The sequence below is a fragment of the Chlamydotis macqueenii genome, chromosome 3 (assembly GCF_036417535.1).
Source record: "Chlamydotis macqueenii isolate bChlMac1 chromosome 3, bChlMac1.mat, whole genome shotgun sequence".
Classification (NCBI taxonomy): Eukaryota; Metazoa; Chordata; class Aves; order Otidiformes; family Otididae; genus Chlamydotis; species Chlamydotis macqueenii.
Genome location: NC_141558.1, coordinates 48,262,175 through 48,373,811, shown reverse-complemented (window position 1 = coordinate 48,373,811; position 111,637 = coordinate 48,262,175). Strand labels below are relative to the sequence as shown.

General features: G+C 39.3%; 1 protein-coding gene across 1 annotated transcript; it reads left to right on the top strand.

Moving 5' to 3' along the window:
• Positions 1 to 368: 368 nt before the first annotated feature.
• On the top strand, positions 369 to 81,576 carry ATG5 (autophagy related 5). The gene is made up of 8 exons (XM_086744564.1): positions 369 to 499; positions 1,360 to 1,514; positions 8,358 to 8,485; positions 14,451 to 14,529; positions 18,707 to 18,869; positions 32,915 to 33,009; positions 54,629 to 54,746; positions 79,207 to 81,576. The coding sequence occupies exons 2-8, from the start codon at positions 1,407 to 1,409 to the stop codon at positions 79,341 to 79,343; spliced, it is 828 nt and encodes a 275-aa protein (XP_086600690.1). The 5' UTR covers positions 369 to 499; positions 1,360 to 1,406; the 3' UTR covers positions 79,344 to 81,576.
• Positions 81,577 to 111,637: the final 30,061 nt, after the last annotated feature.

Here is a 111,637-nt window from a genome sequence, read left to right as displayed (position 1 = left end):
TTTGGGTCTGGGCCTGGGCCCGCTCCTCTCAGCTCGCTCAGCTGCAGCCCTGCGACCCCCCGCCTCCGGCCCTGCCGCTGCGGCTCCACCAGCGCGCTCGGGGAGCAGGGCCGGCCGCCTCCTCGCGAGGGGGGGCGACTGCAGGACCGGCTCCTTTCCTCCGCGATCGCGGTGCCCGGGCCGGGCGGCGGCGTGACGTGCCTTCCCGCGGGCTGCCCCAAGGCCCCGCCCCCGCCTCCTTCCCGCCCAGAGACCTCAAACCGGCCCCGCCCCCCCCCGCGGGCCGCCCCCTCGCCCGCTCCCCTCCGCCACCAACCTCCGCCCCGCTTCCGGCTTCCGGCGCCGACTGGAGGGTGGCGAGGTGCCGGGCGGAAGCCGGGCGGCAGAGAGCGCGTGCGCCTGGGGGCGGGGCTGGGGGGCGGAGCCGCGGTTCGGTTCCTGCCTGGCGCGCCGTACCCCGCCCCCCGCGCGCGGGCAGGTGGCGCGGGTCGGGACTGAGGTAACGGCTGCCCCCTGTCCCTCCACCTCCTCCCGCCCCCCTCGGCGGGGCTGCCTGGGGCGGGACCCTCCTCCCGCGGGGCGCCGCTCGCCCCCGGAGGGCCGGGACCGGGGCGGGGCCGCTGCGGCCCGCCCCCCGGCCTTGCCGTTGCCCGGAGAGAGCACGCCGGGGCCGCTTCCGTAGCGCTCCTCGTCCGGTGCCGTCGCGGCTGGGCGCCGCCGTGCCCTGCGTTGCTGATTCACCTCAGGCGGCCGCCTGGGAGGGAGGGAGGGAGGCAGAGGGGCCGGGCCGGGCCGCTGCCCCAAGCCTGCTGGCGAGTGTGGGGCCAGGGGGGCTGGCGGGGCCCCCGCTGGTCTCAGCGCGGCCGTGGGCGATGCTGGACCCTCAGTGACCACCCCCTCCCCGCACACCCGGGCCAGCCCGCGGCCCCGCCGGCGAAAGACCTGCTCGGCCCCGCCGGTGCCCGCCCTCCTCCGCGTCTGCGGACACCTGGCTCTGCTGGCTGCCCGTGGGGCCGGGGCCGCTCGCCCCCGGTAAAAGCCGGGGCTTCGGTGGCGAGGGGAGGGGGAGTGACGATAAGGCGGTAACAGGAAAGGTCCCCTTGCCTCTACGGTTGGGATACAGCCTTAGAAAATGCTCATTTAGTCCTCATCCACCGTGTGTTCGTAGCTGGGGCAGTGTGAACTCGGGAGGCCTTAACTCATCCCGTTCTTCGTACAAACTGATGCATTTAACCTCTCGGTGACAGCGCTGATCAATGCTTGCAGGAGCGTAGTTGTGGGAGAACCTTGAACGAAATGTATTTTATTTGCAGTCGTGCTGACTTGTTTCTTTTGGGCATAATGGGGTTACAGTTGTAGGTGAAGGAACAAACTGATCTACATGTGCTTCGCTATCCGTTGGAAGAATGACAGATGACAAAGATGTGCTTCGAGATGTGTGGTTTGGACGAATACCGACCTGTTTCACTCTGTATCAGGATGAGATAACTGAAAGGGAAGCTGAACCTTACTATGTGAGTATTATGAAGGTAGACACAGGTAGTCCAGTGCCATAGTTGTGTTTGTTTCCTTCATTCTTATCATGTGTGCTGCTACATGTTGTGGGGAATAAAACCAAAAAACCTCTTTATTGTATTATTCCTGATACCTTCTGAACCTAAACTGTATGGCCGGGTTGTGTGATTCGTCTCCCTCCACAGCAGGTTCAAAACTTTAAGCTTGTTTCACCAGTGAGATAAACTTACCACAGATAATTAAGACCTTTTAAAAATAGGAAAAAGTCAGTAAGTAATTTGGTAAAAGGAGGAGGCTCTACATGTGCTCCTGGTGAGTTTGTATGTTCTTGGATAGTGACCTGAAGAAAGGAGAGAACTTGTATGTTACCTTACTAGGGAAAAAACTTCAGTCGGAGCTTTGTGCAGTCTTAAACACTAAGTTCAGTCGCTCGTGTAACACAAACTCATAGTGAACACTGGCTCTAGTATTTCTGCTCATGGACTTTTTCTGCTGATTTTCTTTTCTTTAAATGCTAGCAGCCATGGGACATCTAGCTCAGATGTAGGAAAAGCAGCTGTAATGTCTTAGTAATACAGTGCCTGAACTGGATTGCTAGCTGATGATAAAAACAAAGGTGATGGATGCATTTGAGTTGTAATCTGGAAGGGCCTTCTATAATCATACGGTATTTATTTATAGTGTGCTCAGCAGTTTTCATCCTTTTAGCACCTAATAGATATTTGATTGATAGGGAATGTTCGCTGATTCAGTGAAACTTAAATTTGAAATGTAACAAGTGTGTGGGAGGAAAATCTTGTGCTATGAGTTTTTACATCATTCTGAAATCCTTAAGTCCTGTCATATCTCATTGTACTTTTTTTTTAAAGTATTACTGGATAGAAATATTTTTTTTCTTCTGTGTTTAATAGCATCTTTATGTCATCAGTTTCTGATTTATATGTGTGTTCAATGGGTTTTGAAGCCTAATAAAGCATTAATGCTTTTTGTTCAGTGTTGATAGTGCCTATCTTTCTGTGCTGTAGTTTCACCACTGGTAAAACAGAAGCACTTTTCCCTCGTGCCATTGACCTATTGCCAAATGCACTTGAGCTATCTAGAACTTTGAGCTATCAAACTTTGAATTCTATATATTTTTATATATGAATATGACTTAAAATATTTGTGTAGGTATTGTATGAGGTACATGAAAGGTATGAGTTTAAGTAGAGAGACATGCAGTCTTGATCTGTTTCACAGCAGTGTGGAAACCTTGAAACCATGTTATCTTCATGGTGTGGCCAACTTTCTAAGCCAAGGAGATAGTTTTAAGCTGGTAGGGTTACAACCTGCACAGTTAAAGTGTGCGCAAAAATTCTCAAGGCTTAATTCTCTATTTCTGCAAATTCTAGTTACTCACAGATCACAGTTCTAAAATCTTAGCTTCTTCCTTTTTCAGATCATGTTGGAGCTGATAATATAGCTTTGCTTCTTGAAGGGAGCAAGAATTTATGATAGTAAAAAGTAGAGTAGCAATCAAGGTTTTAAGTCATGGTTTAGTTTTCATGGTTTTCGAGTGCATCTACATTAATGTTTTTGTTCAGATCTGGAGTGCATTTTTGAAGCAAGTCTTCATCCTTTCCACTTTACTGTGCCCAGTTTTGCATCACACAGCAGTCTTATAGCCCAGAAGCTGAATCATTTTCACGTGAAGCTGAAGCAGATGTACTTCAGCTGCTAATGGGCACTTAGTGTATGGAATCAAACTGGAGTTAAACTGAAATTAAAAAAACATCAAAACCCCCAAAACTGAAGTAAAAAATTGTATGTAGTGGACATTACCAGCCCTTCACACTAGCTGTTCAGCTTTACACAACTCCTCTTATCACTCCTCTGTACTTGTTAATATAGATATAGCCTCTGTATTCCAGGCTGCCTTCCGTAAATGGAAAGGCTACATGGGAAGGAAATACTGGCATCGTTTGTTATGTTAAGAGGGGAAAAAAATCTTCTGCTCTGAGGAACTTGCTTTATGAAGAGAGAGGAAGACATAGACCTGGAGAATGAGGGGTTAGAAAAACAAGCCAGAATCTATGTGATGGAATTGTTTGTTGTGAGTGGTGTGGCAGGGGACCTGTGTCTGTTAGATGTATTAGCACAGCACAGGGGTGATACATGCATGTATCACATGGCACTGCATAGGGGTAGCAGAGCTAATTTAAAATGAGCTTGAGTATCTTTTGAAAAGAGTAGTGACATCAAGACTAAGCAGCTCACTTAAAACACTATCCAGGTAGGTTTCTGCAGAGTTACACTGGAAACGGATATGTCAAGTTTCTTTCAGTATTTCCTGCAGATACTTATGTTTGGAGTGGAAGCATAAGTAGGAACAGCTAGGTTGAACTACCTTTGTTGCTGAACTATCTGATTTTTCCCTAGTCCTAAAATTGTCATAATTATTTTAAAATGGTGTACTGTCTGCCTCTTGGTGCAAACAACAGTTAGAAATAAAACATGTACAGGAAGCAGGGTACTCATTGGCTGAGATTTGTCAGGTGTAAAGTACAAAATTACAGCAGAAGGCAGTCTTAGAATGATACTCTGCCTAAGGGACTGGCCTTTACTGGGCCGCTCTTTAGGGTTCCAACTGTCAAAAAGGGGTTGTTTATTAAGATGTCTTTAATAGTGAGCAATGTGAAGCCGTTACATTTTAGCATCCTTTGTTTCCTCATCCTGGATACATTGGTAATCTGATCAGTCTAGTTACTGTTAAATCTAGAATTTTTTCTGTTTTATAATCTGTTTTGCATGTAAAATGATGTTTTGCACTGTAACTAAACCTATGGAGATGGCTCCCTCCTCCCCCTTCAGTTTTGTATAGCTATTTTGGTTTAAGCTGAGTGTATACGAATTGTGTACATGTTTTTCACAATTTCTTTCAAAGCTAGGTCTAGAAGTCATATTAAAAGCAGTTGACTATAATTTTGTCTCATTTTAATGAAGCATTAGTACCTGTTTATTTTAAAAGATTAAAGAATTGCATTGGGTATGGCCATTGGCTTAAGAATTCAGACATTAATATGAATTTTAGGGTTTTCTCATGTTCTCAAATGGTATTTTAAAAAATTAGTAGTAGTGAGCAATTTCCCTGTCTTGTCTTCGTTACTGTTGCAATGGTCAGTCTGATCCCGACAGGTCGTGAACGTGTACTGGGCTTTATACGGCATACTCTGACTACTCTGAGGGGAGTTTATGCCAACTTTGTGTTTTTATATTGAGTGGGAGAAAGCTTACACAACTAATTGCAGCAGGGAAAGGCACCCAGCCTCACATAGCATTTCAGGAGTGCTTACTTGGTCTTTACACTTAAAAGCAACTCACCCACTGACTGCTTTAGACTTCTCTTGAATCTTCTAAGTCTGCCCTTTCTAGGGGACAAGACAGATGTGGCTCCTTCTGAGGCACAAAGCTCAAATGAAAGTGGTGTTTTTGATTCAGGTTTCTTTGTTACGCAGTGCAGCGAGCGGCAAGCATTATACTCATCTGCTGTTGATCAGTGGGCAGCATGGCAGAATCAGTTGCCAGACTACTTGAATCAAAACTGTGGTTCTTTTCTGTTTAATTCTGTCATGCACTTTCCTGTTAGTTATTTTCTCTTATACACTATTTAAATTGATAACTATTGAATCTGTGCAAAATATGCACTTAGTCTATGTAAAAGCTTTGATACTAGCTTGTCCACATATTTGCACATGCAGTACTGCAGGTTGTTTAATTTATTGTGGGCTTTCTGGTTTTTAGTGTATTTTGTAGTGATTTATCAGTCCTGCATTCAGGTTGCAGTTGTTGTGCGACTTGCATTGTTGGATGTGTTTGATTTTCATAGCATTGTTCTAATCTTTAGCATGAAGTCTGCTGATACAAGGTTATTTGTAAAATAAATAAATAACAGTTGAGCAAATCTAACCTAGTGGAATGAGTTTAACCTGGATTAGTATGTCTCTCTTATCACTGGCCAGTTGGGGCCATTGGTTCCCAGCATCTAGAAATACTGCTGTAGGGTAACCAAAGGGTGAAGGGCATAGCCTCATCGGCCTGCATGGACTGATTTAGGAGTAGTAAAAGTGTTTGTGGGAGAGGTGTCATTCTGGTGAACACAGCTTTGCCTAATAGGAAGGTTCCTTGCCACGTGGCTAAAGTGTTGGTGAAGCTTGTGAATGTCTAATAGTCTAGAAGGTGAACTGCTATGTAGAATTCAGGTTTTCTTATAGAGGCCTTTATAGAATTAATATGATTCTGCTGTCAGAGATCGACTAAAGCCCAGCATGTAGTTAATACTCAGTAATAGCATTATGAAATTATAGGATTTTTGGAGTGAAAATGTTTGTGTCAACTGGTGTCTTTGACTGAGTGTAGACAACTGGTGGAGAAAGGGTATTAAAAGTAGTAACAAAATGAAAATATCTTTTAACTATGCTTTTAAAGGTCTTGCTTAACAGGTTGAGTATACTTGTAAATCTCTAGGATAATTAAAGCTAGAAAAGCGACAGAACTGGATCCTCTCATGTCTCCTATGGAAGGGAAAGACTGTAGCAAGGTAGAAGAAGTGGGAAGACCAAAAAAAAGAGTTCAGTAGGTGCTGCAAATGCTCAGCATCTCTGAAAAACAGGCAGTCCACGTTAACCTGATTAGCTGTTGGGTTTTGTACTCCGAAGAGCCCCTTTGGGAGTGCTGACCATGTTCTGTTAAATTAGGTTAAATCCTGTTCGCTTGTCTGTGATCTCTAATTGTGTTGAAATAGAGACTGCATTGTTCTTCCAGGCCACAAATGGAAGTAAAATATTTTACAGAGGAAGTTAGTTATGCAGTTTAGAGGATTATGCCAAACACTGTTGCCATCAATAATGCTTTAGTATATTTATAAATTCCCGCATGGCTGTGCCACATGCAGGGTGCTGAAAATTGGCTTTCATAGCAGTCCAAATGGGTGTCATATCAGAATATACCAGCATATATAACTGTAAATATCACATAGAAGTAATATGGAATTATTACAAAAAATATTTGTGTTTGATTTGAGTAGCCTGTGCTATATTGTCTCAAGAACAATCAGTGTAGGTATCTGGAATTAGGTTAATAAAGGAAAAGATTATATTGTCATTCAAGTCATTGAGGTACCAAACAATTCTCACTTAAGTGTGTACATGACTTCATTGAATTTGAGATTGTTCACCTTTTAAAACTGAAGGCTGTGTTTAGTTACCTTGCTGAATTAGACTCCTATGAAAGAAGGTAAAAACAATAGGATTATGGTAATAAGAGAAACAGATGGAAAAATAAAACCATATTGTACACAAAAGATCAAGTGTTAACTGACTTGATGACTGTGATAGTGGTGAGTCTTGATCTTCTGTAGTTTTATACAGTCCTAACATTTAGTTGTTTCATGGCTGTATGCAGATTAGTAACCTAATGCAGCGTTACCTAAAAGACAAATCCATTCTCTTTCGTAAGAACTTACTCTTGATTTACTCTCCATACTTCTTCTTTGTGAATGTGATATTTATAAGTAAATTCTAGTATTGTGGCCAAAATAGTATCTAATTTATATGTCAAAGTGTGGTCTAATTGTTGGAGAGATTCTGGAAGAATGTCACAGCAGAGATAAAGTTTTCTGTTAGGGAAAATATATCCTTATATAGTTTGGGATGTCTGTACCATAGACATTCACTTAAGGCCTAGCATTATGCATATACTATTAAAAATATTTGAAGAAACAACACTGGTTATGAGGAACAGTGGAAAACAAATGTTTCTCTTTCCCTAAATATGCAACATATCATTTATTTCTATTTATTCCTTAGACTCATCTATTTTATTAATAATTAGGAAATGAAAATAACCTTATAGGATGAATAAGAGTCATTTAAAATGTCTCCTCCAAAGCTAAACGTTATTTTACAGGGAGGTTAATCTTTTTTCATTGCTTGTTAAAGCTTATGAACTGGTTTATCTTAAATAAATTTGCTATAAAGTCATCAGTCAGTACACTGATTGATGCAGTCTGCTTAACCACTCTTACTAGGCATGAGACTTTAAAAAAAAAAAAAGGGACGAGAGTGTTGCAAGTAAAAATAACACAGTGTTCTGGTTTAGATAGTGCATAACATTACACTTGAGGAAAAAAAAGATAGCATAAGAGGGCTGTAAGAAGGTTTGTTTCAAGTGATAAAATATTTTCAGTTTTCTTTCTGACTTTAGGAGCTGGGCAAAAGTTAAATAGTGGAAGAATCACAGTAGCCTTGACTAACATGTTGAATTAACAAACCCAGTGCAAAGAAAATGGAAATTGCCAGGCATTAGAAATAAAAAATCCCCTTGGAAACAAAATCCTTAAGCAGCTGGTTTTCATTCTTCGTTTCTCTTTTTTTTTTTTTTTTTTATTTTGTAGGAATTTCCATTTTTAAATAATAGCTGATATATAATTGCTCATGTTTCTGTCTATTCGTATGAAAAAGGTTTAAAACATCATTCTTTGGGCCTGCTTAAATACAGAAAAGCAGAAATTGAGTTCCACTCTTCTCCCTCTCACCACATTGAAAGAATCAAGAACACATTCTTTTACTATTTTTTTTGTGTGTTTTAGTGTGTTAAATATTGCTGTTTTCCATCTTCTGAGTACATAATTTAATAGCCTTTCATTGACCATTAAAAAGTAAACTGTTTAAAAGATGTCTTACCTTCAGTGGGGGGGAGAATGCTACCTGAATTCCGGTTATGAAAATGCATACTTGCTACAGATTTGTATTAATTTAGTAGATTTTATGTATACTTAGCTTCTATATTTTTTTTTTTTCTTTCAGTTGCTTTTGCCAAGGATAAGTTACTTGACACTGGTAACAGACAAAGTGAAGAAACACTTTCAGAAAGTTATGAGACAAGAGGAAGTTAATGAAATATGGTTTGAATATGAAGGTACACCACTGAAATGGTGAGTTTGTTTAACTTTGTACCTTTACTCAATTTAACATGGAAAGAGTTATCAAGTTCAGCACAGTGTCACTGTTTTTCCTAAACTAATCCATTGGGTTTCAAAGATGGCAAAAGATGAGGAGGTTAAGAAAAGCATGTTGTTTGGGGAAAAACAGAAGAAGGTTTAATGTTGAACATATTTTTGATTATTCTGCTTGTACTTTCAGTATGTATAAGACAGAGGTTGTGCTGCATCTATTGTTTTTGTTCTAGTTGTTACTGTAATACGAAATGCCTGCATCTTTGGCTTTACGTCATACACAGGCTCTTGTTGAATTCAAGTAGTTCAACTTTATTGAACAAATTGCTGTTGATTCTATTTTTGTTCTGTCATATGGTGTATTAAAAGTATCTTTATTTTTTTCTGAGAGGTTAGGGAGTCGGACTGACATTTTATTTACTCTATTTTATTTACTTAGTTTTCATAAATACTGTTCATGAGGTTTTGTTTTCTTCTATTTCTGCCATAAAGAGTTTTAAAGAAAACATTTTAAGAGCTGCAATGTTTGCTAGCTCTGTATTGATAGCATCAGCTCTCCAGAAAGTATTTAGTATTTTGAATGCTGAAGAGATTTTGTATCTCTTTTTTTATTTCCTGTATCATAATAGGAAATAAAACTACCCGTGACTGTTTTAGCTTCTTGAACCTGGATTGTCTTGTGATTAGCAAGCATCACATCATGGAGTCCCTTTAGGCTTGGTGATGCAGTAGATGTCTTCTAGTCTTTTCTCTGAGTCCAGCCTAGTGTAAACCTTGAAAATACATAAATAGAAAAGCATAAAACCCAGCTTTTTCACTTTTACAGAACTGGCTGGCAAAACCAGCTTTAAATATCTTTTTAAATTATCTGGAATTTAACAGTAATTGCTTTCTTGGTGTGCCATAGTTAACTTGAGTCGTGGACACCATCTAAATAAACAGCAAGGTACCAAATTTGTCCCAGTGTATTCGTAATCTTAGGTAGGTAATAGGAGGAAACCGTAAGTTTTCACTGAAATTGTAACAAGAAAGGAAAGAGAGGCTTTTTACTCCAGCCAAAACCAGATCTGTATTTTCTGTAAGTTTTCAAATACCATGATGTTTAAACTAGAATTTTTAAAAAGTTAAATTACAGAATATAGGTATAGAGTAAAAATATATATTATAATTCTAAAATTGAGTGAAGAGTTAGTAAACTCATTGACCATTGAAATGAAAAGGAGTTGAGTTGTTTGAAGAGGATTTTATCTACTTTGTCACCTGGATTTCATGATTTGTAACAAATTCACCATGGTGTTGCCCTTACTAGTCTCTCCTCTGGTCCTGAACCACAAGATCTCAACCAACCTGTTGTCTGTCCCATTAAGTTTCATCTAAGCTGCTCCCTCACATGGAAGACAACTATCTTCCCTCACCTGCTCTTCCTGTCTTTCCTGAGCAGCTTGTGTCCATCCATCCACAACAGCATTCCAGTAGTGCAAGCTCTCTCATCATATCTCAGATAGCCCAACACTGTTGGTTATGTCACTGCATGTGGAGCTCTAGTTTCTCCTGCCTGTTCCCCCAGCTGTGTGCATTTACATACATAGGCTTCTGGTAGACTCTATTCTACCCCCTTTCACAATTTTGAGATCTGCCTTGTAGCTATCACTTTTCACCACTTGCTTTCCACCCATGTTGATTAATTTCTACTTGTCTGTGAGTTATTATTCACACTCCTTTTGTTTATGGTCTACAGCTCTCCTCACCAGGTTGGCCAATCTGCAGACAAAGATACTTTGTCGCTCCTTGGCAGTCCTTTATCCCCAAAGATTTTCCTGTGGCTGTAAAAGCCAAGTCCTTGTTGTCACACCAGCTGCACAACCTGCAGTTTTTAACCAGCATTCACACCTCTCTGAGCCTTTCTCCTTCAGTGGTGAAATTGCGGAGATGTCACCTCGCTCTTGGAGCTGTATAGCGACTCTTGATACACTTGAGGGTTCCCTCACAGCCCTTATGGTTTGTGCCCATGTGGCTGAACAGCAAGGGCTAATAAGCCAAGCACAAGACAAACCGTGTCCATTTATCTGCAACTTCTTAACAAGCAGCAAACCTCTGCAGGTAGCAAGTCAGACTGACAGATGGAGGAGCGCTCTATCCTCTATATGAGGGAGTCTCCTACTGCTGTGACTGCTTCCTCTTGGTGTGGTTGTGCTGTTCAGGCTGCTCTGATGCTTCCTCAGAACTTCCAGCCCCTTGTCTGCCATTGAGGCACTGACTGCAGAGGTCACAAGACTCTGGTCTTCCCCATCTTGTGAGTCACCATTCCCACTCCAGTGACTGCAGACCCTGTTTCTGTGCAGCTGGGACCTCAGGCTCTCATCTCTGCAAGGTCTCAGTGAAGATGCTGTCAGTCTCTTTTTATCTTCCCTGACGTTGTGCAGCTCATTGGCCTCCGGCAGCACCTTAACTTGGTAACATAGGTCCTCTACTAATATTCTCCTCTAGGTAAGGACACTTCCTCTGCTTGCTCCAGCCCTTAGCAGAAGTCCCAGTCTCTCCTGGCAGCTTGAGACCTGGAGGGCTGCATCCTCTCTAAGGAGCTCAGCCTCAGTGCAGGCCTTTGATGTGCCAGGGGTGCTTTCTTCAGCAGATGCTAGGGGACGACACCCTATAGCTAGTTGCTATCTATTTGAGTGCTTACACATGGCCTTCAGCAGAGTTTCTGTCCCCTTTTTGTGGACTGTGCTCTAGCCTTGCTAGTCTGAGGCGCCCACTGGATGGATGCTTGACTCTTCCTGATCAGGAATCAGTGGAAGACAAAAGGTCAAAGCACAGTTTGATCAGGCATAGTTGATGTGTTGTTTGAAAATGCTAGTGTTTGCTTAAAAGATCTAAGAAAAATATATTTCTTACTGAATAATACTAAAGGAAAAGGTGAGGCTATTTTCTGATGCAGACTAAATTTCTCTCAATGAGACATTTGTTGACAGAAATACCTAAACACCAGATTTTGGCCACTTGATACACGTAGTACCCCATGTGACTCTGGAGCATAGGATTTTTTTGTCCTGGATTTATCAGTTCATGTGACATGTCTTCCTGAATTACCACAGTAAATTATTCTGGTCTGAAAACTATCTACCAACTCATGCTGTCACTTTCTGTCCTGGGTTCAGAAAGAAATTGTTAAAAAAGTAGTAATTAATTTTCTTTACTGTCCATCTGTCACTTTCAAAAGGATTTTAAGTACTTAACGTGGTGTTTTCCAGGACTTCTCTCACACTGTGAAACCACCTTCTGTATAAGAATAAAAGCAGTAATAAATTGACCACGGCTGGAAGTCAAGGTGCTGTTACACTTCTATAGGTTGAAAACTTTCCAGAACCAATCATTATTCTGTCAACTTGTAAAAAAAGATTTGTGGGCTCTGAGATATTCTCTCTTTTATATTTTTCCCGTTATTTCCTTTGAGAAAGTCCTGCACAGTCTGCCTGCACAGTCCTTGGCCCCGACTCTAGTTAAGACCAGTTTGATTTCAACAATCCAATAATATTTTTTCAAAAGGATATCTTTCTGGGCCGGACATTTCCCTTAGCTGTTGTTCTGTTTGTTTTCTCTTTTCTTTTTTAGGGGGGCAAATCTTTAAAGGCTCTCTTGGGGGTTTTAATGCTTTTTTTTTTAATTATCCTGATTACTGTAGGTTCCAGAGAGCATTTGTGTATTTCTTTAATTGCAATGCCTATTTTTTCAAATAGAATTCAGAAATAGCATTGCAGCAGTACCACTGGAAGCAAGATATTTAATGAGGGAATACAGGCTCATAGCACACGGTAGATACAGGCTTAAGAATGGAGTGAGGGAATGTTGGGGTTTTTTTTTGTTTGTTTTAATTCCATGTACAGATTGACAAATCCTCTATTCTTCTCAGTTTCTTTCTTTGTGCCTCCCTTAATTCTCTATCCTGGTTAAGAAACCAGGTTTTATTATGAGGGAAATATAAAGAATAGCTTTAGTATTATTATATGGAGTGCTATGGTTTCCAGACTCTTAAAATATGCTTGTAACTGTATCTCAAAAATAGGTAAAACACAGCATTATGTACAGGCATTACTTAAGGCTTCTGTTGGCTTCAGATTAAATGCTTGTGTGTGAGAACTGGAATTTGAAGCAGGATATGTCTTGTATCTCAGGATTGCTTCGCTCCTGTTGTGAACTTTACTCTTAATGGAAGGCTGCACTTCTGAATAGAAAACTATTTTTCTCATGGTCTACTGTCTTCATTAATCTCATGTGTTCTGCTATGTATAACAAGATGAATTTAAGGCTGGCCTCTTTCAAAATAAAACCATATGTCAACTGTACAAAGCACAAGGATTCTACTGGAGAAAGCTTGAGTAGATGAACTTCATCTTCTAATCTGAACTAGACAGAAAATGTAGAAGTAGGCTAAGAACTTATGCACCTTTTTTTTTTTTTGTAGCTAGCTGTTTTGTGGTATAAATTGAAAGTAACTGAAAGTCATTGTTTGTGTTCATCTTATTAAAGGAAATCTGATTTTTGTTACTTAGCTCACCTGGAAAACCACTCTCTCATGGAGCTCTTGCTGAATCCCTGTTGAAATACTCAAGCCATGATTGGCAGTTAGTAGTGAAAAGTCTTAATATTAAAAAAACTTGAACATCAGCTGTGAATCAGGATAAATCTGGATATGTGTGATCTATATTCTTTATTTCCTTTGTCAGGAAAACACAATTCTAGATACTTTCTTTATATTTCCCCCTATTCTTTCTTTTAAGAAGTTACAAATTAAGTAGGTAAGCTCAAGAATTGTAGTACTGTTCTGGTTTGGTTTTTATTTTGCTGTTGTGGTGACTGTCTCAGCTTTGGGGTTAGCTCACCCGTAGAGGGTGCTAAAACACTGTTGTGTGAGAGTTTAGCAGGTCAGGAAATTGGCTTGGCACAGGTGCTCTTAGAGCAGTGCTCTCAGTTACTGCTCTCTGGGCTTTCAGAACTTATGTACGCGCTTGGCTCTGCATCCTATGATCAGTCTCATTTAATTCAGTGAAGCTACTGAGTTTACAGTTAAGTGTGTCCTTATCTCTCTACAGAATGAAAAGTTAGTAAGCTCCTTTAGTTAAGATTTTTGAAAGATAAAAGAGTGAAGCTTGGTATGCTGAATGAAAAAAAAAAAATTATCAAAAATCTTGCCAGTGTCTGTCTGTGAGAAAACTGCAGAAAGACCTTTTTAGAATGCCTGTGGAAGTTTTGTGTGTGATACATATTCCTTATATTGCTGGAGGCTGTGTCTTCTAATGAATTTAAAGGAGACAAAGCTATAAGACAGAAGTGAATATTTGGAGGAAGCAGCTTCTTTGTGTAACTTCTTTCATCCAGAATACCACTGAAATACAAAAATCCAATTAAACATTTTTTTTCTTCCCTTCTTTTCTTCTTAATTTGATAGTAAAGATACAGAGTTCGGCTTGATCTATCCTCTTTCAGCCCTTTTACAGATAGGTCACTTTTTCACTTTACCACTTATTCTCCACAATGACATCAGGCAGGTGGGAGAGGGAAGAGATGTTAAGGGTCAAAGTAGTATAAACCCATGGCATTTAAATATCTGAAGGTATGTATGCTTTTATGTCAGACTAGCTATTCCTACCATTATCAAGCTTTTAATCTGAAAATACTGTTTTGAAGGATTCCACAGAGCTGTAGGCCACTTAATGCTGTTGCAAAACTAGCAGTGTTTTGTGGGCACAGCTTGAACATGTAAATTCCAAACTTGATTCTGCTAGAAACTGTCAGTCACTTATACCCGCCTGTATAACTTTTCTGAACAAGCAATAATGAATGTGGGAGTAAAACATCTAACATATTTTTCATGTAAATGCAGATATTTTATATGTAGAATTAAATGCACAGCTTTTATATTCATATAATATTCCTTCATTTTTAGGCATTACCCAATTGGTTTGCTGTTTGATCTCCATGCATCAAATACAGCCCTCCCTTGGAGCATCACAGTGCATTTCAAGGTAAAATTGAAAACCACCTTTAGTTAAGAACAAGGGAGCATGGTACTTGGAAGCTAGGAAAAGGTTTCATAATTATTTTATAAGTAAGTGAATGGTATGACTTGAAGGGGAGAATGTTCATTCTTCAGGAATCATCTCAAGTTTTCTGTAGATCTGCAGCTGTTTTCCATGATACTGTATGTACTTTCAAATGACTTCCCATTAAAAATTATTCTATTATATTCTGAAAATCCAAAATTGTTTTCCAATATAAGTTATGAAGCTATATCAGCGCAATTAAGTGGATATATGGGAAGAACTTCCTATAATGTTTTTAATTCAGTCAGCTTGAGTGGACTGAAGATTGGGAAGATTGAGAAGAGCTCATCCTTTTAGGCGCTAAAGCATGGATATGAGATACTGTAGAAATCCTTGAAGTCGCGGAATGCTGTTGTACTTCATGTGGTTCTTTTTTAGAGAATTGAGTGAAATGAGTTTGGGCCTGTGACAGCTTAGTCACAGGAGGGGCATTATTTTGACTACACATTGTAAGACCATTAGGTATGACTTCATAGCACTACTGATTTTTGCTCAGAAGAGTACTTGCACAGACTTAGCTTTGGTGCAGGATTCTGTCATGCTCTGAAATGCATTCAGACTATAATCTCAGGTATGTTTTGAAGTCAAAATTGCAACTAGAAGCCATGATGGTTAACTTTGAAACTTTAGTTTCTCCATTGTAAAAGAAACAATGCAATAGGAAAACTGATCCAAAGGAAAATGCTACGTTAACGCTAGCTTGACTTTATTGTGTGAGATCTGAGATGAAATCAAAAGCATACTGGGAAGAAGTTGTGTTGAACGTTTTCATTCAAACAATTCTTTTCTTGAAGGTGTTTCAGAAAAGGTCTTGCTAACAGGAGTAGCCTGATTCTTTTTAGAACTGTGCACTGAAATCCTGCATTCTCATTTCCACGTGTTGAAACTTTTAAAATGACTAACTGAATGAATCTGAAATTGGGAATGTTTTTGAAACCATTGTAATTGCTACACTTCTGTCTGATACGTGTCAGAGAGAGCTGGGATGAAAAAGATTCCAGGGGGTTTGGAACAAATTGTAGGGCGTCTAGTTTCATAAATCATTATTTAATTGTTACACATTCTGAGAGCTCTGGAAGATTAACAGTGGCAGTGTGTGGATGTTGTCATCCCAAAGTAGAGCCATCTTGAGAAGCAAGTTGCAGCACCACAGTGCTTTTCAATTTCATGTAGTAGTGTAAACTGACTTTAGTGTCTTTATATTGCTGCTTGCCAAAAGATCAGCTAATTTAAGTTTGTCTCAAAGTTGTACATTAAAGATCAGCAGAAATAATTTACTGATAAGGCAGTATTATTTTTAAAACTGATGTAATTTATTTTTTAAAAATATAACACCTTGTATTAAGCACCTGCTTATTCTCTCTTCCTGTTTTTGATGTAATCTGAAAGTTTATTTAAATATACCCCTCTTAATCCTTGAAGTCAAAAAATAACTGAAATATATCAAAGTATGTCAAAATATTGAAGGCACTTTCATGTGTTACAGTTTCTTACAGCTCAATAGTTCAGGTGTGGGATTCCTTTCTGTATTATTCTTTCCATTCGTGTGTAGTTATTCTTCAAAGAGCCATAACTTTTATTTGGCTTAACGAAACAGTATTAGATTTTTCTGGGTTTTAACTTTTGCTGTCATGACTTTCTCCTTTCTTTTATCAAAGCATGCAGTCAACAACAGGTATCTCGAGCACATCTGTAAAGACTGTTTTTTAACTTTTTTTCTCCCAGCAGTTTTCTTTGTTTAAACAAAAGTTAAAACATGAAAACAGTTAAAAACATGAAAAAAAGTTTTTCTGTTCAGGAGAAGTTTGAAAGTTGACAGATACTTGTAATTGTCCTCCTGTGTTATGTGCGCAGACCAAATAATAAACATGCTTATTGTTTGCATTGAAGAAACCATTTATTTGTACTGCTGGTATGCAATAAAATAACATGCATTTCTATCTCTCGTAAAGTTGAAATACAGTTGCCTTAAATAGTTGTGGAAGGGTGAGCTTGAACAGAGTACTAAGGTCTGAGAATCATGAGGAGCTGTAGTCTGGGAAGTCGCTTTTGTTACCCAGATGTGGCTTTATGGAGAGAAGGGAAACTCTATCCCTTCCTGTTAAGCTCATCTCATGCTACTCTGTGGCATGCTTAGCACTATTCATGTTCTCAGCATGGTAACCAACTCTCCAGGTTTTGGGCAGTAGATAGGAGGTGGTGAGCTACTCTGGAAGTGGTAGCAAGAGAGGAAATCAGGCATGGCAGGGGAAAGGCGAATGTTCTTCCTGTGCTGAAGCCCTTATCTGCTGGTGCTTGCCTCTCCACCCATGACCTGATGGAGAGGAAAAGAGACTGCATCAGTTTTTGTACAACAGCAGCTGTCTTCATGGTTTTCTCAGCTCAAAATTGGGTCAGGCAGAGTGAAAAGAAAGTACTTTTCCATGTAGCATATGGATAAACTGTGGAACTGCTACGAGATATTGTGGAAGCCAGAGGTATAAATGAGAGTTGTGTTGTTTTTTTGTTTTTTTTTTTTTAATTAATGTTTCTTTTTTAAAAAAAGACCATTGATAGTAACGAAACAGAAATATATGAATGCTCCCCCTGCCAGTCTATATGTTCCTTATGGTTTTTAATGGCCTATTGTTGGTGTCATTTTCTGTAAAAGTAGCCTAATGTACTGGTTTCATAACTCCATTCTGCCCATATTTATCTATCAGTTCTGGTATAAACAGATGTTTTGTGAACCAGAACTGATAGATAAATATGGGCGGAATGGAGTTATGAAACCAGACTGTTGAAATTACCTGCAATGGTTTTGGAGCAGAGAGGTCATTTAGTGCTCCTGTCTGTACAGATGATGCCTACTTCTTTATGACTAAGTTTATGCTGCAAGTGTCTACTGGTGTGTAAAACAAAACCAGTACTACGTGAGCCTTCTAAGAAAACCAGAGTCAACTTTTAATAACTTTTCTTTCAAAGATACAGAACATGAAGGGCGTAAGACATCACCAATAAGAGTACTGGAATTAAAGCTGCTTATGGGATCTGTTAAAACATTCTGCAGGTCTCATAGTTGTATAGCTAGGGGTGGCTACCAGTTTGTTTACAGTTGTCTCTTTTTCTTCAGGGAATGGAATAAAGTTATTTACATTTGATCACTATTCCCTGAAGTAGAAAGAAAGCAAGTAAAATTAAAAAAAAAAAAAGGAAAATACAAACATATATGTTTTATACTTAAGTATAAAACTTATTATTCTGTGCCCTAGTTTATAACTCAGTGGGGATGCTGAATTTTCTGTTGATAGTCTCATGGAGAGGAGACTGATTCACATGCCTCTTGTAGATGCAGCCATGTTATAATTTTTGTGTTTAGGTTTTTCAGCTTCTACTCACAGCACTGCATAGAAATGTGTCGGTGTTTTTCTTCTAAAGAAAAATCGACAGCACTAAGACTGTAGGACTGTTTTCCAGTCTTGTGCTGTGTTATTCCTTAGAAGCTGGGAAAATGAATCATGCCACACCTTTGTACTACTGTGGCTGAATTCTTTCCACTAGCTTAGCTAGTTTTGACCAGTTTTAAATATCTTCTTGCTGTTCTGCAGACCACACTGTATATGTTCTTCGGAACACATCCACGGGTAGTTGACCTTCTTCCAATGATTTTCAAATTACAGGGAAAGTCAGGAGGGAGATGCCTACCTAGAGAAAGATAGGAATGTCCAAAAAAAAAAAAAAACCACCCGTCTACAGTTCAATATATTTTAACATGTGTGTAAGAAAATAGTTGTAACAAAACTGTTGTTGTAGCTAAGTTTATGAAAACTTCAACTTTTAACTGTAAAATTCAATTTCTAGGTTCCTATATTACTTAGCATTAGGTACAGTCCAGACTTTTACAGAAAATTGTTCAACTTTTCTTTTTCCTGAAATGTTTTTCTATGTAAAACTTTTCTTGTCAGCAGAGTGAGAGAATGGTTACCTTTTTTTCATAAGCAGAAGATTCCACAATGCTTCTTTTGTATAAATATAAACCTGACTAAAATTATAATTTATTCTTCATCTTCTGAGGTGTCTGATGCATTTATTTCTCTTGATCTATCTTTTCTCTTTGTAGAATTTTCCAGAAAAGGATCTTCTACACTGCCATTCTAAGGATGTGATTGAAGCTCATTTTATGGCTTGTATAAAAGAAGCAGATGCTTTAAAGCACAAAAGTCAAGTCATCAATGAGATGCAGAAAAAGGATCATAAGCAACTGTGGATGGGATTACAGAATGGTAAGTACAATGCATCAAGTATTAGTTATATTTAGGTCTAGCATGCTAATAAATAATTTCTTGACATTTTAGTCATGGTACAGGATATAAAATGTCATTGTTCTGCAGAATTTTAGTCTAATGTCACAGAAAATATCTCTTTTTCTTTTTTTTTTCTTTTTTTTTTTTTTTTCTATGTGATAATCTAAATGTGGCTTGAGTTATTCAAGGAACTAAATTGGGTCATGACTCTGTTCAAACAAACCAAAGCTAGCAACAAAGCAAAGAGATAAATATTGTCTAGTGTACTTTTGTACAACTGATTATTTATTTGGGAGACACCTGGATTGTAAGTGTTCGATATTTACTGTCTTGGACTGTAAAGTAAAAAAGGTTGTCTTCTCTAGTTTATGCTTAAAGGTTGTCACAGATAAACTTTCAAAAAAGTTGACCAGTAGATTAATAATTTTACTTCTCTCTCTACCAAATTTAATTTTTTTTTATTCCTTATATTAGTGTGGCTTTCACAGAGATTTCTGCATAGGTAAGTATTGACTTGAAAAAGTCAGCAAAATAATTAGGAACAGGATGTTCTAAAATAATTAGTGTTCTCACTTTGCACAGATGGTGTGAATCTATATCACAGTGCAAAATATAACTTATTTTGGTTTTAGTATCTCCTTTTTCTTATCATGATTCTTAGAGGCCTGTAAGTTAAAAGGCTTTGTAAGTGTTTCAGAAACTGCTATCTGGAATGGGTGGTAACACTGCTTTCAATGCATTTTCCTCATCTCCTGAAGCTGACATCGTATTATTACTGGTAAATTTATTTTATGGAAGCTGTAAGCATGAAGGTGTTTATTCTATGTTAAGATACAAAATACTGAACACTTTAGAATTAACATATTCACATATGTTTATATGGAAAATTAAATTAAAGAAGAGAAGCTTTGAATGCAAGAAGACTTGAGGCATGTGTTTGCTTTAGACAGTGAGGTTCCAAATTAGTTTGGGTTTAATGTGTGCATTTAATGAGTGTGTGGGTTTTCTAATGTTTTTTTTTAATTGTTTAGTGGTACTACCTTTCATCTTAAAGGTATTCCTGTAATAATTTTGAGGGTTGAGTGCTTGCGAGAAACTCTGGTTTCTATTTTTTATTTAATTGGGGAAGAGTTGGAAATTGAGGTATTATATTAATTTGCCATTTGAGTGGTAAGATCTTGAGGGATGCAGTGCATACCTGCAAAATTTATCAGGTGAGAAATTGCACTTTGTCTCGTTCAATTCCAAGTACTTGAGAGATTCTCTTTTGTATAGATACTAGCCAGTGAACTCACTGATAATATATTCACTTTTGTGAATTAGCAGTAAATAAAGAGTTCTGGTCCACTAGAAGCCAGGATTGGTATAAAAGCAAAAATTTCCTTAAAGCTTACATTGTTACAAGTCAATTTAAACTGTAATTTTAATAATTCTTTGAAAAAGCATTCTGCTGTATTAGTATTTGTCTTGCAAGCATTTTAGTCGAAGAGAAGCAAAATGCCGTGCCAGCATGATTTTGTTTTCTATTTCAAGAATTTTAAGCTTTGTTGCAAAAACAAATCATGTCACCTAGTCCTGGTGCTCAGATGTTCCCAGCAGTGCACTTTATGTGCTCCTTTTGTTAATGCTTTTTAAAATTAAAACTAAAAGACCTCTAACATGAGTTATGACTATAATGAGTTATAATATAATATTGGCAGAAGAGTTGTCTACATCATGAAATGGTGTGAGTTAAGGCTCTTTTCTTAACCAGAAGTTCTAGAGCCTTGGTATCCTCAACATGTAAGATAAGAGAACAGATATGCAGTGTGTACTTCCCATGCTCATCTTAGGCTCTATCATTTAGTTGATTACTTGTCTAAGAGTATCTTCAGTTGTAGGGAAACCAGAAATTTACTGTTACAATGTTTTATGACACTATTTTATAATGTTAAGAGCAGACGTTGCCTAGAAAGGTTGATTTTAAGAAGGTTTCAGTGTACTTAGAGAAATAGCACCTGTGGAATGACACCTAAATGAGAAGTTTAAACAATCTTTTGAATACTTTCAAATGCTAATTTTAATTTCTCAGCTCTTCATAAAAGAGAAACAAGAAAAGCTTGTGAAACCAAGAAAACTCTTTTTAAGCCTGTTGTATCTTTCAGTATGTTTTTATAGGCTTTCGTTTGAGATGTAGTAATTTTAAACCTCTTTGTGAAACAGAATGAATGACCACAAAAAAGAAAAGAAAGTAGCATTTGTGATAACTGCCTTGTAAGTAATGATACATCTGCAGTTGTCGTCTTCTGTGAAACTTCAAGCAATTTTCTTCAGTTCTTAAATATAGCAAGTGTTATTTGTTTAACAAGTGATAGCAGTACTTGCCGGCTATGTATTAAACTTACATTTTTGGAAAAAAAAATCCAATTTTGCTTGTTTGGAGAAATGTAACTACCAATTACAAGTGTAATTTGGTAAAAATGTTTCTGCTAAGAAGGAAGTACTTGAACAGGTAGCATGAGAAATTTTTCAGTTTTACAGGAAGAACTGTAATAGTGAATTTGTGGCAAAATCTTGTGTTGGTAGCAGCTGGTAGGTGTTCATAACAACCTTTACATCCCTCCTCCCACCATTTATGGTTTTGTGTTAATCTACTACCAAATCAGGAAGGTAAACATACTTTTCTATCTATTGCTTGTGCTGTGGTTTTGCTTGTTCTTCAGACTTCAGTTAGCTAATTTTTGTCCAGAAACTAGCTATTTCTTAGCTAGAACACTTCTTTGGGACTGGTACATCTGTGTTGTCCTAATTTTGACCAGCATCATGGATGTCTGACTGGTAGGGAAGTGATAAAGGCAGGCTATATAGCTATACCAACCTCTGTTCCGTTGTAAAAGAATTGTTAAAATTCTTTGGTCAGAATTGATGGAAAATGTTACTACTGTTCTTGCTTTAATAGGGTTGTGGCCATTTTTATAATGGATAAAGAGGATTTTCAAGTGGGTGGGTTTTTTTCTTCTTGCATTTTGTGTGGAAAAATAAAGACTTTTGGCTTTGAAATATTAAGGCTCTGTGGGCCTAGTGATGACTCAGGATCAAATGAAATCTCAACTGTTTTTAAGGGGAGATCTATATTTTTTTTGCATGGTTCAAAGAATTAATATCTATAACTTCAGTATGTAATAGTTCTGATAAAGAAGGGGTTGTTTTGGGTTCAACACAGCTGCTTTTCATCAGTTGTGGAGAGACATTTTCATAGGCATCCTTTATAACCAGTGAAGACTAGGCTTGGTATTTCTGATACATGAGTGGGGGAAATAAACAGTGAAAATTCATAACCATTTTTAAGGCTTCTTTATGTATTATAAAATATAATGAGGTCATTATTTTAATGAAAATATTATGGAAAAAGGAGGTAATGCTCATTCATACTGTAGGGCTTACCAAAAGTTAAGTGGCCATATTGAAGTGTTCTTACTAAAGGAGAAAAATCCTTTAGACATTCAGAATATACAATATTTTAATTTTTATTATTTTATTATTATTTATTTATTTATTATTTCTATATTTAATATTTTATCTTTTAATTAATCTCTTTCTTGTCTTACTGACAGAATCAGGCCTGTGTTTTCTTGCATTTCTTTCTAAATCATATCTAAACCAGTCTTGGGTTTTTCAGGGGCAGAAGTAGTGTTTTTTTTCTGGGTTATCACGTTCCTGTTTAGAAATATTTGAACTGCCAAAGAGAATTAGTGTCATACGTTGTCAGCATATCTCTTGTGCTCTGTACACATGGCCCACTCAGGTTTGGTATGTATGCTTCTCCTCTATGTAGAGAACTGATGGGAGCAATGCTGTTCTTTACCTCAGTCTGAGATAGTGAGCATGCTTTGGTAGCTGAACAAACCTCTAATCTCAACTGATCATTTGAAACTTAAATTAGGCAATGTGTGTTTAGAAAATCTTCAGGAATTTAACAGGAGAATTAATAAACAGGGCAGTAGTTTTTAAATCACAAAGCCATCTTCTTTTCTTCTTCCCTGTATCACTACCAAAATGGTAATGTCTTTCCGTGTTCTATCTGTAGAGGTTTGGTTAACTGTGAAGAAAGACTAAAGAATTGTTTTGATCTTTGAAAATGGGTCTATTGGTTAACAGAGAATTAAAAAAAAAAGAAGTCATCATCATTACCTTCCTGGGCTAAAAATTTCTGGAACTGCATCAAGATTTCTTAAAGTTAGTACAAATACCATCAATACCTGGTTATTCTGAAGTTAAGATAGCATGGCATACATCAAACATTGGAGTTTGTGATATGATGGAACCCGGAGAGTGCTGTGTAGACAGATTCAAATAGCTCTGCGCAAAGTCAGCCCAGTGCTGTTTCGGTGCTGAGCTGGGACTAAGTTCAGACAAGCTGGACCTGCAGAATGAATCAGATGCATCAGATAAGGCCTCTCTTTTTTTTTTTTTTTTTTTTTTTTTTTTTTTTTTTTTTTTTTTTTTAAGTGGTGGCTTTTGTTTGGGATTTGTTTGGCTGCATGTTTTTTTCTGATAATGGTTTGTGACCTAGACTTCAGTGTTAGTTCTGCAGTGTTTACCGGTTTGTTACCCTTCCTGCACAAACAAGTAAACTACTGCTCCACCCGTATGGGTGCAGTATCCTGATTCTAAACTGTCGTCCCCCTGAAGCTGGCTTTTGCCTTGTTACTCTTCTGTGCTGGCCTGGTGCCTACTTGCATAGCTGCCCTTTGTGACTGTGCAAGGTGGGGAATTGATGGCAGCCTGAATTTCCCCCCTTTGCTTTCTCTGCTCTGCTCTCAACAAGGGGGCAGAGCTGAGCTGCTGTGTTTTTGAGGCCAGGAGAATTGGTGGACCTCAAAGTAGGGCACAAAAGCAGAAAAAGGAGGAAAACAAAAGGTAACCCAGCACTGACAGTGATACTCTATACTGCAGTCTCCACCATGAGAGAATGTTGTCTAGAGATAGGTAGACGGAGATAGAGAGAGGTGCTTGCTGGTGTTTTCACCATCTTGTGTTAGGTGTCCATATCTCTAATGAAAACTGTTAAACTCTAAGGGAGCAAGCTTGGAGGTCTCTGCATCTTTGGCACAAGTAATTAGCCAACCATGTAATCTATTAATGTGTGTTGGAGAGTTTGAATTTATATACCTGTTGCAGTTTCAAGGCCTTTGTGTTTTGTCCTCATTTTGACTCTTTCTCCTGGAAAGTTACTGTTTCATCAGAAACACAGGAACCTTCCGGACTTCCTACTGAAGCAGGTGTGCCTTTCATCTTCAACCCAGATCATAAATAAGCTGGTTCTCTACCTTAACTGCTCTAGTCTTCTGTAGGTTTTTTTTTTGTTTTTTTTTTCCAGATATTTGATAGACTTGCATTCAGACTGAGAGAATCTTTGGCTGAATCTATTTTACTTAGGTATAAGTGATACAGAACCTTTATTTTTTACTGTCTCCTGCTTTCCTTCCTCCCTTCCCCCTCGAAAGATGTCACTTCCTGAAAGACATGTAAGGTCTAACTAAATTTCAGTGTAAACTGTTTCTGAAGAACAGGCTACATTTTTAAAATTAACTTTCTTTAGTTGTTTAGAGTTTTTTTTTTGCTTTGCAATGCTTCTAAGTTACTTTCTGCTAGTGAACTCCTGAATTTCACAGATGCATTAATATAATTATTCCTTAACCTTTAAGAAAAGCTGTATTTTACAAAAAGCATAGTACAGGGAAAGCAAAGCAAAGTAGATTAGAGAGTTACACGGAGACATGGTGCTCTGTTTTCAAGAATTATAAACAGAGCCTAATCAAAGGCAAAGAAGGTATTAAAATATCCAGGCTAATCTAGACTTGGAGCAGAGAACTGGAGGATGGGTAAAACTGTCAGGAGTCTTTTTCCCTTTGACTTACTTGAGGAAGTCTGTAACAAGCCCTGCTGCTTCATTCCTACACAATCTGTGTGTTACATGTTTCAAAAATGGATCACACATTTTTGTTTAATAGTAATCAGAGCTTTCTTTTTAGCTTAAGTGACAATACCTGCTGAGATCACCTGCTTTTAGCCTACACAGCTTAAATTTGGTAGGATGTATGCATTTTTGTATTTGAGTGAAGGAAAGAAAGTAGTCCATCTTGATGATTTTCTTCCCCTGAACCTTTTCCAGATAAATTGATGACCTAGAAATGAAGGGAGGTGGTGTTAAGGAAACGGTGTACTTAAAGTGAAACTTCTTTTCGTGATTACTTTTAATAAGTGAGAAGAATGTTGGTAAAGTATGGCTCCCTCATGTGTATTAAAAGAAAACAGAGGAGAAAGGCCTTTTTTTGGATCTGATAGGTAATCTGAAGAGTGAAATGCTGCTTTGACGTACTGTTTTCAAAATGTCCTGCTAACCTGTAAAACTTAAGCAATAGGTTTTAATTTCTATTTTATTTATATATAGAACACTATAAAAACTAATGTTATAAAAACTAATGGATAAATTACAGCATAAAAGTAAATGTGTTAAATACATTGATCTCAGACCTAGTACAGTATTAGGGAGGGATCCCTCCTTTTTTCTTTGGTTGCATCTGTAACTCAATTTGTAGTGTGGCTTGGGAATTTTTTCTTTTTTTTTAAATAGAATTTACAACTAACTATACATAAGGAAGTTTCTCTGAATTGTTCTCTGGTTGTAAACACTGCTGTTAATAATTTTGTTATAGTGCATATAGGCAAGCAGGGTTGAATTGATTTAGTTTATTTACAAGGTAATAATACTAAAAAGGAAGTGACAGACCTAGGTAGCCAACCTCGAGGCCCGTACCACTGTACTTTATTATTAGTACTTGAGCTAGTTAGCATGATGTTTACTTCTACAGTGATTTCGTGTCTTAAGTAGCATGGGCAGGCCAAGTAAAGCCTATTTGGTTTTTACTTTCAAATTTTACTGTCTCAACTGCTTTTCTGTGGTATCATATAATAACGTGCCAGCTGAATGTGTATTTGGACGGTGTGTAAGATTAATGGGCACATCATGCAGTGGAGATACTTCAGGTAATGACTAGTGTAATTACAAGGCAAAATTATGACTACTTCAGATATGTCCATTCATGTTGAATGTTATTACTTTGCTATCTGTGATGTGAAGAATATTTCCACATATTTCTGTAGCTAGCTTCTGTCAAAATACACAAGTAACCTAAGCATTTAATAGCAAGAATATTTTAAGTGTGGATGATGGCAATGTGTAAAATAGAAAAAAAAAAAAAAACTTTACGTTTTAATGATATCATACCAGTACTGTGTTCTCAAAAAGGCTGGTGCTGAACTGTAGTAGTCAGAGGGAGACAAATATGTATCAGAGTCTTCCTGAAGTCCTTGATAATCTGTTTTTATTGTAGAAGGATATGAAAAGTGAGATTAGATCGCCTAAAGTAATTTAGAGACAAGTCTTTAAGTAGCTGACAAATGAGAGTAACCAGCTATAAATACTGTTTCTGAATAGCATGGTATGATTAGTTTTGAAGTGTTTAAAATACTTATATCTCATCAACAAAGCTGCTTCATGCTTGAGGTATACCCTCCAAAACTTAACTTTTTATAAAATTGGTTAAAATTGCTCACCAGTCAGCAGAACTATGTATGCATATAGAGTCTTAGTCCTGTTGGAAACAATGTGGAAGTAGAATTGATACTTAATTTTGAGAAGATTCCTTTCTGGCTATAGCAGTTAAAGGCAATGCTTGTTAGAGCATGAGTCAGTAGAAAATATCCTTGACTTGTAGCTGTAACTCTCTGTACAGTACAGTTTATTTTATTATAGGTATGTGGCAGATTAAACCCTTAGTGAGTTTGTTTATAACTAAAAGAAAAAGTTGTTGGGAGGAATTGATAGACTGGAGGACAGATCTATTGTTCAGAGGGACCGTGATGAGCTAGACCAGTAGGCAAACAGAAGCAAAGTCCTGCACCAGGGGCAGGAAAAACCCCATACATCGAGGCAGAGTAGGGGCTGACTGGGAAGTGGCTTTGTGGAAATGGGTAATGATGAACAACAAGCTGAATGAGAAGTCTGTTGTGTGTTGTTGCAGAAATGAAGATTAGCCAGGGAGCTGCTTTAGCCCTTGTGCCCCTCAGAATATAGCCAGATGGTGAGTAATTCTTCCTCTCGGCTCAGCACTTGTAAAGCTGCGCTATGAATGCCGTGTCCTCTTTGGGACCCTAGGACAAAAGAAATGTGGGCAAACAGAAAAGAATCCAGCAGAGTGCTGCTGGGATGATTAGAGGCTGGAGCATATGTTGTATTAAAGACAGCAGGGGAACTACCTTATTTAGCCTGAAGTGGAGGAGGCTGAAGATGGATCTGGTAACTTCTTTCCACTACACAAAAGGAAGGATTGTAGAGCCGATGGAGTCAGACTCCTCTCAGACATGCTTCTATTGGCAGTGGAGTTGGGCAATTACAAAAGAAAATGGTTACAGGTTGCAGCAGGAGGAAGTCTGATGGGATTTGAGGGTGAGGGGGGAGTGAAACTGGTGGAGTGGAAGCCTGTGGAGATGGTCAAGGCAAGGTCTTGAGCAAACTCATTTAACTTTCTGTGGACAACTCTCTTTTTGGTGCAGGGGCTTTTGTTCCAAAGATTACCCTCCAAAGGCACTTCCAGTCTAAAGATTTTCTATGGTTCTCATACATCAGTTGGAGAGTCTTTGGTCTCTTAGTTAATGCTATGGTTGGTTCTTCCCAAGTACTTCTAGCTGTGCATCATTTCTGTGGTTCATATGGTTATTAGACAGTGGTGAACCACTGAGAATAGACAAAAGTTTTGTGTTTTTTAAGCTCAAGCATTGAACATGTTTTTATGCAAGCAAATTGGTATTGCTTGCATAGACCTAGAGATGCAATTCCAAGCATTTTTTACAAATACATGCAACTGGATAGCTTTAAGAAGAAACCATAAATAGTCCAGACAAAAAAATTGTGCAGATATGCTATTGTGAGGGTTGCACCTGTTTGTTCACTTTTTTGACTTTCTAAAAAGACACTGGAAGATAAAAGCCATGAATTACAATTTCCTTCTTGAATTTAAACAATCTTTCCCTTGTTTTTGCACTAATTCTTTCTGTTATTTAGACCCTCTCCTCAATCTCCTTGAAAAATATCCAATTCTGGAGTCAGTAGTTCTGATAGCAATTGCATCACTGTCAAATACAGAAACAAAATATTTCCCTATTATTAAGATCATTCTGTCGATAAGTTTAAAGATTAGGGTGGGTCTTTTTAATTCTTTTTCCATTCTTTTCTACAGCAGGAACTCAGTCTTAACTGGCTGTACGCTGTGACCACAGTGTGTTATTGCAAGCTGCTTGTAGATATAATTTCTCATTCTGTAATAACTGGCCATATTCTTTGAGCATGCTGATTTAAAGCTATGCTGCATTGAAATGCATACATTGACTGCAGGCACTCGAGCGGTGCCCTTGTACACTCTCAATGATCCATCCTGGTTACCATTTTTGTAGAGTCAGGTGGGTGGAAGACACACATCTGACATCAAGATCCATGTGAAATTTCAAGTTGTTTTGAAGCGTGACCGCATTTGAGTTTCAGAGAATGACTGTAAGATGCTAGCACAAATGAAACAAATTTTTCGGGTTGTCTGGAGAATGTTGCCCTCAGGTCTCACCCTGAGAAAGAGGCCCAACCTTGAAAATTTCAGCCTGGACTAACCCTTAGTTAAAACTGTGTAATATTAAAAGGTTCAGCAGTTGGCCTCTATTAACAACAATCTATGACTGCAGTCACTAACAACTTTTTAATGTAACAGTTACAAATTTGGATTAATTTCAGTGGTTACTAAAGGATGTCCAGTCTTGCTTAATGAAGGAAGCAACAATTCTCCAAGTGTTTCCCTGTAACAGTCTTTTTAAACTGTTTTAAAGGACACATTAAAAGCATGAGCAATTTCAGCGATAGATTTCTGAACATTACATGCTCTATTTGTTAATTTATGTTTGAGGTTTAATTTGTTGCTTAATTAATCTGTATACTGAAATTACTGTTATGGATGACATTAAGTCCTTGTAATTTTGTGAACTCTTTACTCTTTCTATATATGTAAATATGTATTTTCAAAGCTGTATTTAGATTCTGCGCATCTCTGTAGAACTGAAGGATAATGAAGTCTGTCAGGTGTTTGGGCATGCAGTAACTGTGTTTCTAATAAATGAATATTTATAAATATAAGTGACTTAGCTGATAGATTTTTCAACTGGATCTCTCTTCTATTATTTGATTATTAACTTTCTGATCTTTGACATAAAATACAGGGAGAAAAGGTTTTTATATTTTGCTTTAGACAAAGTTAGTTAGCAACTATCCTCTCTTGTTTAAGAGATGTGATTAGTACAGTCATCCAAAACTCTTATAATGTCACTAATCTTGCTTCTGTTTGAATCTTATTGCCATTAGTCCAAATATTGTTATTCAGATATGAACATCTGCCTTTTGCAAGTACTGTTTTTTGCTAATACAGAAACTCTTTAACACATTGGTTAAGCACTTTCTTAAAAACAGATGGATTGTGGAAAACAAAAGTAATCGGATATGACTGTTACAGGAGTTCAGATATCATGTAGACAGCATAAGCGTTTCATGAGGGAGGGAGATGAGTGTGTAAAGTGCTTTTGCTGATAGGTAGAGAACTCATCTTTGTTTACTGGCTTGATTAAAACTCAGTTTTGTTTTGATTGTCAGACTTCCGGCCAGCACCTTCTGTCTTTAAGTCCTGTCTAGCCAAAGCACTAATTAGTTCTTATGGCTCATCGTAGCATTAGTAGCTTCTTTAAGTCTATTTTGCATAAATAGGAGGTACTGACACACCAAAATGGGAGAATGATGAATCCTTTCACTTATATTTTTCAAGAGGATTGAGGGATGTGGTGTTGCGTAGTGTTGGGGTTTTTGTTTGTTTATTTTAAGCTTTGAGTCTTAAGGGTTCTGCGAAAAGAGTTATTTTGGGATTTTGTATTTTGGAGCTTTGGAATTCTGACATTCAGCCAACTCTTTCCTCTGGAAAAAAAATATTGTATCTATGGAAAGGTGCTTGGAGGACAGCAATATAAGGTTATGAGGATGCGTAACTTCAGATGTCTTCAGACAGTGCTGTACACACAGTGGAGATGTGTCTTAAGATAGAATAATAGAATGGTTTGGGTTGGAAGGGACCTTTAAAGGTCATCTAGTCCAAGCCCCCTGCAAGGAGCAGGAACATCTCCAACCAGATCAGGTTGCTCAGAGCCCCGTCCAACCTGGCCTTGAATGTTTCCAGGGATGGGGCATCTACCACCTCTCTGGGCAACCTGTTGCAGTGTTTCACCACTCTCATTGTAAAAAAAAAAAATGTATTCCTTATGTCTAATCTAAATTTAGTTGAAAACCATTACCCCTTGTCCTATTGCAACAGGCCCTGGTGAAAACTTTCTCCCCATCTTTCTTATGGGTCTCCTTTAGGTACTGGAAGGCTGCTATAAGGTCTCCCCAGAGCCTTCTCTTCTCCAGCCCCAACTCTCTCAGCCTGTCCTCATAGGAGAGGTGCTTCAGCCCTCTGGTCATCTTTGTGGCCCTCCTCTGGACTCACTCCAACATGTCTGTGTCCTGACTCCATTATGTCTAGCAAACGTACTATAAAGGCTTTCATTCTGTGGGATATCAGGTGGATTGACAGAATATACTTGATTACAAAATGCAACAAGTTTGTCATTCAGCTGTTGCAGATTTATTGCTGTTATATTTATAAACTACAGAAACTATTAGAAATTTAAACATCTTAATAAAACAATAGGATGTCTTGAGTATTGTCTGAGTTTTCAAAGAATAATCTGAGAAGTATAAATTTGTAAGTTTACTTGCCTTAAATAAGATTACCTGCATGATTTCTGGGAGGTGAGAAAGACAGAATGAAGAACAGAGGTGAGTTAACTACATTACCACTGTTAACTTTTTTTTGTCCTTCGAAGATTTGCTTGTTTACTGTGTATGCCACAAAGGACAACTTATTTAAGCTCCAACCATAAGCCTGTTACTTGCTCAGAATTTCTTGTTCTTCTGATCCATAAGATGTGTTGCTCATCTCTATTGAATTTTGAAGACAGTAAACGGTTTACCCAACTTTCCTAGTTACTGTAATGCGAGCATTAAGCAAGTAAATAAAATTAATGGTTGTTTTATTTTTGTTCAGGTAATATGCCTCTGAATACGTAGATTCCTAATTTAAGAGTCCTCTGAAGCTCACTAGCTTACATAGGTTTGGATTGTTTTGTTTTGTGTATCACCATAACTAATAGTTTTATCAACTGAGTTTATAGTCAGAAGTGGTAATTTAAGTATAAATCGGTTAATGCCTGCTGTAGGATGCCTGTCCTCACAATCTGTAGTGAAAGCTGTAAGCCGTTCTCAGTGCTGTCTCCAAGGATGAGGGAAGTATGCTGAATCTTCACCTTCTCACTGACAGCCTTTCTGAGGAGGATACGGTCGTTCTTTGTGTCAGACATTTCTAAGAGTAAACCTCTGACTCTGTAGGCTGGGGTTCCCAAATGTGGGCTTGCTTGGGTACAGTCAGCTCCAGGGTCACTGCCACTGCCACCTGCTCAGTTTCCCAGCCAGCATGCTATGGAGTAGCGCCCTGCTTCAGGCAGCTCCTCATCTCAGATGCCTGTGTAGTGGTACTGACTGCGGCTCAGGTGAGTGCTGCTAATCAGGAAACAAGGGTGTGGAAGTACTTTCTAAGATAAGTATCAGGAAATGCTCCTACAGGATACCTGGCAAGAATTTGTTTACGGTTTCTTGGAAATTCCTGCCTTGTGTCACGTTCGGTCAGGAAAAGCAATGTGTTATAAACCCTGCAGTAGCTATTAACTGTGTTTTTTAGCACCCTTACAAGCATCTGTGCTGTACGCTGGAGTGACGCAAATCTCAGACTCCTAATTTTCTGGAATTGCTTTAAATGCTATTAGCAGTTTTAGAAGCAGGAGGAACCTTTGTTCCATGAATAGATTTCTGAATTTTACTTTGCTTCAGGGGGACTGAATTCTGTAAGGGTTGTACCACTAGGCTTCTTGAGACCTGGATGAACATTGTGCTGAGGAGGGAAAAGTGGAAACTGTATTCCTTCTGAAGAAACAAGGAAATTTATCCCTTGCTCTTCCCCTTCTGAAGCTGCCTTTTCAGTAAGGCTAGCAGCAGCTTTATTCATCTTAGCTGTTCATGTTCCTTTCTGTCACTTTTGGTATTGTTTGTTTGCTTGATTTGACTAATTCATTTGCGTACATAAAAGCCCTTACTGCTCTAGACCTATGCTGTCCTTAATACCTTTTAAGTGCAATAAACTATTCAGTTCTTGTAATGTCTGAACAGGATGAAATGGTGTGCTGCCTCAGGCTACTTTACTAAACCTAGTTATTTGGGTAATGTTAACAAAAATGTATTTCAGACATAAACTTTTTTTTCAGGTTGTGTCATTAAACTGGCAGTATATTTTCTGATTATATCATATATTGTTGCAGATTATTTTAAGTTTTACATGTCCAAATGTAAACCCCTCAAGAAGTTTTTCTACTGCTTTAGTTTGTCTATACTTTACACCTCTTGTTCATCTATAGTTAAGAAGAGTTAGATGTTTTTAACAAACTGAGACACAGTGTGGACCGGTAGCAGCAGGGAGTGGAGAAGCAGGCACTGTTAACTGCGGTAATGAAATCCGTAATTTATGGCCCAGTATTTCCCTGGCAGCAGGAGATATGATATGAATTTGAGTTGCTTTCTCTTTCAGTTTGATAAGTTGCCACATCACTGTTTTCACGGGAGAATGCAGATGAGTTCCCTTTGGCGTTGGGGTCAATAGGGAAAAGAAATGTGGGGAAAATAAATTCATACAGGTCAAACTTCTGTAAGAAAAGTTTGCATGTTGTTCCAATCATGTCTCATTTACCTCTTTTAGCTGAAAAATAATATATGTTATTAATATTAACAAAATTTAATTTTACCTTCACAGATAAATTTGAGCAGTTTTGGGCAATAAATCGAAAACTCATGGAATATCCTCCAGAAGATAGTGGATTTCGATACATCCCATTTAGAATTTATCAGGTAGGACCCAATGAAATAAAACCACATTTACCAAACTATTCCACTGAGATGTCATATATTGGAATCTGCTTTCAGAATTATGGATTCCCTTTCCTAACATTATGGTAAAACTCTGTATGCTCACCTTTGCTGGACTCTTGGACTCTTGAGTTGTATGAATTAGCAAAGACAAAATAGACTGCATTTATTCTAATAGGTAATTACCATTCATTATCTTTTAAGTGTGTAATACTTGAGAATGTGCTAATGACAGTATAGCTTATGTTTGTTTGGCTTTTTAAAAAAAAAAAAACTAATTCTGTCATTAAAAAATAACTACTAACTATGAAGACTGCTTTGGATGTAAAATGCCCTTTGAAAAGTCTAAGTCAAACATTTCAGGAGCCACACTTTTCCCTTAACCACTGTGTAGGCTTCATTTCTTGTTGTCATTGTAAAATGAAGGTAATGGCATAGATCTTGCATCTTGTTGTTACCTTTGTATTCTAATTGTATACTTTACAATCCAAAACTAGCTTTGAGTATTTTTTTGTCATAACACAACAGTGCTTTATTTTTCTCAGGAGTTTATTTGGAGACAATCTTTGGAATCCTTACAACTTTTCGATGTCCCATTAGTTTCTATTGAGGTCACAGTGAAGTTTGGAATTAAGTATGGTTAAAAGGTTATACAGTGTGAAGTGTAGCTTCTCTGTAAATTAAACAGTTCTGCTCCGTTTCATCTTTGAAACATTTTCATCTGTTTACATTTAAGTTTTGCACCTGTAAGTATCAAACCCAAGTCCTTTATTCATAGTACTGAATAGTCTGGTACTAATGTATAAGAGGTTTTAAGGACCATACAAACCTGTACAATCTTGCAGTGGGACTGAAGTAACTTTTAATGTTAGATATAAGACATTTACCGTCATAGTGAAACCTTAGGTTGAGAACGGAAGTCAGTTACTTTGTCAGAGATCATAGCAGATGGCAAGGTTTGTATAAGTATCAAAAAGTATGTATCGGTTTACTCACAACATTTTGTTTGGTTGGCAACTAAGTTGTTTGTTTTTCTCTGATATGTGGGGTTTTTTTTTAAAGTCTTTTCATAGAAGTCACGTAAATGGGTTTGCAAAATAGAGAGTATACTGTCTGATAAGGTACAGACCTTTAAGCCGTGAGGGAAATTTTGTATGGTATCACATGATTTCATGCTAGTAAAGCTTTTTTTGGGGGGGAAAAAAAATAATTCTAATTCAGCAGTATCTATCCCTTTAGCCAGTAGTACTTATCTTGATTCTTATTATCTTTTCAATGGGAAACTTTTACTTGGTGTAGTTTTAAACACAAAACATCTAACTAAGAGTAGAAGACCAAACACAAATAAAGATGATGGTGATACAGCCTTTGAGAAGGTCAGTGTATTTTATTTTCGGTAATGCTGCTCTTAACATTTCTAAATATTTTCAAGAATGTTCCGCTTTTTAAAGAAGTGGATGCAGGTGTTTCTAGGTTTTTTGTTTGGTTGGTTTGCGTGCTGATTGCTGCTCATCATAAAAGTCTATGTATTTAAAGGAATTTTCAGAAAGTGTTAGAAAGAATGAGATTATAATCTGATTCCAAGCAAGGTGTTAATTCCTGTAGTTTTAACAGTAATTTTACAGTACTTAGTGACAGACTTGCTTATGCTGAAGTTACTGATTCAAAAGTATTCTTAAGATTTTTTAACCCCCACGCTGGTTGCATTTAATTTCCATTAGTCACTACTAGAAGTCAGCTTAGCATTCTAATTGGTTACTTGCATATCCCTACATAAATACCTGAAAGCCAGTTTAGCCTGGGTTTGTATTACAGTGGACGTTTATTCCCTATGTGTTTTCACATAGTGTTTTTGTAGATACTTAAGGATATACACGTGGATGGCAGGAAATTACTAGGCGTTGCCTTCAGTGGGGAAAGTTCCTCTTTTAGTCTCCATACCTTCCATTACCCAAAAATTATTAGAAGAAAATTCTGTAAAGGAAACTGCCTAGATTGTATTTTGGCAGTATGAGATGGATTAATGTGTTTTCCTTCAAAGAAATGTACCAGATTATGATATCAACTAAGAAAAATCAGTTTTAGTAACGACTAAATGTGACTGGGAAAAGCTGCTGCAGAAAAAATACATAAAATAGTGATCTGACATGGTTTTCACTGAAGGCCTGATATTTTCAAAACTCAAAGGCTCTTTCAATTGTAAAGCTTGTCTATTAAAATACATTTCTAAAGAATAATATGAATCATACCTCGTGTGGTATCCAAATCTGATGGTGTGTGGGGGAGAAAGAGATGGCAAAAATACTAATGTCATACTTGGGTAAGTCAGAACTAAACTAACCACCGGTAGTTTTAAAAGCCCTTGTCCAGCACCTCTTCTTTGAAGTGTAGCAGCTAAGATTGGACCAGAATCCTGGCTTCTACTGTAGATGAAGATGACTGGGTATCACTAAGGATCAAATCATTTGCAATTTTAAAAGTTAGCTAAGAGATCTTGGAGATTTTATTACCATGTGTCATAGTCTAAAATGTGTTGCATGCAATGTGCTCCAGATGAACCTTTGACATAGGTGGAAACTTTTTCTGCCAGAGACGGTTTAAAAATAATGTTTATATTTTTGTGACACTTCTACTTTGCACACATCCAAAAAACCAATAAGTGCCCCACTTTATCACTTCAGAGGTATAAGCTGAACTGTCTTTGCTGTTGACAGTTGCACAAAAATTTTTTTACTTTTTTGTCTGATGATACTGTTAAATAAGAGTGCTTTTTCACTTATTCTTTAATAGGAAGAGAGAAAATAATAGTAATGTTTTGAGTATATTATGCATTGAAGAGCGTTACTTTTCTTGTACAGTACTAGAGCTAGTTTGCCTTGAGGAATTTTTCCCCGTGTTTATAAGACCAGCTGCTTTTGCACTTTCTAATTGAACAAATCATATGGCTGGTAAATGGCAGGAAGTTTTCATCAGTCTTTGGCTCCAGGCACTGTGACCAGGTGTATTAGTCAGGCACCAAAGAGGAGTCGCTACCTGCTGATAGAGACTACCCTGATGATCTGCTGTCTGCTGTCTTACACTGCAGATGGGAGCACTCCGAGTCTCAGTTGTTGTGCACTTGGTTTGCAGTCATCCCCAAGTTTTGGTACCTTGCTCTCTCCATGTGTCATGCTCATTCATTTGCTCTTGCTTGCTCTCTCCCTGTCAGTCTTCCTCCTTTCCTCTGGACTCTGCCATATGAACATTTAGGATTTAAAGTTGTAAATAGCATTTCATTCTTGAGAATAAAATTAGAAAAGAAAGAAAATGCATTAAAACTCTTCATGACAAGTTCTTCTGAGCTTTTCTAGAGTCGCACTTTGCTTAAGGCAGGCTGACTGTTGTGTGTTTGCTGACTGAAAAAGGGATGATCTGGGATTGTTTGTTTGCTTGTTCCTTTATTTGTGTACTGGGACATGCCATAGTACTGGAATGAGCGGTTCCTTTGCCTCTATTTTCTAACGGTTTTGATTAGGTTATTAATTTTATTGCCTAATTACATAGTAGGCCTTAGCTTTGAACATATTATTCCTGTCATAAGCCCCTTAAGATGCTCTGATTAAATCATACAGTCACAAATTGTTACAAAGTTTATCAACCTTAGCAATGTGAGTGAAATTCTCCATTAATTAATAATACATTAATACAATAACATAACAATACATTAATTAATATTACGTAATTAATAATACATCAGTTAAATCCAGCACTTTGCCCTTTGTCAAGATTGCAGTACTGAGATGTCTAAATAGATGTAAATGTCTGCCGTGACCTATACTTTAAAAATAGCAAGGTGGGAGGGGGAAATGAAATATTCTAAGACATTATTAATATCTGGCTCAATAAATGAATCAGAAGCCCAAGCACAGCCCTTTCCCAAGCAATGGAAGACTGTTTTATTTCTGTTTCCACATTAATTGGCAGAGCTCAGGTAATAAATTGTGATCAAGTATGCAAATCAGCATCACAATTTGGCCAATGTTGTAACAGCCACTCAAAAACTGATCAAAGCAGATTGTTTGGGAAGATACTGAGTCCACCTGTACAGTTTTCAAGTAATAATGAGTCTGTCTTTTTATGCTAGTAGGTTGTTAACACCTTTTTTTTTTTCTTTTTTTTTTCTTTTGGGCCAAAAGCCTCCTGACAGAATTTATCTGACTTCCACTAGTTTCTAGATTTTTGTTTTGTCTGATGCCACTTCAGAGTCATCTGACTTTCTGACCTCCAGGTGCACTTATGGAGTGATTTCAGCAGCTTCAGTTTTCTTTGCTAAGCTGAACCAATTGAGCTCTTTAAGCCTCTTGTCATGAGGCTTGCTTACCAGTGCTGAAGTTGTTTTTTTTTAAGTCGTCTTTTCAAACACTAGCTGAATTATGATAATCCTCAAGATTAGTATTGAAGTTAGGGAGACGTAGAGGCCAAAAGTAAAGTTTAAAGGATTTTAGATTAAAAATACTTCAAGCACTGGTGGGATAGAGCTGAAGTTAGCTGCTATTTGAAACTGCAAATCTAAAAATTTTTATGACAGCAGTTGAAATTGCAATGACTCATCAAGCAAAAGAACTAGAAAATGTAAGTGCTGTCGACCTGAAGAGGGCAACACAACACAGCAAGTTTCGGCTTCTTGTTGGCTAGCACAAAATGCTCAAATAGGCCTGTGTGTAATACCTTATGTAACTTTTTTTCTTACTTATTAAAAATTAATGTTTTCATGAAGCATCTGCTGAAAATAGATACATTTATTTGTTAAAAACTTCCTTTTACAAAGAGGAAGTTAAAGTCAATCAGAAAATAACTTGAAATTATGGTTGATTTGTATAACAGCTATGCACAGTTGAATTTCTGTGCTGAAAAGAGAAGAACAGATTCATTATCAATTGAGTACACAGAATGACTTATTCTAATAACTGAATGTTCAGCATTGAAGAAACAATAGCGCACTTTCACCAGTTTTAAATTACTTCAGAATCAAAGCTCTATGAATGAGAAGTTTAAAAGCTTTGGCAGACAAATATTTTTCGTAGTGCCTTATTGTAAAAATAAACAAAACCAAAAGACATTCTATCAAGTGTTGCATATGGGCAGCATGATCCATAAGTTGCTATGAATAATTGTTTTCTGAACTTGATTGCTTAGTTCTGTGCTGAAAGTAATAGCAATTTGATAAGTTGTCACCTTAAGTTGAAAGTCACTGTCACCACAGTTGAGGTTCCATAGTTGCGTGAGCTTTTCTGGCCCATCTAAGTGCAGAGTGAAATGGGCTAGCTCCAACCAACGCTGTTAAAGATTACTTTTTTTTACATGTTTTGTATTGAGGAATATCCATGCAGTTCTTTAAAAAGACTTACGGTGTGCAAGATGAGCCTTCTGCCTTTAAGAATCTCAGTACAGGATGGGGGCTGTCAATCAGAGTTTAAAAGAAAAATTCTGAGATTATAAACTGTATTTGTTGTCAGAGATGTGACTAAGTTTACATAAATATGCCCAAGTTATCCGTAAAACTGTTAATCTGCCTAGTTCAAAGCTATTGTAAAAGTTGTGTAGTGCTCAGGGAAGGAGGCACAGAAAAGATGGGGCTATAAAATGTGAGCTGTGGCTGAACTGTTGTCAAGCTGGACGGCTGTGAGCTAGCTCGGGCTTGTCAGCGGGAGCTACGGTCATCCTTCTGAGCTGAATGTAGATCGAGCCTGTATACGAAGAATAATAGTATTCTAGTAGTACTAGTAGTTTTGCTTTTATGAAAAATAGTTTGTCGAGGTCCTGAATTATGTTGTAACTAGTTTAAAACAATTTAGGGATATACTGTATTCTGCATTGTTCTGGTTTTGGTTGGGGGGGGGGAGGGGCTAAGGTGGTAGCTTCTGTAGGAAACTGCTAGAAGTTGCTCCCCTTTGTTCAGTGGACTCGGCCGGGCCTAAGGTGGACCTGTTGCTGACCAAGGGCAAGCCAATTGGTAGCAGAATGTTCCATGATAACGTATTTAAGAAGGCGAAAACAGAGAGGAAAAAAAAAAAAGAGAAGAAGATGTGAAGTGGCAGAGAGGGGGAAGCATGAGCCTTGTGGGCCTTGCAGGCCTCACCCTCTGGCCTCCTGCCAGGCAGCCGACTGGGCCCAACTCAACCTGGCCTTGCTGCAAGAAGTGGAGATGAGATGAGATGTGAATGAGATGTAAAAAGATCCTGAGAGGTGTCTGCCAGCCTGTTGTGAAGAATTTTTCTTGTGAGAGGAACGGCTGCAGACACCAAGGTCAGTGAAGAAGGAGGGGGAGGAGTAACGCGGCTCCTGGCCAAGATTCCCCTGCAGCCTGTGGTGATGGCCATGGTGGAGCAGGTTGTCCCTCTGCAGCCCATGGAGGTCCACAGAGGAGCAGAGATCCACCTGCAGCCTGTGAAGGACCCCACGCTGGGGGAGGTGGATACCTGAAGGAGGCCGTGGCCCGTGGAGGGCCTGCTGAGACAGCTGTTCTGGAGGGACTGCACCCGTGGAAGAGATGACCCACGCCGGAGCAGTTTCACGAAGGACTGTGGCCCGTGGGAGGGACCCCACGAAGGAGCAGGGGAGGAATGCGAGGAGTTCTTCCCCCGACCATGAAGCAGCGGCATAAAACAACACGTGATGAATGGACCGCGACCCCCATTCTCTCTTCCCACCTTGTGCCACTCGGGGTGGGGGAAGGTAGTAGAGATAATGTTAAGCCTGGGAAGAGGGAGGGGTCGGGGGGGAGGTTATCTTGTTCCCTGTCTCATTCTCCTGCTAGTTTTAGAAATAAATTAATAGTTTTCCCCAAGTTGAGTCTGTTTTGCCCATAACGGTAACTTTAAGGATTTCTCCCTGTCCTTATCTCAGACCTCGAGCCGTTTTTCTTATATCATCTCCCCCTGTTCTCTCGGAAGGTGGGGTGAGTGAGAGAGAGACTGCGTAGTCTGGTCCCGATTGGGGCTGAACTATGACATGCATATTGGGGAAAATTGGGTAGTAGGTTTTTTTTTTTAATAATTTTTTATCTTATGAGATACTCTTAGAAAGGTCTAGATGTATGAAAAACTAGTAGCATGTCAGTAGTCAATAAATGAACTTTGTGTAATAAGTTGTACAGATTTTTTGTTGTTGTTAGCAAAAGATAAGTCAAAATACATTTTGAGTTACAATGAAATAATGAACACTTTTGGTGGAAAAAATAACCTGTCTATTCCTAATTTGAAAATGCCTTAGTCTTATCTAATGTCTTATGCCCTCCCTAATCACAAATTGGTAGTTAGTTTTTTAGCAAATTATTTTTGTGTAAGCCTCTCATTTGTCATCTTTTCTCTGAATTGTCTTATGATAATGAAGTTGGATATAAATAAGTTTATGTAAATGTTCGTGCTACAAATTTGAATTTAAACCATGAGGTTTGAATTCTTGTGGGCTAATTTCCCTAAACTACTAAAGGTAGTACTCTTGTATATTTATATATCATCCTAAATTTGTTATGAAAGTTAACATATGCATGCAATTTAAAAACAAAAATTGCACTTTTCACCTCAACCTTTAGTGTTAATTCCTAAGAATATGAATATGTTGAGAGACTAGGATGAAGACAATGAATGAAGCAGTAATTCAGTTGAATTAGGTCTGTGTAGAGTTACTGTTAGATCTCGTCATTTACATGCAATGCTTTTTAGTATATCGCTGCCTTTTGATCATTAAAGCTGATCATTTTACTTCTCTGTTTCACTTGGTTTAGTCAACTGATTTGCCACTTTCACCACATAATTCATCATGTGGTCAGGTTCTTATTTTGTAGCAAGAGGGATTTTTTGCTACCTGAAATTTGCAATCCGGAGCTGTATTCCTCTGATATTGGTACTTGTGCTCTGATGTAATAGCAAAAAAAAAAAACAAAAAACAAACAAAAAACAAACAAAAACAAAGCACCAGATCGCAGTTGGTGAACAGCTTTGCATTCAGAAAAAGGGGAAAAGAAGATATGGAATTATTTCTTCAGAGGGATGAAGTATGTAATGTTCAAGGGTTACTCTTGTGGCTGTGCAGCGTATGCAGTGCCTGTTGCTTAAGGATTTAAACTAGAACAAAGCCTAGCCTATGATGATGATGCAAAAAGTTAACTCTGCATAGATGAAAGTCACAACAGTACCTATTTTGATTTGTCAATATTAATATGCCATCTTATTTTTCCTTTACTTATTTTCAAGTAAAATGGGTAAATAAAGCAGGTTAGCTTTTGCACAAAATTGAGGATTAGAAATAACAGAAAGAGTTCAGTTTTTTGGAAAGTACAAAGACGTCTATCTGCACTTTCCAGAAGACTGAAACCAAATTATACAGAGGTAAGCATGGAATGGAACAGACCTATAGGAAAGTGGGATATGACACAATACTCCAGGAATACATTATGAATTAACAAACATAAATTTCTGAAATTTTGCTATCCTTGACTATAGGAGTTTCTTCTAGTTAATCATTATTGTAGCTAACCCCCATTTTTAAAAAGGGAAACAAGGAAGACCGGGGAGCTACAGGCCAGTCATTGTCACCTCTGTGCCTGACAAGGTCATGGGGCAGATCCTTCTGGGAACTGTGCTCAGGCACATGGAAAATAAGGAGCTGACTGGTGACAGCCAGCATGGCTTCACTGAGGGCAAGTTGTGCCTTCTATGGTGGGGTTACAGCATTGATGGATAAGGATCGACCAACTGACATCATCTATCTGGACTTGTGCAAAGCATTTGACACTGTCTCGCATGACATCCTTCTCTCTAAACTGGAGCGACATGGGTTTGACGGATGGACCACTTGGTGGATAAGGAATTGGCCAGATGGCCACACTCAAAGAGTTGTGATCAATGGCTCGATGTTAAAGTGGAGACTGGTGACAAGTGTTGTTCCTCAGGGGTCGGTATTGGGACTGGTCCTGTTTTAATATCTTTGTTGGCGACACGGACAGTGGGATAGAGTGCACTCTCAGCAAGTTCGCCCGTGACACCGAGCTCTGTGGTGCTGTCAACACGCTGGAGTGGAGGGATGCCATCCAGAGGGACCTTGACAGGCTGGAGAGGTGGGCCCCTGCCAACCTCATGCAGTTCAACCAGGCCAAGTGCGAGGTCCTGCACCTGGGTCGTGGCAATCCCAGGCACAAATACAGGGTGGGCGGGGAATGGATGGAGAGCAGCCCTGAGAAGAAGGACTTGGGAGTGCTGCTGGATGAGAAGCTCAGCATGAGTCAGCAATGTGTGCTTGCAGTCCAGAAAGCCATCTGCATCCTGGGCCGCATCAAGAGGAGCGTGGCCAGCAAGTTGAGGGAGGTGATTCTCCCTCTCTACTCTGCTCTCATGAGACTCTGCCTGGAGTACTGTGTCCAGCTCTGGAGCCCCCAACACAAGAAGGATGTGGACCAGTTGAAGAGGGTCCAGAGGAGGCCACAAATATTATAAGAGGGCTGGAGCACCTCTCCTATGAGGACAGGCTGAGAGAGTTGGGGCTGCTCAGCCTGGAGAAGAGGAGGCTCTGGGGAGACCTGATAGCGGCCTTCCAGGACCTAAAGGTGGCTTATAAAAAAGATGGGGAGAAACTCTTTAGCAGGGCCTAAGGCTTGTTGTGAGAGGACGTGGGATAATTGTTTTAAAATAGAAGGAGGTAGATTCAGATTAGACATTAGGAATAAATTTTTTACAATGAGGGTGGTGGAACACTGGGACAGGTTGCCCAGAGAGGTGGTGGATGCCCCATCCCTGGAAACGTTCAAGGCCAGGTTGGACAGGGCTCTGAGCAACCTGATCTGGTTGGAGATGTCCCTGCTCCTTGCAGGGGGGTTGGACTAGATGACCTTTAAAGGTCCTTTCCAACCCTAGCTATTCTATGATTCTATAAAAAGTTGTCAATATTATTGTCTAGACATAACTGTAATAAGCCCTCCTACATAAAATTTTAGCCTTATTCCAGATGTATTTGTAATTCTAGTTGTGGCTGTAATTTGACTAGAGTCTCGACTGAGATACTTGTGAATTCTGGTGTTAAGTATTACTTGCATCATTTCTTGATATAACATTTGCCACATAACAGACCATAGTAGCTTAAAGCTTCCACCAAGGGAACACATCATATAATTGTTCTTGCTTTTAAGCAGTGATCATTACTGTTCAAAAACTAAAGGATTTCCAGCTTGTGTAATACTGTTAAGAGTGCTTTCAAGAATAACAGAATTTTCACTTTACTTGATATGTGTACAGGTTTTAGTTTTGACTGCATGTTTATATTTTATTGGTAATGTAAATTATGCAAATAGAAGAAAATCAGCTTGAGGTTCATTTGGGTACACACTTTGTATGTTTGTATGTCCTTCATGTTATGCAATATTCTTTTCACAGTATATGTTGTTTTCCTGTCTTATCCTTTCATGTTATTTCAAATCTTAGGAGTAAGAAGTTTTAAAGATGCTTCCAAATACACATTTGTCATGACCATATTAAAGCACATGTACAGGTATTCATAGAATTATCTTAAGCTTCAATCTAGTGATACGCTGCTGCACTGCTAATTCATGTGACTGCTGTAAGTGTAGCCCGTTTGTTTCTTTATGTGTGTTTGTTGCATGCCTCTTAAAAATGTTAGGGGTTATAAAGTTCCTGTTCATCACCAAAAAGACTTGACTTCCTGAGGAAACCAAATCTTCCTTCTCATCATGTAACTGCAGAAATCCTAATACTAACTCAAGGAAAAGTGATACTGCAGGTAAGCAGTTAAAAATTCTGAATGCTAACAAAAGCAGTGCCAGCCTTATTCAAAGCACACAAAATCATAACTAAACATCTGTTAGATGGAGTTTGCAGAGACTATAATTAAAGCAATACTAGAAATAGTATTTTAATTTTCTTGGAACGTTGTTCCAGTCCTAACAACTTGGAGTGTAAGTGAAATAGAGAAATGGTCAAAGATATACAATAAAGCAACAGGGTGTCTGGGAGAAGCCCACTGTAGCCTGGAAGATTTGAGGACGGGGGAAGAGCAATGATTACAGGATAAAGACAAATCATATTGTCGTATTTTATGCCTCTTGTAATAGAAGCTCAGAAAATACTGATAAAATTTGAAAGGTGACAGACTTCAAATGGATAAACCACGATCATTTCCTTTTTGTGTGTGTGTACTTTACCTTGTTGAGCTCAATATCAAGGGTGAACTTGCTGCACTACAAAAAGAGATGAAGTTTACCAGTTTTTAATAGATAATTGAGGAAGAGCAAGTTCTTTGAAGCTTTTTTCCAGTGCATGTATGTGTTTCTTACTGAGTTTAACTTTAGCCAGTTGTCCTTTGTATAGTCACTGACTGCTTGTTGGTGGGATTTTATTTGGGGAAAGGGGAGCTACTTGAAATGTAGAAGCAGGAGAGCTGTAACGTTCATTTAGTTTGTTTTACTGGGGCTCTGTGGATGCCTCTTTCAAATGAAGACTAGGCAAGGGAAATGAAGGAGAGCAATTACAGGTTTTTTAGCTGAGTCTGTTAAAAGATATAAAAATAAAGGTTAAATCTGAGTAATCGGTTTGTGAGGTCCACTGTTTAGAGAGTTTCTTTAGTCCAAACTGCACTAAAATGCTTTCGAAGAGAATGGTATGTTCCTTCTAGCAAAGAAATTGGCCAAGATGAATTATATGTGCTGGCAACAGTGTAACCAGTGCTTCTAAGGAAATTATTTAAAATAACAGAGTCATGTTCTTTTTAAAAAATAAATGGATAAAAATAAAAACAGGTATTTCAGTGTGTTTCATTTTGATCCTGGTTAAACATCAAATTTCTTCAAGATAACCTCTCATTTTGTCACTGGAAGGTTCCACGTAGCGTGAAACGCTGTGCTCTAGAGCAGCAGAAACAACCTTGCACTGCAGCTGTAAATTAAGCTTCACGTAGAAATAAGCTTGGTTTACTTTTTTTTTTAAAGTGGGACAAGCTTATAGAAATACTTTGTTTAAGTATTCTAGTAGGATAAATATTATTAGCATTTGAATTTCCTCCTTTTTGTGTCTCTGTTGTGATCAGAAAGCAGCGATTTGCAAACAGACCCTTAAAGCACTAGCCGAGAGTGGTGCAGTCTTGGGCGTTGGAGCAACTACGAAATAGGTACCTTGCGTCCTTCTCACAAACCAAACCAAGAAGAAAGGTATAAACTTGAGCCCATCTTTCTCTAAAGGTCACTGTTGATTTTCACACTAGAATTGTTTCATTGTAAACCTAGGGGCATAAAAAGTGGGAGAACAGTTTTGCTTTAAACTACTTTGACTCTGGAAACTTAAGAGTTCCTACAGAATCTTTGGAGACAACAGAGATAAAATTCAGTTAAAATGATTTAATAACAGAGTTACAAATTGTGTCCACTTTTTTTTTTCCTTCTGGTCTGTGGACTGTTAACATTGAATTTGAGATGTTGAAATAAAATAATCACTTAAGGAAAAAGAGGGAGGTAATTAATACTTTTTAATGCAGAAATTCAGATAACTTAAGATTTAGTAAAGCAATATGAATATTCTGAGCTGCATATTTACTTAAATTTCTGTTTTTATACAAGTCAGCTTTGCTGTTAGCACAATACCTATAAATTGAATTTTATAACTACAGCTCGGAGCACGTCTGTGGTGTATAATACAATGATTTTAAGAAGAGTGATCAAAGTTCCTTGCAGCATAGATAGAAATACTGGACTAATAAGAAAAAAATGATCCAGGAATATTTTAGAGGCATTTATTAAACTAGCATTCTCAAGTTAGTTTTTTTTTTTTCAATTGGTCAAAATATTAATATTGTATATTCTCTCTTGTATTGTAATTCCAGTTTTCTACAGACACTGAATGTAATGCATTTATGTTGTATTTGGCTTTATCACATTCATCTTAGTAAAACACTGTTGTGGTTTTGTTGGGTGAGGGGGGCCCTAAGGTGGCAGCTTCTGTAGGAAACTGCTAGAAGTCGCTCCCCTTTGTTCAGTGGACTCGGCTGGGCCTAGGGCGGACCTGCTGCTGGCCAAGGCCGAGCCAATTGGTAGCAGAATGTTCTGTGATAACGCCTCTGCGATAACGTATTTAAGAAGGGGAAAACAGAAAGAAGAGAAGATGTGAAGAAGCTGAGCGGGGGCAGAGGCACAGAGGCGGAGGTGCAGGCCTCATGGGACTTGCAGGCCTCACCCTCTGGCCTCTCGCCAGGCAGCTGACTGGGCCCAACTCGGCCCAGCCTGGCTGCAAGAAGTGGAGAGGAGATAAGATGGATGATGTGAAGAGATCCTGAGAGGCATCTGCCAGCCTGTTGTGAAGAACTTTTCTTGTGAGAGAAACAGCTGCGGATGCCAAGCTCAGTGAAGAGGAGGGGGAGGAGTAATGCGGCTCCTGGCCAAGATTCCCCTGCAGCCTGTAGTGAAGACCATGGTGGAGGAGGTTGTCCCTCTGCAGCCCATGGAGGTCCACGGAGCAGCAGAGGTCCACTTGGATCCCGTGAAGGACCCCACGCTGGGGGAGGTGGATACCTGAAGGAGGCTGTGGCCCATGCAGGGCCCACTGGGACAGCTGTTCTGGAGGGACTGCACCCGTGGAAGAGATGACCCACGCCGGAGCAGTTTCACGAAGGACTGTAGCCCGTGGGAGGGACCCCACGAAGAAGCAGGGGAGGAATGTGAGGAGTTCTTCCCCCGACCATGAAGCAGTGGCGTAAAACAACGCGTGATGAACAGACCGCGACCCCCATTCCCTCTTCCCCCCTGTGCCGCTCGGAGGTAGTAGAGATAATGTTAAGCTTAGGAAGAGGGAGGGGTGGGGGGAGGTTATCTTGTTCTCTGTCTCATTATCCTGCTGTTTTTAGTAATAAATTAATAGTTTTCCCCAAGTTGTTTTGCCCATAACGGTAACTTTAAGGATTTTCTCCCTGTCCTTGTCTCAAATCTCGAGCCGTTTTTTTCTTATATTATCTCCCTCTATTCTCTTGGAGGGTGGGGGGGAGTGAGAGAGAGACTGCGTAGTCTGGTCCCGATCAGGGCTGAACTACGACAAACACAATGTTAAACTATGTATAATTTAAGAAAGATATATGGTGACTAAGATTATTTTCCTACTTTGGGAATCTCTGTGATGATAATTTCAGAGTCCATGGGGAGTCTCCCTCTGTTTTAGCAATTCATTTGTATCAGAATTTTAATTTAAATGATGTTGCATTTGCTTCTAGCAGGTAACTTGCTTTGAGTTGCTTTAATAGATGTATTTTGGGGTGTAAGATTTTCGTATCTTACATTGAGATTTTTAAAAACTAAAGTAAAAAATTATTGTCTTTGGATTATAATAAATATAAATATTATAGTTCTGTCTGACATAGTAACAATTTCTGATTCTTGTTTGCTATCGTACAAGATGTGAAATAGAAAGAAACATATCGCTTTTTTTCTCCGAACATCTAATGAAGATGTAAGAATCAAGCAATTTTCATTTTAAATATGTCTTGATTCAGAGAGGAATCTGTTTTTTTCCTTCTGCTTTTCAAACTACTCTTTGAGTAATAGCAGCTTGTTAAGAAAAGGCTGCCCTCATTTGTGTTGAATTTAATAAATGACCTTTTATTGAATTCTTTGGGAAGTGGACAATTTAAATTTATTTGTAAGTAACAAACATGGATTATTTTGCAGAATTTAAAAAAAAAATCTCTAAGTTTGCAGCTAACTTACTGGAATGTAGTGTTTGTGCATAGGTATGCTATACTACAATTCTAGTGAAGTTGAAGTTACCTTGATGTTGTGTTTGGGCATTTAAATAATGGTTTCAAGTTATGCTGTAACGTGAGTCTCTAGACTTAGAGCTTATAAATGTATTACCACTTAGCACACTGTGAAAATACTGTTTCAAGGTTATCCTGACTGAAGTGTGAAGTGATTGCTTATTAAAGCACTCTATGAAGAAGTAAGAGTATAATAGTTTTTTGGAATATTTTTTGGAGTAAAATACTGAGACTCCAGCTGACATACAAATCTTTCAGAATCTATTTATTTAGAAGCATGAACTGGAAGGTATGCTGGGAACTAGCAGTGATTGTGAATAGGGAAGTATTTTAAAACAAGTTAAAAGTAAGATCAGACCATAGGAGAACAAATCCATTTAATAAGTATTCAATTGGAGATTACAAGTGAAAGTGAAAGGGAGAATTTGAAGTTTAACATCACAAGTTTGTGCCTAGAGAAATATTTCCATCAATAGATGCTTGCCTAGCTCTTTTTGTAAGCTTTTATTAATTGAATGATGAAATAGGAATCACTTACAGGTGTCAGTTAAGCAGTATTAATATTCTTAGCTACGTGATCACCTTTACTCTGTTGTGGAGTTAATTAGGATGCATGTATCACACTAGCTTCTTCTGTCCTCCTAGCGTAAGCTTACGATGTCTTGATAGGTAGAACATAAATTAATACTTCAAAATACTAAATAGGTTGTATGACCAAGAAATAAGCTGGGAAGTGCAAAAAAGGACTGCTATAGATATTGACCAGTTATTTATACAGAAATATTTTGCAGCATTTAATTTAACCTAAAAAATTGATCTAATCTATTTGAGTTATACTGGCTATTGCAAAAGCAAATGGTTTTTAGTTTTACTTGTTTTTAATAAAGAGCGTGATTGGAGATAGGAGGCTTAGAACAGCAGCACTGAATGGTGGGGGAGGAATTAGAGGTGTATATACACACTGTTTTGCTTATAAAGCATTTTATTATTTGCTGTGAACACCAACTTATGCAGCCTGCAGGCATCCCAGTAATGCAGAATAGTGAACGTGAATTGGATTAAATCTGCTCTTAAATTTCTTTACTGTATCGTCACCAGTTTGTTTTCTAGATGATGACAGTCAATGTTTGTCCTGCTGCTCAAATGTTGTTCACTGATGCTATTTGTTGCATAGGCTGCCTTGCTGACTTGTTTTGGCCATCTAATGTCAGCTATTGACATATGTAAAAGCTCTCTCTGATGTGGTATTTTTTATTCATTGGTGATTTTATTCAGAAGCCAGTCAAATGTTTCCATTGGCCTTATTCTGCAGGTGTGAGGATCTATGAAATGCACTTAAGAGCCAAGAAACCCCTCTTACTATGTGACTAGTTTCTGAAGGAAAGGCAAAATATGCAGCAGTTGAAGCAACTGTAGATAATATTATTAAAATCATAAAACTTGGGACAAAAGGTAAGGCAAATTCAGGAGGGCCACCTGAAGGCTACGTCCTCAGAACTCACTTTTTCTACACACCCAGAAATATTTCTTTCCCATTCCTGACACAAATTCTTCTCTTTTTTTTACTTGAATTTATTGGTGATTTTCAGTCTTAGCTGCAACTTCTATTTAATCTTTCACTATGTTAATCTGCCTGGCTAGTTTCCAGTGAGCGGAGTCTTTTTTTTCTTTTTTTTTTCTTTTTTTTTCTTTCTTTTTTTTTCTTTTTTTTTCTTTTTTTTTTCTTTTTTTATCTTTTTTCTTTTTTTTTCTTTTTTTTTCTTTTTTTTTCTTTTTTTCTTTTTTCTTTTTTTTCTTTTTTTTCTTTTTTCTTTTTTTTTTCTTTCCCCCCCCAAAAAACAACAACAACAACAACAAAAAACAAACCCCAAACTAAACCAAAACAAAACAGAAATGCTGCTTGTGTCTTTTCCACAATGAAGTACTCGGCGATTCTGGTTAATATTAAGCAAACACAAGCCAAAGATACACACCCAGAAACACCAGCAGAAAAACTGCATTTCAGCACCAGTGAAAGAGCAGTATTTCAGATGGGGCTTTGCAGTATCTTGCTTTCACAGACATGATATTGTGACGGTTTTGTGACTACAGCTATTCATCATCTTTTCAATTAGTCACTTTTTCATTGTGCATTGAGATTTTTAATTGAAAACATTTCTGCAAAGCAGAAAACATCTTAGAAAATACATGGAAAATGTACTTTAGATATTTAATACAATTTATAGAATTAATTTTATTTTCAGAGAGTAGTTAATTTTCCTGGTTTATATTTTATAGAAAATAACTTAAATCATTATGCAAACTCTTATTACTTTTAAAGCTTTTTGGTTGAGTTTAAATCAGTTTAAACTAATGATAAATTTAACATATTAGAATTTTTTTTAGTGTAAAGTGGTTCATTACAGAACAGCACAGGCTATGATCTTGACAAGTTACTGAAAATATGATGGACTATGTAGGGAAGTCTCAAGTTTTATGGATTTCAGGCTGTCAGCTTATGCATGTGTGGGAATTGTAAGGACTTCTTTTTTTACTTTGTGGGTTCAATAGATATATAACTTTTATTTGTTTTAATACTGTTAGAGCAGCAGCAGAGTGTTTAGGCAGAAAATCCAAATACCTTCCTTTAGATGGAAATACTTGTAACTCTGTGATTTTTTCAGATTAAAACCCAGCAGTTCCTGAGTTATGTTTTTCATTTAGAGACACATCCTGTATAAAATATCTGACTAGTTAAATTGTGGATTTCATGCAATGTTTGATGTTCTTTTGATTCTGAAAAGGACCAGGCAAGCTGACTGCTCTTTTTTTTTTTTGACAGGATGATAGGGAAGAGAAAGAGTTACAATTGCTAGCTCAGTGTGTAACTATATAGCTTGTCTCTGGTCCTGTGAGGCTTCATGGTGCCTTAAAGGGCCTCTTAAAACTTCCCTTCACCTATAACTCTTCTCAGTGCCAGTATACCTGAACAGGTAATTTTAGTGTGTTTTTTTTTCTCACTTCAGTGCAGTTTTATTTTCCCTGTCACTTTCCTATCACCGTTATTGTTTAAACTTTCTTTTAAAAAAGTAGAGTCTTCATTTGCTCTGCAAAGGACATGATTTGTGCTATGTAGTGGTGTAGAAGAATGAGAAATTTCCGTTGTAGTAAATAAGTCCAACTTTCTAAAAAATATGTTACCTTAGAGTTGAATATTTGCTTTCATAAAAATTTGATTATTTGATACTAAATTGTGGGCATAATCAGTGTAAAATGCATTTCCTTTGAAGATCTGACATCAGCAATTACTGACTGACTCTCACCTGTTGTATCCTGTAAATATATCCAGCATCTTTTGCACATCCCATGGCTACATTTGGGCTAGACTGTAAAATAAAATCATTTAAGAAGCGCTATATTCTGTTGAAGCTGTGATAATCTTAGTAGGAAAAAATGGTGGATACTGTACAAATACATGGTTTAGGGCTGATGTAGATTATTTAACATTATTGTCAGGTAACAGTTATGCAGTGATGTCTTTGTGGGAGAGATTACAGATAGTACTGTTTTGCATGATTGATTAAGCAAATATTGATTAAGCAAAACACAACATTATGCAAGCAAGTACTCATGCTGGCTATTCCTTGGTGTGGTGGTGTAGTAAATACTAGAGTAGAAAGCTGTAGTCGAGTTGGACTTACATTACTAGCTACTACACTTCAAAAAGGGTGATGGTAAGACTTTTCTAAAATTATTTATGCTCCTATATGACTAAAATACTTCGAAAAGTTATCCTATAAACATTGTAGATTGTAGGATGGGACTTTTCTTTTGACTCTTTTAGTGAATAAAGCATCTGCTGCATGGGAGGGAAGAAGCGTAGGCGTGTTGGGGTAATGCTTTGCCTGTAGGATTATATTTGTGAACCACAATCTTTGTATAAACAATGTGGAGTTACTTTTATCATTTTAACATTGATGGAGACCAGTGTTTTTTATTTACATTACCACATCTGTATTGCTCAACACTTAAAATATAAAATGGAATTAATTATCTAGAATGTTTCATGATAGCAGCTGAGGATATTGCTTTGCAGCATTCAGCAGCTATGTAGATTTTAGAAAATACATCTTTGACTTTTCCCTTTTGGCATTAAATTATTATAACTAGGAAAAAGTTGATTGTCATTTATTAATAAATAATGAGAAACTACAGTATGCAATTGGGAAATTATTATCTTAAAAGTCTATTTATGATAACCAGCTTTGCCTGCATCCTCTTTCTGCTGTTTATTTCCACTTCTCCTACTTCAGATGGTAAGCACTTAGGAGCTGTGATTAGACTTCTGTGAATAATTGATTATTTTTAAAAAATAAACTCGATAGAAAATTGTTTTGGTTATAACAATGTTTTAAGGGTTTGTTTTGTTTTTTGGGGGGTTGTTTTGTTTTGTTTTTTTTAGTGTTTCGGAGGTACACTTTTTCAATGTAAAGTGCCAGAGTTCACTTCTTAAGCGTGGATGTCTGAGGTGGATCCTGCTGGCTGTGTGCCTCCCATTATTGTTCAAATGTTCAGACATTTCATTAGAGCTGTTTGTATCTACATTCTGCTACCCTGAGGACATTGACTACAGCAGCTAGTCAGCTCCTTCTGATCAGTCTTCATAAGAAAAACTGGAAAAAGACCATTACCCATTTTTGGAGGCTGTTGGCAAGCAGTAACAAGTAGCTGTGTGTCAAGAGTTCTGCACTGTACTGCCTTGGAATTACTTTGAGGTAGTGCACCACGAAAAGACTCCTTGCCCTGGTGTTTGAGAGGTGAATGACAATTAAGTTGTCATGGTTAATCTACTGCTTGTGGCTTTTCATGTAGATAGATGACAGAGACTACGTTGTAACTTCCTTTCAAAATTAACTTTTAACTTTCTAATTTGTTACTGTGCTTGGCATTTTTTTTTTTTTTTCAAAAAAACCTCCACCAGGAAATAAAATACTTTTTGATACTGAGTTCATATATCTTTGTTTCTATTTTTTAAGCACTTTAGTAGGACAGGAACCACTTTGGGTGGTAGGAAACTAAATTTGGAAGGGGCAGTGGCTTGCATTGCTTTTTTCAATTAAGATAGTATGTGATGAAAGTGTAATTTACTGGAGCCCAGTCACCTGAAATGCAGGCCACATCAGTGGCTTTCTGGAGTTAACTGCTAGCAGAAATTTGTCAGCAACAATTTACAGCTTGATTAAAATTTTTGAATTGGTTCAATATGAGGTTTTTAACTTATGTTTTCTGACTCTGGTGCCCAGTTTAGGAGGAGCAGTCAGGTTGTCAGGAAAAAAAAACCTTTTCCTGTTCTTTCAATATCAGCTGCTTGCTGACCCTGGAGTTGCTTATACGGATACTCAAAGAAAGGGATTACCTTAACATCTTAAAATAACCACAGTTCTTAAATGCATCTGTAGATCGCATAAGTTCCTTTGCTTCCTCTGCAGCAATGGGGAATATTGCCTATGTTGTGGACAGTGGCTGGCAGTAGTTACTACCAGCTGATTTGCTGGTTTTTGCTTCCAAAAGAAATTATGATGATGCGCAAGATCTAACAGGACCCATAATTGCAGCAGAAATGGGACATACATGTTCTTTAGAACTGACTAATTGCTTAAGGAGGCAGAAGACTCTAGGTGGTCTGTTGTAGAATCATAGAATGGTTTGGGTTGGAAAGGGACCTTTAAAGGTCATCTAGTCCAACCCCCCTGCAAGGAGCAGGGACATCTCCAACCAGATCAGGTTGCTCAGAGCCCCATCCAACCTGGCCTTGAACGTTTCCAGGGGTGGGGCATCCACCACCTCACTGGGCAACCTGTTCCAGTGTTCCACCACCCTCATTGCAAAAAAAATTTCTTCCTAATGTCTAATCTGAATCTACCTCCCTCTGTTTTAAAACCATTACCCTTCATCCTTTCACAACAGACCCTGCAGAATAGTTTCTCCCCATCTTTCCTGTAGGCCCCCTTCAGGTACTAGAAGGCCGCAATAAGGTCTGCTTAGGCCTTCTCTTCTCCAGGCTGGAGAGCCTCAACTCTCTCAGCCTGTTCTCATAGGAAAGAATCAAACTTGTGTGTGCTCTGTTTCTTGTGGCTGAAATAGTTTGAATTTTTAAACATAAAATCTACTGGAAAAAAATAATCTGACTTGAGCTATAAGGGTACTTGTTTGCTGTTAGAAGTGCTTAATATGTTTCTAAAAGGAGTAAGATAGACTATTGCAGAAGGTATTGCATATTTGTTACAAAATTGCTTAGACTTGGCCAAACATACAGGCATATGTTGAACTCCAAAATTTGTGCTCACTGTTTGTTTTACTTAATTTAAGAAGATACTGAAATCTTTTGCTGAAGCAGATCCTATTCCCATAACAGGTTTTTTAAAAAAATTATTTATTTATGATTTATTAATTTTTATTAATTTTTAAATAGAAAAACATAAAAAACCTCAAAAGCAAAAAATAAAGAAAAAGAAAAAAAAAAAAAAACCAAAACCCAACACACTTCTATCTCCATGACACTGTTTATAAATTATCTTCAGTTTTCTTTATGTCCATGACACTGTTTGTAAATTATCTTCAGTTTTCTGGAGTGTCAACTTACTTTCAATTGTGAACAAGTAAAAACTCCCCTGCATTTCATTATATGCATAGAATGCAAGGGGGTTAAAAAAAAAATGTCAGACATTGCTTCTTCTGCAACGTCATGTTCTGTCCTGTCTTCTACCTATCTCAAGTAGTAATGCTACCTACTTGCATGGTCCTTAAATTGTTGATTTTGTTGGTTTTGTTATGAAAACAGGCAACAACAGAGAGACCTTTTATACAGAAGCTATTTCGACCAATTGCTTCAGGAGGAGAGTTGCATACTTTGGGAGATCTGCTAAAAGATGTGTGTCCTAGTGCTATCACCTCTGAAGGTACCGTAGAAATAACTTTTCTACAATAAGATTTTTTTTTTTTTCTGTTGATTTATTGCTAGAGTTTTCTTAATATGAGGATTTTGGAGGTAGAACTATGTCTCAGTATCAGAGTTTCAGATTTCATTCCTTCCTGGTCTTCTAGTGTTCTCATTACACATCACTTGCACTGTTTGGAGAGTGCTTAAGCCTTCCTGAAAAATTAATCTCTCAAATTTTATTTTAAAATTCATGTACTCCCTTACCATAATGCTGTTCTTAGAAAATAACATGTGAATGTTTTTATTGCGTTTTTAACAAGTATTCTTAAAGCAACAGCAACAGAAGTTTTATTTTAAATTACTTTTAATGTTATATTGCATAAAGTTTTCATATGTAAAACTCCAACATTTTAATAGAAATCGAAGATGCTTTCAGAATACTATTTTCCCCTGTTGAAACCTGGCCTTTAAAAATGTGCCAGAAAAGAAAGATATTATTACAAGTATGTAATAGTTTATGCATAGTTGCTAGGTAGTGTTGTGTGGCAAGATACCAATTAGTTAATGTAGCATTATATAATTTCATAAAATAGCTTTTGTTGAGCAGCACTTATTCAGAAAAATAAGCATTTCTGGATGTTATTTTAACCTCAAAGATTACAGCTATTGCAACTCTGATATACTTTTTAAATAGGGTAGATGTAAAAGTTATGTACTCTGCAAACTGAGATCAAAATTATTTAACGTGAAATGTTTTTCATCTTGTTCTTGCTGTTGTCTTACCAGTACCTGTAAATGGGTAATTTACTTTTTTTTTTTAGTCAATAAATCACAATTTCTTTTGAGAAATGTCTGATATTCTAGAGATCTCAGCACAGAATTTACCAGTGTAATATCAGCATCTTTTGACAGAAAAGCACTACATTTGAAATCAATGTAAAAACCTGTAAGATGTTGTACATAGAAGTTGTGTAATTCAAAATCAAATGGTTGTCATGGATTTCTTTAAGTATGGTGGTCTTGGAAGTTGACTGGAATCTCAAAGTCTTTTTTTTTTAATCCCTGTTTAATACTTGTTAATACATGGAAACAATTTCTAAAAATAACAACAGGTAAGAAAAATATGGGATGTTGTTAGCCATGTGTCCATTTTTTCTAAAGCTACTATAAATTTTAGAGCATACTTCCAGGTAATGCTTTCAAATAACTGTCCAAAAGATAAAGCAAGATACAGATAGATACTTGAATGTTAGCACAAGCAAGTTCAACCATCTTTAAGTACTTAGGTGTGAGTATCCTACAGACACTAGTGAAAAGGTGCAAAGTGAATTTTAAAAAAATAATTAGAAGGATGATGTATTTTGACTTGGAAGGAGGACAAATTAAACGAAAGAAACTCAAAAAGCATTTATGCAAAAGTTATTCCAGGATATAATGGATGTTAATTTTTATGTGGATTTGCTAAAGCTGCAGATCGGGAACGTGCTAGTTTTACTGCCTTTATTAAAAGCATGAATGTCATGTAATTTTATCTGAGTACCAGTGACTTGATGTTTCCCACTCGTAGACCTTCTTTTCAGATGTTGACAAATGTGCCAGCCTTTAATAACAGAATAGAAATGTGCCATGCTAATTGCTTGCTTCATTCTTTTTAAAGGCTGAAAAACCCCTATACTGTTTACTCAATGGGGGCAAAAAAAATTGTGATTACTTTTAAGAAAAGAAACTAAAATAGGTACTATTTCTACACTTAAGAGGAGCGATTTGAAATTTGCCTGAAAGGTTTCTTTGTATTGGTATATACTTGTCTGTCCCTGTATAAATCTACTTAAATTTGACCTAGTTGTGATCCTTGAGATTCTACTGAGCAACTTGCAAACTTTTTAAAATAACTTTGATCCCTCATGTGAATGTGATCTATCTAGAATTCAGCAGAATTTTTTTTTGTAATGCAGCTTTGTATTGTTGCGTTGTTTTAATTGTTCCTCTTATGTTCTGAGCCTTCTCCTCCTCTTCTGGTAGGTAACAGAAGGAAAGATGTCTCAGCTAAATGCAGGAGGTAACGTGAACTCTTGAGGAGATATGGGGGTAGACTGATACGTAGAGCTGGTGGAGGGGGAGGCAGACTGACTGAACAAGTAATTTGGAAGAAAATGACAGATCTGGGAGTCATTAAATGTGGTTGGGAGAACGACCATAAACAATGTGGCAGGATGAAAGAAACTGGGGCAAAAGCCAAAAACTGACACAATAACTGTGAACACCTGGACAGAGTAAGTGGGATCAGAGAAGATAAAAGGATGAGGGAGAAAAAGAAGCGTATTGCATGTGGATCATACACTGAGATTGTGCAAGGCATCCGTGAAAGAATGGGAGCAGAAGTCCTCCTGGCAAAGTGATTCAGATGGTCTCAAGACCTATGTGGAGAAACAAATTACATCAAAATTTGAAAAGAAGGGCAGTTTGCACTGGCAGAAGGAGAAGATGCAGAGGGATAGGTGGTCAGGTGGAGCTGGAGATAGTTGGATAACGGACTGGGGAAAACTTGTTTAGGGTTTGCTGTGCAAGTAGACTGCACCCCAGACAGGAATACAAAGGAGAATATTAAGCATGGCAACATGGAAAGAAAAAAAAAGACCTAGGAGATAGATCAGGAAAAGGCAGAACTAGGACAAAATGGAGGGATTGTAGACAAAGAATCACTTATGGAAATAACCTGAAAAGATAGAAGCCCATGACAGCAGTGATTCTTAATGCTGAGGAATATGCACAAGTAAGATCAGTGCATTTAAGAGGTGTGAAGGGCAGCGCTAGTTTAGGTTTGACTGCTTCAGTTTGTCATATTTTCTTCACTGATGATTCAACTTAGCCAATAAGTGAGCTTTGATTATTCTCTTGCTTGGCTTAATCCACACATCTCATTCACTATTCAAAGGTAGCGTGCACCATATTAAGTGTTCATGTTCTAATACAGCTTTGAGCAATTAAAAAAACCTCACTAACTCACTAAACTGCATAGTGCCACTTCTGAGTTTTGCCTATAGAAATGTTAGCAGCCATAACAAGGACATACTTCTCCCTTTTCCCGCAAGTGGACTAGACTCCTGAGACTACATCTGTGCTGCTGAAGTCTCCTTGAAACCCACTCAATCAACTCATTTTCTCTCTGATGCTGATTCACTGAGTGTTTGACGAGCTTCCCCTACCAATAGACGCTGCATCAGTTCAAAATGCAGCAGAAATTGTAGAGCTGAGTGAGAATTTTAATACGAGAATTTAATTTACAAGCATTTTTTTGAAACATGGGAAACTATGCATAAATGTTTTCCTTCTAATGTAGTTAGATTCATTTGAAGTTGAATACTTGAAGTTTAGGAGGTGTCAAAGTTGTAGACTGCCTGTACAATCTTAATTTCCATACACATGCAAAATGGTCATTATACAGCTTATAATCACACTCCACCTCTCATCTCCCTTTGTTTTCGGTGAGACTTTTGTTTTCCTGCACAGACTGGGCATGTTTTAGTGTCAGGGCTGTGTGGTGAAAAAATCATTGTCCTGATTGTTGAAATGATGGATGGAGAATGAATGTGCTTCAGGATGTATTACAATTTAGGCAGCTGAATACTGCCTTTGGGAACTTAATTCAATTCTTTCTCCCTTAGGGAGTTCATTCATGTGTGATACTAGGCAAGCCGAGTGTTACAAAAGCACCCATTTTATAGAGAGGAGCACCAGAAAAATCCAGTGATCAACATGAGTGTTCTGCTGAACAGCTTGCTTGCTTGTACTCTGAATCAGCAAGAGCTCTGGGGCTTTGAGTGTGGAAACATCAGGCACTCTCTGAAGTCAAGCTCTAGGCCTCTCATTACTCTTCTTCTCTCCCACTTCCTAAAAAATTGATACTTCTGACCATGATGTCTCTTTGACTTTAGTATGTGACCTGTAAAGTGACGATAATACAGTCTCTTTCCACAGGAAAATCTTGACGAAACAGTTTCTGAAAGAAAAATAGCTTGTGGTCAAGGCTGTTTGAATGTCATTATATTAAAAATTGTCCTCTTTGAACCTTTTTTGGTATCTTCTAATTTTTGTTCTTATAAAGTTACATATTTTCTCTTAATCTACAATTTATATTTATTCTAGTCAAGGCATTAATATAATAGTGTAACAAAATAGAATATGTTATCAACGATAGATTAGAAAATGATGGCAAACTCTTTTCCACATCTGGATTTTCAGACTTTATTCACTGTTATCAAAGTTTAGATCTACTTATTTTTTCTGAACAAAGGAAAAATAGCAATATCTCATCAAAGATATGCTTAAAGACATAATACATATTGATGAAGCAAGTTATTTTCAACATTTTTTTACTCTTATTTTTAAAAAGTAATTTAGATATTTTTCCAAGACTGTTTTTTAACCTCCCTCTTTAGTGATCTAACGTGTTGGTGGCATTAGCTGCATTTTTTGTCAGTGCAACATAATCTGTATGAGCTTCTTATTCTTTCTGTTTTTCTCTGTCTGCTGAACTTTTTTCCCCCCTTTTTCCTCTATGGTTTTCTCTTTTCCAATGACTTTTCATTCAACTGGAAGCTTTGGGGTAGTTGTGGTGATTGCTTGCCTATGGTGACATCCGTAACTGAGCTTTGTGCCGTGGGAACACAGAACATATATGATTTTCAGACTCAGCATTTGTAGCCTTATATATGAGCTGTTCCTGCTGCCAGATACTTAGGGACCACCACAAGAAGAGGAAGGGAAGGGTTTAAAGAACCACCCACAGTGTCTATATGCCTTTGCTTTAGGAAACGTGGATATAATTAAGTCTGTCTTTTAACTGTGCTGAGAAAAAATATTTAAATGAAAAAATGTATTTATATATGTGAACTGAATATGTATGTTGATTACCAACTGTTGAAAACATAATGTAAAGAGCACTGTCAGAAGTAGAACAGGTTGAACAGTGACATTAAAACACCGATAGTGAATATTATCTTTGTAAAATATTGTGTCATTATTACTTTGGACTGTTAAAGACTGTGGGTAAGTGTTTAGATACTGTGTTTTATTTAAATTAGCTTATGAAACTATTTATTCAAGGATTTTATTGTTTGTTCAATGCTGTACAGTGCTCACCTTTCTGGATTCCTAAATAGTTTCATCTCCTTAAACCATTCATCAGAGGAAAACTGATGGATAAAAGTTAAAGGCTTTTTGTCATGGGTGGTGTTAGACTAGAGGCAAGAGTGGCTCTACTTAGTCTCTCCTTTAACTCTTCAGACTGCAAGGAATGTTAGCTTGATCTTTTTTTGTCCTTAATCGCCACAGTGGAATTGTTGTGGAGACTGTAGCCATTTGGAACTTGTTTGTCAAAACGCATATCAAGCAATTTATACATGACTAGTAGGGATTAGAAAGTGTGAAGAAAAGCAGTACTTCAGATTAGAACAAGCACTAAAAATCCAATGTAGTTCTTAAAAGCTCTGGCAACTACATTAATTATCTTGATTGTAAAGGATATCCTGTTCGTCTAGCATGAGAATAAATTCCTACCTTTATTAGTAGCAAACATCTTTACTAATAACACAAGATTGAGAGAACCTTCAGAGAAGATGCTCATTTTTCACCTTACAATACTCCTGCTGCAGTTCTTACACTGCTTTCTTACGGAAGATTAGGTTAGAACTGACCTAATATATAACCCTCCCTAATTTTCTATCTAAATGAGTATTTAGGCAGCAAATGTGTTGAATCAGGGATTTCCTCATTAGCTGAGTAGTTTTTCTTTTTCCTTGTGCCTGTTTAGCTGCTTCACAGGCAGCGGTTGTGGTTATGTAGCAACAGAAATAGTAAGACCAAGTCATCACAGAAAGTGCATCACCTTGCATTGAATATTGAAGCATTTCATTTGTTTCAGTTTTTTTTTCTTTCTTCTGATCCTTCTGTATTGACATGAAGTTTGGGAAGCAGTGAAGTCTTACTTGTCATGTTTAAGAATATTAATTTTAATGTTTTTTAAGCAAAAACTAATCCAGTAATAATTTCCTCTGTATTGCAGGCTACTCTATTCTCTCTTTAAGATGTTATCTCTTGGTTTTTAGTTATTGCAATAATAAATTGTAGTTTATCAGTTGCACAGCAGTTCATAAATGAAAGACACCTCAGTCTGAGATTTTACTATGAGTAAACCTATACTGTCTATTAGTACACTTTTTATTTACTATATTTCCATATTTTTTTAGTTAAATTTGTTTAAAGGCTGCATACAATTGTGATTGAACTTGGGAGTTCTGTGTTTGTATAGGTGATAACTAGCTTGCTATTCATGGACTGGGGAATCCTTACTAGAAGGTGTGCAATTTGATTTCCCTTGTCAGTCTTTTAAAGTAAATCTTTGCAAGTTCTGCAATTTGAGCATATTAAACCGTGTTTAGTTCTCAGTTGTGATCATCTCTTCTTGAGGGGACAGTGGTGCTTGGTTTTGGTTTTATGCTTTTTTTCTCCCTAGTTGTTCATACTTAAAACTGAGGCAAACTAGTCATTTAGGTTTTGGGCAATGTTTAATTATTTATGATCTTGATCCTAGTATCATGGAAGAGTGGCACCTATTTTTCAGTTCTTTTTTTGACTTTTGTGGGCCCATCTTATTTTCTTTCATGTCAGTGGCTCTGCAGCTGTTTCCTTTTTTTTCCTGCATCATGTACCTTCAATACCTCTATCCTAGTCATACATAACTCTCACTATCATTTGTTACTCTTTTAATATCTGCTTTTGCATCCTTTAGAATTGGCGCTTCTACTTCTTTGACTAAGCCCGCCATAATTTATACAACTATGTTTGGTTTTCAAACCTTAGCTAATTTCCTGATAGAAATAGATCTAGATCTTCAGGGAAGTAGTTAGTCATTGTCACTTCTGCTTTAGTTTGTTGTTCTTGCTTTCCGTACTTTTGTCCTGTGGTGTTCCTTTATCTATACTTCTTCAGTTTCCTTGAGTTTTCCAACAATTTTTTGTGCCATTGGATATGAAAATCTATAATATTTAGATACCTAGGAACTGTGTCTCTATCAATGTTTGTCCATTTCCCAGTTTAGATGTCTTGGTTTTTAGATGCCCTCTAAGAAGACTAATGCCCTGGTTACTCAGGGAAGTCCAGAATAAAATTGTTCAATATACCCCTTTTCATTCACTGATTTACACTCCTAAAATTCTACAAAGATCCTTTCCACCCAACAGTCCAAAGTCCTAGTTTTACTTCTCATAGACTGTGCATCATGTAGTTTTGAATCTAAGCTCATGACAGATGTCTCTTTTTATTTTAATATGGAACACCCATTCATGAGGACTCCAGGGTTAGAATCAGATTATTCTGATTATTCATGCTACAGTTTTCAAGCTTGTTTTCTGATCTTTTTTTTTTTTTCCTATGCTTGTGGATGCCACTTGCACAGACAAAAGTCAGTCTTTTAATTGGACAGTTCTTGTGTGGTAACGTGTAATTGTCAGGAGTAACGTGAATTGTCGGTAGTTCCAGTTCCAGAAAATCAGATGGTCTTTTAAATAACTTGAGAGTTATTACTACTTATGAGGAGACTTAGTGTATTATGGAGGAGTAGGCTTGATATTGCCCATGGTCTCTTAGACTGCAGAGTTACGATTTATATGCAGGTAAAGAAAAGAAGATGTTAAAGACCATGTTGTTGCCTGCAAATGTAGTATATCGTCACATAGCTGATATGGTAGAACACATTACTTAGGGGTGTTTTTCCCAAAACTGCTTAAAGACAAAATTATCTGTGCCTGAAGCGAGATATCACCATGGCTATTTCCCCCAGTGTCTAATAACCTCTATCTTACGGAGACTTAGGTAGGTTACCTTGCTTAAAGCAACAATGTCCTTTATGACGGATAAATAAAACTACGTGTTATCTATCTATTGCTGCTAGAGAGGTCTTGCTGCATTGCCCCACAGTTTTATGCACCTGATGATGGGTGTTCCTGTTGCCAATTAAGGGACCGTTGTTTCCAGGAGTAGTGATAGCATTTCTGAACTTCAGAGTTGATCAAATTTGAAAAAAAAAACATGCATAATTCATAGCAGTTTAGGGAAAAAAAAAAGTTTAGTAGACATTTATGAGGTTCCTATTAAAGAACATCCTAATATTGTAAACAGTTCATTCAGAAATGGTGACTCATCTTATTAGGAGAAGGAGATGAACACAGTATGATCTTACATAACTACAGAGCAGCAACTGCAAGAGGAAACAGTGTTGAGTTCAATAGAATGCTTTGAAGAGGCAAAGGGTTAAAATGATAGAAAACAGAGTTGTTCTGGGGGAGGGAAAGACTTCTTTCCTCTTCCACCCCAGAAATTTAAGACATTGTGCATAATGCAAAGATAAAAACTGTACAATGCAGAAGGAAACTTTTTTCTTCCACTGCTATCATGTCTAAACACTTCTGGATACAATTTTAATTTGCCAGTGTTGTTGAAGTCTTCATAAAACTTGTTTTGATTTTTGTCTCATGCTTCCTTGAAGACTCAAATGGTAAACATTTGGACATAATGACGCAAACAGTAGGCTATCAATCAATCCCAGTTTTCACAGCATTGTTGTTCATTCAGAAAAGCTGTGTGAACTGACCTCTTTCTGCAGCAGTGTCATTAGTTCTTTCAGAAATAAAACAAGGATCAAAAAGACTTCCAGGATTTCTCTCTTAAGACTTGCTGTACTGAATGATTTTGTAAAATTAGGGATCAACTGTTTTCAATTAACTCTTAGCTTTCTTTAATGTATATTGTATGAGAGACACATTAATTGTTTTTGTTCTCCCTCAGTTTTCTAAGCATTGACTTACAGTAAATTAGTCAAACAGAAAATTGAATTTAGATTAGATTTGCCGTGCAGGCTTCTAATTTTTCTGCAAGTGACAAATAGGGCAATAGAGGAGGTAAATGTATGCAGCGGGAATGCTTTTGGATTAACATGAAATATAACTAAGCTTGCTCTGTCTGAGGTCAGAATTAGCTAGACCTTGGGTTTACCATGGGAGCTGCACAGCACCATCCCAGTCCTTGCTGCTCCAGTAGTGAACCAACTTAGGAAGCTTTTCGTCCCCAAGTCAAGCTCGTAGGTCTGACTGCTTGTGCTCTTTGCAGGCTGGTCTCTGCTTTCAACACTGGTACAGTGTTGAAATACTTTTGCAGGCCACCTAAATTTAGAACTAGAACCAGCCCTGGTCAGTTTTAGGTAGTTTAATGGCCACACTTCCATCCTACATGGATATGACAGTATTGTGAAGGGTTAGAGGACTTGTAGGCATATTAAAAGATTATTAAAAGCTCCCCAGTGATATGAATTCTAGTCCGCTGTCTCTTCTAGTGCGAGAGTCATCTTGCAGGTCAGAACTGAACTTCAGACCGCTACTTAAGCAATTCCGCCCTCCTTGTGTCCTCGACTCAATGGTGCTGTCCATGTTAGTGGAGGTCATAATGTCCAGTGTGAGTCATGATTTATGCCTGTTATCTTTTCCCAACCAGGCCATCTGCTTGGATTGTACTTCTACATCTGCCTTTCATATGTCTGACTTCCAACTTTTTGTTTTGTTTTGTTTTACACCCACACACACCTACCTGCCCCAGTTGCTTGTTTTTGTTTTCCCTGTGTTAAAATTGCATGCCTTTTGATTTAGTAGTTCTTTTGGATCGAAAGGGGTGAAAGTCCAGAGGTTGGCTTAAGACTATAGAATTAAATAGTCATGACTACAGAATTAATTAATATAGAATGAATTTGTCATGACTACGCAGAAAGGTGCAAATAATCTGAGGGTTAATTCTGTGGCAGCTGTGTTGTTTATATGTCTTCTTGTTAGCCATCTTCATTTCTAAACAAGCTCTTTGCATGATCAGAAAGAGCTTCCGTGTATGCAGAATGTTCTGGCTTGCTTGCTCTCAAAACAAAAAACATGGTGAGAGTCTGGGTCTGGTTGTGATCCTTCTGCATGGAATTTGTCGGGAAACAACAAGCATAACTTGGTTTTAAGAATTGCTCCAACTTCACCTCAAATTGACTATACAAGGACTGTCTGTTTGGTAGCTTGTGAGCCCTCTGCCCCTTGCCTCGTGGCAAATCGGATGAAATTTAACAAGTCCAAATGCTGAATTCTGCACCTAGTACGGGGTAACACCAGACACAAGTATAAATTGGGAGAGGAGTGGCTAGAGATCAGCCCTGCAGAAAGGGATATGGGGGTGCTGGTCAGCAGCAGGCTCAATATGAGTCAGCAGTGTGCCCTGGCAGCCAAGAGGAGATACTGCATCTGGGGTGCACCAAACACAGCACTGCCAGCCGGTCAAAAGAGGTGATTGTCCCGCTGTATTCAGCGTTGGTCTGGCCACACCTTGAGTACTGTGTGCAGTTCTGGGCCCCACAATTTAAGAAGGAAGTGAAGGTCCTTCAGTGTGTCCAGAGGAGAGCAACAAAGCTGGTGAAAGGGCTGGAAGGAATGTCCTATAAGGAGCAGCTGAGGACTTTGTGTTTGTCTCGTTTGGAGAAAAGGAGGCTGAGGGGTGACCTCATTGCTCACTACAGCTTCCTGTGGAGGGCAAGTGGAGAGGGAAGTGCTGATTTCTTCTCCTGGTATCCAGTGGTAGGACATGTGAGAATGGTTCAAAGCTGCACCAGAGGAGGTTTAGACTGGACATTAAGATACATTTATTTACCAAGAGAGCGGTCAAACACTGGAACAGGCTTCCTAGAAAGCCTGTCAGTGCGTAAGAGGCATTTGGACAATGCCCTTAATAACATGCTTTAACTCTTGATCAGCCCTGAATTGGTCAGGCAGTTGGACTGGATGATCATCATAGGTCCCTTCCAATTGAAATATTCTATTCTGTTCTAGTCTTTCCTTTTCCATCCAACAACTTTCCTAATATCACAAGAGTAATGTGCTTTTTATATGTGACTGCGGGGTGATTTCTGGGCATGCACATTCAAAAGAGCAGAATGTAGGAAGAGGTACAACAAATCGGGAAATCATCTTGTTTCTCATACAAGCCTTTGGAAATTTGTTCAGCTTCAGCTAAATTTGTTCTGTTGGCCACCCAATAAGTTTTATTAGGATCAGACTCCAGACTGTTCTCTTTAAATTTGTCAGAAGGCCAATGATTTTACTCAGGCACAACAAAGTTTTAAAGTCTATTATGAACAGTAGGAGTTGAAATGGAGAAAGTAAAATCCTGCACAGAGCAAAATAACTTTTTCAAAATTTAGTTTATTCTATTTGGAAATCACAAGCCAGCACTTCTTAAATTCTCTGCAGAAGGGAGGTGGGATTTTTCATCCCAGAGCAGTCTGCTTCATGGGCTGCAGTAGAGCTGCACTTCCTGGGAGCATCCACATCCTACACCCAAATCCTTGATGGAATGCTACATATCTGAAAATCTAGGCAGTCAAGAAAAGATTAGAGAAAATTGCTAAAAACTGGGAAAGCTTTCTGTCAATAATCTGCCATACATATAGTTCTAGGAAACCTGTTGGAATCAAAGTGTCTTGACAAAATGTTTTGGTTGTTGTGAATTTTCACTTTTAAAAGGAATAATTTTTTTGTGTTTTAGGAGGAGACCTCAGGTTCTTTATGCACTGTATGGACATTACAGTGTGTTCCCACAGATTTTATCACTTAGAAAAAAGATGAGTGAACAGAAATAAAAAAGAAGGAGAAATTACAGGCACAGAGGGGTGATGTGGCTTGCACCTGGTCACACTGAGGTCAGTAGCAGAGTTAAGAACTGGATTTTTTTTTGAATCTTCATCTAAATCAGTCTGTCTCACCCCGAGGAGATCGCAGAGGTCACTCAGTATGACTGAGCCATCAAAGACTTCACAGAAAAAAAGAACCACCAAACTTTTATTCTAGTTTCTCATATATCCTTGCTCACAGAAAGAAACATGTCAACAACAGCTAAAGTACACAAAATGTATAGATTTACATGATATTTTTTATGGTTAGTTTCATAGGAAAAATGTGAGAGTGCTCTGAAACTTTATTTTTCAGTAGGGGTCATCATTCTGTTAACGTTCATATGCTGTAAAATCATTGCTGCCTTTAGTGCTGTAACTGGTGAAAGTGTAACCAGAGACTTTTGTGAGTCTACCAGAGCTTTCAGGAGACAGCAGTAGACCTCTGTGAGGACTTTGTAATGTAAAATTCTCAACCAGGATGCTGCACTGCACAACCAGATGTAGACATTGTGGTTTATATGAGTTTACTAGTATACATTTACATCATATACATTTATACTAGTAGACAAAAGAGGGCTAGAACTTTTGTGCTGTATGACTGTTAGCAGTTTTCTGGCATTATTTTGGTCTAAGCAAATTAATAGTCTCTCAGAAAATCTGAGCAGTGTTCATGGATTAGGGGTCTGAGGACTATTCTCACTAAGCGGTATGGAGAGGGAGATAATTTAGCCGAATAGGCACTTGCCCTGAGGTCCAGAGAGTGTATTCTGGTCCATTTTATGAGCTACATCTATACCTTTAAATTAGGGATATGTACTGTATCTTTAAGGATGGCTGAGTAAAATCATTACCATCTTCCTTGCGTCTCTCCTGCAATCTTGTTCTATTCTGCCTTGATGCATGTAGGTATAACCAGATTTTTCCAGGAGATAAACATCTGACAGGGCTAAAAAGATGAGAACTTGGAAAACTAAAGGATTTATAAAAAATAATTAGGAGAAAAGTAGCAGCCTTACCAATAATGTAAAGCAGAGTGCTGTAGTTGTTGAAGATCTGAATGCTTCTTGTGCTCCTTGCCCTTTTTCCTGATGGTGTCATCACCACACTTACAATGGCAAAATACAGTGGGTGCCTAGACTTTGGGAAACTTCACTGAGTCCAGCATCATAATGCAAATTGTTACTCACTGGCAATTTAAGCAAAGAAGCCAGATGTATGGACCAGATACACAAATAGTTGCCATTCTGCCACTTGTGATATTGGGGATCAGTATCCTCAGACAGAAGTGGTTGCAAAGCCAGCTCTCTTTAAAATTGACAACTAATGCAGCAAAACTAGCTGTACCTCATTTCAGAGCAATATTTTCTCCACATAACTAATGATTCCTAGTAATATTGCTAACTAATTAATGATACTAACTTAGCAAATTCTGTTTGCAAATGCTGTATGTATGTCTTATAAGTTTTATGGATCTACTTTTCTGCTGTAAAGTGGAAAAATAGTTTCTAAACTCTAAAATTAAAAAAATACTTAAGTTACAAGTTGAACTCTTTAAAAATAAAGATTATAGGATAATTGATCAGCTTTGAAGCTAACTCGCTTAATTTTTAGAAACAAAAAAATTAAAATTAACTTTTGGTTAAAATTCACTTCCAATCTTAATTCTGAGCAGGTAGCTGTTTGGGGAGTATTTATCTATTTATTATTTTACATAGTTACTGTTCAGTATAAAGAGCCCTTCAGATATTCCATTACTCCTTTATCCACTCTTTCCTGAATTTTTCAAGACTAAATTCTTTAATTTTGCTGTGGCAAACTTCTCTAATACTTTAATCTGCTAGCTGTTGAAAATAACTTACAGTACATGTACAGAAAAAGATATTTCATGTGTGCAAACTCTATTGCCTGCTCATTAAAGAATTTATTTTTCAATGAGTAAGGGCCCGGAAGAAGCTAATGTAAGTATTTTAGCAAGGGTTTGTATTTCTCTGATAAACAGCACTCCCCTTCTGTTTGTGATCACAGGATGAAAGCTCTCTAAGCTTGTATATGTACATTTTTACTGCTACATCATGTAGTGTGCTCTTAAGATTGAGATCTCATTCCCCAGGAAGCATTTCTGTCTAAGATTAATTGCCCTTTTAAAATCAGTGTTTGATGTATTCCTTTGGCTATATCCTGACTCACTTTAACCCTCTTTGACCTGACCCCACTGACTATTACCGCCATGGCTGAAGCAGAAATCCTTCAGCTTGATGTATGCAGTACAGACTTGAGCCTGTGGTTTTTCACATCGATGGATTCAATTAGCTGAGTTTTTACCGATCAGCTTAGCAGAGGCTGAAGAATTTGTCAGACATGGAACAAAACTGCCCATACTTTGTGGTTAATTGAATAGCTCATCTCCATTTTAGTGTATAGTTTGCTTGAGGAGTTGTTTACTTTATTAAATATCATAATATTATTGCTGGAAGTAGCATTTAAAAAAGGCAAAACCAGTTTATTTTTCTCCAGTTAGATGGGGGAAGGTACAAAGCATGAAATAGCAACCATTAAGCCTTTGATCTGTATACATAGCTTATCACTTTTCAGGCAAATGTTTTTAAACTGTAATTATGTCCGAATGTCCACTTCTGAATTTGATTTATTAAACTGGGTGGACGAACTAACAATTAGCATTATGGCTTGATGAAAACAAGTAAACGTGCTGGTCTTTTCTGTATTGACAATGATTTGGCAGCAACAGTAACCATTCTTTGCTTTGCCTTGCTAGGAATAGATCATCGTTTGATTAGCTGAAAAGTTCATTATAAAAGATGGACGGCCGTTAGAATTGAAGAATATGTGCAGGCATGATGTGAATTATAGTAACTTAAAAATGAAGTAAAATAGAGGTTGAAAGTTCAAGAATGCCATTAAAAAACTTTAAAAGTGTATGAATGTGCACATGCATAGGGAATATATAATATGATTGTGTCGAGAATTTGCTATTTAATTGTTTGGCATAACAGTATTTTTAAAACAGTGACATTGTAAAAGTTCTCCCAAACTATTAGCAACAAGAGGTCTTTTACAGCAAATTGATTTGTTTTATACCAATCTTTATGGAGAAAAAAATGTATGAAATGTTTCTTTTTTTTTTTTTTTTTTTTTTTTTTTTAAGAACCATATTGATCACATTTAGCTCCCTAGCTGTATACAGAGATAGCCTTCATTTGTGAAGGGCAGTTGTACACAGTTTAGAGGAAAGGGAAACCTCCAATCTAATTAAGGGCTTGGTGCATGAAAGGGTTAACTTATTGTAAGTCAAGATGCCTGCTGTTTAAAAATGCTACACAACTCCTAAAAGTGATTTAGCTCTCCCTCAACAATGGAAAACATGTCATGGATGAGTTGGGCTCAATTTGTCATGCATTCAAGTGCTTATCTTTTAATGCACACCTTGCCTGTCCCTTGTATATATAAATGTATTGTCTGCTTGCTTGTTATGTGGAACAGCAGCATGATTTGCATTGAGCTTTGCCAGCTTGTTCCTGTGTGCATAGCCAAACATAAATGTATTGCAGAAAATTGTTTTATAAGCTTGAATTGCTATCCCCAGTCTTTTATAAACTAGCACAGGTTTATTGCTGGTTCAGGGCTGAGGCTAAGGCACTGATGCTGAGGAGGAAAGGGTATAAGAATATTTCCTGGCAGTTTTGCCTTGTAATATTCTTTTTTTCTGCCTGAAGCTAAATGTTTGATGGGAAGCATCTCAGACTCAGTCATTATAAGGTCTTCTAAAATCTTTAACTACTAAAATGTTAGAAGTTTAAGATAAGTATTTTAGGGTTCTCTCACAAATCAGTTTGAGACTTATTACAATAACCTCATTAAAAATCTTCTATTGAATATACAAGAATTTTTTTTTAAACTCCAACAAAGTTTAGTTAAGTAAAGCTTTCATTTCCATACTCTATCTGCTTTTTCATTGAGTTGCATGAACTCTTTTACAGAATAAAAATCCCCTTGGTTGTCTTAGATGAAATCACTGTCAGTGTTAACTGTTTTGAACTACATGAAGAATTGTTAAAAATAGTCTACTCAGGCAACATAAGCTGGACTTATCGGTGTTTGAGGCCAAATTCACTTTTTGTAAAAACTTTTTCAATGGAATAGGAAAAAGTTTTCTAGTCTGTTTACGTACTTTCTGGCTGCTATGAGATTAGAAATGTAACCCAAGTACTCATAAGCTGCTCCAAAGTGTAATTAATTTTTGCTTGTGGTTATTAGTTTAACCCACATTTTTTGTTATGTTTCAGACATACAGCTATCTAACCTGAGGATAGACTTGAGGTAGAAGATGACAGGAAATAATGAGAGAGGAAGATGTTCATGGAGAAGAAAATGATGAATAGGAGTGATGCCACGTGTTTATTTGATCTCAGTATTTAATCATACTTCATGTAGATTATAATGCTGCATATTCATCTACTTTCATATTGGGGATAGAGAAAGCAAGGACTGTGCTGGAATATAATCCAGGGAATCTAATTGTACTAAGAGCTGTGACAAAGGAAAATATTTTTTTTCCTCTCCTTTGTCACAGATGTCTAAACTCAAGTAGGAGATGTTTATGCCACAAGATCATGTAGAGATCAGCTGACTGGGCTGTGTCAAAACCATGTAAAGAAGCACAGCAGTAATTAAAGCTGAATCAGTGAATATGGACTTCATGACAGTGTCACAATGGAGGAATACTTGAGATATCTTGCCTGGAGTTAGGCTCTTGTAGTCAAGTACTCTGCAAGAACAGAGTTCATTGAGGTTGATACAGGTCTAGTTCTACCATAGTATTTTGGACCAGGAAGTTCTTACAAGGGGTTCTGGTAAGATGACATCAAGGCATTGTAAGGGTGAATTTGAAATACTTAATATGAATGACAAAACGCTTCGGGATGGAGAGAGACTGATGTTTTGAACTGTTTATTTTGAAGAAGAATTTAAAAAATCAAAATAATAAGTTAGAGAAGATAGGCTGAGCACTCTTATTCTGTTATTTGTAAGGAGTCGTTCAGAAAGCCTATAAAAAATTAACATTCCTTTTAAAAGGTATTTTTAAACAAAATAAAAAATTGTGGATTTTATTTACCACTAGTTGTCTTTGAGGCCAGGCACTTGCTGTAGTTAAAAGCTCTTTGGGATATCTGTGTAGATATCAAGAATATCCAGAGCTGACAACATGTATTTTAGGAAAACTGTGACCTTCAGTTTGAGCAATTGAACTCATGTTACTACCAATAGTTAAAATGAGAGAAATTATATGGAGCAACTGAAGTGTTTATTCTTGAAACCACATCTTGTGTTTGGAACAATGTTTATTCCAGATACAGAATCATTTTGAGGAAAAAAAAAAACAAACTTGTCCTGAATAATGCATTGACTATGTATTTCTGTGTGAGAGTTCTTCACCTGAAATCAGCATCAGTGGCTTTCCCCGGGGCTGGCGGGATATGTAGGCAGGAAGGAAAAGTCAGTCCTGTGCTTTCATGTCACATATCAGCCTCTACATTTTTGAGGTCAGAGGAGCCTTTTGTTGTGGCTAGGCTATTTTAGAGTCAGCTTTGCACAAGTTTTTGTATGTTCCTGCTCTTGGTCAGAGGATACTGAACAGCATATCACGCTGACTGTGGTCCAATGTATCATCTGTGTATCTGTGATAATTATTCCAAATTAGGGGAGAGGAAGGGAATAAGAATTTTGGTAGTTTATGTGTGATTAAAGTGAAGCAAGAAGTATGTTAAAATTGCTGTGGAAAATGAGTCACTTCTAGCAACAGAGGCTACTACTGTGATGAGCAGGATCCTTTTTGCAACAGGGTGGAATTCACAGAAAAGGAAAGCCTGGGATATGGCGTCTGAAATAGGCTAGTGTGAAGCTTCTGAAAATTCATACTAAGACTTTATTTCTATTTTTTAAATTTTAACTAAAAAAAAAACCCTACTCGGTAGAATGCGTAGTAACCTTAGACCTTGAAGCTATCATTCCTTAAATATAAAATATTTTGTGTCAGTAAAGAGAAGTTAAGTGTTCACCGTCAGAAGTACTTGTACTGAGTTCATTCAAAGAGCGAGTGATCATTTGGCCAAGAGATTTGACCAAGCTCAACTTTTTTTGTATGCACTTCCCATAAAATTGCTTAGATATTGAGCACTTGTTAGTACTCAGCTGTTACTACTCGGCTCAGTAGGTAAGATTTGTTTAAAATAAAAATTTGTTTTTCTATTTGAAAAACAAATATCTTGACGTCATAATTACTGTGGAATCTGAACATCTCACCATATTTGTGTACTTTGGTCACTATTACACATAAACATGCCAGAAACTTATTGCAGAAATGTTCCAGTTAGATTTGAGTTTATGAATGAAAAAGCCTGAAATAATGTTTTAACTTTTAAGGTTTTTTTTGTAAGAAAGGTACTTGAGAAAAGCAAAGAGTCAATGTTTGATTTATAGATGAGTTGAATTTATTCTGTAGCTAAGCTTGCTCACTGAGCAAAGAAATATTTTGCCATAAATTGAAAAAAATATGATATCTGGCTAAAGTAAATATTACAGAAGTGATGTGAGAATGTTCATAAATACCCCTTAGCTTATTTTTTTTTAAGTTTATGGGTGTGATTTTTGTAGCACACGCAATGAAAATAATTATGAAGCTTGTTTTATTGTAAATAGTATCCAATCATTGTCAGTTTTAATATCGGACACTGGAACTGTTTTCAGTTTTGGACAGGTTGCTGTTGAAGAGCTAAATGCTATTCACCAGTTTCAGTGCTAGCAGTTGAAAGATCTTTGTATCAAATTGAACCATTACTGACAGTATTGAGGTTTGGGGTTTTTTAGAGACGTTACCTACTTAAAAATGCAAAAAGTTAAGTATGTTCATCAAGTGCTTGTTTATTTATATTCTGCTACAGGTGCAGAAGTCACCAGAGTACTACTACTGTAAACCCTGAGGCTTGTATGGGGCTGTCTCTTCTCTGTATGTCCTGGAATATCCAACCTGAGGTGCTTAGAGAGGGGAAGGATAACTTCAGCCACTGTCCAGTTCTTTCTTACCACCAGTGGTTACATGTTAGAACATAGTCTTTGAATTTGCTTGCTAATACAATGTAGTCTTTTGTAAATAATTGTATGTAGTTTCATATGCGAGTCTTTGTGCTAGACCAGAAGTCTAGTTTTCAATAAGGACATTTTCACTTTTGCTTGCCACGGACTTTGCCCCACCCAGGTTTGGCTTTAGGCTTTAAAAATTGAGTCAGTAACGAACTTAGTGGCTGCATCTACACATGAAGCACATTTCTGAAAGCTGTGTTTCTGTAATTAATTTCCTAAGAGATCCTAAAAAGGTAGGTGAAAATCTTCCCAGTGAAGATCTTGGTTTGTCTCTTCAGATTCAGAGATGTCCGAGGCACCAGCCGCTGAGCACACGCTGTGGCTGCTTGAAGGCACATGCACCCAAAGGCCTGTTCTCTGCCTGGTAATCTGAGGAGCAGGAGAGGTGGAAAGGAAAGCAGCTGCACCACAGCTACAAGAGGAGAACTTCACTCTTGTAGTGAAGATGCGTTTTCCTACAGTGTGATATAACCTACTGTCAGGAATACCTTTAGTATCATCTAATCCAGAACATATGATTCTGAATGTATTCTGAAGATAAGCAAGCAAGCATTTATGTCCCACTTCACAGCTGAAAAAGATGGAAACTAGTTCTGTTACGTTATCCATAAGGCTGCTACTGCATGGCACTTCCCTTGGTTGTATTTACTCCTTACACTTTCTAGTGTCCTTGTCCAATATAGTCCCGTGGCCTTGTATTGTGCAAGAAGTGCATTATTTCTTCCTAGTTTGGAGCACAGGGTTCTGTTTCCCTTTTTAGGATTTTAAAGCCAGTTTTGTAAAGTGGAGCTGCCCTGAGTAAGAAGCTGTGGTTTCTGTGTTGTCCATTTTGATGACTACAGGCAGATTATGGGACTTGCTATGCAGAGGACTTTCATACGGAGGATTCTGACTGAAGAACTCCAGGGATGTTTTTGTTAAATCCTGAATATCTTGTATTGTCTGTTAGTGAAAGGATTTCAGCCAGCTAAATTGCCCTGACAGGTGATTGCTAGAGGCTGCAAATCAGAGCAGAGGTATTTCGTCCCACTAAAGAATTTTAAGTGGTGCATCACAGATGTCTGGCTAGGGAAAGCTAATTTTGTGTAGGTGAAAGGGAGTATGTAGCTGCAAGGTTGGTGAGCATTGTGGTGCTAATCTGGGTGAAAAATGGCCGAAATGTGTATCTTTGCGAGAAGTAGTGCCTTCTCAGTGTTCTGCTCTTAGGCACTTGAATCTATCTCAAAAACAATCTTTTATTTTTCCTCCATCTTTAATTCTTCCTTTCTAAACAAGAAGATCATTCAGTAGAAAAATTTCTTTAGATTGCATTTGGGGAGTATGTGTAACAATCTGAATTGATGCTGAATAAGCTAATTAAATTATTTTGTTTCCTAGTTTTGAGTGGTTGACTTTGCAAGCAATAACTTATATAGCTAAAGGAAAGAGAAAAACTTGCCATGTGCTACCATAGTGTTGCACATCTTCCTACCTTCTCTGAAGACTACAAATTTTCTCTTCTTTGTTCTCTGTCTCTCACTGTTTTTTGAACATTCAGGGGTTTTAGAGGAAGTTAGGGATTAAGAACAGCAAATTTTGACTAGTAGTTAGCGTGTTCTCCTTAAAGAAGGGAGAGTGGACTCACACTGCCTCAAATTGAGGATGGCTTTGAGCCACTGCCTCAAGAACTTTGTTGAGATGCAACAGCCACTATCTCTTGCTTCCTTCCAGCAGATGCCTATCTGCAGAAGAGCGTCCTTTGCCAATACTTTATTTGCCTGAATCAAGATGGTTTCCTGATCAGGAACAGTACGGCGTCTTAGAGATGACAGAGAAGCAGAGCTCTTCTTAAACCCTTCACTGCAGAGCTGCCTTTTTCTCTCTATTTTCTGTACAGAGTTGGAAAACTTCTGACTTGACATGGTATGATTTATTAGCCTGAGTCAGGTACTTACTTTAAGTGTTGCAGCCTTTGAGTTAGTGTCTAAATCAAGTGATCTGAAGTGTCTCAAAAATGTCATAGTACACAACATATAAGCATAGTTGTCTGCCTTCTGAAGACAGAATATTGTTAAATTTTACCAAAAAGCTTTATAATCTGTTTTTATCACTTGCCACTCATGACTTCGGGGAGCTATTCTGTATTCATGATTTCCACAAGGAAAGCAAAGAAAAATCATTTAATCCTGGGTCAACCACTCTGATTACTTAATTGGTCTTGAGGCTTTTTTTTTTTTTTGTAAATGCCAAAGCAGTATTTATTATTTGTGCATCACTTCAGTAATATGAAAATACTCTGGTTTTAAGTAAATAGTTACTATGCACACACATTATAAAAACTGTCTACAAAGCATATATTGCTATGTTTTATTTTTCTGATATTTCCACTTTATCGTCTTCTTGAGATTAATATGCAACAAAGTAAAACAAACCATATTTAGGTCATATGAAAGCTAATGTGTAACTCAGTTCTGTAATGATTTTAAAAGGAAAAAAAACGCCAGTGAGGTGACTGGAAAATTTGATCTTGATTTTGAGGAAATCCTGTTTTTTACTACGTTACTGAATATGGTAAAATGGGTATTGACAGTAATGATATTATCAGGTCTGGACCCCATGCACTGCAGGTGAGCAGAGTTATTTGCCCTAGTTTTTATAGGCCTGGTCTAATGACATGACATTAATCTTCTATGTAATTATGTCATTTAAATCTTACACCACTCATTTAAATACATGTTGTGTTTAGCAACTTGTACACTTTTGTAGAGGCATTTTATCAGTTTGAAAAGACTTTTTGTTTTCATAGAATGTAGAGTGGGGAAGAAGAGGACAACACTTGGTGTGTCGAGATACATACAAAATAAGCTACAACTCTTGAAGAGTATGAACAGTCATGGAAGGAAAAATATTATGTAAATCTATTATATCTATAAACCAGGTGGATGAAGCTTTCATGAGAGCTAGCAAATCATCCAGAACTCAGATCACGGTAATAATGGTGGATACCAATTAGACAACTGTTGAGAAAACAAGAATATTTTCCAGTTACTTTTTAGTTTATTTGCTGTTGACAGGTTTTGCTACATAAAGCGGAGGAGCCATCTATAGGAGAGAGACTGTGTATGTGATTCAAAATGGGGAAGTTACTGAAAACGTGAAAGTTGAGGAAAGTTTGGGTAAATGTGACTTAAGTGAGAGTTTATGGGCCCTAGTAACAAAAGAAGGGAAGAATGGTGAAGTAAAAACAATAGAATTTGTTAAAAAAAGGCTACAGTAAATACAGAATTGGTAGATAAGATCTCTTTAGTCAAGCCTCAAGGGGAAAAGGAATTAAGGAGAAGTGATGCTTTGTCAGAGATAATACTAAGGCACAAACAATGCTAATGCAGAGATTTAGACTTCAATTAAACCGTAAATGCTGCATTGACCTCTGAGACTTTCTCGGCTTGCTGAGGAACAGAATAAAAGATTTGTATGAGAAAGGGACAAAGTTGGGTAGGGAATGGGGACACTCAGATTAACTGCATTTCATTTTTAAGCAAGAGGCATCAAGTTAGTACGTGCATGCACCCACAGCCAAAAATGTTCTGTCACACAGTAAAAGAAGAGTCAAAGAAAGTCTTTGTAATTTATAAGCCTTTCCTCCGATGACAAGAAAGTGATACTGAGGTTGCAAAGCTTTTAATCTATGTTTTGGTGCAAGTTTTTGCTGAGAAGAGTCAGCTATGTATAGGTGGCTAGCACAGTACTAATGCCAAAGCAGCATTCTGCCATCTGTCTGTGTATGCAAGTTACTTGTTCCTGAAAATTAAACAATATTATGAAATGTAAATAAATTTCATAAACTCTTTGGACGATTTATGGAATACCATAGATAGATTTTACTATGGAAGTGTTAAATACATATAATTGGGAGTTACTCAATATTAAAAATATTTAGGTGTTCCCTAACTTCTCGGTGTAAAAACTTGATTTCTGAGATCTTTTATTTTGGAGTTTATACTTTTCATAATCTGACTGGTAACATTTCAGCACAAACTACCTGCTTCGGTTGGAAATACCAGCAGTTTATTTCTAAATGACATGCTTTGTTCTTCTGACCTGTCTGCAATAAAACCAGAAACTAGCAATTGTTTATGCTTAATTTAGTGTGATAATGTGATACTATGCCATTTAGAGAATCAAGCTGTATATTTAGAATCAAGAATTTGTACAGAATATGATACCGTATGTAGGTAACATGTAATTAATGTATAATGCTCTATTTTAGGCAAAAGTAACTATTTCTGCAGGAGGAATTATTACTAGCATAAAGTCAACGGCATATTCAAGGATGAGTCTTCCTAGTCTAATTTAGCCTGTGCTGGCATAGATACCTGGTTATAATACAGACTTCTTCTGGCAGCTGTCAAATCATTTTGGTTACCAAACAAATTAGATTTTATCTATGTTATAAAATGGGAATTACGCTGCAGCTGGGGGAGCTGAATGAAAGCGCCAGTAAAGGTACCTTCACTTCTAGGTTCTGCTCTCATCCATGGAACTCTTGAGCAGCACCGTGGTCTGGTCTGTACTACAGACAGTTGAGGGAATTGGGCAGGGGGGATAAAATGCCAACTAGAGAAGGCAGTGATATTTTTAAGCATTGAATGTGGATTTCAATGTGGTAGGTCTTTGTGAGAATGCTGGAGTATGGTATAAAAACAGTAAAAGGTCACTGCCTACTTTTTTTCCCCTAACCATTATTTGGAGCATATTTCAGATGCTCTTCTCATCTCAAGACTCTGAAATAAATTTTCATTTTTTTGGTTTTTTTTTAGTTCATTTCATGACAGTTATGTCAGTTGCTTTAGCTGGTTCCCATCATTTGAATCAAAGGATCAAAGTCCTTGCATCCTCCGGGACAAGTATAAATAAAAAGAATTGAAATATTCTTAGAAAATATTCGCGTCATACTGGGAATCATTTGCTAACTTAGCTTTTCCAAGAGATGAAACTAAGTGAGAAAAAGCTGGTGCCAACTCAGCCTTCTGAGTAACTCTGAAATATTTCTAGAGACTTCAGTATATTATTCTTAGCAAAACAAAACTACTTCAGGAATACCACATGTGTTATATGTGTGACATACTACACATAGTCCAGCTCTTTCAGAAGATCTCAGTATCAAGAATACAAGTTTATTAGTAAGGTTTAGGAAGCTCAAGAGCTGAAGCATGACCTGTGTGAAATGCACATGGCTTGTTAGCCAGGTGAGATGGATATGACTTAACTGTGTTGATATGAAGCTGTGATCACTGTAAGAAAAAAAAAAACAAAAAAACAAAAAAACTTGCAACTAGTAAAGAAGAGTGACACTTTCTTTAAGTTTCATTTTAACCCAGTTTTTTTTCTTGGAATTAATTTTAACTCAAAGTTTCTGTTTTAGATGATAGAAACATCAGCTTTCTTCATACCAATAGTTCCTGCTTTTCGTTCTGTTGCATGTTAAACTCTGTAACACCAATTAAATCTACCGTAAATTAAGTATAAGTAAATGTTTAATCTTACTGTGAGCTTTGAATGTTGTACTAGTGGTTTCTCTTTTTCTTTGAATTAGATGGAGAGCAGAAGACTCAAGTGATGATTCATGGAATTGAGCCAATGCTGGAAACACCCATACAGTGGCTAAGCGAACATATGAGCTATCCAGATAATTTTCTCCACATTAGTATCATTCCCCGACCTACTGATTGAAACTCGGCTGTATTGGTCTGAGGATCATTCTCCAGATGGAATTATAAGGGCATGTCAAATTCTTGCTTCTGTCAGTCTTGGTAGAGGCAGCCTGACCAGAAAAAAAAAAAACCCCAACAAAAAACGAAACAAAACAAGAAGTCCTCACTGCTGCAAGCCAAACAGGAAGAGAGATCCTATCACCAGATAAGGGCAATGGGGCTGATCTTATTTTGCATCACTGCTGCTTTTCTTCACCGCTGTAATTAAATCAGTTGCGATATGAAAGAATTTACAGGACCTCTGCAAGTCTGCTGTTTTCTTGTAAAATATAATGAAGCTGAAACTGTCAGCCGAAGAGCAAATGGAAATATGCCGCTTGATTGTATTTCTGATTAACAAATAAACAGGGCTGTTTCCTAAAGTGGTAGCGTTTCAACTTGGAGAGTGGAAACATTGGTTTAATTTTCTAGAAAGTTAGACACTGAGAGATTCAGTTACCAATAGCTTTCTGTAAAAGATCAAATTACTGTAAACCCATCTTTCCTTAATGAGAAGTTCATGTTTACAGTATGTGTAATGGTATGCAAATGATCTTTTAACTTTGATAACAAGCAGTGAGAGATTTTAAAGTAAACCCGTGAGCATGTTTTGTCATTTAAAAACATGCACAACTTAATAATTTACAAATACTTTCAATTTGTATGCTGTCACTGAATACTCCAGTATGTTTATTATTCAAACCAGTTTTCGTAGACTAGCAATGATGTAGGATAATTTGTCTCAGGATTTGTCATGGCATTTCTTTGTGCTCATCTAAATTTTTTTTTTCTTTCTGTAAGAATATTTTCTTAATTTAGTTTAAAAAGTTTTTTTTTAAAAAAAAAAGTAAACGAATGTTGCAAACAATTGTATCCTGCTGTTTATTCCCATAGACTAGAAAACAATTAAATCATAGAATGATGAACATATGTATTGCTTTTTAATAATGTTGAATTTTGGAAAGCTGAGGCTTTTCCAAGCTAATACTTCCTTACATCTGAGTTTAGTTTTCTACTGTGGTCCCTGAGCAATCAGTTGAAATTTGGAAGCTTCTAATCTCATTGCACAGATTTTTTTCTTAGTTTAGCAGATGTATTTTTAGGTTATTGGATCGCTTTGGTTTCTAAATGTTTGTTACCATTGCAGCTGCTACTAGGACTCTACCATTTTTGTTACACTGAATTCATCAAACTCTGTGCTATATTACTTTGTCTGCAGTTTGTGGCTGTTTGTGGCACAAGACTATGTTTATGGTAGACATATTACCAAATATGTCAAATATTATCAAATATAAAGAAAGCATGACATTTTTCTTTCAAAAATAGTAGCTGTTGAAGTTCCTACTCAAAATCTTGGCTTGCAAATGTCTCAGTAACTCCCAGTGCTGTTCCCATTCTGCTTTGTTTCTGTGCTTCCTTTATGGTAGGATACTTACCTGTATCTGAAAAAGAAAACAATGAAAAACAATCAAACAAACAGAAACCTCTTCAAGAAGCAAGAGGAGAGGGATCTCTTTGGATGAAGATAGAATTGAGGCTAAAAAAAGCCCTAAGGGCAGAAAAAGTCAGTAGACAAATTAGATAAGCATTTTAAACCTAAATGGGGAAATAACATTAAGGAAATGGAAGGGAAAAGGTAATAGTGAAAAAAACCTATGCTGTATTCTGTGGGTCATGAAGAATTTTTAAAACAAAACAAACCATGCTGATCTGAGTTTATGCAGAATTGAAATATAATATTCTTATAGTGGGATGATTTGGTTGAGTTATTCTAATTTCCAGTTCTGTTTGGAATTTTTGTTACAGTGTTGGATTGGCATTTATAAACTTTCTTAGGCAGACACATCTAAATATTCTGGAGAATTTGAAAGTCCTGCCAATGGATAAAACAAATATTTTGTAGAGTCTTCATATTAAAAAAAAAATAAGTCTTTTGTAGGGATAATTTTTCCATTAATCAGGGTAAGGGGCAGTACATTTAAAAAGTGGTGAACATTGCTTCTTTTGTTTTTAAGCTAAGCTGGAGTAAGTCACTGGCTATTTTAATATATTCTACACCAGCATTTGAATTATAAAGCTCTCTTCATATGGCCCATATTTGCTAGTAAATCCAACTTTTAAGGCCTAGCATGGAACAAAGAAATAGCTTGGCTTTAAAACATACTCTTTCCTCTTATTTTAACTATTTAAACTTTATTAAAAAATAAAACAAAGTTTGAGTCTGTCTTTATTTCCAGCTAAATAAATGTTTTTGTCACTTCATGACAAAGATCCTTAATTAATACTTAATAAGTAGGAGCTTCTTAAAGAGCTGGTTGGGTAATATATCTAAATAAGAGCACATCATCACAAAAATGAAGTGGCATCTTTGCTTTACCTGATTTAAATCACATTTTTGTAGTTTCTTTTACTTAGTGTGAATAACTGTTGAATAACAATAGCAACAAGAAGATGCATTGTGACTTAATTAAATACTTTTCTTCACTTTGAAATGCTGTAGCTTCTGGAAAAAAAAAACAGATTTGGTCTAAATTGTTCAGAATCTAACATAGTGCTCACTAAATTATTTTCAACGCTAAGGAAAAGCGCCAAACACGTGCGCACACACTCCTCTGCATTTAGAATTTAAGTGTAGCTGGAGAGCAAGTTAAGTTTAAGTTTATAGTTTTAAAAAGAGGAAAACACAGAGCTTGTTGCTGTTTTCACTGTATTTCATATTGTTTGGTAATGGAAACCTTCATTTTTGAGTGTTTGGTAAAGAAAGAGTGAATTTTCCAATTATTTACTTGATATCACTGACAGTCACTCAGCCCACTGTCAGTCGGCACACAAGGCGATGTCTTTTCATGAAGAGCTAGAAATTGGTTTTTTTACCTTTAAATTCATTTCCATGAATTCCTTGGTGGGAGGGGGCAGGGAGTGGAAACAGAAGCATACTAAAGAAAATAAATTTGTACTGGTAACAAGTAAGATGACACTGTCACTACTGGGAAGAATGTGAAGTTCTTTCTGAGAAATGCAGAATGGGAAAAGATGTTGAACTGAATGTACAGAGTGGTCACAGGAGGAGAAGGATTTCTGCTGGGAAATGAGTAGAGCTCGTGTTACGGTGCGTTATGCTGCTAAAGCACCTGTAATCCTGGGTTCCCATTTGGTACAGAAAATTCAGAAAAGGGGAGGGAATTGTTTGCCTCCACGGGCAGCAGTTCTCTCGTGGAATATTGTGGGGGGTGAGGTCTGAACACCGCTGTGCATAAAGGAGAGATTCGGGCTCATATAGGGACTGTGCTGCCATAGTGGCAGAAATGCAAATGCTGCTGGGTATGTGCACTGGTGTGACTGGGAAATCTCGCAGGAGTGTGAAGAAATATTAAATCTTCAGGACAGATCAAGAGAACAAGCAGTATGAACTAGCCATCAGTGAGCTTATGGAAAGGACAACTGTTGAGCTACTTCAAACCCAGTTACTTCTCTGCTGAAGTTTTGGGAGCTGTGGAGCAAGCCAATGCGAAGGTTAAGTTATGAAAGGGTAAGAGCTGGTTGACTGTGATAGCGGTCACTGGACTCAGTGACTGGGAAAGTCCTTTCTGGTCTGTGTTCCTACGTATTTTGTTCTGGCAGCCTATCAGCTGCTGAAGACTCATGGTCATAACTTCCAGTATTGTTTATATCCTGCATAATAATTATGACCTTTTTTTGTGTGTGTGGTGAATGATGTCTGAGTAACAACTCCTTGTTTATGGCACTGATGATAGCTTGTGTTTTTTCAGTTTCAATATTTAGGAAAGTGCATCTTGGCTCTACAAGTGTATTAGCACACTCTTAAAAGACTTCTAGGGCTAAAACATGACTCTTCACTTTAGAGAATGTTTTAAGCAAATGTCAGTGGGCTGGGCAAGAAAAGGATAGATTAATCCATTTCATAGTTACTTTCCAAATTGAATATTTTTACATATAATGATTTTAAACTCTCCAAAGAACCTAGGCATTGGTTTACCTGAAATTTAGTAGTAGAGTACAGAATGTATTTATTCATCTGCTACCATATGTAGATGTTAAAACTAATTACATGCTTCTATAAGTCTAATATTAATATTGATAATTATCAAATTATGCCAGAAAGAGAACTGCGTTAGTGATTGTGAGGGCTCCCGTGGGTGCTGTTGTTCTGGTGCTGCAAATGGATGAAAGTGGATCTCTGGCAAGTACCGCGGCTTTTTCCAACTTCAGCCTTCCAACAACAACAACAAAAAATTACTCTGTCTTTACCAAGAAAACAATGTTATTTTCTTGACATGGCAAAAGTGTATTTTGGGGGAAAATATTTCCCACCCCCAAATATTTTTAATTCAAAATTTGTGACTGTATCAGAATAATAACACTTTTGGAAAATTACGTCAGCCATTGATTTTAGCAGTCCCTGTTTGTTTGGAAAGGAAAAAGGTTCCTGAAATTGTTTTTTTATTTTCTTAGGATGAGAAAGGGTATGCACAGAGCTTCTTAGAATATCATATCGCATACAGAATAGATTTCTGAATTAAAGCAAGTAGGTGTCTATTCTGCATTAAAACTTCTGGTTTTGAGACAAGGATGGTGACATTTCAAAATGTCACACTAAACCTGAGTAATATCTCTTGAGAGAGGTAAAAAGAAGTGAAGTTTCAAATGCTCTGAGGTAGATTTCAGATTCTGTACTTTAAAGTTGTACTATCAAATTAGCTTATGGAAGAAGAGTTTAAAATGAGAGAGGTATTTTCTTTCCTTCCCTTGCCTTTCATGTCTCCAGGATTCAGGTAATTAAGTTCTTTTAACTGTGACATGAAACACCAGTTTCTCTAGAGTAGATTAAAGAACACAAAAGAATACAAAACTTACTTCAAATACAGCTATGCAAACAGGTACATGAAGAGGAGTTTTGTGTAGTTCAGGTTTTTATATGTATAAAATAACTAGCAATTGTATGAAGTTTAAATGTATGGTTTTCCATAGGGTTTTAATAGTATTTAAATGGATTAAAAAACACTTAGAGTAGAAAGAGAGGCAGTGGAACGCCGTATTAGGGTTGGAGGTTGAAGGAGCTTGACTTCACTGCACTTGAAACTGCCAAAATGCGTCAGATTTTAAAATAGCACTTTCCACTGAAGATGTTTAAAGCCTTAATCCTTGCATCATTTCACTAATATAGGTCAACAGATAGAATAAAATGAATACATTGTGGGAACAAATGTGTGATCTAGTTACTGATACACATTATATTCTCACTTAACGTTCACAGTAATCGTGAGTGTTGTACAGTGGAAAGGGTAAAGGTAATACGTGATATATTTTCTGTCTGCCAGAATTTGGAGGATCACTTGTTAGACTTTGTCAAATTCATTTTGCAAGTTCACATGCACGTCTTAAAAGCTACTAGAAGTTAGGTCCTCTTTCAAAGAAAACCAGGCTGTGGTGGGGGGAAAAAAAACCAACAATAGCATTGTTCACTAAACCTCTCCCTTACAGTGAAAGGCATGCAGAGAGAGTGCACACGCAAAGCTGGTGTTGTCTTATTTCATACAGATAGGTATATAATTTCTCCTTGTGTATCCTGAGATTTTGTTGTTTAGGGTCAGTAGTGTCCCAACTGCCTTAAGAAAGGCAATTTCTAATTCTTTCGGCTAAACAAGAGGCACTCACGAGTATTTTCATCACTACAGAATTAAAGATCAGAATGGAAACTCTCTGGCTGAAACTTGCACCTTACATGCTGTTCTAGCTGTAATTAAAATAATCTGCACTTCAGAGGTTTGATTTCCATCAGTCCATCAGTACACATACCCTCACTGGCTTTTCTTCCACAGTTCAAAATTAGCAAAAGAAGCTGGTCTTCCTTTGTTTTAAAGTTTATCCAAGCCCACACGAGGCAAACGGGAGGCAGCGAGCAGGCCGTGGGGGTGGCCCCCAAGCTCTGAGGTGCCGGCCTGACCCAGGAAGTTATACAGCTTGTTCACTGTTTCCACTGCGACAATGTCATCGCACGACTTCTGTCCCTTCCTTCCAAACTCTTCTTTAATTTGCAGCTTCACTTTTTTTTTTTTTTTTAGCTAATCCTTGACCTCAGCTGGCTGGAGAAGAGGTCAGGGTTTCCATAAGGGAGCCGATCCCCTACACTGGAGGGGTTCTTAAGCGCCCGTCTCTCCCTTGTGGGCCCGCTGTCGGTAACGGCGGAATGCGTGTGACGGAAACCCCGATCTCTGGAGCACTCCGTGACCCTTCTCGCAGAGCTTCTTTGGCACCTGAGCCGTGAGTTCATTTCTGCTGGTTGTTACCACAAACTGGGTAGCCCTGTAGGAAAACAGTGAGAGAAACGTGCGGAGGAGGGGAGAGACAAACGAGAAGAATTGAAAGAAAAAAACAATGAAGGTGGGGCTCGAGAGAAAAATACTTCGTGGGGAGTGAAATGACAGAGCTGGATTCTTGATCTTGCCCAGGTTTCTCGTTCACTCATCGTCTTACAGCTCCTGCCGTGTGCTTTCCTTTCCATCCTTTCCTGGCTCTCACCTGCGAAGTGAAATGTCTGGCACCTCTGGTGTCACCGTCTGCCATGGCTGCCTTCTCCTTGGAGCGAGCACTGCGCTTCAGAGAGTGTGTTTAACTTTGTTGTTTTGGCACCTGGCTTAAGAAGGCCTTTCTTTACAAAAATTGTTTCAGAGCTTCTTCCTCTGCAGCAGATCCTAGGCCTGGGCCTCCAGCTGCGAGGGATCGAGAGGCCTTGCACAAAATGGTGAGGCGGTTTGCACAGGCACTTCTTGTTACTCTTTTAATACCTTGTGTTGTGGAAAACAGAATCGTTGGCACTGCTTTTTTATTCAGGTAATGGATGGCGGAATCACTCAAGGACCTTTGTGTTGTGAAAATTACTGTTTCATGGTTCTGAAGTTTTACTTTATACTGTTATGAATGTTTCATACAGAACAGCAGAATACGTTTTCGACGTATGTAAGAAACACCAAAGCCTTTTCTGTTTCATTTTCCAGTCAGAATAAGATTCCATTATATTGGGTTTAGTTGTAGAAAAACATGTCGATACTCATCATCAGACTGTATAGGCAGTAGAAAGAGGATGTGTCATTTTTAATCATCAGTATTTCTGCACTTTACATCTTGACACTTTTCAATAGGAAGGCACGCAAGGACTCCTACCTTTCTGCTGAGGTGTGGTTTTGCTGAACCACCCAGGCAGTTTCACCACCAGTTCGGGGCATCTGCTCCCTTATGGAAACCATCCAGTTTTGGTTTATTGTACATAAATTTATACTTGACAGCTGTTGAGGAAATCACTGGAACAATAGCCGTAATGGTGATTAAAAATATTAGCTTAATTTATTGCTCTAGTGTCCTTCACTAAGAAATCATAATGTCAGGTTTTTGTGAAATTGGTGTTGTCCTACTTCTGGTTGTGCATTCAATTATTTTGATGGTAAAAGGGGACAGTCCTAATGGGTCAGCTTACAATTTTCTTGAACTATATTGTGTATTTTTAATTAAAATGCCGATAAGACGAACTATTTGGTCTTTATTTTATCTCTTACTGAAACTTGCATGCATTGAAGGGTTCTGCTGTGACTAGCTTCCTTGGGGAGGTGCAGCAGGAGTTGTATCCCCTCTAGCTCCATAAATCATGTTGGGTTTGGTGTCTTTTGGGGGCATGGAGGAAAATATTTCAGTTCTCTGAAGCCTACGTACTTCTTCCCTCCCTCCATCCCCAAACCAGATGCTACAATTTTCCATAATGCAACCTTTCTTCTTTTTTTTTTTTTTTTTTGTTGCATGCTTTGAACAACGAAGCAGGTGAACTATAGCTACTGGGCATAATAATTAATTCTTCAGCCATCATTTCAGGAGCTCTGAAATTTAGATCTTTCCAGTTTTTGAGCCACACCTCTGAGGCTTGGTCTGGGGTAACCACGCAAGCTTCCAGAAAGATAACACATGGCGTAAATTAGATTCTCTTTAAAAATTTGCACTCAAGTAAATGGAAGTATCCACAAAGGGTGATAACTACCTTCGTTCACACTTGTTTTGCTGGTTTCTGTGCAATCAGCTTTCTTTATGCTTTCAAAAAGCAAACCTAACCGAGATTGTGTGATGGCGTATGGAAGAGGCCGATTGCACAACTGCCTTCCCCCTGCCCGCACCCAAGTCAATCCTTGCTTGTGTCACTGCAAGCAATTAACAGTGCTTCAAAACCACGTGCGGCTCCTGTTCCAAAACACCATTTGATGGTATCGGGAGGCTTGAGAGTTCAAGGGGAAAAAAAAGAAGTGTAGTTTGTAAAAGGAGTTTATTCTTCATCATTAGGAGATGGTGACATAATCAAAGGCATCGAGTGTGCAGCATCAGCGAGTAGGTCTTTGCTGCAAGGTATTGTCTGGATGGGATGAAACCGCATTCTTCAGCTTTAATGTAAGATATGCTTGAAATTAACTGTAACATATTTAGGTGTTCTGCTTTGATCCTAATGGGTTGTGAGGCACTGCGCTGAAATGGATGTGGATCCGTTGGTAAAGCAGAAGATCCTTTAACATCTTAATGTACGGGCATGTGCCGCCGTTGACACGTAATAAACAAGGGTGTGGGCTTTTCAGAGCTGCCCCGAGACAGGGAACTTTTACCTCCTGTTGTCCCAGGGTAAACAGGTTGCTTGTGCCTCTGAGAGCAGCAGGTTGCTTTCTCTGGCATTGGACAGGGAGGGAGAATGTGAGGAGGAATAATTACTGTGGATTTGCCAAATGCTCTGTAACCACATGTCCATCTTGACCCAATAGTAATGAATCTGAGTGTTCATCTTTACCTGCAGGATTTCTTCTGAGTGATTTTGTTATTTATAGCAAGCAGATTTTTCAGGGATTTGAAGTAACCTTAGGACAGGGATCATTTGAGAGGAGATGGCCTCAAGTTGTGGCAGGGGAGGTTTAGGTTGGATATTAGGAAAAATTTCTTTACTGAAAAGAGTGACCAGGCACTGGAACAGGCTGCCTAAGGAAGTGGTGGAGTCCCCATCCCTGGAGGTGTTCAAAGAACATGTAGACGTGGCACTTCAGGACATGGTTTAGTAGGCATGGTGGTGCTGAGTTGATGGTTGGACTTAGTGATCTTGGAGGTCTTTTCCAGCCTTAAAGATTCTATGATTTAGTTGACTAGCATTGGTGCTAATTATTTGAAGCAATCCGTGGCTGGGATTTTTATTTAATTTCACTGTGCAATGAGATACAACTAAGTGTGACTGTGTGGCTGGTCCTGTGTCCAGGTGTGGCTGGAAATTTTTTGAGAATTATTTGAGTTTATTTTTCAATGGCAAATAGGATCACAGAACAAGAGAATACTCCTGCTTGTGCTGTATTTCTACTGAGTGTTTCGGTGGGTCACGGTTTGCCTGGACTGCTGAAGTGTCCCTCTGCCACTCAGATCATGTAGTAAAGGTTTCACCAGTGGAAAAATCTCCTTCCCCAAAATAAGGACCTACACCTGAGTCTGGTTCTTCTGAATTCTGTCACTAATACAGTCCCCGAGCACAGCCACTTTGTTCTTTGCTCAGCACAGTCTGCAGCTTTATCTGGATTCATTGCCTTGCAGAGACAAAGCGTGCTATTTAGTCTAAGAAAATCCTGCCTCAGCAAACGAAGAACATCTTAAAAGTTTAGAAAACTACAGGCAGAAGCCAAGAGCTAGGAGGAGCTAGCAGCAACTCCCATGATGTACCAGGAAGAGAGGAGCTCAAATCCTGCACTTTTCATCACTTCACAAGCTTCTCAATGCAGCAGAAGAGAAAGGTTTCTCAATGAGTAGTCTGGTGTTCAGACAGGGAAGATAACTAGGGATCATACGACTGCTTAGGTCACTGTCGGTACCTTCCACTTTGCAAGCAGAGTTTCTCAGCCTGAGCTGTGAAGTCTGCTGTCCTTCCTCTGCAGGGATGTGGAAATTCGGCTTCCAGGAGAACTGTTATTTTAGTTTTACTGGGGGGGTGAATTGAGAGAAGTTTGGGAATAAAAGCCAATGTTTAGAAGGCTACTTATGGCAGAAGGTCCTTCTCAAAGCCGAGTTTAATCCTGCTGTGGAGCAGGTGCTGGTCACAACTGCGGTTGTGTCAAACCATCCGCTGAAACATTGGGCAAGCCTGTCAGTAATATCTTGGTGATGGCTTGGAGCTCAGCAGGGGGACAGGTGCTATCCTGCTTTGCAGTGCAAATTTTAAAGGGCGTGTGATACTGAATTCACAAGATGGCACAGTTTGGTGAATGATGCGGAGCCCGTATGGTTTCTTTATGGGATGACTCTTTCATAGCATGGTACTCCATTAACATGGGGAGTATTGTTTGAGTTACCTCAGCTGATGTTCCTCTGAAACTGCTCGGTAGGTGATTTTAACAGACGTGGTATGGAAATCGTTGCACCAGCAGGTACAATATCTGTTCATCTTATTTGTTTACAAATGTTCCAAGCAATCACATATGACACCTTCCTGCAGATGAGGTAATTCCCACTTGGCACTTAGGCCTCTAAAGAGGAAAACTTTTATATTGTAACATTAAAGGCCGAAAGGCAGACACTTTGTTTTAATCACTTGCCAAAGCAGCTGAAAACAATTATTAATTAATAGGAAACACTGACTTTTAACTTTGCGAGCTCTCCGAATAAGTGTCTGTGACAACTTGCATCTGGATTTATGGATTATTTGGATACAAGGAGACTGGGCATCATCCTGCAAAGGTTGACTGCTTTAAATTCATTTTAAGTGTACACATAGCGCTCTTAAAATTAATATGTTTATAAACCTAAATTGGTTCAGTTGAATGCCTTTTGTTCTCTTTCTGGCTTCATTTGAAGCAACAACAAAAAGCTGTGCTTGTTTGTGTGTTTAACCAAAATGTTAAATGCAATTAATCTACCAAAAGCACACAAATATTTTTTGAATAATAGAGGCGCCCCTTTCACAGTGTCTTTGGTATTTAGCACTATGGTTTGGAGGGTAGAAGGCAACTTTTTCACATCTCATAAATAAAATTTTAAAAATCTTTTGCTTGGCTTGTTTAATTTGAACCAACGCAATGCAGCACCCTCAGATTTTCTTGACTGCTTTGATAAGGCTGAGGTTAGCATGTATGGTTAGGGGGAGGTGGCATTCCTAGTATTTTAGATTCTGGATCTTACTTTCCCTTCTGGAAAATATTGTGTCTGGCAAACGCAGCGCCAAATAAATAAGAAGCGGGGGATGAATATTGCAGTCTGAGACAGAGCTCCTCTTTGATCTGACTTGGAGGGTGATTATGTGGGGATTCATCATGCAGATCTACTGGTTTTGCCTCTTTTGTCAAACAAAATAATAGAATTCCTTGCACTGTCAGAAACACAGAATATCCAAAATATTTCAACAACATCAGACCACAAGAATTACTTTGTTATCTTCATTGAGAATCTTGAGACATCCCAATTATTTTAACAATGGGAGAGTGGCTGCCTAGCCTGTCTGCTTCTAGCCAGTCCACTTCTCAGTTATTGAGAAATTCATAGGGAATACTGTGACAAATTTAGTAACTGCAGATTTTTCATCAGTTAAAATCTCTTCGCTAGCAAACATGAGAGCTTTGCTTTATCCATTTGCTACTAACAGAGAGTCTTCTCTTAAAAAGTATACAATGCCATCTGTTATTTAAAATTTTTCTAAACCAGCAACTCACTCTTTGCCCAGTAACTCAATCTGAGCTCGTCTTCTGTGCATGGGACCGAGTCTTAACTGCTGAGGATGGGCTGGTCAGACCATGTAGCTTGGGTGACGGACAGTTTGGGTGCGTCCAGGCTCTATGCCTGGGTATAGAGAGCCAGGTATCATACTTCATCCGTGCCATTTGAAGAAAGGTCATCTGTTTCCTTCTTTAGCATGCTTACTTCTCAATAGGTTATAATGATAGGGCATCTGCTTAGCTGTCCTTTTGGTCAAGATACAACATTCATAGCTATTCACCAAGCCAGAAGACAGAGAGATGGGTATACAGAGTCCTATATCCATGGTTAAGAAGAAAACTGGCACACTGTTCGAGGCACACTGTTATTATCTGTGCCTTCAGATAATAATGCTTTGCTTTTCCCGGAGTGTTTTGCACAAAGAGACTGGACTAGTCCTTGTTTTAACAAATACTTAGGACTTAAATGGCTACAGAAATGATGCTGACAGCTAATTTCCCTTTCCTTTCTGTCCCCACCCAGCGCTGTGCTCCTGTTGGAAGGGGAGGTGGATGGTGCAGATATGTGGATGCAGCAGCTTAAAAGCCAGATGTATAGGAATGAGGGGCAGTGCTGGTGCACTGACGGGGTGACATCTCTGCTGTCATTGATAGTGGTCAATAATCTCAATATCAGTAACCAGCCAAATATCTGGGGATTTTATGGGCTGAACTATGGCAACTGCACTACCTAAATTGATGTTTGTACCTGCTGAAGTCCTACACATTTATCCTGAAATTACTTTTTATTACAAATGGTGTCTGTTTGCACAAAGAACACAATCATCTCAAAGCAGTTATCTTTCTGCAAGTGGTGAATTGGGTCATTACCAGCTGTTCCTCAAAAGAAGGGAGAAAATTGACTAGTCTAATACTTATCAAATGCACACTGAAAGGAAAGAGTAATTTCTGCAGTCGGTCAGCGGTTTATGTACTTCTGTTCTCTTCAGCCTGCTGCTTGGTATACTACTAAGTCTGGAGACCAGTACTAAACATCCACCCTACCAGACGCAGCTGAACAGTGAACTGCACTTGTAACATCACCGGAATGTTGTGAGCATTCACGAAAGAAAGTGGTAGGTTGCTTCTGGTTACTGACTGCTCTATTAGATTTCTACTAGCAGAACAATCTTCAAGTTTTTAGGTTGTGCGTGGAGATGGGAAACAATTGCTTTCAGTATGCTCTAGAGTATTGCTGTCTGAACAAGAAAAAGACAGGGCTGCTTCCCTCTCCCACCACCCAGGGTTTAGGATGTGCCTAGTTGGAGTGCAAAGATGATCTGGGTTGATTCCTGAGTTTCATTTTGGTGTTCTTCATTATTTCCGCAGAAGCAGTTGAGGAATAAATGTAAATTCCAAATGTCAACTTCCAGGGAAGGCGTGAATCTGATCTGTGATGGCATTTGTTGAAAATACATTCAGAGTACTCTTAATGCTTGTTTTTTGCATGGGCTGCAATGATTCAGGGTTTGTCCAGACCAGTGAGGTTCCTTTACGCCAGTGCTGGTTTGTGCCTTTTGAGCGATGTCTTTTCCAAAGGCTGTGCCTCAGTGCCCAGTTCCAGGCACAACCCCCCCTGTAGCAGAAACATTCCCCAGCTCTTGAGTTTCCTAAACACATCCTGGGATTGGAGCACACTCTGATGCCTCTGCGTGCAAGAAGCTATTTGAATTTGGTCTTTTTCTCTCCAACTCTTTGCATCTGCCAGCTCTGTGAAAATAATGGGATGTTAAAATTTAAAAATAAAACATGAAGAAATTATGAGATGCGCCAACTTCAGTAGACAACTGCTGCTTACAGTACACCTTTCTGTGCTGCCGTCTTTTTGACTGCTGTTCTCTGTTATTAAGGTAGAATGAGATTCGCGTTGTCCTCAGTGTTATCCCGCACTTACAGGAAATGGGAACCAGCAGGTACGGAGGTATAGAAATCCAGCATTAAACAAGTGATTTGTTCATTTTGTGCAGCTGTCCCAAAGGTAAAATCAGTTGTGTTACCGCAGAGGAGTTCTCACAGCGGTCCTTTAAATCAATAAGCTGTTTATTTACACTTGGCCATCTTGCTTAAAAGTGATTGCTGACTCTCCTGCGTGGCTTTTGTCTGTATTTGTGAAGCATTTTGCAAATGAAAGCTGGGCTTTTTGCCATCCTTGTAAACTATACTGCAAATCCCCAATTCCAGAACAGGGAAGTGCCTCCCTGTCCACACAGGTGGAACTCAACAGATGCTGAATTTCACAGTTATTTTATGTCTTGCAGCATAAAAGCCACAGTACGAACATCAAGGAGAGGTCTTGTTTCCATCAAAACTCTCAAGCAATCTTACCAGCGAAGCAAAAGTGCTCCCCCTGTCCTGAAGAGAACATCCCTTAGAGGCAGGGACTTGCAGCAATGAATGAATTAGAAGGTTTGGTCTAACTGGTTTTTTTCCTTCCATAAGATCAGCAGAATATTGTTTGCTGTAGTATGTTGTTGAAATCTTCAGTTGTTATGAATCAGAGCTAAAAGACTTATTCTTCTTTTAAAAAGAAAGAAAGGCTGATTTGAAGAAAATAAATGGAAAATAATGCAGGAAGCTGCTGATATGGAAAATTTTCACACCATGCCAAGACAACCTTTGTATCAAGTTTTTTTTTCTTTGAGGTGTCACTTTGTGAGGTTCTTGCCTATTGCTGGTGATAATGTTTTGCTGCTAAAGCTAGAGGAAATGAGGCTGATGAAAATTTTCTGTCTGAAAACCTGTAGAAGTTGACTTCAGAGAAACGTCCGTAAAACGCAAACATGGCAGAGATGTACCACGGGAATGTTTCAGCTATCAGGAATATGAACTGCGTTGTGAGCGTTTCCCCTCTCAGATTTGCATAGATGGAGGCACGTTGATTCAAAACAGAAGGATTTTGATGAACAGATATTAGCTTCAGCCATAGCTGAGTAAAGAGGAAAAAAGGTAGGTCATGTTCAAAACAATGGAAACTCAACAGCTCAGTTATACCCTACAAATGGTCCTACTTCTTCAATCAGCAAAGATAGAAAAGTCCTTTGTTAAATGTTATTCGTGTACACAAAACTGCAGTCTTCAAGCCAATGCCAACTGCTTCTGAAATCCCAACAGCAGATGCTGCAAGCTAGGCTGCAATTTGTTTTCCTGAAATCATGTAGTATAGCCTACAAGTGAAACTTAATTGAGTCAAATGGAAAGGTTTGGATTTGATAAATGAGTTGGTGTATGAACTTTTGTTGCTGTTCTGCCTTTTCAGTCAAGAAACACTAAAAACTTTGGACGAGTTAGTGAAAGTAATGCAACAACTTAGACTATGTAACTTTCCTGATGGCTAAAGGATGGCTCAACATCAATTACACACCATCAGTAATGCCAGTAAGCTAAAATTATAGCCTGACAATGCTTAGGAGGGGACTTGGAGGATGTGTGTGATATATTTCCCTCCTTCCAAAACTTGTTGGACTAGCAACCTAACTGCAGGAAAATCATTGTAATTTAGCTTTTGTTGGCAGTATCGGCAGTGGAATCTAGGGCATAAATACATTGCTTTGTACATATCTCAGCCCAGATCTAGCACAGGAGTAAGTGAATATGGGAAAGTTTGCACTGTTGTCTCTTCTCCTTTACTTAAACAGTAACAGGAGCAGCTCAGGTTTGGTCACGCTGGAAAGCAGACATGAGCTTAAATACATTAATTACCTTTATTTCATCCCAAATATCCTATTGAATGGAGAGATGAGCCCACGTTTTAGCCAGTCTAATGCAGGGACGCTCTGGCAGACAGCAGGGCTGCTCTCAGGCTGCCTTGGAGGAGGCACATGGGGAAATTAGCAGTTGGAGGTTTCAGGCAGGGCATGAGAAGGCAGCACCCATTGCACCCAGGCCCCATCTGCAATGAAAACAGAAATCACCGCTCTCCGGACTGTCCCCATGCCACACAAACATTGCCGTTTCCTTCAGCCCAGTCCCTGGGAAACATCTGATGCAGCTCATGAGCTTTGTTTCGTGGTGTATCTGGGGCAAAATTTGTTTCTCATGGTAGGTAGAGACTACAAAAAAGGAGTACTGTGGGTCCTGGGTTTAAATTTTGGAAGAGTAGGTTAACCGAGCTGTATACGTAATGCATTCAGTTCTGGCTCCTGTGAGCCAAGGAAGCACTCATGGTGATGTGTTTTGCCAAAAAAAATTAGCATAAGCAGACCCAGGTCAGCCTGAGTGTGTCACTGGCTACTTTGGTGTCCCTCTTTGCCCCACTTGTAAGAAACCAAGGAATCGCTGTAATCTGAAGAGCCAAATGTTTGAGTTTGTGCCAGCGTGCACCTGTTAACAGGGCTTTGCTGAGATCTTTGACCTCCAAGCATCGATAAGCCGCTCTTGCGGGTTAGGAGATTTGAAACCGCTGGGCTGAAATCCAGCGCGTTACAACCCAAGCTCTTTACCTGTTCCTTGGTTAATAGGTGCTTGAACTATTTGGCAGGGAGCCAATGAGGTCTGCTAGGCCTGCGATGGGGCAAGGCGTTACGTTAAAAGACCTAGTTTCTAATTAATCCAGGGCCTTTGTAACTCAGTAAGTGGCTTGGCCAGAGTCACGCCGGTGCAGGGTCAGCCTTGTCTTCTGAGAGAGAGACGGGGTAGATGAGGCCTCCAGTTCTCAACACTGAGCTTCAGTACACATCATTGGCATTTTGAAAGTTTCCATTGAAAATTGATTGAAAGTTATCTGTGTGATTATATCTTGAGGGGCAGAAGCTGGCGCAGAGGTAACTGTATGATGTTTCTCTCTTGGGCTGGAGTTCAGCGTTGCCCTGTGCTCTCTGCTGAGGCTGGTTTTTAGAATATCATAGACCTCTCTATGGGGTCGTTCTTGGTGTGGCTTATGTTTAGGGGAGATGAGAATGAGGGAGAACTCATAAACAAAATTTAGCCTGATGTTTTTTTCTTGTTTCTGCACTTCTGATTGTAGGTGCTGGATGTGGGGAGATTGCTTTGCTGCACCAGTCTGGAAGAATTAGTTTAGCTTTGACTGAGGTTGCAGGAGATGGTCCTTGCTGCAGATGTGCCTTGGCTTTACTAAGCCACACAATTGTTATTGATATGCTCTTGGCATATCATGGCGAGTGTCTTTCAAAGGGTTCTGCACCCTCTGGCGCTGAAGGGTGTCACGGGAAAATATGATGACCTGATAACATGATAGAGCTTTTTGGTGGAGTGGTTATCATGGTGAATATCCCTTTTTAGCAACTGGGGTGGGGTTTGGTAGCAAAGGGCCTGATGAACACAATACTTGTCTGGTCAACATGACTGGCAGCGCAGCGCTGGCAGGGCAGATTCCTCTGCCACTGGTTGCGACTGAAGCCGTGATCACCTGCTACAATGGCAATTCAGTGCAGACCCTTGGTATACCTGCTCATTGCCTTAAAAACCCACCCTTACATGGGATTTCATGTCCCTCAAATTTTACTTGCTAAAAGAGAATTAATTTTTTAAAAACCCAGGCCAATAACAAGCCCCACACAGGAAGCTTATTTTGTTCATTGATACAGTCTTCGTAAATATAATGTGTTTGTTAATATGGTGTAAGTTGAGTTGAGATAAAAGATCTAAGAAATGGAATTCAGGTTGCCTGAGCCCTGTGTAGTGTATGTATGTTTAATGAATTTTCACTTAATCATCCATTAACATGTATGATAAAAATAAACATGCCAATTGAACAGCGCAGTACTAAGTACTGTTCTGAAAGAAAACCACATTGGGTAAACGAAAACAACTGCATTTCTTACTAATCTACACAATGCATTTCATTTAAAAGGAGAATTTATAGTATTTGAAATATCCTACCACATACTGAAACTTTTAGTGTAAACTGCCACTTTCTGACTATCGCATATTGAAATACTTGTGGTGCATAGTGAAATTTATGTTACATAGTGTAAAATATATAGTGAAACCGAACTGATGTATAATGAGACACACATGTGCCTGCAATGACTTATCAGTTCCATTATTTTCTAACTAACATTATTTTCACTATCAAGTTTTTCTGGGTCAGAGGAAGACAATGGTGAAGACCAGGACTGATGTTACAATAGAAAGTGTAGACCTGAACTTGCACGAAAACCCCATTGAGCTGAGTTATCCTTTGTGTTTTTCTGAGATAAATTCTAAACACGAAGTCTGCTAATGGTTACAACATGTCTCTCTTTCTCTGCCAAAGCTTCATTACAAACGTCAACATCACCCCAGCCAGGGAAATACCACCAGCCACAAATGGAGAGGCTCAGTGCCCAATTCTCAGCAGTTTTTACCCGTACGGGGCTGCTGCATGAGAGACTCTGGTGAGGTGTGTGGGGCCTTGCAGGAGCACCCCAGCACAGGTTGGTCATTCAGACCCATTCAGGCCTCATGGAAGGGGGCAGCTGGGCATCTTGAACCTGGTCTCCTTCATCCACTGGTGCTCTGGACCTCCTGTGAAGGCTCAAGGTGGATGGGCAGCATCGGTGGTGGCTGCAACTTGCAAAACTTCCTTCTCTGCTGCTTAGATTTGTTTTTTTTCTGGCTTAAGCCAGGTCCTGACTACTCAGCCAAGTGTCCCTGCCGGTCAGGGCGGGCAGGCTGGCCCCTGGGTGTGCCCTGCTGCTGGCGGAGGAGGGCTGTGGCAGCCGGTCCGGTGGCTGGTGGCCTCCCAGCAACCTGGGGCACTCCTCTGCAGGGCTCTTGTTTGCAACCCCCACTTGCTCTCCAACCTCTGTGACGGTTTGGGCTGAGGATGTCATCTCTTGTGCTGGGTGGCTTGGGAGGTGGTTTTGTCCCTATCCTGGTGGACTGCGGTCTTGCAGGTCCCACCTGATGCAAGGCTATGGGATTTCTCCAGCCATGCCTGCTCCTGCCCAGAGCTTCCCACTGAACTTGAACTACAAACAAGGTGCTGTTTCTGAGAACTGGCCAAAAAAGAAACCAAGATCCCAACGCTACTCAACCAAAAGACGGGGAAATAAACCACAAGTCTCACATCTCCTTGACCAGTCCTATTCCGAACTCCATCAGAGGGATTTTTCTTTTATCGGTTATCTTTTACCTGCTTTTGCACCAGTGCCAGTATGACCAAAGGCCTTAACATTCGGGAAGCGATAGCGGCAATTAAGTTCCCTCTTTGTGATCTGTCTCAATAGCACTCGAGTCAAGGTGCCTTTGTCCTGTCCCTGCCATTGGACTATTGGCCTTTTGCTAAACCAAAACAATCTAGGCCATACTGAAACTGAAAGAAGACCTTCCTACTCTGCAGCTGTTGTGCAATCAGTGCTCATCAAGGATGGCTGAAGGCACAAGACAAAACACACCCTGCGTTTGAGGGTAAGGTATATTAACCTTTCCACTTGGAATGCCTAATTGCTCAAATATTGCCAACATTGTTCAAACTGCCAGATATGTCAGGGAACAGGCAGAACTGGAGGGACAACTCTATATAAGGGGTATGACAAATTTATTGGGTAAATTGTATGGGAGTGCTTAACCCTTCTCTCTGTTCTGTTTTTTGTAAGCACAACTGCCAGGCAGAGTTGATCGTGACTAAGTCATGTGAGGAAATAGCACAGAGAAGTTAAACAGCAACAACCAGTTTAATTTCACTTGTTACCAATAAGGCCTAACTTAAGTTTCAAAAGGAGATGAAAGGTAACTTTGCCATTTGCTCTCTGTGTTTTAAAAGCTGCAAGGGAGCTTGAAGAGAGATGTGCTTTGCATTATTAATGCCACTTCTGGCTTTAGAGCAGGGGGAGGAGTCAAACACAATTTAATTCCCATGTGTACCAGGACAAAAAGCTATCCAGAGCATCAAACTTGTATTTTCTTTTTGTTTTTCCCCATTCCTGGCTTTTAAAAATCATTCTAGAGAGGTACGTTAGTTATCCTTGACGCGGGGCAGAGCGTATACGGGCTCCTACACGTGTCAATGCCAAAGCTGACCAAGATGATACAGAAACGATAAAGAAGAAATTGTCTTGAGGGAGAAAGAGAAGTAAGCAGGAAATATTTCTTAAGTACCTGAGCATCAACTCTAGCAAACAATGTATTAGGCATGAATATTTCACAGGTGGTACAATCACCTGCTACCTCTCTTTTTTTTTTTTTTTGGCCTATCTTCTTGTCTCCCCTGAATCAAAGGGTGCGACAATGGTGATAGTGAGTGGCTGAGGTAGTCCACATTTAGACAACATTGTAGAAGATGATCTGTTAACAGGGAAACAGAAACCTTTCGTAATGCTAGGAGGAAAATTCATACGGTAATCCCAGAATAATGGATTTTTAATCCTTGCTTTTTTCCTTGTATGATACAAACTGCTGTGTGTCATCCACTCCTTTGAACCCCTCTGCAACTTCACTGAGATAGACCCTTTCCTTTTGAAAGATGCTCAGTCCAGACTGAAACATTTACTGATTTCTTCATCTCTGTGGCTAGACTGTTCTTTTACTAAAACAGAATGGAGCAAAACCACTGCATCTTTTCAAAGGCAGTGTATAGAATTATTATCCCTCTGAGCTAACTTTGGTAAGCCAAGCACATGGCTGAGCTTTCGTAAGATCAGGCTTAAACACAGGTCTCTCTTCATTTAAAATGCTTCTGCATAAAACAATCTTGATTTAAATGTCCACTACGTGGGCTGTAGATGAAGACTGTCCAAAATCAGGCTGCCAAGCTGGATCTGCCCTCTGCTGAGCTACGTGAGTCCCTGTCAGGAGGCTGAAGGCAAATGGCTCTTGCTTAGCAGCTTAGTAATTTTCTCAGCATCCACGGGAAAGCTGGTCGTTATTGCTTGCCAGTAAAGGGGACACTTTGCTAGTGTGGGCCCAGTTATTTGCTTCCCTGGCTGCCTGTATCCAGCCATGGAGATATCAATGTGCAAACAAGAGCACCAGCTCCACACCAGTGGGTTTTCAGCTCCAGGGAGAGGTATCAGCAAAGTAAAATCTGTCAAGATAAGGAAAACTCAAAAAAAAAAAGGAGTAATTTGGCAATATTAACCAGCAAAATAGTGAAGGTGAGCTTTGGCAGGGTGGCAGCAGGCTTCTGAGGGGCCACAAAGCGTTGTGGATGTTATAGTTTGTCAAGTCATGGGTGAAATTTCATGCCCCAGAGTAAAGTCGGAGATGAGAAACTCTGGGCCTTTCAACGTGGGAGAGCTGAATCTATCAAAATAGTTTCACTTTGCATCTACAGACTGTGAAAAGATGTTCTTCCTTTTTTTTTTTTTTTTGTCTTAGTGTTTCATCTCACCCTTGCCCTTAGTTGCGTGGGTCCCCTCGCTTAGGAGGCACTGAGTTTTCCAAAGAAAAGGCAACTTTTTACCACTTCCCTCTGCCACATCTGTGGCTGGGGAGACTGAAGAAGCTGGTGGCCACCTTCGCCTGTGGTTGGCAGGGCTGGCAGCACTGGCAGGGAGCCGGGAGCTCCAGGGACCCTCTCCAAGAAGGTGAGAGGATGGGGCTGGGTGCAGGGAAGGTAACAAGGATGGAGAGAAAGAAAGTGGGGCTCACCACCCGCCCGTGCTACTCTACATGAGTGGCAGGCTGCTCCTGGCAGCGGTGCCACGGCCAGCAGAGCTGGTGGCTTGATTCATGGAAAAATGCCAATCCCACTGCGTTGTACCAGTGTCCCCCAGGCCAGCCATGGAATGGGATGAATCTCGCTGAGGTGTGTGCTTGCTGAAACCTAGGAGCTTGCCCAGGCATCCTGTGAGAACAGCACTGAGGCACCAAGCTCAGGCACTCTGAGGTTGAGAAAAGCCAGCGTGAAGACTGAGTCAGGCCTCCATCAATGTGTGTAACGATGCAGTCTTTACAGGATGCGTGTTACCTTGCCCCACACCCTTTGCCATCAGGAGCCGAAGGAGGCTCTAATCTGTAACCCCCCCCATCTTGGTGGTGGTCTCTGTCGGAAGGGGTGGGGTAAATGGAGGGGCCATCATGGCCAGGGAGCTGGGTACTGCCTGGGAGAGACACGATTGCCACTGGCTGTTACCCAAGGAGTTGTGCGTGGCACAGATCGAGCCGCTTAACCCAAATTTTCACAGGCCGTAATGTGCAGTACTTTTGGTGTTAGGTGCTTGGTTTGAAATCACTGAGGATTCCCACTGCCCTCTGAAGTTAAGGTGAGCTATGCTACAGCCTAATAACACTTCAGTTGGGATAAACTGCCCTGGAAAGTCTGAGCACCCAAAGAGAATATTTTACTTGCAACTCCTGTGTTTTGTTTCTTTTTCTGTTGAGCACAGGGAGACCACCTTCCTCTCCAGGTGAACACTGCGTGACACAGGTGAAGCCTTCAGCTCTCCTCCCAACAGGCCCACCGAAAACACTGAGGAGCAACCAACTCCAGCTGGAGAGTGGGGCAGCAGCCGGAGGGCCAGAGCAGTGTGACCAGCGGTAGAGACGGGAGGAGAGGGACGGCATCCCTGCCCTGTCCTGCGCAGGACCAGCATCTCCTGCCTTGGGCACTGAGTGAGGTACAAGTCCTGTGGGAAAACCAGCACGCGATCCTGCGAGCAAGGGCTGCTCCTGAAGCCTATGTGTGGACAAGCTTAATTAATTCTGGCATTTCATAACTTTTTTGTGCTTGACATCGCAACCTCGCTTGTGTTGCGTTAATGCAAGGAGAGGTGTGAGTATGCGAGCGAGTGAAAGTAGCATCAGCGTTTTGATTAGAACAAGGTTTCCATCAGATATGGACATGTCTGAGCCAATACCTGTTTGTTTCCAAGCCGTGTGAAGTGAAGGCCCACTCAGTTTCAGCACATTTCTGGGGTCCCGGGCTTTTAATAGCGTGTAATATTTCTGGCACCAGATGAGAGCTAATATATATTATGTTTAAATCTGGGATGAGTTGTTGACCAGCTGTGGTCTATGTGCAGAGATATCAAATGCTTTTCTTTGGATAATGTCAGTTCCAGCCTGCAACCCACATGTGGGTCAGAGGCAGGACTGAAGACCAGCAAAAAGAACTCATTTAATCTCACGAAGCCATCTCTTTCCCACAGTGCGTTCGGTGCAGTTGTCCTCTAACGATTTGAACATTTCAGAAAGTTCTGAGTGAGCTGGCTCCTTTTTCAGTGTTGCACGTCGGTCGACACTAGTGGGAGGTTTCTGCCCTTCTTTCTGCACCGGAGAGGTAAATTAGTTAAGCAGAGGCATGAATTATTTGCATGCAGCTGAGGTGGCGAATGTGTTATCTTAACAGCAGAAAAGGAAATGGTTCTCTATAGATTATTAGTTACTGAAAAAGCAAAGGCATGTCTTTTGTTGCCACCACACCACTGGTCTGACTGTTGAGTAGATATGGATCAATATCCCCCCTTCCTCCTCACCCCCCTCGCTCTTCACATTTTCACTCAGGCTGAGGTGAAGAGGTTTCACTTTAATTTATGTCATTCTTGTATCGCCAAATGGCATGCCAGAGCAACCGAACTGGGCGTGATCTGACTCTCTGTTTTGTGCTCTCACATGCAATCCCCTCGTGGGAAAATGCTGAGAGAAAATGGAAATTTAAGCTCTGTGCCTAGCCACTGTGGGGTTTTGGTTTTTTTAATAGTGCTTCGTTTGTAAGCTCCTTGGGGCAGAGACAGTTTTTGTTGCTTTCAGGATGGTCATAGCCTGTAAGTGAGGACTTCTAAATATTGCAATACTGCAGATAGTACTATGAGCATCTTGTTCTCTCTACGAACAACAAATACATGCTGTTACATATCGGAGGATCCCAAAACAAGTTACAAATATTAGTCTTACACCACAACTTGCACGAGTCTTATACCTATTCTACAAATGAGTTGGGCAACTCAATGGGAAGGTCAACTGACTTGTTCCAGACCTCACTACCAGTTAGTGGAGGTACCAAAACCAGAACCCAGCAGTCTTGGCTACTGGGTCCCTGTCCTCACTGCAAAACTTAGCTCTGCCCTTAAAGTACTGAAATTTCTAGATTAAAAAAAAAAATAATAATAAATCTGTCTTTAAATCTCTTGTTAGATAAGCTTAAACTTGGATACATTCCCCTGTATAGATGCACATCACTGCCTTAGTGTTTATATTACAGTGAAAATGAATTTAAAAAAAAAATAAACTGATTTGGAATGTCATCAACAAGCATTCCCAGAGTTAAATACCCCAAATCTGGGGGAAATGAGAACCTGTAGCTGAACTCTGTGGCTGAGTCCATCCCCGAATGTATTTTTGGAGTCAGACTTACATGGGTTTGAGGTGTTCCCTTGTGGCATGCGGGCACAGGGGGAGTTGGCAGGCAGGAGGCCAGTGGCAAAAGACTGAGATTTAGGATGTTCAGGTCTAACAAGGCTCTTTCAGAGTGTTTTTGCAGGGGTGTGTGCCGCTTTAGGACAATGGGTTTGATGGTCAGGGAGGGCCCTTGTTTTCTGGCTTCCTTAATTTGGACAAGTAGTTGAGATTTTGAAGGAAATCCAAGCACTGTGCCTCCAGTTTGGTCTGCACCCTTCGCTTCTCAGCCTGCCTCTCTGCCAGGTGCTCGCTAGCAGAATAAGGATAATCCTGCCCTAGACAGCAGAAGGGCCCGTGCCACGTTGCCCTCCCCCGGAGGAGCCCGGACCACTTGTGCGTGGCAGGGTAGAGGGAGCTGTACCTGCAGCCACTGTTCCACCTCATCTCCTGGGCTCCTTTTTGAGCTGGAGTAAGACAAGTCAAGACAAGCAAACAACACAGTCATTCCTGAAAGTTGTATCTGGAGGGGGATTAAAAACCTCAAGCAGATCTGAGGGAAGGAGGAAATCTGCACATCGCTCTGAGCTGCTATGTAGGTCATAACTCCGTTTGAGAAATACTCAGGTATTTTACAAACAAGGCTCCCAGTGACTTGCGGTGTGTGGCACCCAAGGAAGGCGAGAGGAACCCAGGTGTCCCAGGGGAACTGCACTGAACTCCTCCTGAATGGCTCCAGATTCCGAGGGGGGAGCATTTTTCTGCAGATTTTGGCAGCAACTGCTGAGGCTGCTGTGGGGTCTCTCTCTGCAGGGAATGGGCTTTTCTCGAGGATGATGGAACACCAGGGCTGCTGCTGTGGAGCAGGGATGGAGGACATGGGGGACCTCTCCGTCACAACCCATCTAGGGACAGCGGGACAGGCAGCACGGACAGTGGTGAGTGGTCTAAAAGACGGGCATTTTTAGTGGACCGATGTAGAGACAGCAAGGCCCATTTGGAAACCAGCTGCATGGCTGAGCACAGGGGTTACTGCTGAGACCACAAGTCTTCGGAGCCAAACTAGAACTGCTTCCCAAGTGCCAGGGAGGTGCCTGCCCTTCCCTCCCCTTGCTGCTGTCTCTCATCACGGGCACAATTTTGGTCAGTGGCTCGTGGCCAGGCTTGCTCAGAGCCAGCCCTGGGAGGAATGGGGACAGGCAAGCGCCTCCTGCAGCTGCCCAGTTAGCAGCGGCCAAGCTGGGCCAGGCTCTCAGTGCCAGGGCATCAGTGCATGGGGCTGGAGGTGGTGGTGCAGGGTTTCAGGGCAGTGGGGATGTTGGAAAAGAGCCCCAGCCCTTGGGTCCCAGCCCTGCTCAACGGGATCTCGGCCGAGGCCTCTCAGGGCGGTGCTGAGGTTGCGGCTCTCGAGGCAGCTTATTGCCTCGCTGATCGAGGCACCGGGGTTTTGGCAGATTGGGACGTTCTGGTGACAAAAAGCCTTCTGGTTGCCACCTCGCTCGCTTTGCTGCGCTGAAAGCATATTTTCTCAGTTTGCAGTGTCAGGAGGCCGGGCGCACCATGAAGCTATTTGGATTCTGCCTTGATAAGGCGAGTGCAAACTGTCCCCGCAGCTCTCGAGAGCAGAATCAAACTGAAACTTACCACTCAGAGTAGAAAGCACATAACACCCACAGCTACAGACATGCACAAATTGCTGCAATATAGGTTAGAAAAGGAGCCCCGTTCTGCACCCTCTGGTCTCATTAAAAACACACGCACACACAAAATCTTCTCTGAATGACTATAAGCAGCAGTGCGCGTTCCCTCCTAAGCACCCAACTAACTTGTAACGGCTTGTTAAAAAGGCAAATTTTCACTTTTCATGTATCCTTGCTCCCTTTCGCACCTGGTTGCAGTTTCTACAACATTTTTAACTTTTGTTTTTTTCATGACTGGTTGTGAGACCTCTCGAAGACACCACCCAGCCTGGTTAACTGGGTCCCTGCCCGGGGACACGGCCCCAATGCGGCCAGAAGAAACCAAACCTTCCCTGCTTACTAAAGAATTTCTGCAAAGGGCTTTGAGGTTGATATGAAGAGCAGATCTTGTCTGTAAAGACGCACAGGACCTGTCCTTTAAAAAAATAAAAAGCCCATCTGAATACACAATGTAGATTAAGGACGGGGGAAAGCAAATGCTTCCTGTGGTTCGTAGAGGGACAGTCCTCATGCAGAAAGTTTTGCAATAGAAAAGCTCTAGGGAAGCTGGGAACTGAGACTGTAATATCCAAGAAATCCCGTATGGACTGCTGCCTGCTGCACTCTTCTTCATGCCCAAAAGCTACTCTCCACTTTGCTCATTTAGGATTTACCATGTAAAACTCAACTGGTAAAGGCAGGAATGCTGGGGTCTCCCTAACCCTGAGCCCAATATCATGTTGTGAGGGCTGAGTCCTCAGCACGGGCAAACTGGGAAAGAGATTTTTTTTCAGCCTTTGATTTTGCTGCGCATGGTTTCAATATTGCAGGAATGGCTTCTCTTCCCAGCACAGGGCAGCCACTTTGGGGCAGGAATGCTGTAAGGAATCTCACTCAGTCCTTGGATAAGGAAATGATCAAGGACTTGCCTATTCACAATTAATGGAAAAAAAAAAAAGAGCTGAAAGCCTTTATTAATCATTGCACAATAAGGAAGTCATACTGGTTTGGCTCCCTTCAATAGGGCTATTTGGTCACACCTACCTAAGTGGTTTGGCATCCCAACCATCTCCCTGCACACAGCCAGGGAGGAGGAGGACGAGGGAAGGGCCACTGCGCCCGCGTGCCACCAAGCTGCCTGGCCACCAGCTTGCAGGGCAGGAGCAGTGAGTGCCCATCTCCCTTTACCGGAGAGGCAGGCATCTCTTTTTAGGGATCTCAGCCAATGCACACACCAGTGCTGCCTATCAATTAATTTAGGTACATTTTTTTCATGTGCCCTCATGCTCTGGGCAGGGGTTTCTGCCCCAAGCCCTGGCACCAAAAAAGAGCAGAAGTTCACACATGCCCTGTGCTGGAATTTACCCCCTACCAGCTGCAGGGGTCCCTGCTGTGGAGATTCTCCTCCCTGGGGTGTGTGCCACCCACACAGCTCCTCACCCAGCTCAGGGCCCCAGCTTACCTCTCACGGCAGATGGTCTGCTTAGCCTCCAGCTCCAGAGAGCAGTTTGTGGCCAGATGTGATGACTGGCGGGTGCCTCTGAAGTCCCAGGAGAGAGTTGTTCAGGCGCTGGGCTTTGGCGGGCATGCAGGGTGGCACATTACCCTGCCCTAGGAGAGGGTGCTGGGGAGGATTTTATAGCAAGTGGTAAGACCTCAGCACAGGATGAGAGACAACAGGAGCCCTGGCTATGTCTCAGGTGCCTTTCTGAGGTGAGCTTGTGCAGGCTGAAGTTTGCAGAGCTGAATGGCCAGAGCCAGCTGGGCCCGTGCTGCCTGGAAGCAGAAAGCATCATTTAATCTTCCCTGCGCTGGGTTTTCCTGCACAGGCCACCATCCGAGTTGTGCCAAGCTGCAAGCTGTCACCGTGGAGGTGAGGAGGCTTGGAGGCGATGTCTTCTTGACCCCTCTAGCACAGGACAAGAATACAACTTTGCACCCAAAGTAGGCACCAAGGCAGCAGGGGATTAGTGGCTCCTCTGCCTTCCGGCTACCGCTGTGAATTGCTGGGAGATCTTCCCCAACCTCTTTTAAAAATGAGTGAAAGCAGAGTCATCAGCACGTTGGAAACTCTCGAGCCTTCTGCCATTGACTGCAGTTAGTGCAAACGTGACCTTGAATGGAAACCGCAGCAGCTGTGCTGTTGCAGGATGGCCCTTTTTCAGCACCTGATGAAAAATTAAATACCCGTGTTTTCAGAAAGTGTTGCAGCTTTGACAAAAAGTCATGTTTTCTCACTGTTCAAGCAGGACTGGTTAGTGCTGAAGTCACCAAAATTTCTATCTCTGTCACCCACATCCCAGCCCAGGCAGCTGCCTTTTCCTTGCCAGTCTACCCTGACCCCGTGTGGAGGAGGGAGACCACCATCTCAATGCCAGGGTGGCCACCTCGATGCCATCGGTGAGTTTTTTTCTTAAGCCACCATGATGGCTTGTGTTTTGCAGATACCTGCCCGGTGACGGGTGCATTCCCCGGCCGCACCGCATCCACTCAGCCCTGGCTCATGCAGTAATTAGCCGAGTGTTTCCTGGCTGCCTTTAATTACAGCCACAGCTATGTCCCTCGCTCTAATGTAATTCCTCTGAACGACAGCAAAGGTTTTGGGCTGCGTCCCACACAGAGCGCGATCCCAGCCTGTGTTGGGATGCAGCTGTGCACCAGCAGCCACTGATTCAAACCCGAAGGGCTCATACCCCCTCGGTGAATCATGGATTTGACCTCAAGGTTGTAACTGGCCATGCTGGGAATTAGTGGTGTCTCCCCCAGCATCCTTCTGAGAGACGCTGGGCTTTGTAAAGCAGCCAGAAGGGCAGAATCCTCCTTATGTCTGTATTTGAGTCTAGCATCTCAGCTGTATTCGCCCCGTCCTGTGGCAAAGCAGCTCAGCTGGCAAAGTGCACGTTGCCTTCCTGACCACATTGCGCTTGGTCCCCCAACATTTTCGTGCCAACAGCAGCGAGGTGGGTATTGAGCCCGCCCGCCCACAGGCAGCCCGTGGCTCTGTGCTGGGGGCACGCAGCCTTGCAGGGCTGCATTTCATGGCAGCACCCAAAACGATGAGCTTCCCCTCCCCTACACCTTGCTAACGCTGTCGTGGTTAGCAGACCTGGTGGTGGTGGTGTTGCCATGGCTGAATTTCTGGTCGCAAGACGCACCTTCAGCAGCTTCCAACCAGCTTGAGGACTGCCAGAAACCAAGGCAGCAGCTGCCGGGCTGGGCCTCGCCAGGCTGTGATCTATAACGTGTATTGTCTTCTTATGTAATGTGTTTTATTAAACATCTTCTAAAGCTTACAAGTGTCCCCAGGACATAACTCTCCAGCGCAACGTAACGCTTTGCCAAGTAATGAAGTATGATTTATAGCGGTAACGGTTATCCTAGGCTTTTTTTTTTTTACAAAAATTATTACAGCCATAGCTCTGTCGAATATAGGAATATAACATGCTGTATTTGGCACGTTTATGACAACAGTGCTCTGGTTTTCTTAACTCCACAGTTCGGGGTTGGCAGTATTTCAAATTCTTGAGACAGATGTTTAAATGAATTTTTTAAGAGGACAGTGAAATACTTTTAAAACATCATACGGCGCTGAGTGTCTCAATATGAGCAGGAACATTATTTCGTTAACGTTCAGGTAGGGCAGGGCAGCACATGGCCTCTCTGGTTTAGATCTCAGGGTAAATGATGGAAGTCGCAAATGTTGAATTAGCTTTTTTGGGGTATCCTGCCCTGTTGGTACTTTTCAGCTGGTGGGCGGGGGAGCGGACACTTGACCTTCCTCTGGATTTAGTTCGCATTCGCGTCTCGTTTGTGAGCAGTGAAAACAGATCCAGATTTGTTTTGAATGCAGTTCCCACCACGCTGATACAGGACTAAGTGGTCTCACGCTGACATTTTGAGTGTGTCATTGTGGTCCCAGTGGTTAGGGTTTCAGGCCAGAAATGACAATCATTTGGAAAAATGTAAATGAGAACCCTGGTCACATAGCTGCAAGGCAGATAACATTCAAACATTTCCAGTGAAACACTGAAAATCCTTGGTTTTCTAATTTTTTTTTTTTTAAGACATTGGCTAAAACTGAAGAGCGCGCCATAATTCACCGAGCCAGAGTATTCGGCTCTGGCATTGCTGTTTGCAACTTTCAATCATGGAAAATCAGAGCCCACAAAGGCAGAAGTCAGCGTTGTTGGAGATGTGGCCTTCGGCATAGCACGCGTCTGCAACTTGGAGGGGAAGGCGCCCCACTGCGAGGCTGTGCGCACAGTCAGCGCAGAGATAGAAGACAAGGGAAGCATTGGTAAAGCAATGAACACTTATATTTAATTTACATTTGACAATTTGCACATAAATAATGATGTAAACCAATACGTAAACATATGATAGTTTGTTGTTCTAGCAAAGTAAAAAGCCTGTTAACTTTGGTCAGAGTCTTTCTTAAGAGAGACAAAAAAAAAACCCCCAAAACACTGTTGATTGTTGCTACATTCACATGTAAAACTTCTAAGGGAAGGGGGAAACAGTAAAGACAAGTAACAATTCTTAAAGCTGATGCATATAAATTCTTGTAAAATTTGTATCAAATACAAGAAAGCACTACAGGCAAATAACAGGAAAAGTGTGTGTCCAGTGACAGAGTAGTGATAACTTTGGTTTGTCCTACAAGTAAGTACTATATTTATGAACTATTGCTACATTTAAAAGATGTCAGCCTCACAATTTGCAGGAGTGGAAATGTAATGAACTGAAAAACTGTGTGGAGAGGTTTGTATTTCAGGATCGTTTGGTTTTTTTAACAGAAGGCAATATAATGAAGTTTGCTGAAAAAAAAAAAAAAGATAACCAAATCCCAGATCGCTGATGTGGGCTATTTTAAAATTTGTGAGAATATAACCACACAAAAAGAGATACGTGGAGGGGCGGTGTGTAATAATGCTACTTATATTTACGTGAGTTGACCATACAACTCGTTAATGGCAGGGTAAAACGAGACAAGGGGCTCATCCCAACTAACTTCCTCCTGCCCTTCACTGTGTTTTGTGAACACACCACGCACGGGTCATATTTGGCTGCTTTCAAGTTCTTTCAGCTACGTTTTCTTGCTGTTTGTTCGCTGACCACCCACCTCCTTCCCCCCAGGACACACTGCCAGGAGAGCAGGGGACCAACGACCCCCCCGTTCTGCAAACAGCATCATCGTTCCCACCGAATTCGCTGAGACGCCCCGTGTGGGTGACGTCATTCACATAAGGTGTTTGGAAGTTCAGGCTTCACCTGGGCAGCCCTGCGTGTGCCCCTGCCAGCGATAAACGCCTCAGTCCAGCCTTCTGGGTTTGAGGTCATTGGTAAGATGCAAAACTGGATACCATTTGATTTTCACACTTAGATGAAAAATAGGTTTTATTACATGGTTTGGCTCACAACTTAAGTGGTATAAATATATATACATATACATATATAGTATAGTGGTATAAATATATCTATAAATATACATGTATTCTTTGCTACACCTCAAATGTCACCATATCATCTTTGGGCTTAGCAGAACAAAAAGATAAAAGGACGTGCATTCTATCTTTCCCTGTGCACATTTTGGTTTCGTCTCTAAAGTAGCAAAGCATTTAGATAAAACAGCATTGTCTGCACCACTGGACACAAGCACTGAGGTAATTGTTGTTCAACAACTTTGCAATGCCCTTTTCTTCTTTAATTAAATTAACCACAAAATGTACAAACACAAATACTGAGAAAAATCTGAGTCGTACAGGAAGGAAGAAAAAAAAAAAAGTATGTGCCGGGAAAGGACTTTGTTCCCCACTTCTACCCAGGCAAAGTGGGAGAGGAAAATACAAGTTAAAACCGAACCCCTTCTTTCTCAGGGAATCTGACCATCTCTTTTTTTTTTTAATCCCTGGAAGGCTCTGGCCACAAAAAAAAAAAAAAAAAAAAAAAAAAAGAGAGAGTAAGTCTGCCAAAAACCTCCTTTTAGGCAGACTATTCAGAATATTTGTATGTTTGCTTTTAAACTGCTTTTGGAAACAAAAGAATGTAAGTGAGATTTTTGTTTTGGAAGAGCCACTGTAAGCTGATGCATTCCTTTGGTCATAAGGTTACATGACAATGTGTGGGGCTAGAGCTGTTTTCTGAAAACGGGTGGGATTGTCCATGGCAGGCGGGATTTGCTGTGCCACATCTGTTCTGGGAAGAGCAGCAGGTAGAAGAATCTCTCTCCTGTCCTCAGAGAGCCAGGGGTAGCAGCTTCTTCCCTGCTTGCTGCTACTCTGTTTTGTTTTTTTTTTTTTCCTTTTCAATTCCCAGTGGGGTGATTTGTACATAAAAGTACACAGCATTTGTTTCAAACCAATGGATCTAGGATTCTGTATGTCAAATGTCCAACTTTGGCAATATGAAAAACCACATTTGTTTTAAAAGACATTGGTACATACCACACATTTACTGAAACACCAATCTTAGGTTCTTAAACCAGATGTGCAGAAAAAAAGTATCTACAAAGAATGGCCATAAAACAAAAAATAAAAACATTTAAAGTAAAAATTACAATGAATTTTCCAGTCATTGTAAACATTTTCCTAATTATTGCTTTTAGAATGATTAATTGC

Excerpts from the sequence above, each read along its gene's own strand:
- ATG5 (XM_086744564.1), top strand. The coding sequence starts at position 1,407 with ATGACAGATGACAAAGATGTGCTTCGAGATGTGTGGTTTGGACGAATA. Across the intron at positions 18,870-32,914 it reads GTGGATGGGATTACAGAATG|ATAAATTTGAGCAGTTTTGG; the intron begins GTAAGTACAATG and ends TTACCTTCACAG. Across the intron at positions 54,747-79,206 it reads TAGTGCTATCACCTCTGAAG|ATGGAGAGCAGAAGACTCAA; the intron begins GTACCGTAGAAA and ends TCTTTGAATTAG.